General features: G+C 40.1%; 9 protein-coding genes across 22 annotated transcripts; 3 read left to right on the forward strand and 6 right to left on the reverse strand.

The window, feature by feature from the left end:
- Positions 1 to 10,189: 10,189 nt before the first annotated feature.
- Positions 10,190 to 35,092, reverse strand: kcnc4 (potassium voltage-gated channel, Shaw-related subfamily, member 4). The gene is made up of 4 exons (XM_084916037.1): positions 33,661 to 35,092; positions 16,457 to 17,393; positions 15,611 to 15,787; positions 10,190 to 11,986 (listed from the first exon to the last, which is right to left on the reverse strand). The coding sequence occupies exons 1-4, from the start codon at positions 34,273 to 34,275 to the stop codon at positions 11,919 to 11,921; spliced, it is 1,797 nt and encodes a 598-aa protein (XP_084772163.1). The 5' UTR covers positions 34,276 to 35,092; the 3' UTR covers positions 10,190 to 11,918.
- A 297-nt stretch (positions 35,093 to 35,389) lies between these two features.
- hspa1b (heat shock protein family A (Hsp70) member 1B) lies at positions 35,390 to 39,462 on the reverse strand. Its single transcript, XM_084916035.1, has 2 exons — positions 39,141 to 39,462; positions 35,390 to 38,621 (listed from the first exon to the last, which is right to left on the reverse strand). The coding sequence occupies exon 2, from the start codon at positions 38,601 to 38,603 to the stop codon at positions 36,684 to 36,686; it is 1,920 nt and encodes a 639-aa protein (XP_084772161.1). The 5' UTR covers positions 38,604 to 38,621; positions 39,141 to 39,462; the 3' UTR covers positions 35,390 to 36,683.
- Positions 39,463 to 39,576: 114 nt separating this feature from the next.
- ahcyl1 (adenosylhomocysteinase-like 1) lies at positions 39,577 to 56,868 on the reverse strand. 3 transcript variants are annotated; one of them, XM_084916038.1, is made up of 17 exons: positions 56,275 to 56,867; positions 48,381 to 48,495; positions 47,961 to 48,104; positions 47,180 to 47,280; positions 46,968 to 47,070; positions 46,613 to 46,707; positions 46,407 to 46,513; positions 44,952 to 45,068; positions 44,788 to 44,851; positions 44,605 to 44,693; positions 44,393 to 44,463; positions 43,700 to 43,794; positions 41,693 to 41,791; positions 41,477 to 41,545; positions 41,243 to 41,321; positions 40,929 to 41,049; positions 39,577 to 40,817 (listed from the first exon to the last, which is right to left on the reverse strand). In XM_084916038.1, the coding sequence occupies exons 1-17, from the start codon at positions 56,464 to 56,466 to the stop codon at positions 40,811 to 40,813; spliced, it is 1,668 nt and encodes a 555-aa protein (XP_084772164.1). In that variant the 5' UTR covers positions 56,467 to 56,867; the 3' UTR covers positions 39,577 to 40,810. The 3 variants fall into 3 exon arrangements, with proteins under 3 accessions (XP_084772164.1, XP_084772166.1, XP_084772165.1); XM_084916040.1 differs by lacking the exon at positions 56,275 to 56,867 and adding an exon at positions 50,806 to 50,899; XM_084916039.1 differs by lacking the exon at positions 39,577 to 40,817 and having other exon boundaries at positions 40,925 to 41,049; positions 56,275 to 56,868.
- Positions 56,869 to 58,708: 1,840 nt separating this feature from the next.
- nfyal (nuclear transcription factor Y, alpha, like) lies at positions 58,709 to 67,030 on the reverse strand. 11 transcript variants are annotated; one of them, XM_084917915.1, is made up of 10 exons: positions 66,909 to 67,030; positions 66,079 to 66,179; positions 63,468 to 63,554; positions 62,369 to 62,515; positions 61,899 to 62,030; positions 61,699 to 61,783; positions 61,395 to 61,564; positions 60,420 to 60,593; positions 60,145 to 60,255; positions 58,709 to 60,001 (listed from the first exon to the last, which is right to left on the reverse strand). In XM_084917915.1, the coding sequence occupies exons 2-10, from the start codon at positions 66,157 to 66,159 to the stop codon at positions 59,945 to 59,947; spliced, it is 1,044 nt and encodes a 347-aa protein (XP_084774041.1). In that variant the 5' UTR covers positions 66,160 to 66,179; positions 66,909 to 67,030; the 3' UTR covers positions 58,709 to 59,944. The 11 variants fall into 11 exon arrangements, with proteins under 11 accessions (XP_084774041.1, XP_084774039.1, XP_084774040.1 ...); XM_084917913.1 differs by having other exon boundaries at positions 61,681 to 61,783; positions 63,471 to 63,554; positions 66,909 to 67,029; XM_084917914.1 differs by having other exon boundaries at positions 61,413 to 61,564; positions 61,681 to 61,783; positions 66,909 to 67,029.
- Positions 67,031 to 67,119: 89 nt separating this feature from the next.
- ngrn (neugrin, neurite outgrowth associated) lies at positions 67,120 to 70,470 on the forward strand. Its single transcript, XM_084917922.1, has 3 exons — positions 67,120 to 67,744; positions 67,858 to 67,968; positions 68,055 to 70,470. The coding sequence occupies exons 1-3, from the start codon at positions 67,509 to 67,511 to the stop codon at positions 68,629 to 68,631; spliced, it is 924 nt and encodes a 307-aa protein (XP_084774048.1). The 5' UTR covers positions 67,120 to 67,508; the 3' UTR covers positions 68,632 to 70,470.
- On the reverse strand, positions 69,908 to 88,693 carry sort1b (sortilin 1b). Its single transcript, XM_084917906.1, has 20 exons — positions 88,055 to 88,693; positions 86,520 to 86,579; positions 86,273 to 86,346; positions 86,082 to 86,184; positions 85,800 to 85,961; positions 85,434 to 85,507; positions 84,349 to 84,398; positions 82,295 to 82,422; positions 81,707 to 81,851; positions 80,925 to 81,080; positions 80,429 to 80,535; positions 78,135 to 78,237; positions 77,811 to 77,982; positions 76,877 to 77,067; positions 76,581 to 76,770; positions 76,196 to 76,312; positions 75,236 to 75,344; positions 72,666 to 72,778; positions 72,356 to 72,485; positions 69,908 to 72,014 (listed from the first exon to the last, which is right to left on the reverse strand). The coding sequence occupies exons 1-20, from the start codon at positions 88,325 to 88,327 to the stop codon at positions 72,000 to 72,002; spliced, it is 2,472 nt and encodes an 823-aa protein (XP_084774032.1). The 5' UTR covers positions 88,328 to 88,693; the 3' UTR covers positions 69,908 to 71,999.
- A 551-nt stretch (positions 88,694 to 89,244) lies between these two features.
- sypl2b (synaptophysin-like 2b) lies at positions 89,245 to 99,450 on the forward strand. Of its 2 annotated transcripts, none has more exons than XM_084917923.1 (7): positions 89,245 to 90,995; positions 91,073 to 96,189; positions 96,334 to 96,411; positions 97,103 to 97,221; positions 97,325 to 97,520; positions 97,878 to 98,069; positions 98,183 to 99,450. In XM_084917923.1, exons 2-7 carry the CDS (start codon positions 96,172 to 96,174, stop codon positions 98,288 to 98,290), a joined length of 711 nt encoding a protein of 236 aa, XP_084774049.1. In that variant the 5' UTR covers positions 89,245 to 90,995; positions 91,073 to 96,171; the 3' UTR covers positions 98,291 to 99,450. The 2 variants fall into 2 exon arrangements, with proteins under 2 accessions (XP_084774049.1, XP_084774050.1); XM_084917924.1 differs by having other exon boundaries at positions 89,245 to 89,633; positions 90,845 to 96,189.
- Positions 99,451 to 99,881: 431 nt separating this feature from the next.
- atxn7l2b (ataxin 7-like 2b) lies at positions 99,882 to 106,312 on the forward strand. Its single transcript, XM_084917907.1, has 9 exons — positions 99,882 to 100,144; positions 100,637 to 100,705; positions 101,919 to 102,231; positions 102,458 to 102,675; positions 102,875 to 102,957; positions 103,118 to 103,302; positions 103,724 to 103,892; positions 104,122 to 104,243; positions 105,206 to 106,312. The coding sequence occupies exons 1-9, from the start codon at positions 100,048 to 100,050 to the stop codon at positions 105,723 to 105,725; spliced, it is 1,776 nt and encodes a 591-aa protein (XP_084774033.1). The 5' UTR covers positions 99,882 to 100,047; the 3' UTR covers positions 105,726 to 106,312.
- Positions 106,313 to 110,307: 3,995 nt separating this feature from the next.
- On the reverse strand, positions 110,308 to 115,362 carry amigo1 (adhesion molecule with Ig-like domain 1). Its single transcript, XM_084917908.1, has 2 exons — positions 114,804 to 115,362; positions 110,308 to 113,987 (listed from the first exon to the last, which is right to left on the reverse strand). The coding sequence occupies exon 2, from the start codon at positions 113,878 to 113,880 to the stop codon at positions 112,336 to 112,338; it is 1,545 nt and encodes a 514-aa protein (XP_084774034.1). The 5' UTR covers positions 113,881 to 113,987; positions 114,804 to 115,362; the 3' UTR covers positions 110,308 to 112,335.
- Positions 115,363 to 121,896: the final 6,534 nt, after the last annotated feature.

The raw sequence follows: 121,896 nt of genomic DNA on the forward strand, positions 1-121,896 counted from the left end.
ACTTTGATATATTTTATGCACCTCTCCTGCCAAATCGCTGTCTTGTTTTCATACAACTGTGTTGGAAATAATTTGTTCTATAACTTTTTTTTAAACTTGTCAGTCTAATTTCATCATATTTAGCTGACAGGCACAGTTAGCTTCAAGCCAACACTACAATTAATAATAATAATAATAATAATAATAATAATAATAATAATAATAATGTATACTTTATTGATCCCCGTGGGGAAATTAGTCTCTCTGCATTTGACCCATTCACTCAGTGAAGCAGTGGGCAGCCACTAAGCAGGCGCACGGGGGAGCAGTGTGTAGGTAGCACTCTACCTACTGAGCTATCCCTGCCCCTGACTGAGGATATTTGGAAAATTCTGCCTTCTGGGTTGTTTATCTTTTAGCCAAACACATGATTGACAGTTTTTAAAAAAGCAGAGATTATACTGATGCTGAATTTAACCTCTTCGCACCTGCAGTGCTGTTTCAACAACTAAGTAGGAAACGTAGCCTCAGACAGAGATTAGGAGCAAGTTACAGAGTTCACTTCTTTCTAACATCTTTCACAAAGCATTCTTCAACACCTGAAAAAAGACTTTTATGTTGGAAATCAATGGAATCATCCTTCAGTTATAAGGGAATAAATAAATACAGTGTTACAAAGTCAGGAAATCAATTTCAGTTACCGGTTTGATGTCTGGAGAATTATAATGTTTTAACTGATGTCTACCAAGTAAATTGGTTTACAGCAACACTTAAAACTGATGTCTAAATATATGCATATATGTATATAAAGTGATGAAGGATAACAGTCATAATTAGCTGTGAGACTATTTGGACACAAAGAAACAGGTAGAGCAGGTCACAAGAGGCAGCTGTTTCCACTCCGTTTGTTTTTTCCTGTTGGATGAGCAGCAAGTTGAGTACAAGGCTTCATGCATTGGTGGGAGAGTTGGAGAGGTCAGTTATCTGACGCATATAGAAGGGAAGCAGGAAGTAAGGGGAGAAGTTTAAGAAACACCCAAATTTAATGTGCATCAGACCAAATAATTTAATGAGATAAAGGCAGACATATGGAGAGGGAGAAGGATGAAAGAAATAAAGACAGAAACTATGAAGAAATGTTAATGTAATGTTGTTAAGCAAAAGATCTCATAGATGATGCCTCTCAGAAAAACCTCAGAGCTGTGGGGACAGGAGCCGTTATCTCGATGCACACTCAATCCCTGCCGAACCACGATGCTTGAGACCTGGACACCAACTGAAAACCAACTTTCCTCAATAGCAGCATCATCAGCCCCAACTGTGAAGAGAAGAACAATTCATATTTACCTTTGCACAGAAGCCACAAATATCTCGAGATGAACAATCAGAGGGCTGTTTTTTCAACTACAGCATTGTAGCAACGCAAGGCAGAATGTCCTGCAAAAGCTGCGAGGTGCATATAGAAACCTTAACATGTAAACACGGGAAGTTAAAAACAAAAACAACACTCCAGTACTGAGAAATTTCTCCCATACAGTTTCCTTTTTTAGCATTTATGCTCACATTCATCTTCGCATAAAAGCTATCTGTATCTGTGGGGTTGAAAGGTTAGAGGTAAACAGGAAGAGTCTTTGAATAGCACCAGGAAGCAAGAGCGAGTGTAGAGGTGCCAGGATCCATCAGACAAACAGACAAGCCCATAAACCAACACTGGTCAAATCAGGATTTCAGGAGTGATCAAATCAACAATCTGGTACATTTTGTAAAAAGAAGGAATGACACTGGTCAGCCTCACCACATCAAAAAGCTGGAAGACCACAGAAGACAGATCCGAGAATTATTTCCATGTCAGGAAAAACAGCTTCACAACATCTGCACCAGGTAAACAACACTCTGGAGGTCAGTGTCAAAGTCTTAAATCAAGTAACACCTTTGTGAATAGAAATACAGAAATTTTACAACAAGGTAAAAAACACTGTTTACACTCAATTATAAAAAACCCAGACTTTTCCAGAAAACATCTAAAGAGTTTGCACTGTTCTGGAAAACAATCTTTTTGAGGCTCATAAAATGGGAGACTTTGTGCAAAAATGGTTGTAAGTCATAAACATTTAATGTAACGCACTTATGATAAACCCTTTGATTTAAAGCTGAAAGTCTGAGCTTTAATCACATGTTAGTCGTTTGATTTAAAATCCACTGTAGTGGTGCAGAGAGGAAAAACTACAAAAATGTTTTATTGTCAATAAAAACGTATATTGTATGATGCATACTCTAATTTCTTTGTGTCTATTTGTAGTCCTATTGGATTTTCTCTCAGGCAGCTTGATTTCTGTTTAACAGATAGCTGTGAATTTGATCAACATTTGAGATATTCCTCTCGAGGAGCATTTCCCTGGTAAGTTATTTTTAGAAACAGCATCCGGCTTTCGGTCTTTTTGTCTTTTTTTAAACGTTAAAGAAATAAGATAATCTGTGGAGAGCACAGTTGAAATTGCATTAACAAAGACTGTATTCGGCTCTAGTCTAATGTATTCTACGGGGGCTCCAGTCCATGACCCTAACTGAATAAGCTGTTAAGAAAACGAATGGACGATATCTAAAATTGGTTGCAATTTGTGCAGACGTTTGTGGTTCTTAAACGATGCGTCCTAAAGGATTTTGATAAAGTTTTCTTCCACAACCAGCTGAAGGTTAGCGGAACCAATGATTTATATTCCTGAATCACTGGATTAAAATTCTAATTTCTCTAATACCTGAAAGCTAATCAGCCTCAGCTTTTCTTTGTGTTCACCAGACCGGTGAACAGAACATGATGACAATGTGAGCATCTAAAACCCTCTAGGTCTCTTCAAACACAGCTTCAAGTCACATAATCCACAATCAAAGCAGGATACCTGACATAACTACGATCAGAAAACTAACAATTCTTTGACAACTCGTTAAGAATTTGAAGGTAGCACAGCAGTTCATAAAAGGACGACGTTGATGCCTCAATGATTCTCTAGCTACCTGTGAGTGGGTGGGGATGGGTGGGGTGGGGTAGGAGGTTATCACTAATGCATTAGGCATTTAATGGCCCAGTCAAGAGGGATAATTGCACCGATTCAGCCATTGTGTTGGAGTGCAGCTCTGAAACACCCCATCTTTAATGACAGCTGAAGAGCAGTGGGCACTGATTAGAGCGCCGCGAGAGAAAGAGTGTATGTTCTCATTCTCTAACTCCTCATTGATTTCAGAATACAATAAAAGCTTCATTATGCATTCCTAATGATGTACTTTGTACTTTGAGGCTGAAAGTTTCAAATGCAGCGTCACTGTAAAGACAGCGTTTTAACAAAACTTTGCAATATGTGAAAAAGAAATATTTTCGAGGAGCGATAAATATTCATACGCTCCAAGTGTTTACTTCTATTATCCATTTGTTTAATTATTTCCTTTCAGAAATTCAGGAAGTGTTTGCATGGGAATAAATCGATCCAGCATTTCAAACACTTGACAAGGCAAATGCACATGCTAATAGCAAAGTTATTTCCCGCCTGTCTTTAGACATAATAATGGTCGAGCTCTTATAGATGACATCCATCCTCTCTGAGAGGAATCTCATCTCCAGTGATGTGAATTTACTAATTGGCAGCATAGAGCTTTAAGCTGTCCAGCAAACACTCAAACTTCTAGAAACTTCCCCCTTAGTTAAGCTGACTTAGATTCACAAGAAAAAGTCTTCTTGGAAACAAACTATTGTCAAACTGTTTACAAGGACAGTCCGACAGCTAAGACGAGGGTGGGCTTCTCAGAAAAGCATTAAGAAGAAGCAGGGTGTTTTGTTTTTTTTTCTCTTTGTTTTGTTTTGTGGTTTTTTTTAACCAGCTGGCGCAAATCCAACCAAGCCATTTGTTGAAGGCACATTATTGAGACGTCATCCTTTTCCAGGGCAGGAACATGACCAGCATGTTTGATTGCCAGGAAACGTGAGGGGTGAAAGGCTCAGTACACATAGTGTGTTGTTTTCTCATGTAACAACTACTAATGTGTGCACTCTTTTTTGTACTTCATGTAGTGATTCTTTTTCACAAATATCTAAAAGCTAAATATGTTAAGTCTATATTTTTAATGTTCTAATATTTAATATAATATCTTTTAAAGAGACATCCTGTGTTTGATAACTATGCTTATTTCCATTCTTCCTGACAGTTGACAGACTGTGTGCCACTCCCATTTACGAACACACATATCTAACACCGTGCATCTAGCCCCTAATGCGTGTAAACTGGCACCTTCATTATTCACCATTTATTTATTTTTCCATATAATGAATATGATCCCTGATGAGCTTGTAATGAATGCCCGGGCCTTGCTCTGGCTCAATGACTCATAAGCTGCAACTTGATCACTTATTAAGATGTGAATGCACAACATCTGAGCCTCGGGGGGAAATAGAAAATAGCAATTATTTATTCATTTACCTCTTTTTGGGAAGAAAGAAGCAACAGATTTTATAATTTTATAACTTCTGTGATATAGTGGATGTACGAGGACACATACTAAGCAACAGCGATAAAACCACACTGATCAAACCTTTTGTTTTGGTATTATTTCAGTCACAAGCTGTTAGCGACTAACCTAGCTGTTAGTCGCCCTTCCTTTTGAAACTACATCCAGTAAACTTCATCTCTGTTAGTGCTCAGTCATAACATATTACATCCACCCCCAGCTGAGGATAAGTTGAGCCTTAATCAGGCTTGAAAGCCTGCCAGCTAGAATTCAAGTACCAATTTAAATCAAATACAATGCCGTTTCTGATTACAGAGGTCCGGGGTGTTCAGAGGGTTTGATGCTGATGGTTTGAGCCATGTTTGTTGCGGTTAGAATATGAAAAAGACATTAAAAAAATAAATAAAAAGAGCCGTGGCAAGAGTGGGAGTCTGATTTATAGTCCGCCAGGGTCAGCACTGATGGAGCTGTAGATTCAAAGGCCAATATAAATGTTCTTTCATTCCTGGTTCTACTTTTTACACTAACGCACACGCGCACAAACACGCACACACATAGACACAGGAGAGCAGGGAATGCTGTCCATTAGTGACCTACAAGTGGCCGGCCTTCTGCCAAAAATAATGCTTCTGTTGTGGGGGTGAACTCCCTTTAGGGTAGTTGACTGAGAAATAATTCTCCTGCTCTTCACAGATCATTACTTCTTCATCCCTGCTCACATGGTTGGACTGCTTTTACTTAATATTTAGCATTTTGTTCAGTTTAAGGCAATCATGATAGTAACACATATATTTGGTCTGTGAGGCTAGACTCCAACCCCCTCGTGACCTGAAATATGATAAGTGGAAGAAAATAGATGGATGGATTGATGGCATCACAGCTGAAGACAGATCTGATCATCCTGATAATTGTGGTTTATTACAGTCTGGCTCATGTTTCTTACACCATCATCTCTATTCATCAACAGTCGAACACTAGTTTATCACGAGCTAGCTTTATAGCTTAAAAGTTATTTATTCCTTACTAGCCTAATTGGAGAGGATGTCTCAAAAAATACTCATTTTTAAAAGCGCTACAGAAAAATAAGGATATCTTTAAGTAATTGACATATGACATGCATCATTTCCTTTAGTATTTACTGTGCTACTATACACCCAAGATACCATTCTAAAAGCCATTTTATTCTTTCAAATATAAGATCATTTATAGGAAAAGACAGTGTGATAAGTTGTGTCTTTGTGTCCTCAGTGTCACAACCTTACTGTGACCTAAAATAAAGATGTTAGTAATTTTATTTCATTAAGATTTTAATTTCAAACCAAGTACTAAAGAAGCAGCAGATGATAATGATGATGGCGTCTCTCGGGCGGATGTGTAGCTTTACTGTGCATCTGCTCGAGCTCTGAAAGGCAATTTTGAGGTTGTTTTTAAAGTGGCATGATGCTTGAACTCAGAAAGTAGAGAGAGAAACGTTGAAAAAAGAAAGCTGAGCCCCAAAGCGCCATCTGCATAGCAACCATAACCTCTCTACCAATCCTCTGAGTGTGGTGCAGCTGCTTTGGATTCTGATGTGTTTGATATGGCATCGTTGCAGACATTCAAAGCTGCTTCAACTGTTTTTGACAAAAGAACTGAAACAATAATTCCAACATGCACTTGTGATCTGAAATTGCAGAGATAGGTAAAAGTATCTTCTGAATATCTTCTGAGCCTGGAAACATTTTGTCACTCAGAACAGAAAAGCAAACGTTTGATGTGAATAAATGCACAGACCGTCTCGTAACCTGAATAAATTCTGCAAAGGTCAGTTCAATGAATTGATCCAGTCCTAACTTTTCACATGCTTTAATCATGGTAAATGGCCTGCATTTGTATAGCGCTTTACTAGTCCGTAAGGACCCCAAAGTGCTTTACACATCCAGTCATCCACCCATTCACACACACATTCACACACCAAAGAGCTTTTAGAATTGCTGGGCTACCGTATGCCAATAATGATGCATAATTTAAACATATGGCAAAAGACCCTTCAAATAACATTAGTAGTCACACGCTGCATTACATACACGTAAAGCCACATAAAAAAAGAAGAAATGCATTATGTCACCAGGCAAAATAAGTCAGGATGGTTTCTTTTCCACGGTGTTGCACCAGTGAATCAAACTGTGAAATGGCTCAGGCTCAGCCTCTCTCCATGGAAACTGGGCTCAATATTGTCATGACAACCTTCAACAAAGGAGGAAAAAAATCATGGAAGTAACAAGGGGAAACAATAAAAAGGCCTAATCAAGGGTGACAGGACAAGCCCAGTTTCCATCTCTGACTGGTTTTCCTCTACTGAGCTCATCTTATTTCATGAATCACATCCTGATACATGTCACTCATCTTTCTCCAAGCCCCCCTCCAATGCTGCATCACTAACGTAGTTATTCAGGTACGGAAAAACTATCAATTACTAGCAGGTGACTGCTTTGTGTGAATATAGTCATCAAAATGCAGCATTCAGCAAATGTTCCAGCTGGGCAATAGTTACCCCAGAGCAGAGAGACATAAAACATAAATTTACAGAGGGCTGTTAAAGTGGTATTTCCCCATGGAGTAAGTGAGATCATTTGTGTTGTATGTTGTAAGCATGTGGCTTTTGCGCTGGTGCAGTGACTCCAGTTGTAATATATGAACAGTACATTCTAATATGAAGCAAAAATTACCAGCTCTTACAGACAGTAACTAGAAACAAATAACATTCATGCATCAGTCACCCCATGCACCTCATTCGCCCACAATATAAAAAGCTTAACAGCATCTTAGAAATAAACTGAATTCTGGTGCTTCTTTAAATTGTGCAACTGGCAGCATGGATTTGATTTGTTGCAAAAAGTGGAAAAAAAATCTAAAATGTTTAAACAAGCAAAAATGCATCTAGTTGGCACAGAACCAGCCGATCTCTTCTCTTTAATATTTAAAATGTGGAGTCCATTAATAACTCCCATTTTCTCTGGGAGGCAGTGGTTTTAATAAATATAATGTAAAAGCCAGCCTCAATCCCACATAAACAGGAAATCAGGAAAATTGGTTGACTGGAATCTGTTGTATTTACTAAAACACAGTTTACAGGAAAGTATCTTCTCTAAGTGTTTTTGAACCTATTTCAGTTTCTTTTGTCTCTTCTATGTAACATATTAGCTACTGCTACCACTTCCTTACTTACCTGCACTGTATCACTGGCTTATTTGGCATTTTAACAGTCACTCCGAATCTGAGCACTGGCCAAAAGTGATTTCACCATCAGAAGGCTTACTTCAAGTTACATATGCAGTATAAATGTAAACAGCTCAGAAATGTTCTTTAGCTGAACTAAATTACCGGTTGGGTTTCCTGCCAGACTGGTTTGTCAGTCTGGTTATCTAGTTTTTTCTGGTTGGGTGGTTGGTTGTTTTTATACTTCTACTGTGCTTTTCTCTTCCTTTACTTGCTGAGTTGGCTGTGACTCAGGGAGTGGAGTAGGTTGTCTGCCAATCAGAACATTGGTTGTCCAACCCCCTATCCTCCAACCTGTACCTCAAAGTATCCTTGGGCAAGATTCCAAGTTGCCCCTCAATGCATCAATCCAAGTATGTGTGTGGGAACATTAAGTTTTTTTTTAAAAAAGTGTTGTATGCATGGGGCTTGTAGTAAGAAAGCACTTGCTCAAGTGAGCTCAAATTGAATAGAAAAGTATTATAAAAGTAGTAGTCTATTTACTAGAGCAGGGCGATATGACCAAAAATATTTATCACGATATACATTTGAAAATTTGCGATAACGATATAACTGACGATATAACTGACACTAGACAAAATACCTTACAACTCCACAACTTTATTAGTGCAAAAAAAAAAATCAATGTATTTTCACTTAAACAAGCAGCTGTTTTTATGTGCATTAAAGTTATATAAAAATTTAACAGTGCAAATGCAAATTCCTTGCTGACAGTTTAACCAAAAGGCATTTCCAGTGGAAACTGGCCGACATATCCTCAGCATAACCATGTATAATATCCACAAAACTTAAAAAGAGGTTATACACACACAATATGTTAATATTATGTTGAAGCACGGTACATATCACTCCGCGAGGCTCCTGCCTACGACAGCCGTAATGCCCCGACAATCCATCAAGCGGTGCGGCTTCGTAGCTTAGCAAAGTCTTACAAAAACATTTGACAGATTTTCGAGCGCCGTGTACCACAGAAAATCGTTTCGAGGTCAGTAAACACAACCAGAATTCATACATAAGGCACACGGGATTATAAGGCGCACTGTCAATTTTCAGAAAAATCAAAGGATTTATTTTAAGTGTAAGTGTTTAACGACGGCCCGCTAGCATGCGCTACCAAAAATAGTGCTTTGTTGTGTATCTGATGGACGAAAGCCAAACCAGTTCCACACCACTGGAGTTGCAGCATTTTTACAAACCAGTTCTGGTTCATCTGTTTCATTCTACGATCCGCTTTCGCCCATCTCATTCTCCGTCGCCGGCACGCCATGTGCGAAAACAAAGGCACTGCTCATGCGCGTTTTACCCATGTTCTATCGCGATATTTCATTTTCTTCTTGTTGCCCGACATTATAGCAGTATTACCGTGAACGGTATGATATGGCCCAGCCCTACTATTTACCTTGCACTTTTAGAGTATCTTAGTCTCTCTCTTCTCACACATAGCAGGAACACACACATGAAGCACACTTGCAAGATAAGAAACATTCAACCACACTTTGCAGCTAAACACCACTATAAACAACTTTCTAACAAACAAGCAGACTCAAAAAATTTCTTTGATTTCTCTTTCGATCTCGTTATCTCAGTCTCACCGTTTCATCTCTCATTTCTATGTCAGTTTTATTCAAAATAATTGATCGTTTTCGCAATAATTTTAACAAAATCCTCCAAACCACAGCAAATTGAAAATTGTTTATATGACTGCATGTTTCTAGTCACAAATGTTCCATGTTTTAAATAACTGGAACTCATTTCAGTCACATCTAGTAGTTGTGCAAGTGCACGCAACTTCCACACTTTTTAATTTCTGTAAAACTGAGATTAGGAAACATAATGAGAGCATCATCTTCATTTTGTCATGCTTCTTATCTCAGTCTAACCAGTCTCTCTCAGTCCTCAGAGCTTTTAGTAAAAGACGGTGTGTACCTTTTTTATGAATACATGCCTTCTTGTTTTACACTTACCCATGACAACTTGCCATCCTCCCTCCCTTTGTTGCCACAGTGCTTTGCATTGTATTGCCAAGCATCAGAATGTTTCCCGTGTGCAACGACAGTAATGACGATCATGCTGGGCTGAGGTGGATGCATGTGTGTCTGTGAGGATGTGTGTGATAGAAAGAGTGGCGCTTCTTGCATGTGGCACACAGAGAGTTGGAAATGGAGGCAGCCGAGCAGTAATTAGCATTGCCTGTCATACCAAATCTCCATGGAGACGTGTTCTGTAAGTCATCTACACCTTTGGTACATAATCGTGGAACCTCAGGAGAGCAGGAAGCACAGCTGTGACTGCCGTTACACCACTCTGAACAAGCACAGCATCAACCTGTATAGTCTGGTGTTCGCTCTATAAATAGCTATACAGTAGAGGTGCTGTGATGACACAAACTTTGCAATGTGCAGTGGGAAGAATATGTGGATGCAATGCAAGCTGTGAATGAAAATAACAACGCACGACGCTCAGTTTATCTTCAACATCTGTGAAGAAATTGATTTTATTTGATTTTCTGCATATAAATGCATGCCTACATGGTTAAACATCACACCCACACACTCAAACAGGCACGCACACATACACACATAACATCTCACCGGGTTAAAAACCATCACGGTCACCTACACAGTGCATACTGGGGAAATGTTAAACCAGCCTACTGTGCTTGACCGTCACATTTGAGTACACGGAACAGGGAAAACAGGAAATGAGGCTTAAAAGGTGAATTATTAAAATAAGCTTTCATTGGTCAACAGCAATTTTAACGTTGCATCCACATGAACAGACAAGAAAAGAGCTTAATGACCTAGAGTATTGCACTGTGCTACATACATACAGCTGTGCTTATATATTACAAACATCTGCATCAGCATAGAAAGATTCTAATGAAGGTAAAATGAGCTTTCCCTTTGTTTATTTAACATAAGGCCACTATGGTAGACCATGAGGACTAGATTATAAGTCTTGAAAAAAGAAAAAGACTCCTGCTTCTCTTTTCCAAATATGTAACAGAGTTTTTACAATACAAGTAGAAGTATTAACTTACCAATTGAATTACACTACTGCACACATTTAAACTCCATTACTCAACATGAGGCACAAGTGGAGATGATGATATTGTACTGTATGTATCTTTACCAACATGTACTGAAAGTCTTTTACCATCTAATCTAATTGAGTCTACATTTGGTCCTCACTCAACCAGTAATGATACATCAATTGTGTATAGCTAATGTAACAGACAGACAATACTGCTCCATTGATTTTCTTTTCTTTTGTTAAACTCTTATTGTACAAGGATTTACAAACAATGTGTTTCCTGGCCGGGTTCGTATCACATCTAGTCCCTGGCAAAGTATCTGCATGTTTCCATGTGGTTGGTTCTAAAAAGCAGCAGAACAGAGACCACATAATAAAATAAAATAAAAAATGTGGGTCTAATTTGTTGACATCGATCAACGACTTCAAGTTTCCATCTTGTCCTTTTTCACAGTAGGCGTTTTGCTGTACAAACCTATATTCACAAGCAGATTTTCTCACTCCTTATACAATGTAGGGGTTTTGCTGATGTGTGTTGACTCCCAAAATAGACACATGATAATAGAAAGTAACATGGTAACACATAAAAAAGGATGTTTACAACAGACTCACAAAAGCCCCTGAAAACTTTATTTTAAGTTTTAGGTCTGTAAAATTTAATATTCACAATTACATTTTTTTTTAATCCAAGTTGACTAAGAGTGTCTTTTTTGAAAACCCAGATTATCGAGTGTGTGGCTTCAATTTGAATTATAGTGACCGAACGCCAGATTCAGATTCAACTGGTGCACGGAGGAATGTGATATCACACTTTCTCGACTTCAAATCAGGCAGAGAAGTGACCTTAACGTCACTTTGGAATAAATCTGTGATGCTTTTTTCAGAGCCTTGGAGTCAAGCTATGACATATCCACTAAATAAAATGCATATGAATGGTAGCCATTTTTTGGAGTATCATACAATGCTTGAGCATGTAGTACATGCAAAATGCTCTCTAACATGTAAGCAAGTGTACATGTGATAAATGTGCTATGCAACTTAAAACAAAAGTTCTCATCCTGAATTCAAAGAATCTCTTCAGCAGTTCATTCAGGAAAGGAAGTGTACGCCACTGAGGAAATCACGCTCTTTCTCCTTTTCATAGCCAATCAGCATCAGGTCAGAGTGGTGACCTCCGGCTGAGCATAGTTTCCCGTGGCAGCAAGGATGTCTTTACAGCTCTCTGTCAGGAAACACAAAGGACAGAATGACAATGAAATATAGTGACTTAGCATAAAAAACACTGAAACTGACCCAAGCGAGTGTGCTATAACCTAAGAACAGCGGGGTCACCACCCTTCCCTCCATTATTAATTAATCCTAGGAAAGAAGCCCTAAATGTTGATACATATAATAGTAAAATTAAACGTATTTCTTGACTATTAAAATCTTTATTTTCAACAAGCAACAAATCAGTTAATATTTTAACTCTATTTCACAGACAAAAACAATACTTTTGTTTGAACTTCACATGTGAGCCAGATGTTTCACTGTGACCATCCGTGTTGTTAATGGAAACCTATTAGTGGGAATCATATCTGAGGAATCACTTGGGAATATTGCGTCTCACTTGAGCTTGTAAAACCTTCCTCTTCTCATCTGTATAGCTTCCTGCCACTTCCTCTTGCAGCACTTGAACTGTTTGCTACACTATTATGCACACAAACGGGTGGTTATCTCATCACAAATACACAAATACAATGTGCTTTTGAATCCCTGTGATGACCTTAGTCACTGCAACAGCACTGTCTTTTTTGCACGGTGGGTGACAATGTCCTGTTCCTGATAACCATCCAGGCATCTTCAGGCCTGCATCCATCTATCTATTCTTCTAATTACAGCCACACTGCCCTAGTGAAATATTAGATGTACCTTTATATCCTGTAACCCTGTAATTCACCAAAACATCTCCCTTTGCCACATAGCTCTAAAAAGCAACTTTCAAATGTTGGCTAACAACTGAGTTTTTTTATTTTTAATTCTGCACTGAGCACTACACACTGAGCACTTCTTGCAGATAATGTGCACTAAAATGTGTTGTGTACGTGTGATATAATCCACTGTAACAGACTGGGATATCATTATGTACATACTCACCAGATACCAGGCTAAGAATTGAATTACCCCCCCTCCTCTCTCTCACACACAGATTTGTATTAAGGTGTTCTGGCTTTTCTCAGCTTCCTATTGTTTTTTTCTCTGTGACCAGAATAGCGCTTATATGGTGATCTCATGAGCTGACCAGACAATTTTCCATTATTAGAAAGCTCAGTATGAAACCAAGGTCGGACAGTTTCACCCCATTTGTGTCATTTTCATTGTGTTTGTGAGGCTGTACATTTATATAGTGACAGATTACTTTGTCCCCTGAGTAAACCTGTCCACAAACATCACTTCTTCTCATTTAGGACAGATTTAATTGTGCATGCTTTTTTTTATTATATTTTATTTTGTTCGTATGACAACATGCCATTATAACTAGCACCAATTTACATCAACATCTTCAGGCAATGACAAGTTATTCAGGAACATTTCTGTATAATGACCTGTAAATACATGGGTGTACTCTCCTAGGAGAAAAGCTACCATAAGTGCCCCAGTTATGATAAACCCTGGTAGTGAAATAAACCTCAGCAAAGTGCAGGGTTTCAGCAAAACACCTTCAGCAATGTTGGACTGTTTGCACACAACTGTCAGGATGTTGACTGGATAGTGCTCAGGGTGTCAGGAATCAATCCACGGCTGCCAAATATAGAGCCTCTTCTCACAAGAGGCTTTTGGGTAGTTTGGAAAGCTCAGACATGAGATGCAGCGGTCATTCAAGCAGACAGAGATGGCAGGGTCACAGCAGAATTACAGGAACTTTGTCTCACCCTCACCCCCCATCTTCTGTTTAAGAATAATAGCATTGCATTCAAATGTGTAACTTACACGGTTATGTGTGCTGATGTGATCTAGAAGTCAATAAATAAATAAATAAACAATTCAAGTCATGATTTTCATCTTGTGTCTTTAACTGTATCATTTTTTCCTCACATGCTAAGCTTGGTACCCTGTGAACACTTGTGCACTAATCCTAACCCGAGTACTAACCGTGCACACAGAGAGATTGATGATGCAATTAGAGCTCAACTGATTTTCTATTGATCTGAGTGGTAAATAATGGGTGAAACAGGATTTACTCCCTTAGAGGTGAAAGACAGGTGTTTGAAGGGTCCTGCGAAACATTCGTTGTGCTGTTCATCTCTCTGTTCTTTTTGTTAGATCAACTATAAGCACAATTTATGATGATTATTGAAACTTTGCTACAAGTAACTACTAATGTTTTACATTTCTTAAACATTTGTGTTTTTGTGTGTAATTTTTTACAGGTATTCATATCTTGCCACACAATGCACACTCCATGTACTGTAGGTATGAAGTTTAGAATAGCTTATAAGCACCACTGAAAGCATCCTAGCACTCTGCATACTCAGAATCAGGAAAAAAAGACAAAACACTGTGTTCCTTTTAGCCTTGCTAGCAGCAGGAAACTGTGATGGCATTATCTGTAAATCACTCTGTCAATCAAACTCACACTTCAGGTAAGACAAAAACATTCATCCCACAACTATACAACATCTTTCCCAAAAAAATGGTAAAGATATTCATGTTCCCCTCAGGGCTAAATATTTTATAAAAGAAAAAAGAAAACATTGCTCCTCTTCTCATTTTTTTTCTCCTCAATCTGTGAATTATTCTTGTAGTATAAAACAAAAACATTAAATTCCCTTTAACTTTGTATTCTTCATGTATGTCATGGATCCTGGGCTGTTGCCTGAGCTTTGAATTTCTGTTTTGTACAGTCTTTGTTTAGCACATGTTTCCTACATGATTTCTTCAAGATCAGTTGTTCAATCCAGCCTTTCGGTTTCTTACTATTATTTTTGCTTTATTTTGCAATCTAGTTTCTGTTTGTCGGCATGGTTATAGTTTAACTTTAATTCCTGCCCCATGTCCCCTCATATCTTGTTGTTAAGCCTCTCTATGTCAGGCGTTTCCCATTTGTTACTTATTTTGGTAGCTGTTGTGTTCTTGATGTTGTGTCTTGTTCCTGCTTGACTTCCATTGTCTCATTATCTTTAAATAGCTTCAGCCGTGTTTAGTTCCCCACCTGTTTCCCCTTCCCTCGTTACCTCTTGCATATTTAAACTCTTTGATCTTTAGTAATTATACTTACTATCATAGCTAATTTATAATATAAGGTTTAATTTTAACATATAAGGTCATAATTTTACATATTAGCATAAAACCAGGAGTTACGTATGGATGCAAAAAATTGGTATTGGTATTGTTAAAATTTTAGCATGACGATGTTGAAAATAGTCAATTGTCAAGCTCTCCATATTTTAGAATAAACTGTGTAGAAAAATATACATGCATGTACTCCATAAGTGAAGTTAAGGCTAAAGCCAGCAAGGGGTAATGCTAGTCATTGCAAAGGAAAGTGGAATTGTTTGTGAAAATGATCCTACTTTTCTTTTGATTTTTTTTACCCCAGTTAACATTTTTCCAACAACTTTACTTTGTCAGTTGATGCTTTAACATATCTTGAATATGGCAACAGTGGTCCAATTTAGAGTAAAACAGATACTAAAGCGGGTTATGCTACCATAGAACTGGAAGTTATTTCTGTGTGAGTATGCAGTATCCCTCAGCTTGTCAGTCATATCCAACCCGCACTTATTTTTTCAAATAAGGTAGTGACAGCCAAAATGCTAAACTTGGAGCTTCATATCTGGCTCAAATGCAGCATGTACGTACTCACCAGTTTGAACGCTGGGGTTCTCTGAGGTTAGGAGGAAGCAGGTGCCCTCTTTCTTATTCTTGTCTCGGCCTCGGGAACACCGCAATGTCCACTTTTCGCTGGGGGACAGCGGCTGGGTCAAACTACAGCCTTCCTCATCTGAAAGGGCCACATTTGCATCCCCGTTCTGTTTGGAGTCTGGACAGGAAGACAAAAATACATGCCAACATAAATGGCAAAGTTGATACAGACCCGAGGGCCCACACAAAGGCAGACAGAGGTATATTACACAAAACTGGTATTTTTCTGTGATGAAATCCAATTTGACTCAGATGCTAGGAGAGGTAATTTAATCCCGGTACGTTGCTGTCATTGTGACTAAGTGCAGTTCATCTGTCAAGCAAACTCTGAAAAACCTACAAAGTACAAGACTTGAAACACGATAGCTCTTTGTACTACTACTACAGTGCAACATTGATACAGTGCAACTTAAGATTAAAAGGTCAGTTTTCATGGTTCACACATGATGCACAAGTTTGTCCTCCAACCTACTGCAAGTGAATGGATGGGGTTTTTTGGTGCTGCCAAGAACAATTTCAAGTAATAAAATAATCTCTCTAGACTGAAACACTTTTTTTGCCCCCACTACTTTTAGTGAGGGAACAAAGAGAACATTTGGCAGGAAGCATCTCCAGTGAAACCATGTTACTGCTTAAGGTTAAATAGTGTGTGCTTCAAAAACAAAACTGCCCCAGAAAACCTGAGCACGTGAAACACCGTCACCTGCATGGTAGCCACAAGAAATGGTTAGTGAGAAAACATGCCTTTGACATTTTAGAGAGTTTAAAAATTGTACTGTAGCCTCACCTGAGCGGTTCCTACTGATGTTCTCCTCAGGAGCCAGTGGACACGTGTCACTCTGAGTACTGTCTCTGTGCGAGTTTGTTTCTGACTTCCCAAATGAGGCTGAGTCAGTTGGAGCATCAGGGTTTGGGTTGTGCTTCTTCTTCTTTTTTGGCAGCTTCTGTTTTGCCATAGCCAGCGAGTAGTACATCCCAAAGTTATTGACGATGACGGGAACCGGCATAGCAATGGTCAGCACCCCAGCCAGTGCACAAAGCGCCCCTACCATCATGCCGAGCCACGTCTGTGGATACATGTCTCCATAGCCCAGTGTGGTCATAGTGACCACTGCCCACCAAAAGCTGATGGGGATATTCTTGAAGTGTGTGTGATTGCAGCCTGTGGGGTCATTAGGCTGGATTCCAATACGCTCAGCATAGTAAATCATGGTGGCAAAGATTAGCACACCTAGCGCCAAGAAGATAATAAGCAAGAGGAATTCATTGACACTAGCCCTCAACGTGTGACCCAGGACACGCAGGCCTACAAAGTGGCGCGTCAGCTTGAAAATCCGGAGGATTCGAACAAACCGGACCACACGGAGGAAGTTTAGCACATCATTGGCAGCTTTGGATGACAGACTTTTCAGAGCCAACTCCAGGTAGAATGGTAGAATGGCCACAAAGTCAATGATGTTGAGCATGTTTCTGATGAAGACTACTTTGTCTGGGCAGGATATTATGCGCACCAGAAATTCAAACGTGAACCAGACTACACAGATGCCCTCCACGGTGAAGAGGACTGGGTTGGTCACTATTTCGTTCCTTGTGATGTTCTTTGTCATGTTGCCCTGTACAACATGCTCCGTCCAGTTTTGCACTTCATAGAAGGCATCGTGGGTCTCCAGGCAGAATGTGGTGATCGACACCAGGATGAAGAAGAGAGAGGCAAGTGCAACTCCCTGGAGGAGAAAGATAATGACTGTTAATCAATACAATGTTATGTCAACCCACAATTAGTGAACAGCCAGTATAGGGTTTCTAAAGCTCAAACCACCATCTGCATGATGTGTCCATGCTAGAAACGAGTTTTCAATTAACACGATATATAATAAGACCTCTTTTATCTTCAAACTTCAAAGTTTAAAAAAAAGGATGTGCCAATCAACTCTCGTGTGTTGAAGGATTTTATTACTGGGGGAGGTAATGAGCGTCAGTTGACTGACAATAAGCAAACACTGTATTTATGTATCACTGGAAAACTTAACTCAGGCACAACAACTTAATGATTTAAGTTTGTTGTGACTGATCATTGCCCGTGAAGCGAGTTTCACATAGGAGGATAAAAATGAGCCCTCAGTATCCCCAACTATACTGACCGAATGCAAAAAAGCAGGGAAAAAAATAAAGAAAAAAACAATATGACACATACAAACAACCAAATTATATCTGGAATCATTTCCAGAGGAATATTTGTCCAGTCGCTTGACTAATGCAGCAGCAAGATAGCTGTGAATTAATAAAGTTAACATTTATACTCAAACAATTTCCCAAGTTTAACAAACGCAATTTTTTTAAACATGTCTCCATGTAAAATTTTGCCAAGTAAACTAAACCCGAATCCAAAACATTCACAATCATCCACTAATCATCTGTGTAACTGAGATCTGTGAAAGCAAAGGTCCTAATGAGTTCACGTATGGCTCGCTCATGCGCTTTCATAATTACTTACAAAGTGAATGTATTTTTTGAACCAAATGCAAGCACATGTTATGAATAGTTAAGCTCAAAAAAATAAAAGCTCACAGTTAGTCATCCAGTCCAAGTGAAACCCTCCCTCAGAAACATCAGACTCATTATTCTACCACTTTGCCTCCTCAGGGCATGCTATTTACCTGTCAGGAAATAATGGTTCAGATTGTCTTCTACAGCTCTACTTAGTAGGTGGCATTTTCTTTATGCTTATTTGAAAATGCTCTTTGTCTGTGGGAGAGCGAGGACAATGTTCTCAGAGAAAACAGACCAATTTAACACCAATTACTTTCCATGAACGTATAGATTGAACCATGCTGACAGAAAACGTGATTCTAATAATGCTGGCTGAGACGGGCACAAACAGCAGGGGGCGATAATACAGTAACAACACCACTATCTGCAAAAATAATATGAACAGTCTTTAACATATCATTTTATTTATTTATTTTTTACAACACAAATCACTCTATGACTCACAAAGGAAATAGAAAGGGAAAAACAAGCAGAGTGTCCTGATGCAAAACAGAGAGGAGAGAGTGCTGAACGCCTTACAGCCTCCACACGTGTTTTAGAGCATGTGTTCTGCATGCAAGCCTTCCCTTATATGAAAAATAGGGTCAAATAGCTTTTATGGTTGCTGACAGGCAAAATGAACAATGTGGCTCCACAGCATTCACCTGGTCCAGCACAATGGCTGTGCGCGTCTATGTTTGTGTTAACGCTGTGTGCTTACTCATACATGATACGTCTTTATTGTTTACTGATACCTGGGCAAATTGTAGTGCCTCTCCAGCCTTTCTAACCTTCCAGCTGGATAAATATGTAACTGGAACTTGCATGCACTTTGCCATTTTTTCTCCCTTGAGGGAATCTCACATATGAGTCAGCTAAATCACATGTGGAAAAGAACAAATACTGCACTGAAAGGCTCAATGGGGACATTAATTCACAGTGGAATTAGACTAAAACAATAAGAAGTGGACATCTGATGGAGTTGGAGTAAACTTGATACTGCACACTTAAAAAAAACAAACCCTAAATAGATAAATCAACACGCATAACACATATTGTGTAGCTTGTAGCCACTAAAACCTTTATATTTGTCCCTGTAGAACACTGAGGTGCTCACTGCTTTGATCCCCTGAGAAGATGACGACTGAGGCACAGGACTATTGGGAAGGAGGTAAAAGCAAAACTGTGCCCCAGGAGGTTCTCCTGCTCTGCAAGCACGTTTTTCCCAAACATCATCAGCACTAACAGTGCTCATTATGTGAGAGTCACATCGCAGATCGCAATGAGACAAAAATGATGTTTAAATATTATTTTCTTTTAGTGACTGTAACTAAGGGGTGTAACCATGTCAACATAGACTCCAATAATAAAAGCTTTTAATTTCTAGAGGACATTAATTAAGCGCTAATTTATCTCCATTTTTTGTATCTAGAACACAGACATGCATACTCATATAAAATATATTTTCAATGTGTCGTCTCTTCAGTGCTTTCCTATTAGAAAGCTTTTGCAGACAAGGGCTAGATATGCAGCCGGCACCAAATAATTAAGCTTCTCTGAAGACCCGGCCACTTTTACAGCACCTCATTTTCCAGGCTCAATTAATAAAACATGGTGCCAGCATTTCATCAACCCCCTCTGGACTTCAAAGTCCCAATGTCCCAGTCCCTCTTCACGTGCTGTATGAGGGTCTCAAATGTTAACCCTGAAAGGTGGAGCTCCGTGTAAACACCAGACGAAACCTGTTATAGGACAACAGCGCAAGAACTGATTATAGGTATATGTGTCAAGATAAAAAGGCCTAATAATTTTTGATACCAACACCATAATTGATAAAGCTGAAAAATACTCCAATATCTATACATTTGCCGGAGCTAAAAGTAGCTTTTCAGATGCTGCTAGTTTGTTTGAATGTCTCATAAAAGGCTCTCACTAGTCATCTCTTTTCATCTGTCAGCAGTGAATTATATCAAGAGGATGTTGGAGTGGTGGTGTTTGTGGTAGCTCAACCAAATTTAACCCCTGGCTTCCCGCCTGAATACAAAGTTAGCTTTGCATAATGGAAAGGCAACAGAGCTGACTCCAGTTTCTTTAGTGGGGGGTAGAAAACTTGCACAAGATGTATGCTTTGTAATTACACATTTACACAAGCTGCTGTACAATAACTCTACCTAAATACAGCAGAATACCAAACTGAATAATATCCAATCGATCTAACTGTAAGTAAACGAGAGTAACAGGGCTTCCAAACCATAAGCCCAAGTTGGACATTATTATGTTAACTACTTGTTTTAGGCGTGGCAGCAGAGCTGCACACATTAGCCACATATTCATCTAATGACCTGTCAAGTCTGCTTATGCTCTGTAAACCCATTCAGTCCATTCTGGTTCCAATCCACTCTTTCTTCACCCCCATCCATTTACCTTATCTCATTGCTCTCTATTCCCATCCATTCATCTTTTCTTCCCTCCTCTCATCTCCTCGTATTCAATCATGGGCATCCCTCTCTTCTCTTTCTTTTTCCAGGTACTCTCTGGGGGCCGTAATCAGCTCAGGTGACACAACACCTGCCCCCATATTGAGCCTCCTCCTGCCATTAACTCCAACAACTTCCTCCTCCTACGTTAATTCCCTTCATCCATCCATCCATCCTCAACATTCAATACTTTGTCATTTCACAAAAACCTTTAATCACACATTGTTAGTATAATTGAGTGAGGAGTAGAAGACCATTATTTGTAATGAGGAAAGAGGCTGCACTCTCCCAAGCAGCTGTGGAAGTCATAATGGAACAAACTACGCAGAATTTCCACCAGGTTGTACAGCAAATGTCTAACTGACTAAAGACAGGCGTTGTGACAGTGAAAATTTAAAGATCCTTTCGAGATCTGTTGGAAGGATCTGCTTTGAATAATAGCTGCTGTCTGATGGTTTCATAAAAGTTCAATTACCTGGTCATAAATTCTTAAAACTACATCTACGTCTCTTCCCTCACTGAAAGACCCAGAATATATAATGTGCAAAGCTCTTCTCAAAATAAGAAGCAGACAGACTTAACTACATATTCATTACTTCCATGCTAATTAATCTTTTGTGATATCTATCTATAGATATATATAGATTCTAGATGCTATTCTTTATTTAATCTGAGGGTAGAAAACACACATCACGCATCAGCTACTGTATCAGGTCATTCCTGAGTTCTGAAATTTGTTCCTTTATGCACATTTTCATGCCGCACAGTGTTACCAAAGACATCTTCTACCCAGCAGTAGAATTTAAAATCTGTATGTGTCAAACTGCAGGTACAAACTAATCACCACAGTGAAACTCCATCATTAACACCAATCATCACGCTTTTAAGTGTGGAGGTAGTTTCATTTTGTGTGACTCTAAATTCACGTTAAAGCACAGAAATATTCAGATGACACAGAAGCATTAATACATCTTGTTGGTGCCATTCCTGAACCTGTTGAAGAGGGGAAAAATTCTTCCTCCTTACTTATCCTCACTTGCAACAGGGTTTTAAAATAAAATAATGTTTCATCATTAGTCAGATCCAAATGTTGGCTGCACACATCTACTGATAATCTATTTTTTCCAAGTACCATTAATTATTCTGGTGAGTATAAATAAAGCACGCTCTGGAACGGTTTGCAGCCGAGTGTGAAGCAGCGGGAATGAGGATCAGCACCTCCAAATCTGAGGCCATGGTTCTCATCCGGAAAAGGGTGGAGTGCCCACTCCGGGTCGGGGACGAGTTCCTGCCCCAAGTGGAGGAGTTCAAGTATCTCGGGGTCTTGTTCGCGAGTGATGGGAGAAGGAAGCCGGAGATCGACAGACGGATTGGTGCTGCGGCAGCAGTGATGCGGACGCTGCACCGGTCCGTCGTGGTGGAGAGGGAGCTGAGTGTAAAAGCGAAGCTCTCAATTTACCGGTCGATCTACGTCCCTACCCTCACCTATGGCCACGAGCTGTGGGTAGTGACTGAAAGAACGAGATCGCGGATACAAGCGGCAGAAATGAGCTTCCTCCAAAGGGTGGCTGGCCATCCGGGAGGGGCTCAGAGTAGAGCCGCTGCTCCTCCACATCAAAAGGAGCCAGCTGAGGTGGTTCGGGCATCTGACAAGGATGCCTCCTGGGCGCCTCCTGGGGTTGGTGTTCCGGGCATGTCCCACCGGGAGGAGGCCCCGGGGCAGACCCAGGACACGCTGGAGAGATTATATCTGGCCTGGGAACACCTTGGTGTTCCCCCGGATAAGCTGGAGGAGGTGGCTGGGGAGAGGGAGTTCTGGGCTTCTCTGCTTAGGCTGCTGCCCCCGCGACCCGGCCCCGGATAAAGCGGATGAAGATGGATGGATGGAGTATAAATAAACATTTTTCTTACAGCTGAGGAAATGGTTGGACTTTTGGCTTTGAAAAAAAAATCTAACCAAACAGAAAGTGCTCCTGTGGTATAACAACAGATCAGCAGTCACTTTGAGTCCTGTGGTTGTTCAGGAGCTTGTGATGAGCTTAAAAGGGTCTGACAGCAGTCAGTTTATTCAAATGCCAAACAGTTTATCCCACAACTAAACAGAGCTGGGTACTGCAGCCAGAAGCACCTCTACAGGGAAGAATCTCAGGGGGCCTGACACACGCAGTGACAGCTACTCTTCTCATAAAATACTCAGTGTAAAGAGCGCAATCACATGACACAGCCTGACTTTACAGCTCTGTGCATGTGCATCATGGCACATTCACCTGGGTTAAAGTGAAGTCTACGATGTGATATTTCTGTTATTTCTATACATCCATGTAGGTGACTGTTTATCTCGGTCAGTAAAGCTTCCAGTATTTAAATGTATGTGTATAGTTTACTTAAGAGCTGACATGACATCACGTTTGTAGTCCAGTAACAGATACTCAACGCAACACAGTCACCTTGTTGGAGTGATTGCCATAAGGACTCTTTACAGCCAAAGCACTGTGAGGCCAAGCGAGCTGTATGCCAGAGCTTTTTATTTTTCAGCTTCTATAATCTTGCTGGGGTTGAAAGCTGAGATCGAGACAATATTTAAGTAGCTTAATAGTTATTTGTCAATTTTGAATCTTTCCCAGTTATTTCTGGCCTGTCTGAAATACTTCCATTACCTGCTTCTTGTTTTGCCATAATGGGGATAAATTACATCTATTCATGGTACTTTTGCTCAATTTTAAACATATTTGTGCTTAAGTGCTTCTGTGTGATTCTGCCTGTTTCTGCCATTTGTATGAGCAGAAATGCTGCAATTTCTGATGACTTTTGCTGACATTTCACCTCTGACACTGTCCTTATACCACTGTTCAGATCAGGGATGTAACTGGTAATGACTGCAATCTGATGACAGCTGAGCTGCTGCCGTCTGCTGATCAAGGCCATACGATCTTACTCAAAGCTCCAATGGATAGTGACAGTTAGAGCCTTTTCAACCAACTGCAAGAATAAACGGACACTTCAGTTGTTATTGATATATTAATGTATCGATAACATCTATAGTGATATATTGTATTTGTAATAACTGGGTATACTTATATAAAGTAAACTTCTGATGCCACATATTACTATTTTCATACATGCAACTTTTACTTTATAGTCAAAACTTGTAGGAAAAAAGTAAGAATCTAAAAGTGTGACTTTATGTTGCTACATGAATTCAGTTTGAGGTTTTTTTTATTAATCTGCAGGAGCCAGCTGAGGTGGTTCAGGCATCTTATTAGGATGTTTGCTGGACGAGGTGTTCCAGACATGTCTTACTGGGTTGAGGTCCCAAGACACACTCGAGAGATGATGTGCCTCTGTTGGCCTGGGGTTGCCTTGGTGTTTCCCCACATGAGCTACATGAGGTGGCTAGGGAGAGGAAGGTCTTGGCTTCTCTGCTTATGCTGCTGTCCAACCCAGCCATGGATGGATGGATGGGATTTTTTCTTTGTCTCCTGCTGAGATCGCTTGACATCATTTGAGACATTTATTTTATTTTTTATTATTTTAAGGTGCTTTATTCATTTGAACTAAACAAGCCAAAAAACATTGAATACTATATCATCGCTTTGTATAGTTGATGCAGAACAGTGATTTGTAAAGACACATGCAGCAGGCACAGAGAACGTCACATTCATTTGGAGACATGTTTTGAATCAAATGGAGACCTTCTGTCTTTGGCTTGTGCGTTGGGTTGCCACTTGATCAACAGTTTGTTTCTAGGCTGATATATACAATAGATATTTATTATCTCTACTATTTTTTTTTTTTTACAACAAAGTGTGGTAGATCTGAGAACTGCAGAGCTGATAATGATTTGTGGATTGACCACTCATTCATTTAATGATATGGGGAAAAATATTAAGTAGTCTACAGCAACGGAGTAGAGAGACACATTTGAGGTTATTTAATACATAATCCGATATCAACAATCTAAACATGGAGCAAAGAGGATGCTGAGGATGCCCAAACCTGGATTGGATGGAGTTGACGTTTAAATGGAAGTTAATTTGTTTTTTTGTTTTTTTTTATGTGGTTCTCTTTTTACACCTGAGTGTAAAAAAAACTACCACTGACACGGGTATAGATGCATGCATATCATCTTTTCAGCCACCTTTCTCATAAGGGACATTTGTTGACTTTTGTAAACTTTAGACAACCAAAATGCCAAATTATGGGAGAGGGGACAAGAGGATAAAAATGTTGTTCAGTCCAATATAAAGCGAGACACCTGGTCACCCTTTTAATACTGCAGGTGCCAAAAAGACAATCCAAGGTCACTATGCGTGAGCGTCCAGACAGAGCAGAGGTCCCCAGAGGGGACAGCAGCCCGGTCCCAGCTGGGAAAAGCAGAACAAGGAGCCATAACATGACACACAACAGGCAGCAGGCTGTGCATAAGTGCACAGCAGCTGGAAAATCCTATCACAAGCATCACCTCCAGCTGTTGAACATTACACTCTGTTACTAATATGGACAGGCTATATGCAGAAACCAAAACAATGAGCCTTCTGAACAATCAGCAGCTCCAAAGGCAATGACAGCAGCTACTACCGAGGTTTTCTTAGAATTCATGTCACACTTGTTCACGTCTGCAAGCCGGGACGTGGATGAAATAATCTCCACTCCTCTCCCGGCTATCTGGAAAGGAGTGGTTCATTACCAGATATTTATAATTTACAGATTTATGGAACCAGAAATATTTCACAAGCTGGTAGCGAGCATGCATAAAATGAGACAAAAATTTTAAGGAGATCTAAGGGGCAGTTCTAACATTTATTCCCAAATCAATTAAAAGGGGCATTACGTCACCTTCAGTTTTAACTACCATTCATTTCTGATCAGGGTGTGTTAGCAGGGACACAACATAAGATTAGTGACACGTTGCCTCCTCCACAAAACAGAATATACTTAATAAGGAGGTGGAGAGATCTGCATGGACAAAATCAACCAGTGTTGTAACATCTAGCAACAAGTCACAAACAGCCAGCACCTACTCTGTGAACACTCGAAACATGTGGATAGCATCAGTTGTCTCAATACAAATCTCAACCTCTGGCATTGCACATCTGATGCCAAATACTCCACCAAACGTCTTCCTTCTATTTACAACCACCGACACACTACATCTCCAGCCAGCTGAAGAATATGGGATGTGGTTGAAAGCTCTGGCACTGACCTTTGAGCAAAGACAATCCTGTTCGTATCTTAAAATATTGACTGAAGTAATTCCTGACAGCTGAAATTAAAAAAGAAAAAAAAACTGCACATATATTTGATGTCAGGATTTCAAAAAAATAGTGCAAAGTCAAGCCTTTCAAATGTCAGAATGCATGAAAATAATCAATCAAACCCTTTCAAGTGTCCTCTAATAGCAGCCAGTGAAAAGGAGCCTTTGGCAGATGTATGAAATGTGCAGATGTATTAAGTTAAAAGTGTTATATCAATGCGGCATTCAAATGGCTTTTAAAAATAAAAATAAATCTGCATCAATAAATGAAAAAAAAAATAAAGAAACATGATATTTTCAGTAATGCATATTTATTTATTTATTTATTTGTCTGCAAAACAAAGTCTGCAACTGTGTGCAGGCATCCCAGACACTGAACTGTTTTCAGCAAACAGCTGAGAACTGAGCAGAGTAAACAACCAGTATAATCACACAGGATTATACCTCTTTCACTGAGACCGGTGGCTGTTAGAAAGTCTCCTTAACAAGGCTGTGCTGCTTTGATGATGTGCGAAAAATCAAATCCTGTGTTCAGTTCACAGAGCAGCCAGGAGAGAGGTGTTGTCATTGTGAAAGCTGATCCCAGAAAGGTTAGTGTTTCACTCAGAACACACCTATATTATTTGTCAGCAGTGCATCGAACTCTGGATGTATTTCATAACCAGTAATGTGCAAAGCTGTGATCATCAAGCTGTGATGTGATCGATAGTTAGTTCAATATCAATATAGTTTCAATTAATTTATATAGCATGAAAACACAAAAACAATCTCCTCATGGGGGCTTTAAAAAAAACTGAGTCATGGTATGTAATCTAGTTTAATGTCACTCATTAAAAATATATATCTATATGTATATCTGAGATAAAATTCAATCATTCAAACAGGAAACTCAAAATGCAGCAGACTTCAAGAATCCCACATCAGTCTGTCGCTTGGTTTACTGATATTAATTGATTTTTGCCTCTCTGTGGGAGAAAAATGCAATGCTCTTTTCTGTGGGAAAGACAGCTTTAATTGTTCACCACAGATTAAAAATGTGTAGCCCATTACCACAGCGGTAATTAATTATAGTCAACAAGCCTGGGGAACTAATGAAATATTGCATTATGGAAGAAAGCGCTAGTCTAAACTTAATGCTGATGTCAAGTCTAACTGTCACATGTCACAAAAAGAAAAAGGATTGCAAAGAGATGTTTCCTCAGAGCCTCTTTATAGATGATATAGAGACTCTCTGGATATAAAATCCTATTATGAAGCCTCCAGATGAGCTTTTTTTTAGTTATCTTAGATTTTTTTGAAATCAGACATCACAAGCCAGCGACCGACTGATAGTTAAACTGAGGGACATGATGCAAGTTCATAGGCAAAGAACTGTGTGTCAGTGACACAGGAACACAAACCCTGTCATTGTCTATCTGCACACTCATTGGGGACCACAGAAAAATAAATTCCATAATGTAAGACTTTAAGCTATGAAGTCATCGGGATGGTTTCAATGCTAAAAGAAATGAGAAAAAAATGCAGGTTTAAGGCACTTTAATGCTGACCTCACTTTTCAAACCCAGAGGCTACATCCATATTTTATAAAGTCTATGCTTTGCCCTCTGTTGGTTGGTTTATGCAGCCAAGTGGGCAGCAGCACATTTAGACCCATATTTTTTCATCAGCAGACACAACTCACCTCCCAATGGACTGTGGAGAAGATCAGCAATCTTTAATACAGATACAGACAATGATGAAATAATATAACATCAACATGACCTATTTTCTGTACTTTCACCAAAAACAGCAACAGAAATGTGTTATTTATTAGAGGTTGTTGAAAGTATTTAAACCTATTTGTTTAATTCCACTTTAAACTGACAGACTGAACAATTTAGGACGAGCTTGTGTCTAAACATAGCCTGTATACAGTGGGTAAAATAAGTATTGAAAAAATCACCAAATTTCTAAGTTAATATATTTCTAAAGGTGCCACTGACATGAAAATCTCACCAACTATCTAGTCCACACATACAAAGAAATGAATCCATAGATGCCCATAGTTTATGTGTAATAATGAGAAATGATACAGGGAAAAAGTATTGAACATGCTTTCTGAAACGTATTCAATACTTTGTCACAAGCCTTTGCTGGTGATGACAGCTTCCTGTATGGAGGAACTAGTCACATGCATTTCTCAGGTACGATTTTGGTCCATTCTTAGAATCCCTTTGGTGAGAATTTCATGTCAATGGCACCTTTAGAAATGTATTTAATTATAAAATTGGTGATGTGTTTAATAGTTATTGTATATTAGTATGTATAAAAGATGGACATAGCCACCATGAAACCCCATAATGATTTGTGCATTCTGATTTTAGCCTCTGTTGTTGTTAGGATTTTTTGTTTGGGGCTTCTTCTTTTTTTTAAAGAGAACATGACCATTTTTAGATTCAAGGACGGGACTGATCAGCTAATGCCCGTACCATAGCCCGGCGGTCCCCAACCTTTTTTGCGCCACGGACCGGTTTATGCCCGACAATATTTTCACGGACCGGCCTTTAAGGTGTCGCGGATAAATACAACAAAATAAAACTAGTACCGGTACCGAAAAAAAGAAAATTTATTCATAACACACGTGAAAAGACCAAGGAAAACCGAGTAAACGATAAAAACGATAACAAAATAACGCTGAAAACTGATAAAAACCCTGAAAACCATACATTTCTCACATGAGCCTCAACTCTCGCGGCCCGGTACCAAACGACTCACGGACCGGTACCGGTCCGAGGCCCGGGGGTTGGGGACCGCTGCCATAGCCAGTATAAAACATGGATGTGACTTCAGAAAAATTAAGCCAATGCAGAAGTGCCGCAAGTTATATTCTATATGAAGACCAACAGATGATGATAGCTGTGATTACAAAAAGATTTCTGGTCCTATATAACTGTATGGGACAACAGTTTTCCATCGTAACATCTGTAAAGATTTTCCTGCCATGTTTTTGGGCTCAGCCACTCATTTTCAGTTACACTGACTGAAATCTACTTTAAAAATCGTGGTCATACCATGTTTCAAAATCAAGGGGTCATCTGTGTGCCTGAAACTGCGCGCTCATCCACTAATGCCCTTTCAACCACAAGATCTTAAGGAGCGTGCAGTTTCACAGTCAGACCTGCCTCTCCTCACCGCATCCAATTATTTGCAACAAACCTAGCACATTCTGGAGTCATAGTTTGAATGGTGACCGACTTGTATCGGACTGTGAAAAGTGTGGCACAACCCATAAATGGGGACAGTTTGACCTTTGACCCTCAACACAATCAATTTTTTTTTTGTTTTTCCCCCCAAACAGAGAACTTTGTCCATGCTAGCCATTATAAAGAATGCATGTTTAACACACTGGCTTCACTTATTAGGACAAGTTCATCACATACATTCGATGTAACCAACAGATCAACAGTTCAATAGTGCAGAAAAAAATATCTGCAATTTTATGTACATATGAATAAGTATTAGCTACTTTCAGCTGCTCCCTTGTCACTACTTGTTACCACAGTAGCTCCACACGTTTGATCTGGCAGTTTTACACCTTTCCTGATGCAACCGCAAAGATGATTTGTGTCTTCAGCTGGAATAGAAGCAGTGACCTTTCATTCGCCAAGCGAATGTGTAATCCACCACGCTATGGAGCCACTTTAATGTGAGTGTAAACACTCTGAAAATTAGACCTGAGAGTAAACACCTAGCAAAGCTGCTACGCTCAATGGGGTAGCCCTATAAGATCACGTGGTGTCTTTGATGGTGCTAACATAAAGAGCCACATACAGGTGGCTACTTTTCTTCAGTAAATTGAGTTGAAAACAGAAGCTGAGAAGAACCTGAGGAGAAATTCTTTCTTGGTCTAACATAAACTGGAGATGCATAAAATGTATAGTAGCGCATTCTTCTGGGCTCTATAAAATGTTCCCAAGGGACTGCACTCTGTGAACTCGCAGTATAGTGGCCTCATGTGCTCGCTTTAAAAGAGCTGCATCTCCAGTCTTGGTTGATCCCAAAGAGGATGTGGCTTACATGATGGACAGATTAACTTCCCTCCAGCTTTTAGGAATCACATTACCTGAGATGAGCTTAGAGGCTCTCTGAAATAAAAAGGCCATAAAGGTAATGTGAGTCCCTCAAAATGCAGCCCCACATCCTTTCAGAAAGCATGCTCTCAGAATGCACACAGAGTAAACATACATATATGAAGTGGCTGGAACGGAAATGGATAAAGAGGATCTTATCCATTTCCATTATCTGCCTCCCTTCTGCAATATTTCAGAAAGCTTCACATGTAGATCTTTCACAAAACTTCACAAATCCTAATTGATTAATTTACAAATATTCAGCGGTGAGAGACAGACGTGATTAACTGGCAGGCACAGCGCAGGTCATCTTCAGACGACACCGACGCAGTGGCAGCTGTGACTCAGAGATGTGGGCTCCTCAACAGCGACAGCCTGCGAATGCCACCTGGACGAGAAGCTAAAATAAACACTATTTGTAGTGTCGCTGGCGTGCAGCGGGAACATTATTCTTCGACAATGCTGTGAGAGTGTTTGAACAGACTATTCAACTGCACAAACAGACAAATAGAAATTAGAGTTAGCATGAGCCCCTCTCCTTCCTGAGCTAAATGTATTTTTCTTTCTGCCCGATGAAAGCTCCTGGCCTTTTGCCGAAAAAACTCTTGCAAATGATACTCGCTTTCATGTTTACTTCAATAAGCATCCTGCTTTTGTTGCTGAGCCATTAGCTATAGCATGCTTTCAAAACGTTTACAGCAGGATGATACCCCCCGTGGAAAGATGGGAACCTTTTTTTTTATAAACCAAATCTGATAAATAACTGAGATCTCTGTTTTTTGGGGTTGTTTTTTTTTTTTTTTTTTAATTGATATCATGCAGATCTTTGCATAAAACCTTACTCACATGTCACTTAGCATTATGAAGTTGGCAAAAGCACAGTTAAGTTTCTTTAAAAAAAAATTTAACAAATGATTAGCTTTTTTTTTTTTTTTTAGCTTTTTAGCTTTTTTTTATAGCACTAGTGTAAGTACAGCAGATGTCCATCTACTGATTAATACGGTGTGATTTATGGTACACGGGTCTATGCTTCTGCAGCCTTTTAAACACTCATCTTTCTGAGCACCTTTTGAGTGCAAACCTTGAATAGGATGTGTGGGAACACTTCACCGGCTCTGTATTCCTGTCATGAAACAGCATTTTTGCTATTTTCAGTATTTTGCCACAATTTCGTAACGTATATTTAGGGGAGGAAAAAAAAACGTTATTCACATGATTGAAAGAGATGTTTAGTCTCTCAGAGAAAATTCAGGTATTGAAATGCATTTTAGAAAAAAATGAATTTCTTGTACAGATCAATACATAAATATGTAATGTTTTATAGCTATTAACAGCACAACAAATGTGTGGAGAGCACAGTAAAAGGTTTGGATCCTGAAGAGCTCAGGTCCTTAAAAAATCCACAGTACTTAGCATCGCTTTTTCACAGTGAGGCATCATGAAGCTTTTTGTGCGTTGTTTTTAAAACGTAAAATGTTTAACTCATGGATTTTCATATGCTCTGCAGCTTTGACTGATGTAGAGATCTTACTTTTTAACAGATCCCAGCACTTCCTAACTTCCAAATACTGCAGTCTGTTTCAATTTCTTTTTGTTTCTTCATATGATATCTAACAGAGGCAGACCTCGAGGTCTAACTGACCAACCACATTATTATGTACACTTTGCTTTGACTGCCTGCACTGCCTTTTTTGCCTTCAGAATCACTTTAATTCTTCGTGGCATAGATTTAAACAAGGTCCTGGAAACATTGCTCAGAGGTTTTGGTCCATATTGACATGACAGCTTCACACAGCTGCTCCACATTTGTCTGCTGCACATCCATGATGTGAATTTCCTGTTCTACCACAACCCAAAGGTGCACTGTTGGATTGAGATCTGGTGACTGCGGGGGTCATTTGAGTACAGTGGATTTATTGCCATGTTCAAGAAACCAGTTTGAGATGATCTGAGCTTTGCGACATGGTGTGTTATCTTTGCTCGAAGCAGCCATCAGACGATGGGTACACTGTGGACACCACGAGAAGCAGCCTGAACTCATGATACAAGGCAGGAGAGATCCGTGCTTTCATGTTGTTTATGCCAAATTTGGAACCTACCATCTAAATGTCACAGTATAGATTAAGGCTTGCTAGATTGGGCAACATTTATTCTGTTTTATATTCATCAATGTTAGTGATCCTGTGTGAACTGTAGCCTTAGTTTCTTGTTCATAGCTAACAGGAGTAGCACCCGGTGTGGTCTTCTGCTGATGTAACCTACCTGCCTTCAGGTTTGATGAGTCTTGCATTCAGATACGCTTTTCTGCTTAATTTGGTTGTAAGGAGTGCTTATTTGAGTTACTGTTGCCTTCCTATCAGCTTGAAGTAATCTGGCTATTCTCCTTTGACTTCTGACAACAACTCAGAGAAGTGACTGGATAGACTGTCTTTTTCATGTCATTCTCTAAATCATAAAAATGGTTGTGTAGGGAAGCAGGTCATCTTTACCATGTTTTCATGCTTAAATGCACTGAGTTGCTGTGAAATAGCTGAATAGTGTATGTGTCTAAAATCTTAGTAGATGTCTGTCTTGGACTAAAGCAAAAACACTACAGCATTCTCATATATAACTGTCTCAAAAGACCTAAAAGGCATACCAAAGGACTCTCCCACCCTCAGTGAAGTTCTGAAAGACATATTTTCATTTGCTTTTTGCAGCTTTGGATGTTTGGGTTTTTTTTGTTAAATGTGTGATCATTTTAACTCAGTGGGGTTCAAACAGTTTCTTAAATGAACTCACGACTACACAGACTCCTGCGCTGTATGGTGTAAAAACTGCAGTGTAAGATAATAAGAAATGCTTCTTAAAAGTATAAGCAGCTAACTGTAGCTGTCAAATAAAGAGTGTTTGAATGATGGGCTAAAAAGATTTTTTCTTTGTGTATTGTAGTAGATGTATAGAGTAGCAAAACAGAGAAAACATGTACTGAAGAACAATGCTAGAGCAGATGTTACATGCTGAATTTGGCTGCAAGACTTTGCTCCAAGCCAGATGGGATTGGCTCCAGCTGCTCTACCAGCCTGAATTGGAGAAGTGGAAGACAACGGATGGATGTACTATAAAGCCTGACTTCATAGCACAGAAAACTCTCCAAGGTCAGACTCTTAGCACACTTTTTGACACAAAAGAGAGCTTTCTACATACTTTTGTCAATTTATTATTTCAATCTATTCAAAACTTGTCAAACAAAAAGAATATTAATCTCTAAACTATCATTTATAATTAACTTGTAATTGTGTAAGACTAGTGGTTGCATAATGTTCCTTTTAATCCTGATGTTCAACTAAAAAACTATATTTTTAACAGTCAGTGAAACTAATGTAAAGATATAAACTTTGGCCTGAAAACTGTCATGTCCTAAAAACAGACAGAGAAGGCGCAGACTGGATAAATGCAGACAGCTACAGCCACGTTACAGTTTACAGGTCTGTAGCTGCATCAGTAGCTGCTGCAGCCTGACTGGCTGACACCTGTTGGTTTGGACAACATGTGCGCCTTTTTTCCTAGTTGGAATGACACAGCGGGCTTTTGCGGACGCACTCTGACATGTGGCCGTTGAAGGGCCGCCTGCTGAACTCACCCTGGCTGCTCTAGATGAATACGGGTCGTCAAACAACGCCCAGATCTTTGGCTGCCAAACTTCGCGGCAGCCTCTCGACCTGTCGGGGACGTCTTCGATGCCGAACCTCCTCGGCATCTCTCTCTCGTCGTCGGTGTCTTCTGGGTCGGGCGGTTCAAATATCTCCAGGGCCTCCTCCGCGTCCCGGTGCTGCCGGTAGGTCATCCAGCAGCATGGCTCCACGTCAGTCTCGTCTATACCCCAAAACGCCAGCTCTTCCTCGAATAGAGGCCCGCAGACGTCAGCCGGGCAGTGCAGCTTGCCTGTCCGGTAATAGTTGAGCACGTACGCAAAGATGCCGGGGTGTCTGTCGAAGAAGAACTCGGTGGCACTCGGGGACGCAATGTCTGAGTCGGAGCTGACCTGCGACTCCGAGTCTGCTAGCCATGCCAGGCGCGTCCCCGGCAGGGTCCTGAGGGTGCTCTTGTAGGTCTCGTGTCGAGTGCCGCCTACGTTAATAATAATTTTATCCGAGTCTTCCCCTCTGGCCATGTCTTCCTTCAGACATGATTTAGACGGAGGTTTGTTGCCTGACTTGCGTCCTCGGTAAGACGAAACACAAACCGAGCTTATCATTTAGAGCAGACCTACTGGCTGTTCGCCCCTGGTTCAAACTGTTGTCCACTGGGAAAAAAAATCAGAAAATTAAAGCAAAGTGAGCCTTCATTTCACACCCATGTGGCTCGTTTATTGCTGATTGTTAAGGTGCATAGTAATGGTAAAGCGCGATGAAAACCACCTGTAACAAAACTCAGTCTGGAGGCTGAAAAAAGCAAAACGCGGGTGGTGGAACTCGATCGGTGTTTGTAAACGTTTTAGTCGAATAGATTGGACAAGGTGTTTTGAGTTGTTGCCTCCAGATGTTATACTTAATTCCTGTCCACGGGCGCAAAGATGTTGGACTTATTTCCCGTCCACGAAGACATATTATTGCCAGGAAAAAAAAGAATATTGGCTTTTACGCATGGTATTTCCTATAGGAGAAAACGCTAAGTCAGAAAATATGTGACGATCATCCCCCCCTTTTTTAAAAAACAAAAAAATATCCAAATTCTGCAGCGCCAAAATCAAATCCACAACTAATATTGGCAACTTTTCTCGTCCCTGCTCGTGATTTGGAAGTCAGAGATTGATCCACCGGTCCAGTCCATCTAATCATGCAGTGAAAGATTTGACTGATTTTTCCTCCTCAGATTTGGTCGTCCCGCGTGCCAGATGTGGGGTTGTTTTCCAGCTGAGATCTGTTGCTTCTCCACAAGTACCCTATATCTTCCCCTAGCGACACAGCCCGGTTGGATGGTGCGCTCAACTGCCTCAGCAGTTTAACCCTTTGTTTGCCGAAGCCTGGCGCACTATTGAACCACTCCCTCTAATTAGACCGAGAGGATGGACTGGTGGTGAGGTGTGCATCTTTGTGTTTGCGCGTGTGCGTGAGAATGAAACTCGGTTTAATTAAGCCCGTTTACGCTTTGCAGCCTTTATTGTACATTTTCAGCTCTGAGTCATCATGGGGACTACTGACCTCTGATTTGTCACCAGCACCTGTAATTGTGTAGCGTCACATTAAGGAAGCGTGCCAAGGGTATAAAACGCAAACAGCCGTGGGGGAGAATAAATAAACTACTGTGTACTGTAACGCAGAATACCTTTATTGCATGGCTTTACTGCATGCATGCTGGTAGGAGTTTATATTATAGTCACACAAGATAACCAACTTAAATTGAGTTAATAAGATTGATCACATACCCACCAATATCCAAAAGGTTTAGGTGGGATTTTTATCAGGAGTAGCCTCAAGGTGGTGATGATTCAGATTCTTTTTATTTTTCGGTTGTTATTGTTACAGTGTACAGAGTGCTCCAACAGGTAGTGCTTGTGGCCAGTGGTTTTAGTAAACTAACGTCCTGATTTCGCCACCTAGAGGATCATTCAGTGAACAACATGTTTAAATGAGTTGCTTCGTTTTCAGTGAGTGTGATTTGTGTGCAGACCCTTTGACATAAAAGTACTAATATTACACACAGCTGACAACACTTGCAGTATACAATAAAGTCTGTTTACTGTTTACAGCTAAAGGCTGTGCTAAGGCAGTTAGCACAGCTCTATGAGAGAAACATTTGTATAAATCTCTTCAGAGAGAGCTGCAGAAATTTGTAAAAGTCTGGGGCGGAATATTAAAACTGAAAATATGAGCAAATCTGGAGGTGCTAGAAAGATGTAAACTTGCTATATCTCTGCATTCTGCAGCTATCAAAGTGTGATAAACCGGCTGTGCTTGTTGCATTTTGGGTAATGCAGGCAAGAAAAGCATGTTTGGTATAAAACAAAATAAAAGTAGGTTTGGGTTGGTTTGTTTTAACAGAGGTGCAGCAGTAAAACTGTCTGTCATACACACTCATAGCACACCTACAGTGTGCATGTGTTCAAACTCTTGTTTGGCATCTAACATGTTTTCATATACATTTTTTTATGCTTTACCTTTAAAGATGAGAACTTGCCTTTTGTCTATAAAGCTCCTCACAAGTCTGTCCTAGAATGACTCTATCCTGTATATTACTTTTTAAGTACAGCTTGAATAGGGAAAAAGAAATGTGAAACAATGTCTGAATAAGGTTTGTCAACCATCTTTAACAAAAATACTCATTGAGTACCTTTATGAATTCCATGCCCAGATTCATCAAAGTCTGAATTTTTTATCAGAAACTCTTGGTACTCTCATTGGTACATGGTTTTTATAGAGAGGCCATTCTCAAAATTATAAACACTTTTGATCATGTGCATCTGTTAAAAAGGTTAGCACTTGTTTATTTTTTATTATTTTTTTATTCCATGTTCAAAAAAATATTTATCACAAACAATAATGAAGAGAGATGTGCTTTTATAGAATTTATTGTAGAAAAGGAAACAACATTGAAATCATTTATTTTTTACTAAACCGCAGTTATACATTTTCCCATGAGTGTGATATGCTGAGGTGAATAGCTTTAGTCCACTTCCTCAATAGTAGGGCCCTGGGAGGTTCCTCCTGCCTGGCCGCCGCAGCTTCCTGATGGTGTTGCTCCCTGGTACAACTTTGTCACAACTGGTCTGCACACCTTCTCGAGTTCAGTCTGCTGGTGCTCATACTCATCTTTCTCTGCAAGCTGGTTGTTCTCCAGCCAGGAAATCGTCTGGTTGCACTTGTCAATGACCATCTTTTTATCCTCTTCGCTAATTTTACCTTTCAGACTCTCATCCTCAACACTGCTCTTCATCTGGTAGGCATAGGACTCCAGCGTGTTCTTTGCTGCAATCTTGTCTCTCTGAATGTCATCGTCATCCTTGTACTTCTCAGCATCCTGCACCATCTGCTCGATCTCTTCTTTGCTGAGGCGGCCCTTGTCATTGGTGATGGTGATTTTGTTTTCTTTGCCGGTGCTTTTGTCGACGGCAGATACATTTAGAATGCCGTTGGCATCAATGTCAAATGTTACCTCTATCTGTGGAACACCTCGGGGAGCTGGAGGGATACCTGTGAGGTCAAATTTGCCCAGACGGTTGTTGTATTTGGTCATGGCTCTCTCGCCTTCAAATACCTGAATCAGTACACCTGGCTGGTTATCTGAGTATGTGGAGAAGATCTGAGTCTGCTTTGTGGGGATTGTGGTGTTTCGCTTTATCAGAGGTGTCATAACACCGCCTGCGGTTTCAATGCCCAGAGACAGGGGAGCGACATCCAGCAGCAGCAGATCTTGGACATTCTCTGAGGTGTCGCCCATGAGGATGGCTGCTTGGACTGCTGCACCGTAGGCTGCAGCTTCATCTGGGTTAATGCTCTTGTTCAGGTCTTTGCCATTAAAGAAGTCCTGTAAGAGCTTCTGGATTTTGGGAATTCTTGTGGAGCCACCGACCAGGACAATTTCATGAATCCTGGATTTATCCAGCTTGGCATCCTGCAGGGCTTTCTCAACTGGGCCAAGTGTTCCCCTGAAAAGATCTGAGTTGAGCTCCTCAAAACGTGCCCTTGTGATGGAGGTGTAAAAATCAGTTCCCTCAAAGAGAGAGTCGATCTCAATGCTTGCCTGAGTGCTGGAGGATAAGGTCCTCTTTGCCCTCTCACAAGCTGTACGCAATCTCCTCACTGCTCTCTTATTCTGGCTAATGTCCTTCTTGTGTTTTCTTTTAAATTCCTCTACAAAGTGCTTGACCATTTGGTTGTCAAAGTCCTCCCCACCAAGGTGTGTGTCTCCTGAAGTGGCTTTGACCTCAAAGATGCCAGCTTCAATGGTCAGAATAGACACATCAAAGGTGCCTCCGCCAAGATCAAAGATCAGCACATTGCGTTCTCCTGTTTTGCCTTTATCCAGGCCATATGCAATGGCTGCTGCTGTGGGCTCATTAATGACCCTCAGAACATTTAGTCCAGAGATCACCCCAGCATCCTTGGTAGCTTGTCTCTGGGAGTCGTTGAAATAAGCTGGCACTGTGATGACTGCGTTTGACACCCTTTGTCCCAGGTAGGCCTCAGCTATCTCCTTCATTTTAACCAGGACCATGGAGGAAATTTCCTCAGGATAGAATGCCTTGGTCTCCCCTTTGTATTCCACCTGGACTTTGGGCTTTCCATTATCGTCAGTCACCTTGAAAGGCCAGAGCTTCATGTCGGACTGTACGACTGGGTCATTAAACTTTCTTCCAATCAGCCGTTTGGCATCAAAGATTGTGTTATTGGGGTTCATTGCAACTTGGTTCTTGGCAGCATCTCCAATAAGCCTTTCTGTGTCGGTAAAAGCCACATAGCTTGGAGTGGTTCTATTGCCCTGATCGTTGGCAATGATCTCAACTTTGCCATGCTGGAAAACCCCAACACAAGAATAGGTGGTGCCCAGATCAATGCCAATGGATACTCCCTTTGGTGCAGACATTTCGCCGGTTCCTAGTTCCTAGACAGATTTAGAAGACATTGCATTTAAATGGATAAAGTCCTGTTTTTGATAGTTTTCAGTATTAATAATATGTTTATTCCAATGATATTAACATAAAGTTTGAGCACTTGTCACACCCAAATCAGGGAGCTGTACTTAGAATTAAGAGCACACTGTCTGTGTAATCGTTAAAGCTAATTGCTAGGTAGTAGTTTTACAGCGGTGAGGGCTAGAATTCACAAGACCAGTGAATCTAAATGCTTCACTTAAAAAAACAAGTGAACTATAGATCTGTATCTGGTTATTCATATGTAGCCTTATTTTAATATTTAAATAAATAAACATTCAGACTAGGACTTAGAGACTATCCTTCATGAGTAAAGACTTAATATCAAGTATAACTGTTACACTGTTGCACATAACTGTTAAAGTTCTGGGTTTTTTTAGGAAATGAGTGAATTAGAGTAAGACACCCACACAAAGAAGTCCTCACTGTCTCTACAGTCTAAACTTTATCCAATCAGTGTTGCTACTTACTATCAGTGGTGCGCTCTCTGGTGCTCAGAAGTTCAGAAGGATATCCTGGGGATGTTTCCTTCGTGTCAGCTTTTGCCTCTGTTTCTTCTGGAGTTCATACCTAGACTGGCTGGGGCTCCTTGCTTATATAGTTACAACCAGGTTTCCAGAATGCTCCCGCCCCCTCCTCGTCAATGACTGAAGTGTTAATATTAGAAACTAATGCAGCTGGCCCGGTGCTCGAGGGCCGGTGAATATTCCAGAGTGAGACGGCAATCTGACCCTCAGCCAGCAGGGCCGACTCAGAGGGATACAATGTGGAGAATGTGGCAGTAAGGCACATTTAGGAATTGTGATGTGTTAAGTTGAAGTTTGAGCACCCATGAATGTCAGTTTTATCCCCAAAATAATCCAAAATATTTACCTACTGAGCCAGGGACTCACAAAAGGCCTCTCCTTCATTTTCTGTTCTCAGTTTGTCATGGTAAAAAGACTCGCTTTATTGCTGATTTAATGCAATCGTTTACATAGATAGTATACACTTATGTCATTTTGATCACATGAAATATTAAAGTGATCTTGTTGGATCAAATTAAGACGACTACAATCATATGCCTGACATAAAGTCTAATATATATATATATATATATGTTTTGCCAACACACAGCTCATACATTATAGTTATACTTACAACCAGAAGCAGTGGAAGGAAGACAGTTAATGTACTTCTAATAAATGCAGTTTTACAAAAAGGAATGGTTCATATAATTAAGCTCAGCGCTAGTATTATGTTATAAATCATTTAAAAGGCACATTCATATCATGGCCTCAAAGGTACTATCCAGTCAGAAAAACTCTTCAGTGAGGCGTCTGGAATTCAAGTGAGCAAATGGAAACTTGGGATGAAATGAGGGAAGATAAAGCAGTCAAAAAGTGTTTTACCAGCTCTCTGTAAGTCTTCTCCAACTTCCTTTTTAGGAAAGACATCAGCTGCTCCACACCCAGACATAAAACAACATCTTAATCTGTCATTAGCAAAACGACATTACTTGATCACAAGACGTGAATAAACAAGACTTCATCATTTTGTTTATGTAACAGGCAACAGTTCATCATCATCACTGCTATAATAAAAAGGATGACTGGATGTTACCTTTTAGGGCATGTATGCAGATACCATTGAAACGGATTATTTGACGTATATATAAAAACAAACATTTCTAAAATAATCTAAGTTGTAACACAGAGTTTGTTTTGGCTCAGCCTAAACTCTGGCTCATGGAATGTACCCGGCAAATCTTAATGTCACGGTAGACAAAATCGAAAAGGTATCCTCTGTTTCATTCTTACGGCCATCATTTGGCACTGTGCGTAAATGGGGTAAACAAATCAGCAACTCTGTGATCTAGTAACATAATCTGAAGCAACTAAATACGTGCACATACATCATAGCATGCAAGTAGGCTTTTGTTTAAACACCTGACAAGACGTGTAAAATGTTAGTTGGTTATATGTTTTCTACATGACTTTACTCGTCCTTTTTTATCATTTAACTCTACTTCTGAGGTGCTTTTAATAAGTTACATTCAGCATAAGTAAAATAATTCCTCCATTCTGTAGCTATTTAGAAAATAAAATAGATATCTCTGTTTGTTGCAGGGTAACTGTGCGTTGAGGATCGGGCATTCTCATTAATACCTGTAGAGAAATAAACAAAACAAAAAAAGAGTTTAATTAAATACCAGTTTAAAAAGTGAAAATATGGACTGGTGCGTGATAATAGAAGCAGAAAAAGGCAGGAGCACCTACCGGTAATAATTAGGTTTGAAAGGGCCATTCTTGTTGAGGCCCATGTATTTGGCCTGCTCGTCAGTCAGCTCTGTCAGGTGGGCATCAAAGTTGGGTAGGTGCAAACTGGCCACATACTCGTCTGGGGGAAAGAGACAAAATGTGTGTGATGTGATCTTTTTAGTGAAGCCACAGGGTGGCAACAATGAGCAGCCTTTCAGAGAAGCAGTAAAAACTAATTAGACTTCACAACTATTGTGATCCACACTTGCATACTGCTTATCATTTCTATACCAAAGTAGCACAGTTTCAGTTTAAACAAGGCTGATTCTTACCCATTTTCTTTGGAAGGAGATACACATCCTGTTTGTAACGTCCTTCTGGAGCATTAAACAACTCAATCAGTGCCAGGGCCTACAAAAAACAGAGCACACAGTGTTTACATGACTCACAATCTGGGAAACTATGTGCCTGCAGACTGCAGGTAGTTTAGTAAGAAGGGACACTGTTATTTACTCGCCCAAGAAGTTACTGACACTGGCTCTAAAGGAAGAGTAGAAATTACTAACCTGAGTTGTTGCAGTGATAGACAACACAAATGTCGGCACTGTGGAGCAGCTCAGATTTAAGAGGCGACCCTGGAAAAAAAATAAAATAATACAAGATGTCTGACAAAACTGTTTAGTGCTGAACAAACTCCTGTTTCAACCTAGTTATGAGTGATACAAACACAAACTTTTGAGAATTTAAAAGACAGTTTTGTGAAGACTATTAAGGAAAGCTACCTCTGCCAGCAGGACAACCCTCTTTCCATCAGGCCAGATGATATGGTCGACCTGAGAGCGAACCCTCTCCCAGGTCAGCTCGGGGCTGCGCAGGCTTGCCTGAGGACAAAAGACGTAAACACCATTGTGCTAACATTTCCATGTGGCTATGTTAGCATGTAAACAAAGAATAGTGGAACTCCTTGAATTAGAAACTTCTTCCAATGAATTCACAAAAATTGAGAAGTACAGCCAGGTCCATAAGTATTCATACAATCACACAATTTTTCTAGTTTTACCTCTATGCACCTCTACACTCTGCATCACAGCAGATCTTAAAACTAAAAAAAGAGAGAATCAAGATGTGAACAAGGTGGAGACTTTAAGCTTTAATTTAAGAGATTTAACAAAAGTATTACACTAACTGTTTAGGAAATTGCAGCCATTTTTATACACAGTCGCCCATTTTTAGAGGATCAAAAGGACTTGGAGTACTGGTTGACAAACAAATTTCGTGGTCATGTGAGGACTGTTCCCTTTTTATTCCCCAATAAATTAAAACAAGATAATTTCAAGTGTTGAACTTCTATTGGTTAACTTTTCATGCTCTTGACTCGAGGTTGTTGCAGAAGGTGAAAGCTGAAAAAATTAAACAAAGGTATCAGAGAGAGCGAGCAAATATTTCAGCAGTCACCAAATCAACAGTCTCAATGAATGCACTGGCCACCTCAGTGACAGCAAAAGGCCTGAAAGATTACAGAAAACAACTAACCAAGTGAACATCACTCTCAAGGAGGTAGCTGTGTATTGTCAAAATCTACAATCAAGAAACACCTTTATGAATGTAAATACAGTGTTCACAACCAGGTGCAAACCACTGGTGACACTCGAGAATGAGGAAGACCAGATTAGACTTTGCCAGAAAACATCTAAAAAGAGCCTGCGCAGTTCTGGAAAAAACATCTTTGGGTGTATGAAACCTAGATGAACTCGTACCGGAATGATGGGAAAAGAAAAGTCTGAAGAAGGAGAGAAAAAGTTCATAACTCCAAAACATACTAACCTTCGAACATGGTGGCAACAGTGTTATGGGATGGGTATGCATGGCTGCCTGCCAGTGGAACTGGGTCACTAATGTTTGTTGTTGTGATTGATAGAAGTAGCAGGATTAATTGTATACAGGGATATACTTTCTGCTCAGATTCAACCAAATGTTGCAAAACTGATCGAGCAAATGGATAATGTCCCAAAGAATGCTGCAAAAACTACCAAAGAGTTTCTCAATTTAAAGAAATGGGAAATTCTTCAATGGCCAAGTCACTCACCAGCAGAGCCAGTTTTGTGTTCAGTTACTGAATACAAAACCTAAGAGAGACCCACAAACAAGCAGCAACTTGAATGGGGCTGCAGTAAAGGCCTAGCAGAGCATGTCAAATGAGAAACACACACATTTGGTGATGTTAATGTGTTCTAGACTTCAGGCTGTCATTGACTCCAAAGGATTTTAATCCAAGTATTTAAAAAAATCATTATATTTACATTTTTTCAGTGTGTCAGATTATTTTTGAGCCTCTGAAAATGCTGAAGTGTGTATAAAAACAGTTTTTATACATTTCCTGCGTGTGATAGTGAACAGAGGCGAAACTACAAAAACTGTGTCATAGTCCAAAAACTTGCAATCTTTACTGTATGTTTTGGATCAAAGGGGCACACAGACATGTTACTTATTGATGTTTAAATTGAGATATTAAAGCCACAGGAAATTCAATGAGGAAAAACAAATTAAGTCACTTTTTATCATTTTCAAATTTCATTTTTGACTGAAAAGTTAACAACACAGAGAACAGGATGTTTTTTTGTTTACAGGCTCCTTTCTGTGTTTTACTTGTCATTTAGTGCCTGAATTTTCACACGTTAACCTTTCACTTTCACTTATTTAGGCTCCCCTACTGTTTATTCTAAGTAACCGTGCTTAAGAAGCTTTTTAAATCCATTGGGTATTTGTGGGGTTATTTGTTTGAAGTTTACCACATCAATCTCAGTATTGGAGTGTCCCATATTGCAGACGATGCAGCCATTCTTCATTCGGTCAAGCTGTTCTCTGGTGACGACATTCTTGTTGCCTGTATTTGAAGAAAAACACACGTAAGGTGTTGTTAACAGAGTCACCGAAGAGAGAATAAGCCAACGAAAATCAGATTTAAACTTGTGCTGCTGCTATAGCGGTGGAGTTACAGCTATATGTTTGGGCGACCGTGGCTCAGGGGGTTGGGAAGCGTATCTGTAACCGGAAGGTCGCCGGTTCGATTCCCGGGCTCTCTGTCCTGGTCGTTGTGTCCTTGGGCAAGACTTTACCCTACTGGTGTTGGCCAGAGGGGCTGATGACGCGATATGGCAGCCTCGCTTCTGTCAGTCTGCCCCAGGGCAGCTGTGGCTACAACTGTAGCTTGCCTCCACCAGTGTGTGAATGAATAGTGGCATTGTAAAGCGCTTTGGGTGCCTTGAAAAGCGCTATATAAATCCAATCCATTATTATTATATCTGCACTGGTGTTCATATTGCTGTCAACACACAAAACCAAAGAGCATCTGAGCATTTTGATTTAAAAAAAATCTGGTTTTCACCCAAAGCCCTTAACTGTAATATTTAAAAAGACACATGCTGAAAATGTTGTGATTATCAAAGCAGAAGTAATGGATGTCACAGCATGGGGTACAGTACCAGTGCAAGTTATCACCACGTCCATCTGCCGAATGACCTCGCTCAGCTTGACCACTCGGAAACCGTCCATGCTGTGTGGACACGCATATTATAGAAGACCAGATTAGAAAAAAAGAAAGAAAGAAAGAAAAAAAACCACTGATAATATTCACTTGTTTGTAGCTTGCAATGCACAGGTGAGCAATGCTAAATAGTGAGAGTCAGTGAGTCACCATGCTTGCAGGGCACAGATGGGGTCAATCTCTGTGATGCACACAATGGCTCCGAGAGCTTTGAGAGCAGTGCAGCAGCCTTTCCCCACCTAAAGAGCACAAGACAGTGCACTAAAAAGATCTGCTGGACTAAAGTCATTCCATCTAAAGGTAAAAAAAATTTTTAATAAAAGAATGATTCACCTCTCCATACCCACACACAACCACTTGTTTGCCTCCAAACATAATATCTGTAGTTCTCTTCAAGCTGGCAAAGACAACAAAAGCGACACATCATTGTGACCATATTGCTCCAAATACAACAAAACCTCATAACAGCAACTTTCTTGGTGATTAATTTTCCTCACCCATCGAGGATAGATTCACGGCAGCAGTAAAGGTTGTCGAATTTCTGCTTGGTAACCGAGTCATTCACGTTCATCGCGGGCACACACAGCTTGCCAGCCTTAGACAGCTGGTACAGTCTGAAAGGACACATGGGGAAAACATGTTCAGGCATATATGCTGGCCGAACACACGTGAATCTTTCCACACAAACGTGGATGCAATTCTGTGTGACCTTACACTTGGCAGAATATCTGGCTAATGAAGTCCACTGAGAGCTTTGCATATACCGTAGAGTTGCTGTGCCCAGCATTTGAGCTTTGCCATGCTTTTCAAATATTCTTCCATCATCTAAGCACAGCTGATCAGTAAAACTAACAGAAATGTATGCATTCTCCTGTCATTTTAAACCATTTGCTACACAAAAACTAACATTATGCTTGAGCACATAAAACTCCAATAAGCAAAACTAAACAGAAAATAATTTTAAAGCAGTGCTGGTGATTTTTATTTGTCCTTACCTATGACCAAAAAATTAGTCTGTGCATAAAAAACCTGAATATGATTTATATAATGGCCTTTGATACAGGTCCAATTTCTGCTGACAAAGCCATTCATTCAAAGTCATTCATCATGAAATGTATTCACTGAGAGCTTAAATTGCTTCTAGTGCATCTCTATCTCCAAAAAAAAAAAAATTAAGGAAATACCAATAAAAAAAAGAAAAGGGATTAAAAGCAGCTTAGTTTAAAAAAAGTAAAACGTCAGAGGGCATGACTATGTTGGATAGTTTCTAGATTTATTTTAAACTCTAAAGTAGAGTCGTGTTCAAGACATAGATACCAAACACACTCCACTATAAGTCAAATCCATGTGTGAAAAGCACTGCTGCAAATTATTTGTATTTGCTGGCTGCTACGTGCTGAACAGTACATCCCATTTATGTTCAGGTAATTAGATCCTGTAACTGCCACCATAGTGCTAATAGCAGTATAGTTAGTTTGTTTAGCATATCGTTTGATCATTTTAAAAATGTTTTACACAACCGATATAAAATTCTAATTAGAATTTTAAAAAAAATATCCATTAATGATAATTTAAGTTCTAACCAGTGCACTTGTCACAGCACAATGATTTGTCCTTTGTCTTTTAATTTATTAAGTATTTACATTAGTTTGACTTTTATATTTTGTTGTCAGTATATACAGTACTGAATCTGCAAAGAGCTGATGAGTATTAAATGGCTCAAAAACACTGCGACAAGCTTAATTATTTATAATTCATAATAAGCTGCCATAAGCACATGTCTATGCTGTAAAGAATATACAGCCTGGGTGTTACTGACATATTTTATAATGAAATCAATGTAAACCAAAAAGAATTACCAGACAGAAATTGCAGTTCAAAATACAAAAAGGCACGTGCTGCAGATAAAATTTAAACTCCACTAAAGCTCTAGATTTGCGACCTCATCTGACCTGTGAACACCAGTGACACTCTCCTCCACAATGCCCCTGGCTTTTTTGAAGACGCTGGGATACTTCTTGTAAACCCAGTGGGTTAAGTCTCCACCATCATCCAGGATCTATGGGGGAAAAAAAGTCAACATGGAAGATGTGCACACAGAAAACAGCAAGAGACTAAGACAGGCATTACACTTATCACATGACTATCCAGGTAATACCATATTGGCCTGCCAGCCTTCAGTGTTGACACAGCGATCAATACACCACCAGAAGTCGTCCTCTGATTCACCCTTCCATGCAAACACAGGTACCCCTGCAGGAAACAAAGCACACATAATTACAGGCAAAGACAGCATGAGCCACAGCTCCATTAGTGCACATTACACAGTGAAAGGAGAGGTGCAAAGTGCTCTTAAGTTTTAAGCTTTCTTTGGGTTCATCTAACCTTATGAGCAATAAAGCAAAGAAAAATACTTTATTTTATTTTAGATAGTACATAGTTATTTGGAATTACATATTTTTTGTTCCACCCTATTGTTAATAGGCCTCTTCTTGCTTCTTTATTATACTTACCCGTCTCTGCAAGAGCAGCAGCCACCTCATTTTGAGTGGAGTAAATGTTACAAGCAGTCCAGCGACACTGGGCACCAAGTGCTACCAGAGTTTCAATCAGGACCTGAGAAGGACCAACGAAATATGAAGATAAAGAAAAAAGTAACAGAGATAAGAAGAGAAAAAGATGTCACATTAAAGGGACCGCTGATGAGTAGGATGAGCGGACGTACTGCTGTCTGAGCAGTGATATGGGTACAGCCTACTATCTTCGCCCCAGCCAGTGGCTTCTCCCCCTGGGCTCTCTTCCTCAAGGAGATCAGGGCAGACATGTCTGTGGATGAACAGATCAAGCAGCAGTTAATGGTACCTGAGAGGACACAAAGGCCAGGTTTTGTTTTGGGCGAGATAAGAAGGAAAGACCTTTTCGAATTCAAAAACAAACGATACCTAGAAGGCGGATGTGCAGTATATGGCTGTAAAATGGGTACTAACTGAACAACAACGTTAGCAACAGCTGTTGCAACCCAGGTTTTAAGGCTGAACAACACTTGCCAGGCACTTACGCCTACTTATCTCTCACATGGATAATGTAAACAGGCAGAAAGGCAGACAAGAACAGAGAAACAGCAAAAGAAACCACACCATTGTGTTTTGAATTGTGAAGAAAAGATCAAATGAAATATCATCATGTTCCAAATAACACCAGCTTTGGGTCATAAACCACAGACACCAGGTAATCTATATTTTAAAATAAACAAAAGATGACGAACAATGAAGGAATACATATAGTGTGTAACAGTGTAGTTACATAACTACCCTATTACACACCTGCATCACGATAAAATCAATATGTGGCCATCTTTTAAATTTAAACTACATCGTCCTGTTTGAAAAAAGGATTTCATAAGAAAACTTTAACCTGTTTTGATCAAAGTACAGACAATCATAGGTAAAAATTCTTTCATCTTTGAAATGTCCACAATGCGCCAGTGAGGTCTGATACATACATACCTTGTTCTGCAATTTCAATTTCTCGGCGCCCAAATTCAGCTTGTTTGATGTTCTTCACACAGAAGTCGCTGCTGCCGTGGGTGTTGACCTGGGCTTTGTCCCGGGGAGAAGTTTCATCATCGGAGCTGTCAGTGTAGGATGCAGCTTACAAATAGAGAGCACAAAAGGTCACTTTTGTGGTAAAGCACACAAAAGAGCCAGTTGCGAAATTTATGCTTTCAATGCATTGTGTAAAAGCTGGAGCTACAGTGTGTATTTTTGTGATGTATATGAATAGCTTCTCCAGGTGGACATGCAAACATAACTCAATCAAAGAACTGTTAAGTGAACTTCAAAAACATACAAAAAATGTTTTGTTTTGTTTTGATTTATGTATGACTGAAGTAATTGCTCAGTTTTCAGCAATGAAAGTGAAAGTACCTGAGCTGTAGCTGTCTGTGGAGGACTGCGAGATGGACCGTGACAGCGAGCGGCGCCCTGCCTTGGTCGGATACTTGCTGAATTCCTGTTTGTCCTCTGCATTCGCAAACTGGATCTGCAGAGAGCCAAGGAAAATGCCACACAGTGTAAACATCAAAAAACAAAACAATCCAGATATTTAGCGATTTGATATTTGAAATCTTCTATCTCTATGGATTTATCGGACGTCAATGGGACAAGTGGAGGTCAATAGGACAAGGTATCATCATCATCACATCTTAAAAGTGATGACACTACACCATACACCGTACCTTCACACTTCATTAGTTTATGTTTGCATTCATTGTCCTGTTTCTGTTATTATCCCTTCTAAAGATAAATCAGCTTGTTACAGGAAATCACAGGTGGATCAAGAACAAGGATGCTGATGCTTATTTTTAGATGGTCCCTTGTGATTTATGTTTTGTTCAAATGCATGCGCTTCAGTTATTGTTGGTTGTGATTCATCGTGTCAATCCAAGCCTTCAAAGGGCCCAAGATGAAAGATCTGGAAAAAGATAAATTGGATCACCAAACAGCTAGTGTGGCTATTTTCTAGCCAGGCATTTGATAAAAGTCTAAACTGTTGAATCTCTAAACCAAAGCACTGGAGAACTGATTTTAACTGGTCACAGAACGGTAAATAGAGGACTGTATGAAAGACACAGTTTAGGCCAACATCACAGGCAGCTCAGTTACTCAGTGCTTATATTATAGGTAATATTTCTGGTACCTTTTTGTTTTGTTTAATTTTGTAACCTAATGATGACAGAAAAACAACTACTGCAAGTTTAGCAAGCTCGGTAAGTATGACCATTATCTTCCATGGAAGGACCAACAAAAGCAATGTTACCTAAACATTACTATGTTCTATCACTGTCTGCCTTTCCAATAATTTCTACCCGTGTCTTTGTGTAAAGTCTGCGACCTCATCCGTGATATTGTGCCACGTGTCTTCCTCACAACACTGTTTAATATCACAGCATTGTATAATGTCATAAAAGCATGCCTAGTGTCCACGCACAAAGGCTTGAAGCATTTTCCAAAATACTTTTTTCCATGAAAAATGTTACAAGAAAATGGTTCACTTGACCATGTCCAAAGTTCATGACACCTATTCAAAGGTATTCTTATTTCTTGAGCTTTTTAATTCTTCATGGTCTTCATGGTCATGCAGTCAAGGAGTGAGGATTTCAGAAGGATAGATCTTTACACAACTCTACCATAAACATTTACTATGAGTCACTGATAAATTGTGGCAATGCACAGAATTCCCTCTGTCTCCTATTTAAATCTTCATATCATGTGTTTGGACTGCAAACTCAAGTGCAGACTGACAGAGTTGACACAACACACAGATGAAGAATCCGGGAAGACATGTATCCCAGATTAACAAGAGTGAGTCAGATCACACTCGAGTATGTGTGTGTACACTGCACATACATCAACCTGTAGCTATGTCCTTCAGGTAGAGCGTACTGTTAACAATTATGAAGAGTAATAACGCAATACTGAAACAAAATCAAATTAGCAGATTTTCTTTATACATACAAATTTAGTTCTGATAGAACGTTTTACGGGTGGATGCAACAGCTACACATGACTTCACATCAACAAAATCCCCCAAAAAGCTGAGGCTGATTGAATGGGCTAACATCAGCATAATGCACAATCACTAGGGAAAACACCCCAACATAACCATAACTTTAATTCTCTGCTTTTATCCTAATTACAATGATCTTCATTAACTTAAAATGTGTGGTCAAAATGCCTAAAACATCACTAACCTTATTTACTCAGCATTTTAACCCACAACGCCTCTTTCCATGAGCAGTGACACCTGGGCTTGAGAAACTTACCGTGTCGGTATAAAGAAACTCAAGAAGCCTGTGAGACAGGCTAAGCTCAGGAGAGCTCTGCATGTCTCTGTTTTCACAACTGTGAGTGTGCTCCATCTCATATGTTCGCAAAATATGTCAACATGAGTACTTCTATGTTTACTTTGCATCACTTTGCAGCCTTGAGGATTCAACAGACATTTCACACAGTCTCTTGAGCTTTACTGAATTGTTCTTTCTCAATATTCAGACCAAAATCAAGAGGCTAATCTAATTAATGATGAATTACTCAGCGTTGGTGAAGACAGCATTATGTTTCAACTACGCCTACACAGGGGACCTGTGTGAATAACCTTGGTGTTTACTAGGAAAAATTGTGCTACTCCCTGCAGGTAAACTGAAATTTATGTTTCAAGGGAAAAAAAGTTTCTGTTAAGTGCAGGAAGAAGACAAAAACCTGTGACTGCCAAAAAATACTAAGGCTCCTGTGTGTTTGAGCCATCTAGTATCTAGAAGAAGTTCTCAGTGATACATTAGCAGCAACTCACCCTTTCTCTCCCATGCCCATGCCCATGCTTGTGTGCCATTGTTTCTTCCGTTTTCCAGCCTATCTGCCTGTTGCTGTGTGTCCTCTGTGCAGTAGTACTAGGTGTCCCTGATGCTATTATCCCAGAACACTCCCAGGCAGAGCCAGGGGGAGGTTCCCACCTATTATCATGATTTCTAATGGCCAACCTGGAGAGAGAATGAGAGAGAGAGAAAGACCTAAAGAGAAAGGGAGGGTTTATTCCAACCAAGCTTCTCTTTCTCTTTAGTCTCTCCAGTTATGCCCTTGACAACTTGACGCTAAAATCTGCAGGTTGTATGTTATGGTGAGTTTTTAATTGCTGAGGCGGCACATGCAAAAAGATTCAGGTATATATGTAGGTTGCGCACAAACGAGAACTGTTTCAAAATCACATGAACACAAAGTAATAAACAAATTTGCCTCTGCTCTTATTTTACACCTATGCTCCTGATTTGCACAACTAAAGTAAACAGAGATTGACAGAAGGAATTAAACTCTGTTTCCATTAGCCTTCTGCTGCATCAATACGTGTCCCATGCAGTCCCTACAGCTAAAAATACCCTTTCTCTCCTAGATAGCAGGCCAGGTCAAAGACTTAAGCTGTGGAGTGTGACTTTCAGTCAGTGTTGTAAGGGCTCAATGTAGGCCTGACATAAGGCGACGCTAGCTACTTAGTCAGACACAGCTAGTGCTCTAAATCACTGCCCTGCGGAAAAGGCATACAGTCTTATCCACATCACCTGCTCTTTGTATACAGACTACTCACAGTGATTAAAACAGGTTCAAAGACATGTGGCCTGCAATATTTATATAAGTAAAAATGGTGCAGTGACACACTCAAAGGAGTGAAGTCCAGTTGCAGTTTTCAAATCAGGGTACTTCCTTTGGTGTGCAAAGGCACCTGTTTAGATCAACACATGCATGACCGATTACAGTGTTGTGAAAAAAATACAACTCTACTAATCCTTTCTCCAAGACTATCCGACCTTTACATAAGTAAAGAGCATAAGTCCTAAAGCAGTTCAGAATCCTAATCTTACTATCAAGTTGTTTTTCCCCTGGATTATCTTACTGCACTGTTTATTAAGAAATCCAAACTCCTGATAACAAATACTGTAATTAAACTGTACCTGTACTGTGCTTTATTTCTAACCTTATGATGACTTTTCCTTCACTGGAAATGACTGTAAGTTTACACATGTAACACAGAATGTGCCAGGTACATTTTATCTTTACATTTTTTCAAAGCACACTCATGTCTGTGTCTTTAGACATGAATGTGAATGTCTCTGTATCCGATTCTGGCAGCAGGGCAACCCAGATCATCCCTGCCTGAGCCCCTGCTTCACCTTTAACTTTACCCATTTTCTTTGCTGTGCTGTTTTACCACACTACATTTTCCAGTCTTCGTTACCACTTACCAGGAGGGGAAAAGTTATGTTTGACCTTCATGAATCTCTTCCATAATGTTGGCAGACATGCAGGATGAGAGAGTGAAGCTAAGGTATCATCACATTTCAGATCCTACAAAGCAGCCCACAGGAATCAGATAAATATGATGATGCATGAACAGATTCACGGTGAGCAAATCCCATTCCCAGGGGGCGTATTACATAACCATTAGATGGATTCAGAGAGAGAGGAGGCAGAGGATTGGTGTTCTCTGACTCATCTGCCCTCACGCTAACTCACTCGTTTTTAATTTGTAGCATTGACTTTGTTTACTCACGTCACCTTTCAATGTAGTAGTTCTGCTGAGTTCTAAGTCTTCTTTTCAATATGTCATTTATTGTGATTTCAATCAGTTTGACACTTTTTCCAGTCATTTACAGTAGTTTCTTTAATCATTCTTCTTTTTTTTTAAGCAAACAGACTGCTCAGTTTGACACCGGGCTCTCACATTTATTCATAACACAGTGCTTTGTTTTCATAAGCGCAGTTCACATTCCTACAATCCAATATGTTCTCATCAGGCACCCTGAGGCGGCTCACAGTCCACACATTATTGCATTCTGTGAGCTAGCAGCTTGAAGTCTACGATGTTGAGAAAACAGTCGTTTTTATTATTCAGTTATTTATCAATTATTATAAACACACTTTGGTTAAACTTACTCAATTCACAAATCCAGCCACATGGACAAGATGACAGGAATAACAAACATACATAGTGCAATTTTTCCACACTGCGTAATGATACATTGCTTGTAGCTTACTTATGAGTGAGAGAAAAACCTACTGTTCCTTTAACAAGGTAAGTCAGATGTTTCAGTCTGAACACTGTTTTTTGATGAGCCTTACAGAATTCTAATAAGTGGATCTTTAAGGCATCATACAAAAAAAGTAAGCTCAACCCTGATTACATAATAAGACAGAACTCGAGACCACTTGTGCATTTGTGTTTTTGAGGTGGCATGAAGTAAGTTTACTCCTGAGTGCTGAAATACTGTTTGTTAAAACACATATGAGCTGATATTTTCATTTCATGCACCTGTTATGCACAAATATCTAATCAGCCAATCACATGGCAGCAAGTTAGTGAATTTAGGCAAATACATGTGGCTAATAATACATGCTAAAATTCAAAACAATTCACATCGGTGATGTGGGGAGATTTCTTAGCACACTTTGAACACATCATCTAAATGTCACAGACTGCCTGAGTAATGCTGCTGCTGCTGATGTCCATCCCATTTATAATACAGTGTAATCATCTTCTAATGGGTTCATCCATCAGTACAACACACCATTTCACAAAGCTCAAATCATCTCAAACTGGCTTCATGAGCATTACAGTGAGTTCAGTGCACTCAAATGGGATCCACAGTCACCAAATCTCAATCCAATAGAGCTCCTTTGGAATGTGAAACGGGGGAGATTCACATTATAGGTGTGCATTCAACAAATCTGCAGTAACTGTGTGATGCTATACATGATAAATATGAACTAGCACCTTGCTGAATCTATGCCACAAAGACTTAAGATAGGTCTGAAGGCAAAGGGGCATCCAACCTGGTAGTAGCAAGGTATATCTAAATCTAATCAGGCATAATATTAGGACCACTGACAGGTGAAGTAAATAACACTGATTATCTCTTCATCATGGCACCTGTTAGTGGGCGGAATATATCAGGGAGCTGTTGAACATTTTGTCCTCAAAGTTTAGAAGCAGAAAAAAATGGAGAAGTGTAAGGATTTGAGCGAGTTTGACAAGGAACATTATGAAGGGTAAACAACAGTTTCAGAGCATCTCCAAAACTGCAGCTGTTGTGGGGTGTTCCCTGTCTGCAGTGTTCAGTATCTATCAAAACTGGTCCAAGGAAAGAAAAGTGGCAAAGCAGCGACAAGGTCATTGGAGGGCAAGGCTCAATGAGGCATGAGGGGGGGGAAGGCTGGCCTGTGTGTCCAATCCAACAGATGAACTACTGTAGCTCAAACTGATGAAAATTTTTCTGGCAGAAAGGTGTCAGAATACACAGAGCATTGCAGGTTGTTGTTTATAGGGCTGCATAGCTGCAGACCAGTCAGGGTGTCCATGCTGAACCCCTGTACCCCCAAATGCACCAACAATGGGCACATGAGCATCAGATGAATAATTTTCTATGTGGTATAATTTTCTTTCATACCACATGGATGGCAGGGTGCACTTATCTCGGGAACACCTGGCACCAGGATGCACTAGGGGAGGAGAGCAAACCAGCCCTACGCTGGCAATGTTCTGCTGTGAAACCTTGGGTCCTGCCATCCACATGGATGTTACCTTGAGATATACCACCGAAGCATTGTTGCAGATAATGTACACCGTTTCATGGAAACAGTATTCCCTGATGGCCTCTTTCAGCAGGATAATGCACCCTGCCACAAATAGTTTGAGGAGCACAACAATTTTGACATCTTGACTTGGCCTCCAAATTCCTCAGATCTCAATCCAATTGAGCATCTGTGGAATGCGCTGGACAACCAAGGCTGATCCATGGAGGCCCCAACTCACATCTTACAGGACTTAAAGGATCTGCTGCTAATATCTTAGTGCCAGAGATCACGGCACACCTTCCAGGGGTCTAGTGGAGTCCATGTCTCAGTGGGTCAGCAGCAAAAGGGGGACCAATACAATATTCGGCAAGTGGTCATAATGTTATGACTGATAAGTGTATATGCGAGTATTTAAAAGTGCAAAGCAGCTAACATTAGGTCATAACACAGATGTGTGAATCATAAAAATATGTGTCAAGCACAGACAAAGTCACCCCCAAAGAACCACGGGTATCAGAAGTCAGAGGTCACCTTGAGGAACTGAAATATATCTGATATTACTAACACAGTTGCCAGACATTATAACTAAAAAGTTCCAGAGGGCTTAATCACCACTCTGTGACACAGTCTCATATGATCAGGAAAAACGTCCCTGGCAGAAAAGTCTGCAGAGATTTGAGCAGGTTTGTTCTGAGAAACAGACAAAGAAGCCTCTAATCAGGAGTTCCATGATTATCCACTAGCCAGTACCAGATGCTGTGAAGAGCTACCTCATGTGGGTTTTTGCTGTTTTCTCAGATTATATAACACGCAAGAAACTCAACATTCACAGGTTCTTCTCACAGGCGCACCCTGTGCTGCTTTTGCATGTTCATGATGCTTTTCCTCCAACTAACACTGATGATGTCCTCATTACCTGCACATGAGAACTAATTAAAGACAGATATAGAGCTCACTACACATTAATGTGATAAACGTTTAGGTTCAGTTCCCATGTTATTACACATTTGCAAATCTGAAGGTTCTGTAACTGTAACTACAGTTTATGGTGGATTTATTTTTTTTCCCACAACACAAGGGTACACCTGATTAAATACCCCCCCCTCCTCAACTGGGGGACCCCACAGACTCAGTTGCGTTAGCCCTCACACAGTAGTTCTGCACTTTGCTGAGGTCTTAAATCAGAGGTTTAAGAGCTCAGCTTGGCTTTTAGTTGTTTCCTGCCTGCTGGCATAATGTTGACATTGTGCTTTAAACAGACGGGAAGGCAACTTGAAGACAGATTTTAACAATCATCTTGTCTTTAAAATTATATGTTCTTACCCCAGTAATAACACAGTAGAAGGTATTATTAGAGTAACACTACATATGAGACAGTTAGCAAAGCTTTCCTTAATAGCTGGCTTCTAAGATACATGAATATGGGTACTTTAAATGTTTAAGATTATTTTTGCACTTCCCACCTCACATTGGGATGGAATGTCCATCATTCAAGAATGCATTAAAGCTCCAACAAAATTCCCAATGACAACTTTGGAGCAGACAATCACACTGCGCCTTATTAACAATACATCAACACAGTACATTACATTGCCTACACTTGGACTTCACTGCAGCACAATGCGTACCAACGTGAAATCCCCTCCTTACTGTGTCTGTGCCCAATGGCAGTGACTGCTGGGAGCATCACGTTTCTTACCTTCTTGACGGATTTCAGTGTGGGGACTGCGGTGAACGCTGCGGAAGTCATTTCTCCAACGTTCATATTCACATCACTGCTGTTTTTGCTGACAGTCAACACGGAATATTTTTCCGCAACGTTTTCGGTCTCCTTGACATATTTCGTGCCCTGTTTAACCTCCGTCTTGCTGTCCACAACTGTGTCTGTCATTGCATCCGAGTGATATCGATACTGTTACTGGAGAGGAGAGGGGGGAACAAAAGCCGGTTCTGGATTGAGTTGAAACTAATACCCTTAGCTTCGCCTTCTTGCTCTCTTGGCTAAAGCTTCGTGGCTTAAAAATGACCGAACCGACGCTGAAGCACTACACCACGGAGCAAAGCTAACAAAGTAGCCCACTTCACTAGATATGACGCTTTTTTTCTCCCTTATCTACTTTCTAAAAGACTCGCACGGCCACTTGCTTCGGTCCTGCAGGTCTGCTGTCATCCACAGACGGCAACATCTCCCAAGGTGAGGGAGGGAGGGGTTTTGTTGAGGCTGTCAGACAAACCAGTGGGCAGTGTGTAGGCGGTCATAAGCCAGTTAGCTCCAGTGGACAGGAAAGTGACTGCTGAATGTAACGGCTCAGGCCTCGCTACCCATAAGAAAATAAATTACATAATTTATTCGTCATTCGTGAGGCTTAAATGTCAGATGTTCAGCACTGCAGTTTTTTTATTTTGCTCTGTTTTTTATGCTTGGTGCTACACTTGACTGTTATACAGCCCTCTGTTAATCAGCGTAGCGCTCTTAATGCAAGTCCCGCCCACTTTTTAATGATTGGCTGATCGGGGACCCGCGTCTGCAAGCTACAGCCCCCGATTGGCAGAGTTTGCTAATCGCGATGCTTTACCTGGGAGGTCCTGTTCAGGGAAAAGGGGAACTGAAGTCAACCTCCGGCTAAATGTACACGACTACACGTGACTACTTTGATGTTTCAGCTGCCTTACTGAATAAGATAATTAACTGAATTTAAAATTCTTTAAGACTGCAGCAGGACCAGAATTCTGTATTTGCAATTTCAAAGGTAATAAGATAATAAAGGCCTTATATATCCTATATTTCTGAAATTCTTTATATGGGTCAAGAGTTATTTTCACCAGCCTTCTCAGGTGGGATGAGTCTAGTCTCCCCAGCACATTCATCATATTAATGTGAAATGAGGGCAGCCAACCAGACAGGATGTTTTCTTTACCATCTCCTGTTTCGCATTATAAATGTTACGCAGGATCACAGACAGATGGCTAGCTCTGATGCCTTGCCCTGTTGCAGTTTCTCCAGCTGTCTCCTTACCTGGCCAGATGTCACAGTCAAGCAGAGGGTGTTAATCAAATATGGAGGAATCTGATCCATGGAGTTCAACTGGGGAAAAGAAGGGCAAATCACTAAGACAGAGCAGGTGTGGACTCCAGGATTTGTAGGTAGCAGCAGCTTAGTGTGAACTAAACCTGTTGAAGAAAACGTTAAACTCGTTTGCTCTCTCCATTTGGCCCACTGTTTGTCTTTCTGTCACCTTAAACCTAGTTATTTCCCCCATTCCACTCTACACATCACTGGTATTGTTCTGCTGGAGTGGGTTTCCAGTTTCTTTCTGTAGGTGTCCTTTCGTTCCTCCTTGTGCTACACCCCCTCAGTTCTTCCTTGACCCCAAGACCCAAAGGCTCTCTTTTGATTGCATTTCTATACAAGGTCTATATCAGCAGGTCTCTGTTGTCTCTAGTGGGCCAGTGTGCATCAATCAATCATAAAACCACTAGAATGTTGGCAGGTAGGTATTTGTAATACTGATCAAATGTGACCTCTAATTTAGTTATTTGGAAGCTACTGTTCACAGAGTAAGACTTACATAGACGTACAAAATGTACTCTCATCAACTTGTACAAACCCTACTTTGCTAGTCAGCATCAAACATCACTGTTACTCTGCATATTAATTAATTCCCCACTTTTCCCCTCTTCCCTGATATTTTTATACTGTTCAAGGTGAAAAACCTGAACTTCATCCCCGTTTCAGTATATGTCACAATATAGTTTAAGTTCAACAAATGATTATCCACCTCCACTTCTGACCCCCAATTACTAATATTATGACCTAAGTAGTAGTCACTCAATCATCAGTTAGAAACATTTTGAAAATCTGGTAGTTTTAGTTTTGTTTTTTAATCAAAGAATCATATAATGAGATAACTCCTTACTCAATATATTTTGTTTTGGAACTTTTGGCTACATAAAATATATTCACAAACAGCTTTTGCTTTGGGAAGCTGTGGGCTATTTTTTTATTTACACCTATTCCCCATTTTTCTAGCAAAATATGAAAATGAGGGCTGGTTCAAGACTTGCACAATGCTGGACATCTCATTATGAACAAATTAAATACATGCGAGTAAAAAAAATGAAATAAGTGCACAAAGGTTTCACAGAATTTTAATCATCCTTATCAAAAATTGAAATGTATGTTACTTTGTCCAAAATATCTGACAATTATACTCATGCAACAAGAGAAAAACAGTTTCTAATGAACATAGTTGTGAAAAAAAATCCAGCAAATTTCATCCAAGGCATTATAATGCAAACAAAACTACACGGCATTGGCTAAGACTCAGGGGACATTTTAAATAAATAGATGACAGTCTGAACTCTACACAATCAGGGAGTAAAAAAAAAAAAAAAAAACAGAAGAATCCACCTATAACCTTGAGTCACTTAATAAAATTTAATTGACAAAGGTTACATGAATACAATGTCAGAGCACTACTTAAAAAAATAACATTGCAGGACTGGATCTGACAGGTAAAAAACAATTCAAACAAAGAAGAAAAAAAACCACCTAGACGGACTGAACGATGAAGATGTAACTACGTGGATAAGAGTGCATAAGGTGATGCAACACTGAACTACTTTTTTCCCAACAAACACCAACTACTAACTGTATAAAATGCATCCACACAACTGGGCAAATCAGTAGGTATTCCAAACACATTGGGGAAGTAATGGCTGTACAAAATCTTCACATTAGTATTACATTTCTGTTTTTACTCAGTGAACACAGGGCATGCTGAGACCACCCCTGCACTATGTGGGTTTAAAAAGATGAAATTCCAAAATAAGGGCGCTTACATAAAGAACAGCAGTGTAGCATCAATGCATAAAGAATATCTCTTTTTAAAAAAATGAAAAAGGAAAAAAAAACACAACAGGTACCATTTACAAAAAATATTTAAACCAAAAAGCATCCACTGGTGACAAAAATCTCATTTTCAAACAGACCAGGATCTGACATGATGGCTTCATGGCTGTCATTTCCTGTCACTAGCGTTGTTATTTTCAAAACTAATGCTTACGAAAATAAAAAGCTGGTCCTTAGTGCTCAACCAGATAAGCTGAGCATGACAGCATCCATTTTTTTGGATGAACAAGGCCAGAAAAGTCCATAGTCTCAGCAGCCATACAGCCAGCTCCCTGGAAGACCAGTGTAGGAGTAGAGACAACAGAAAAAGCCCAGTGGTAGCACTGTGGTTTGGTGTATGGCGGTGAGGCAGGAGGAAGTACAGATGAAAGGAAAAAGTGGTGGCAGGAGGTCAGCTGCGATGAAGAATCTCAGGCAGGGTAGAGTTCAGAAAGAAGTGATGATGTCAGTGACAGTGCTATGAAACTCGGATCATCTGAGCCACTGTCTCATCTGCTGCTGCCTGGGCAACATCCTGCATCAGAAGGGCAGAAATGGGAGGTAACAAAAGCAAATTGAGCTCATACACTTAAAATCTCACAGTTTTAAGTGTATGACAATTTGCAACAAGCATTATAGGCTTGAGTTGCTATGTTCTTTCTACACACAGCTGCCTACCTGTGATAATCCCAGACCCATTTCCTTGTCCTTAGGGGAAAAGAAACGACCGCCATCTCCCCGCTTGCGCTGCATTGCATGACGATGGCGAGACTCATGTAGATATTTCTGCTAGACAGGAAGAAGGTGGATTACTCGCATTATAAATTTGCTTCACAACAAGCCCATCACTAAAAATCACACACAGAGTACAACACAGAAGAGTTTAAATATATAGGGTTTTTTTTCCCCCTCTCAAAACACTCAAGTCTATACGTTTGACAGAAATGGCATACCCTCCTTTCCTTGGGAATCTTGCCCTCTGCTTCCAGCTTAGCCCGAGCCTGTCTTCTCTTTAGGATGCGATGGTACTGTTTGGCATTGACATACAGTGGCTCCTCTTCAAGCATTTCAGCCCCTGGCAATGGGATTCGCTGCATTGTGGGAACGCCACCACCTCCAGGTACCATCTGATTGAAGGAGAAGACAAAGACACAGTGCTTAATATGTCACGCATTTTACAACAGATCCTATTCACAAAAAGACAAATATCAATCCATTCAAATCAAAGAAAAACGAAAAAATTCACACTGCTCTTCCACACCCATACAGATGTTTTAAGTCATTCTTATTTAGACTCCCCAACAGTTGCATACTGGGTCTCCACTGCCAGGAAATTTCACAATGTCAGTTTATTCTACTAACTACTAGCTTAAGGATGCAAGCTGCCCAACCTGAAAAGTCCAGAGCAAAATGACACAATGAAACTGACCATCAACTACTGTTTGTACAAAATGGATAGCATTCAAAGACAAGCCAGATTTGGATGACCATTCACGTCATTAAGATTACAGTCTATGCAGTGAACACTGCATCTTTTAAATGTGGACTTAAATTCAAGGAACCCTATTTATGCTTTGTTGTTTTCGGGCAATATAAGCACCAAGTAAGAAATAATGAAACTTCCAAAACATTATTATTTTTACTTATGAACAAAATGCTAATGTGAATTGTATTTAACATGGATACAGCCCGGGAAGAGCATGTATCCAAAAATCACCTGTTTAGAAGGACCACAGGTTTACAGGGGGGGTTAAACAAACCTGGACGTGTTCATTTTAGGGTTTGATAAGGTGAGCTATAATTATAACTGACCTAATAAAACACCAGTAATCATTCATAAAAAATATATGTTTAAGCCCATGACCTTTACCATACACCCATGTGAGAGTCTAGATTAGGAAAAACAAAGGTAATAAGGTGCTGGGTACCTCTGCACAGGGCCTTACCATGACCATTCCACCTGCATTGACCATGTTGCCAGAGACGGGCAGGGTGACGGTCACAGTGCCTTGGCCGCTGTTGGTGGTGTTGGTGTTGGCACTCCCTGCTTGTACAATCTGGGCACCTGCCAAGCTGGCAGCTGGAATTGTGATCATTCCTGAAAACAGATAATCATCCCAAAACTTTTTGAACATGACAACTCACCCATGCTCCTATTTAGAAAGCCTAAATAGCAGAAGTCAAACACAAATTGTGGAGGACAGCCTAGTTTACCCTGCTGCAAGACAGTACCATCTGCATTGACAGGCTGGTAGACGATGGTCTGTCCATCAGCCGTCTGTGCCACCTGTTGGCCCTGCACGCTGATCTGCTGTCCCTTGATAGAGAGGGGGGAAATTACTTTACATCATTTGATGGGGATTTATTTACGCAATAGCTTTTCAACAAGAAGCTTGGGTTTTTGCTTTTTTAATTTTTTCAAAATTTAGTACTTGGTTCTGTCCAGCTGTCATGCCGGTCTGGGGCTGCTGGATGATGATCTGCTGAGGCTGACCCTGCTGGCCCTGCAGCTGCAGAGTCTGACCACCTTGCAACTGGATTTGACCTGGCTGCACCAGCTGGATCTACAGACAGGTACAAAAACATCAACAGTGGTTAACTGGATTATAGATCAACACCATAGCAAACAGAATAACATGGATCCACTGATTGAAAACTTAAAAATGTATAATTTGTCTAGATCCTGAAAAAAATTACACTTTGCTACCTCGCTATCAACTTACTCTTACATGAACACTAAAAATATCAACAAGGGGAAAAAAAACCTACTCAGTGTACAACGTGCTTCTCAAACTTCAGCGTTTACTTCCAAATCTATACTAGTTAGTTTACTATTAATATTATTCCAGAGTAAACAGTGTTGCTTTAGAGAACAATATATAATTTAATTTAGATACTTTACCTGCTGTAGTCCCTGAGCACCAGATACAGGGACCTGCATTATGGTTTGACCCTGACTCCCTGACATGGCCTGCACCATAATGGGTTGCCCTGACGATGTGATGAGCTGTCCACCGCTCACCTGAACCATCAGAGGCTGTCCCTGGACCTACAGGGAGATTCAGACAGCTATTATAGCAGCACTGACAGTGTTCGTCTCAGTGTCTCTTGTGACTTGCAGAGCTGCATGCAAGTGGTATGACATGAGAAACATCCAGGATACTACACTGTGGATAAAAGCACTTGTTGATCTCACGTTTATTGTTTCCTAAAATACAAAAATGAAAGCATCCTGTTACATAGCATAGATTATTTCTGGACCCAATGTATCTAGTGTATGTTTAATCATTTTTCTCATGAGCTTAGGCTACAAAAAAATACAAAACTTCTGCATGTAGAATTTAGGTCTTGTATTTACAGCCATACTGCTATTGAAACAAGAGCTTACAAGAACTGAATTTGCTTACTGTACCTTTGTGGTCAAGATGTTGGTAAAATTAATTTGCATTCACATGTTCAACTTGGTACTGATATTTCATCTTATACCATAAAGTGACCACAGCGTACAAATTATGGTCTGTGGCAGCAGCAGCAGCAGCATGACAGGAAATAAAATTGTAAGGGCAAAGGTACCTGCTGACATTATTCAGCACAACAGTAAGAAAAATATCAGACTATGATGAACAATGGCAGCCAGTAATGGGTGTGGATCCATGCAGACCTCAGAAGGTTGTTCTGTTGTATATTCTGCATATTTTTCTCCACAGCCATCGCACTTGAGAACAAGAATGTCTGACTTTATAAACTTGCTTTTAATAGCAAGAGACAAGCACAACTCAGTTTAGACAGCCATGAGAGCAAAAGCAAAAACCGGAGGCTGACACACAAAACACTGTGCTGAGGAACGTGCAGTTGCAAGACATGCTTGGGAGGGAAATGATGAACCAAACAGCACAGATGGGTCCTGGAAAAATAAAAATACAAACAGCCCTGGCTATGGCATGCAAACCGGCAGGCTGTGAAACAGTCATGACACTGACACAGGGCGGCGGTGACACCACTACCTGGAGTGTCTGCACCTGCTGGCCTGAGGCCGTCACCACTGGCGCCTCTGTTTGCAGCTGCACAGCCGTCACTGTGCCCTGTGTCTGCAGGCAGGGCAGGATACAGACTCATATATACAGACTCAACAACAAAGTACCAAGAAAATAAATTGGAACTGGATTATTGCATGTCAAATCATCATTTTTTTTTTTTTTTAAAACAATGTATACTCAACCATTTCCGATTTGCCTAAAAATTATATGGTCTGAAGCTTGGACATATATATAATGCCTGCTTTGAAGTGTTAGCTTCATGTTTGAAATATTTCTAGATTTATTTATTTTAAAAGGCCAGTAAACCCAGTTTTCGGCCTTTTAGGCAGAAAGAATCTGCACAATGAAAATTCAAACAAAGTTTGAACAAGATTACCTTAAAAATATGACCTGAAAAGATAAAAAGTTTGCATATTTTTAAACAATTATGTTCTTGGTTATAAGTAGAGTAATTAGAAAAGATCTGTTCTATTTAGATTATTAATATTTTTGTGGTATAAATGTGTGTCATGTCTCAATCTAGCATGAAACTTGAATGAAAATAGCATCTTCTTCATGTTTGTGACTGAGGATTTCATGTTAAAAATTATTATACATGTTATTTTGCATTATTGTGAAATACAGCTATATATTGTTGAGAAATTTTACAATGTGACTTTTTTTATTAGTCTTTACTAGAGATGGCACAATACCACTTTTTTATGTCCGGTACCGATATCATAAATTTGGATATCGGCCGATACCGATATGAATCTGATATAGTGTTTTTTTTAATCAATAAAACTGTTTTTTTAATATATTGCTGCATTTTGTATACGTTCATACTCAAGTTTAAATAAACAACAACACTAAAGCTATTCTGTTATACCAGTATATAAAAAATACACTGCACCCAAAATATTTCATAGTTCAGCAATACTGATCAATCTAATAAACTTAAACCTGCACCATCCTCCCTATTCTGGTATTTTAAATAGTACTTAGCAGAAATATTAAGCAACCTAACTAATAGGGTTGCAAACTCCCAGCAAAAAAAAAAAAAAAAAAAAAAAAATAGGGAACCACCCCCCACCCTCCACCTCATGACGTTTAATCTACGTAATCAACTTTAATTTGATGCAGTGTGGAAAAAAAATTGCACAGAAATCAATTATTTTTCAAGAATAATTAAATAGATTCAACATCTTTCTTCAACAGAATTGCAGACTGCACAGATGGCATCTTCCCAAAGGAAAAAGTACTATAGCTTACTAGGGTATATTAGACTTAATAGTTACTATATACAGTAATGGACTTCTATACATTTTACATCAGATTAAAACTTTGGGTGTGAGATTCAGATATTATTTATTAAAAGCTAGACATTTTAAATAAGAATAAGAAAGAAAAGGATGTCTTTGTGCCCCCCTTTTCCCTGTTCATGCCCTATTGGCCCCCCTGCATAACTTTGCTAGATCCACCCCTGCACAGTTACCAGCCGTCAGCTACGTAGAAAAGGATCCTGGTGTAGAAAGTAATATTAAATAAATTATAACAACAGCTTATCAAGCTTAAACGTGCTGCTGTTGTTCAGCCGCTGGTTTCCTCTTTCTGGCGCGAAGTGGGCCAAAAACAAACAAGAGAGACGGACTCGCGACAGAAAAGCCGATCAGCTGATCATTGATCAGTTTCACGATTGAAGTAGCAGCAAGAAGAGGCAGTCGCTCCAAATATCAGTTGTTAAGCTTAACGTGGGAATGCTTTACAAACATTCAGAAATGAACTTACACACTTGCTTTACTTCTCTCTGGGATCACTTCCTCGGAGATGAAATGCTGGTTTGGTAGCGAGGCTTCAAATACACACAGCCGCTCTATCACATGACGCATACTGCTGCCACGTGCTATGGTTATGAGCCGAGTTACGCCATGTCGCAAGTTTTGTGAGGTGCTTTTTTTGATATTTAATGGATCGGATTACATTTTTTATTTCTCTCCGATATCCGATCCAGTAATTTACGTCAGTATCGGACCGATACCGATACGTAATATCGGATCGGTCCATCTCTAGTCTTTACTCAAATATTAGACTTTGCAGGACTGCTTTAATTTTTCTCATATCTGATCTAGCCAATCTCTCTCTCCCAATTTACAGACGCTGGTTCAGTTTTATGAAAAGAGAGTTTAGTAAAGAATTTCACTTTTATCTTTAATAGTGTTAAAGATATCCATGTTGAAACATTGCCTCTGATATCAAAGTGTGAAAAAAAACATGATGGAAGTGGGTTGATGTGACATTTCTCAAAAAAAATGTATATCTTAAAAAATTGTTGATATCACTCTCAATAATACTTTGATCACAGGTATCATGACTTATGTAATCTCTGGACTTTTAGGGCAAATTAGGAGGGCTGATCAGAAATGATATCATGATTTGAGATCCAATGATCCAACTGGAATCCCTAAAACTTTATTTTATTTTGACCCTCTGGTATTCATAATCTGACTACATATTAGTTGAGATGTGGTGGTAGGGCAATTTAAAATAAATAAATAAATAATTAAAAAAGGAATAAAAAAGTCAACCCTAAGCTCACCTGCTGCTGGATCTGTCCATTAGCTGTCTGAACAACAATCTGCTCTCCAGTAGTAGTGGTGGCAGTGGTGTACTGCTCCATGGCTTTTTACTGTGAAAAACCTGACGAGGCAAAGACAAAACATACAAATGAACCAATATTGGATTTCTATGGTTTACAGTGCATTTTATACGTAAACAAATGATAATTTTTTTCGACGGCAAAAAACCCGTCTTTTTAACCGATATCTACGTGTTTTCAATTTATTGTTCTCAATATTTAAAATAGGACCTACTGCTTCCTCACACCGACTTGTGCCGCACTGTGTCAAATGTGAAGTCTACGAATTTCAGCTGAAACATAATCCCCCCGGATTCCTTTAAAGGGTAATTTTATTTAGCGGGTATTTTAGTGGGGAAGCTAACACGGCTAGCGCCAGTCCGCTAGCTAAAAGCGTGGTAAATTCTAGAAAGCGGATGACATTTGTGTCGTAAACTCCGAACGTGGATATTTTCTTGTGGGCAGCTTGTTTATTACAACTCATTATAATGTACCTGGCAGCGTTTGCTGACGGTCGAACGGTGGCTTTATACCCGCTCTCTTTGTTCGAGAAACGATATTTTAGCGAAGGAGCTAACGCTAGCTAAGGCTTGTGGACCAAGCGAGGGTCATGTTTCCTCGCGGTAGCCAACGCTAGAAACATGAAGCTATTTGTAGGTCTTGGGACGCAGCGGTCGAAATCAAACTGCAATTTGAGTTTTTTGCATTAAGCAGGGTTAGTAATTTGGTTGGTCCATGACAAACCAATCCGTGCTGACAACTACCAATGCCTTCAATCGGGGCTTCCTTACCGTATCTTCGCTGTCCGGTTTCCCTCTGATTGGCTCCAGTACAGCTTGCTAAAGCCCAATCAACAAAGTGAGCGGACAAAATGGCGCAAATGAAACAACGGCGACTGGGAGAGAGGTGCGCAGCTGCGTGACACTTGAACAGGGGGGCGAGGCAGCGTGCAGTGTCCCTGTGCCCTCGGCAGATGTCGCCATTTAGTTTGAGTTTTTATATATTCAGCGGACTTCTCCTGGCTTGTATTATTTATATTAACTGGTATTCGATCATGTTAAAAGTGGAAATTAATCCAGAATCAGTACCGTTAAACCTGCAACGCGTCCAATTTAAGTAGTGTTATGGTTCAGGTAACTACCTTTGTTCAGTACAGGGACACGTAATAATGTTACCTCCGTAGCGCTAGTTGGCAGTAGAGCGCCGATTTTATGCTATGAGCCCAGTGTTTGCGGAAGTACTTCTATGAGTGGTGCCATGAGTGCGTGAGCAGCAAGGTTAATTTTAATTTATAGTAAAATAAGTTTTTGTTATCATGACACCTAAGTGACTCCCTAAAAACAAGAAAAGAAAAACGAAAGGAATAAAAGGACGACACATCGTTTATTGGCATGGCCAGGTCTGTGCAGATACTCTCCCTCCTCTCCAAGTTTGGTGCTCCATCTCTGATTTCCTCAGTGAGCGCTAGCAACTGCCGATTTGCAAGCAGAGGGGCCAGCAAGGCACGGATGGGACAGGGCCCTGCGCAGGCAGACAGAGGATCGAGCAGACCAGGATACAGCGATCAGACATCTAATGGAGAACTCGAACTGGAGGACGTGGAGGACAAACTGCAAGCCTTAATTCAGTAAGTTTCAATTGGACTTTTCACACATTTCTCCAGTGTAAAACGATGTTAAATAATAAATATATGGTGTCTTTATGACAAGATATATGAAGTATTCTGGGGATTTGTTTCAGGGAAGAAAGAAAAAGACAGAAGACTGTGAAGTATCACATATTGAGGAGGCAGATGACACCATCAGGAGCTCCAGAGAGGAGGTTAACCTGGGATGCCATTGAGCAGATCAGGTGAGAATGAGGGTTAAGTTTGTCCAGACAGTAAACTAAGAAGTGTTTCAAATTAAGCCTCATATGAAATCTCAATCAACTTTCAGACACCTGAAGCAAAATCAGCCAGATGAGTGGACAGTAGAGCGTCTGGCTGAAGGCTTCTCTGTTAGTCATGATGTGATCCTGAGAGTCCTGAGAAGCAAATTCGTCCCCTCTCCTGAAAGAAAAGCCAAGCAGAATGCAAAAGTAATGGCTAAAATGAGCCAGCAGGTGCTGCCTTCAGGTGCTAGGACACAGCAGGACAGGTTGAAACTGCCCGAAAGGAACTCACAAGCCATACTCCCACCTGGAAGCACAGAAGGTGCTTTGATCCCTGTGGCTAATCAGACTCAGGTGATTCAAGGTCATGGCTCACGTTCCCTAGCTAAGAGTCCTGTCCCTGTTACTGTTCAGCCCACACACATTGCAGCTGGTATTAATGAAGATGCCACAGTGACAGAAACAACAGAACGCAGCACTAATGACAGTGACCTTACAGAGGAGGATGAAGAGAGTTGGGATGAACAGGTGTTGACAGAGGAAGAACTTGAAGAGCTTATGAAAATGGAAAAGCCCTCTCCAGCAGTCCAAGTTGGGAATGATTTCTTTGATGCAGATGGAAACTTTTTGTATAGAATCTGAGAACATGTTGTGTTGTTAGCTCAGCATGTACAATGTTGGGGTCGTGCAAATTACCAAATAAAAGTTATTTTGAATCTTTGTGCAAAAGATATTTGCACTTATATTTTTTTTTCCGTCCAGATATTTCACGCCCATTTCACCCATGTATTGACTTCCCAGTTTATCCCTATGTCAATTTTTATTGACATAGACAAATACACTCACAAGCCACTTTATTAGGTGCACCTTGCTAGTACTGGGTTGGATCCCCTTCTGCCTTCAGAGCTGCTTTAAGTATTAGTGGCACAGATTCAACAAGGTGCTGGAAATATTCCTCAAAGATTTTGGTCCATATTGACATGATAGGAATTATGACATCATAAAGTCATACAATTGCTGAAAATATGATACATACATTCCTGTTCCACAACATCCCAAAGGTACTCTTATTGGTTTGACATATGGTGACTGTGGAGGCCATTTGAGTGCAGTGAACTCTGTCACGTTCAAGGAATGAGTCTGAGATGATTTGAGCTTTGGTATCCTACTGGTGGGTTTAACTTGTGCATACATGGATGGATGCAGTCAGCAACAGTACTCAGGTTAGATGTAATCTGACACTCTAGGGATCCCAAGTCTGACAAGAAATTATCTCCCACACCCTTTCACCACAATCAGCAGCCCAAACTGTTGTGCCTTCAGAGATGCTCTTCTGCATACCTTTGTTGTAATGACTGATTATTGGGTTTTTGTTGCCTTCCTATCAGCTCAAAGCAGTCTGGCCATCAACAATTCAATTGCCTACAAATAAGCACTCAGATGCCAGAGGAATGATTACTTCAGTTGTTACACAACCACAGTTCTGAACTTATCCCTTTACAATCTTAAAACTGGGACGCTTTGTAAAATGTAAACAAAAATGGTCTGCAGTGATCTGCAAATGTCATAAAGCCACTTTTCATCCACAGTCAAAGACACAAAACATCACATTTAAACTGAACCAGTGTACCATCACAAGAAAAATATTTTGAATTTGATGGTAGCAACAAATGTCCAAAAAGTTAGGAGAGTGCCATCGTGTAACATCCCCTCGTCTTCTAACAAATGCATTTTCTTTGTTCTACTGTGAATAAAATCTGGGTTTATGCGATGTACAAATCACTGCACTGTTTTTTTTTTGGAACTGGGTTTTTATAAATCATGTGAAAATATCCCCAGTTGACAGTTACCCATTATTATTGTAAGTCTCACATTTCTGCATTACTGCCATTAGTGACAAACCACCACGCAGCACAAATAGAGGAACATATGAATTTATTGGCAAACCCAAAGAAAATTGTCTCAAATATACAGAAAAGAGAAACATATCAGATAAAAAGGTGTAACCTTGTATATGTACAGAACCATCACAATGACTTCTTCATTTATACAGCAGTTTTAAATTTTAAGAAAAAGTGTGTTACCTTCACCTAAAGCAATAAATGGTCGTAATAAGAACTCGCCAGGTCTCTTCCAGTGTAAAGCGGCTACATGATAACCCTGTGTCCACTCTGCTTTTATTCAAGATCACTGTCTTGTCAAAGTAGCCAGTATTAAATCTCATACCAACATAGAAAAAAAAAAAAAAAAAAAAAAAAGAATAACCAAGTTATTACAGGTCATTTTCTTTTCACAGCTGTAGATATAAGTATTATTGAGAGTTAACATGCAGTTCGGTGGGAGCTCATAAAACAGACATTTACTGCTCAAAAATTATTCTTAGGCAACAAGTGCAACTTAGAGATGTCACTGACATACAGGATGAAACTGATTACATATCAGATGATATAAATAAAAAAAAAAAAAAAATCAAAAATAAAATCAGTAAATAGATGCTGGCCACACATTAGGTCCTCACACCAGGCACTTGTATAACCATATCCAATTTACTGCACTCTGAACCAGCTTTTCACCAATAAATTAAACTTTAAAACAAGACAGACAAATAATTGTGCAAAACAACATAAGACAGAGTCGTTAAGACTGATTAAAAACAAAACAGTAGTTCACTACAGCTTCAAATGCAGAGATCCACCCACCAAACAAAACAGTCTTGGCATGGCTTTGGCTCTTATCCAGCCATGGTTACAGCAGGAGTTATGCTATACAACATATATAGATTTGTTGGTTTTCATATTGCTATATTTCAAGAACCAAATAATGTTGATTAACTTGGTTATATGTTTGTGTGGTTTAAAAAACTCTGTAATTCTGTAATTTTTACTCTAAAACTATATTTGTTTCTGAACATCTTTGAACTGCAATCTGTCAGTTGTTATATAATTTGCAAAAGTTGATTAGTACCAAAACTGCTGAAATTGTTACAAACATGACAATTATATGACTACAGTGATCATTTGTCTCATCACAACAGGTCAGGTTTAAGAAAAATGTTATACTACAAACTCTTAGCATTACAGGAGGCCTTGTGCTTTAGGCAATTCGAACTGCAGACAACATTTTAAACAATTTCTGTCCTGAAACAGACATACTTTACTACCCTTGCAGTTAATGCACAACGACATCGATTCATCCAACAAACCTAAAAATAACATGTTACTACAGAATTTTTTTTGATGTGCACGGAGAATTTTATTGCTATAAAATGCTATGGACATGGAAATTTCCACATTCCTTATTACTTTAAAGAAGAAGTGTGCCAAACATTTGGACGCTGGTATTCCAAATACAAGATTTTACATTTTGGTCAGGCTTAAGACCCCAAATTTATAAAGCCCTCAATATTGAAGGACAGTTTTTGACAAACAAATAGTTTGTTAAAACTAGGTTAAGAGTCAAGTGTTCCAAAAGAATTACCAACCATTCAACAACCTTTTTTTTGTTTTTTTGTTTTTTTTAAACACTTACCAAACTGATACCACATCAAAAAATGGCAAAGAAAAACAGGTTTATGTACAAGTGCATGAGAAAAGAAGTGTGAAATATTTCCAGGTGCACTCCAAGGTGATAGAAGAGGGAGAACCCGTAATGCGGTGGCGATGGATTTATACAACCAGCTTTAGATTACGGCATAATTTCTTTATCTCCTAAAAATAAATAACTTTGGGATTCAAACTCACTCAACAGAATCAATAACTGAAGCAAAACACAGTAAGACCTTCGTTGTAATGCTCCTCAACTGTGGCATTAGTCTCAGAGAGCCTCTGTACATTCATCAGACTGAACCAATGACAGCAGAAGGACAGATTCTTCATCTGTAGCCAAGGCCAAAGTTTATACTAAAAGGTGAAAAGGAAAGTATCTGGAGACAAAAAGAGCGGCAGGAACAGCGGCAGGTCACGGGGCCCTGTAAGAAACCTGTTGCTCAGTTGCTTGACAGGTTGTGCCTGCTATTCAAGCAGATCCTGTGCAAAGAGAAGAGAAGAGCGTAACAGGGAAGTCAGAGACATGTAAGCAAACAAAGGCACATATGCAACCATTTACCTTTCCCTTTAAACACCAACCAGTTATCTATACTCCCCTACAAAACTTGCATACTATTTGAAAACTTTCTGAAAAGCTGAAACATTTAAAATTATTATTTTTCTATTATGTTGGTGACGCTGAAAAACGGGTAATGAACAACTCGTTTCTACGACCATGAAGCTGCCCAAAAGCACCATTAACAGTAGCTAATATTCTTAATAACCACTAATCGTTCTTATTGCCCATGTTCCAAAAAGGGAAGAAAAGTTAGCCACTGTACCTCATCTGAGTCATCATGAAACTCTATTTTGCCATTTTGAGTGTGGTTGGTCTCCAGCGGTTCGTCTATCCCATCAGCAGCATTGGCCTCAACATGCTGCTGTAGCACAGAGTACCTGTGAACCAAGAACCTGCAGGGCACATTCACACATTGCTCAGGTTAATCACAACCATTTGAAAACTATGCAAAGCAAACATGAAGAGAATTTTTTAAAACTAGATTATAAAGTTTGTTATGCTCGACATATTTTCCTGTAGACAGCCTAAGGTTATCTGCTGGAGTAAAATCCTGTGTGCCAAGGTATACTAACCTGCCACCGCAGACATATTTCTTGACAAAGACTACTCCTACTGCAATACTCAGAATCAGGACTATGACAACTGTTATCACAACGGGCACAGACTTGGAGGCCTTATTGTCCACCTGTGAAAGTAAGAGCAAACAAAGAAGAAAATGGCAGTATAAGAAGACATACACTTGAACATGAACGGGGGACGGGGGGGGGGGGGGCACAGCTCTTTCAGCTGCTCCCTTCGCTTCATAAAGAGTCACTACAACAGACTGGTCTGCATATCTATCTAAGAAAACAATACAAAACAAAACAAAAAAAAAAAAAAAAAAACTGAATTTCCCGCAGGGGCGATTCTAGGATTAGAGCTTTGGGGGTGCTGAGAGCTGCCCAGAGAGCTGCCCAGCCAGGCAAGATAAATCATATGATTCTTAAATTCATCAAGTCTCTCTGTCCCTGGGTCCTCGTCTCAAAACATGACATCACTGTTTTGTACATTTTAACACAATTTAATTCCCACATTTGTGAAAGAAAAGCAAAACACTTTTTTGAAAAGTCTGTAACAAAACCATCAAATCTGATAAAGGTTATTTAAATGCTGCAAAAGAAGAATGGATTGGAATAAAACAAATACATATCCTAACCTTAATTACTGGAGGAGAATAATGAATGATGCTCATAGTAAAAAGTAAACTGAGTGCATTTCTTTGGACAGAGATTCACTTTTAATGTGTATGTATAATATAATACAGATACATTAAAAAAAACACTTCCAAAACAGAATAAATGATTACAAATAAAAATCTTTACTGCAGACACTAATTTAATAATACTAATTTTGTGTTGTAAGATTTATGAGTTTCATGCTTTCATGGTGGTACTTGGGAGAGCTTGACATTTTTATCAGGTGGTAACACTGTAAAAAGTTTGAGAAACACTGATAAGTGTATGTGTGCTTTTGGAAAATATTTAAAGCTGCTGTACAGAATCTTTGAAACAAGCTTAAAACATTTTTAGAAACAGAGCACTCTGCTTCTCTTTACAGCTCCTCACTCCACCAGGGCTGTTTGGCACTTTCTGATAGTGTGCAATGATGAACGTGATGAACGTACTGCGGCAGTCATACAGACAAGTGGACGGTCCAAAAGTTGGCCTACCTATTACTGGCTGAGGTTTTAGTAGAGGTGTGGCTGAACCACATAAAAATATATCATTCATTTTAATCTCCCCAATCAATTATAATGTTATGTTGGAATGTTGTTAAAGAGGGTCAAAAATGTTTCAAACCAGTTTGTTTTGCAGATTCTGTACAGCAGCTTTAATATAGGGAGGACACAACTTCCAGATTGTGTGAGTAAAATCAGGTTTTTTCTCTTTGTCAGTTTAACAGTTTCTGTTTTGCCTGTCACTGTTCCCTGTCTGTTTTCTTACCTGGTTCTTCCTGACCTTGTACTTTCTCCTCACATTCCCCTCTTTCCTCTCTCCCTCTTTGGACTGACAATCATACACAAATAGATTGTATTCAATTAGATGATAAATTACATTAAGATCACTAACAAAAAGTCCTCTCTCAGTTTACTTTCAACCAAAAGGAAAATAACCAAACCACATGAACATCTAATAAAAGATATAAATATTGAAACACTGATCCAACATTATTTTTGATTGACGGATCATTTGATTTTACACTTTTACCTGAATTGTGGCTCCTTTTTTTTAAAAAAAACAAAAAACAAAACAAACTTCCTTATATCCATTATGAACCTGGCTGTCTGTACAAAAAAAGGTAAATGGCCTGTATTTGTATAGCGCTTTACTAGTCCCTAAGGACCCCAAAGTGCTTTACACATCCAGTCATCCACCCATTCACACACTGGTGCTGGCAAGTTACATTGTAGCCACAGCCACCCTGGGGCGCACTGACATGACACACACACACACACACACACCAGGAGTTATAAGGTTAATGGGCATTCGGTCAGTTAGCTAGTTAGTATCGATTTAAAACAGGACAGTGGTAACAACAGTAGGCTACGGACAGTTTTAAATTTTAGGTTTTAAATAGGCTGTATAAATTTCAATGGGAGCAACAGGACGGTCAAATGCTGCTGATTTTACTGCAGTGTAGGACGAATTGTAGGGTAGCAAACATCACCGGACAACAAGTTTATTTATTTATTTATTTTTTTTATTTATTTATTTATTTATTGTATTTTATTTATTTATTTATTTTTATTTTATTTATTTATTTTTATTTATTTTTTTTTTACACCCAGGTTACCTGGGTGTAATATTTTTCAGCTAAAAGAAACATGGTCTGACTCCTACCTAACTATATAAAGAGTAACTGAAGGTTAAATGCAGCTAATATGTCCTGTTTTATCACTGGGGGTTCAATATGTGGGACTCTCCACCATTTGTTTGTAGGACTGAAGAAGCCTCTTGGATGACAGTTGAAATGTCTTCCTTTGTTCAAGCTCTCGAAACTACCTTTAAATCGATGACTGCGAACCTAAACAGTCATTTGAAACAACTAATATGCTTACATGGATAAATATGAACAATAAGTCTTAGTATGCAGAGATACTGACCAGAAGTTCCGGGCCGACTAGGTCACTCACACATCTCTTGCTGAGGTCGATCTCTTTACGCAAATGCACCTCTCCTCCTTCACATTTATCCCCAGGGATTTTCCTGTAGCTGTGGACCGAGAGCACAGTGATGACTGCATGATCCGCCTATCAAAAGTGCATGATTGCTGGGGATTTGGCTGTGGTTTTGACTGACAGAGACTGCATAATAACCCAGTTTTAAAAGTTATTCCCAGCAGGCTGTATTTACACTCATTCTACACAATAAGAAGTTATGTCACATAAGCAGAATCCTGAAACTAAACAATTGACATTCAGGGGTTCTTAGAGCATCGTTTCTTCTTCTAATTTGGTTCACTTTGATTCTTTTTATACTCCGATTATTCGATAAGCACCACCAGGAGGATGCATTACAAGGGTATCCTTTTAAAAGCATCTATATATTTTAATACATCTATTAATATTTCACATTAATTTTTTGATAAAGTTTTAAAATAAGTTGTAATATGATATATTGCCTCACTCCCAGTCCATAAGGGTTGAATTCAACAATTATTCACATTTATAGATTGGTAGGTATGCAGTGAGACAACCAAGCCTAAATAAAAATGTACTTTTTACATGCACTCTTACTTTATGGCGTTAGTCTAAACTGTCACCCTTATCTGCTTCCTCTAACTACTCTGTGTGTGACAATTACTTCCTCATTCTAAAAACCTTTTTCTCTTTTAGAAAAGAAAAAACACGTTACACTTGTGTAATCATATCTGTTTAAATATTGTAAAACAAGAAGAATATCTCTGATCAAAGCTCAGTGGCAGCATGCTGCTTTGAATAAAATGATGGTGCAAGACCCTGTTTATAGGATAATATTGCTGCCAGTACCGCTGTTTAACATTAAACTAACAATAGTGGGGAGCAGAGATCTCTTGGATACGAAGGTTGAAGCTGGAACCTTACCCACTAGTCTGCAACTGCTCCTCTTTGCCCTGCAGACAGAACTCCAACACTTTGTCTCTCAGGTCCGGCTGCTCCACACACTCCGAGCTGTTCTCTTTACGGTAGTACCCAAAGTCACTGCAAACAGTCACACAATGCCACATTTGATAAGTCCTTGAAGCCCCAGTTCATTAATGTGGAAATAGCCACTCCAATTTGCTTTTACACTGCAATTTGATCTCATTTCCTCATGCTAAAATTCAAATCATTTCTGTTTTTAAAGTCCATTCATTACAAAGACAACATCTTGAATGAGCTCCAGCCAAATATCTACAACAGTCTGATCATCAATAACAGTTAGTTAGCAGTGCTTATACTTCAGCATATTACTGTCTCCAAGTCTTACCACATGAAGTCATCCAGGGTGCATAAACACGGGGTTGGCTGGGTGTTGACTATGTAATCGCGCCCGTTCCAGCAAACCGAGTCCTTCCTTAGACGCAAGAACTTCTCTTTGTATCCCAGCAAGCAACCATCATTGGGATCACTGATATCATCAGAGTGGGCCAACCACTGCACATAGTCATTGTCTCCACCTTTTTAAAAAAAAAAAAAAAAAAAATTAATTTGTTAGTATTACACCATGTTTAATTTAAAATAAAAACCTACTGACAAACAATATGTTTAAATCGCATCACTCACATGTTCTAGTAAGAAGTTCTTTGAAGTCAATGGTAAACGAGGTCCAATACTGGCTGAGGTAAGAGTCCCTGTAGCCCCAGATACTAACATTCATAGAACGTGCTCCTGGCTCTGATGCAAGTCCAGTAAAGAAGATGGGATCTTTGGTGAAGTTGTACTCATTCCAGCACTGTCCTTCATCAGTAGAAAATCTGGCAGAAAAATATTCCAACATCAGCATAATCAGCATCAGCAAAAAGGCTAAAAGCAACAGCATTTTATGGATTACACACAAGACTTTTTTACATTCATGTTCCTCAAGGCTTGGTTCAAACATGTCCATGACAGTGATGACAAAGACCAAGAGTTTGCATACAAATTCCTCACCCCCAACCAGTCGTGGCAGATGACCGCTCCTACCTGAGCCTGGATTTGTTGAAGGTTTCTTCCTGTTAAAAGGGAGTTTTTCCTTCCCACTGTCACTTAAGCGCTTGCTCATAGGGAGTTACATGATTGTTAGGCTTTTCTCCGTTTTCTTTCGTATTGTAGTGTCAATATCAAGCACCTTTTGGCAGCTGTTGTTGTGATTTGATGCTATATAAATAAAACTGAATTGCAATGTATGGAGACTAGTAAATATTCAAGAGTTTGCATAGATATTTACTACAGGCAAAAGGCTACATGTCACTACACTGTAGTTTTGTGCATGCATATTGATTATTTGTGGCAGTTGAGACCTGTGCTAAGTGAAAGTAATACATAAAGGTCAAACTTAGTAAGAATACCATTGTAATATTAGTGGAAAAGTGCCCAGAGTTATGATTATGGCATGAAAGAAAACATGTTCGTATTTCATCAGATTAATGGAAAGGTGTGAATTTCTAGCTGCACACAGTCAGCTAAATCAGTAAATACCAGTTAAACAAGTCTGGCGTTCCCTTTAACTGCAACTCACTTAATCTTGTTGACAGGGTTTGTCACGCTGTGCTCCACGGCCACCAGCAGACCTCCTGAGTCCAGGATAGCATAGTGATGGGGTCCATCAAGAGCCTTTATCCAGGTATAGCCACCATCATCAGACACATACACATCTGGTCTCATCACTGAGATAGCATCACCAACACTTCCTGATAAAGCAAATACAGATAAAGAAATGTTAGAAGGGCAAAAAAAAAAAAAAAACACCTCTTATTTATTAAAAGATAAATTATGCTCAAGTTTATTTAAAAAAAAAAAAAAAAAGTTTAAAAAGTATTTTTATGAAAGCTCTGAGGTTTACCGTGAGCTATGATGAGACCCACAGCATTTGGTTCAGTCAGAGGGAGCATGGGGATGTTGAGCTTCTGAGAAGTACTGTAGGCAGCATGGATGTGAAGACTGCACTGCAGATAATAAACCAAACACAGCTATTTATAGTATTAAGTAGTAGATGTGCTGGTCCTAGTTTCCTAGTTTTCAAATAGCACTATACGGTACCTGTGAACACAAACACTGAGGTTTTTCAAGTGGCTTTAATGTTTTATATTATTAGCTACTAATAAGAATATATGTGAAGGGACCTTTAAATCACATTGCTCACACACACATACACAATAATAATATAAAGACAGCAACTAATAATATACAAATAACTCCTTTAATATATTATAAGAGACTGAGGTGAATGCTGAGTAAGTAGCATAACAGTGTTCACAGATGGGAGGAGCTCTGTTGCTACACTAGTAAAGAACGGTGGCACGGTTGGGGTAAATTTCTGAGGAAGCTTGGTGAATCAATAACCTTAAACCACTGGGTTATATTTCACACAAATCCTCCATCATACAGGCACACGGCCTTGTTATCCAACCAACGCTCATATTTACTGACACAGAGTGTACACTCCCTCTTTGTGCAATAAAAAAAAAAACAGAAGCATCCCTTACTAACACATTCAGGGCAATCAGTTTCATATCCACAATTGAGCTCCTGTACTTACATGAACTAAACACAAGTTACACAAGTTTTACTTGCTTGATATACCAAAACACTGTCGATGCTTCCTTACAATTAAGACTACATCAAATGTTCACTGCCCAACATGACCGACAGTTTCCAGTCTGTAGAGTTTATAAACAACAATCTGAATCCATTTTTGTTTCCTTTCCTCTTCATATGAAGAGAGGAAGGTCTGGGTTGGAGTTAAAACGCATACCAAATACAGGCTACATAAAGTATTCCTCATCTTTTTGTTATCAACATAAATTGGACTAAAGGAAGAGCTGCATCTGCTTTTCAGAATTTTTTTAGGTTTAAAAACAGCACTCGTTTTACTTTATTTCTCATTACACTGCTTCTGGGCTGAACTTTTACAATGGGCAGGGCTTCGATAGTTAACACATGCCAGAGTGACAGAGAACCAGGTAAGGCAAAGGTAACACATTACTCAAGGCTAACAAGTGTTTTTCCAGATGACAGAATTCCATGGCGTGTGAAGGAATATCTCCAGGAAAAATAGATCGTTTTTAAAGCTACACTTCCCAGGCCTGCTGCAGAAACATTGTTTAAAAACATCAGCAATAAAAAGACATTACAACAAGCAGCCTTTTAAGGCCTGACACCACAGTCCTGGGCTAAACATTTAATGTTTGGTAATAAAGCTTTAAAGTAGATTATTTATTGATTAGTGTGGTTTTATTTTATTTATGCTTTAATGTCATTATAAAAAAGAAAAACAGTTTATTTTATAAAAATAAGTCACTGTAAACATCAAGGCTCAACTGAAAAAGAAGTAGAAGAAGAAGAAGAACTGAGCCCTAGTCTCAACAACATAAGTTTTGATCTCATAGCACAGTTTGACCCTGTACTTTATAGACATTAGGGGTGGGGGAAAAAATCGATACTGTGTAGTATCGTGATATTTTGTTTGCTAATAATGTATCGATACAGGGACAGCAGAAATCGATATTTTGTTACAAAAAAAGTTTTTGTGCTCTGACTTCAGAGCATGTTGATCAGCTCCTTTTTCTGAGCAAGAATCCTGACATTCCTTCACTGTCCAAATGTGTTTAACTTTTTTTATGGCAGCAATGAACATGACAGTTTACTTATTTTCATTTAAGACATGTTGTATTTTAATTAAGTTTAAAACTTTTTTATTTAATGTAAAATTATATTTTGTTTTAATTTACTTTCAAATTCTTCAGTTGCTGAAGGGGCTGCATAGTTTTCACAAATTTCATAGTTCAGAATAGCTATAATTGTACCAGATGGTAAGTTGGACTAGACTGTAATACAAACCGTTCAGTTTGTCAACAATAAAACTGACTGAAATGAGAGAAAGACTGAGTGTGAGACTTTGTTATTAGATAAAATGAATATTGATAAAGTTTACCTTTATGTACAGAATCTGAATATCGCAAAATATTTTTAAAAATTGCAATAATATCGTATCGTGGGATGTATGGTGATTCCCACCTCTAATAGACATGTACAACAGTTTTCACCAGGACACATCAATTTTGTTTTTTCTCTAAACAAAGCAACTTCTTCCATTTTCCCTTTTTATTTTATTTATTTTTCTAATATTTTATTTACCTTGTCTGGGTCCTTGGCTGTAGCATCACACTTGCTGTTGGCAGGTTTCTGGAGGGGTACCCACTCCCCTCCCTGGTCAAAGGACACCACAGACTGCACAGAGTTATCTGGAACGACAAGACAAACCTTTAACAGTTGCAGAAACTTTGTGGGAACTCCTGTCTGGAAATAGCATGCTGGGGAAAAACTTCCAATATGTTTTTTTCCCCAGCAATATTTAGTCAGATTTATACTGTATGCAAGGTTTAGGTGGTGCTCAGTTACTTCAGACAGGTAACACATCTAACACTGAGCAGCTATTTAAATATTTATACAACACCATCTCTCTGGTGTAAAATAGAGCAGTCACAGGTGTGTGTATGTGCGTCTTTGTGCATGCATGTCTGTGTATTGCGTCCATGTATGTGTGTGTTTCAGGGGAAATCTGATTACATGTATATGTTGTTACTTCTTTATCTAAGAACATTCGAATAGAATAGAGTTAGAATAGAGCTACCTTCAGCCAGGACGCTGGTGATAAAAACTCCTCGTAGAGAAGTAACATTAGTGAAGTCTGTATCTCCCCCCGTAGTGGTGTAAAGGTGGCGCTCCAGTGACTTGGAATACACAGTACCTCGGTCGTCTGACACATAGATTGTACCAAATCCAGTATCTGTAGAAAAAAAAATGTATTAAAATGTAATGTGAGGTAATAATACCCGTTTCAAGATACTGTTTCAGGGCCGGTTCTGTAATAAGATCTGCTAAGACACACTCTCTGACGCATAGGTGGGGTGTAACAAGCTCTAGGGCCTTTTTAACAAAAGCCATTTGCAGGCACTGTTCAAACTACCACATAAAACTTTGGCTCACTCAGAAAAGTCCCTGCATCTAAAAGAAAAATCACATTTGGCTTTGTGTGCTAAACATGAAAGTCATCAGAAGTGCTGTGAATGACAATTAATGATTAATGTATGACTTTTGAATGTAACTTATTACTCAGTACAAGGTTAATATGTTGAAGGTCTAGTTGCTCATGTGAGGACGAGTAAAAACCTTCACACTGATTAAAGGAGAAGTAAATCTGCTTAGTTTTTCAGTGTCTGATTTAGGTCAGCCCAACAATATAACAAAAGATAAATTAACAATATTAGTGAAAATACACCACCAGTTTTACATGTTTAATAACTATAATGTAATTCACAAATGCGCAACATAGTAATAATTACCATGCTTTCAGTTCACTCAGTTCTCTACATTCACTACAAGCAAAAGTACAGAGTTTCTTTATCTGCTGACCTCCTGGCTCGTCAACATGCATGAAGACCATTTCATCGTTCGCTGCCAGGATAGAGTAGAACTGCTCATGACCAACAGGAGGCAGCTGGGCAATGTTCCAACTATCACCCTGATCCACTGATACGTGGATTGTCCGCAGAGTGCCCTGTGGAAAAGGTGGGGAAGGAAAGAAAACAGCTGAAAGGAGGTGAGGACAGGAACAGCTCACATACTTTTATTACTAATACTGTTTACCTGTACTGGGGCAAATTAGAAGAACACTTAGCAAGCTATTCTCATATCTAGGCTCTGATAAATTGAGTAAAAATGACTTCTCCTGAGGGAGGAACATGAATATGCTTATGATTGTCTTGCTTTCTGCTAATTTCTCCATCAGTCACGATGTCACTTTTAAACTTCCTCATAAGTGTGTAGTTACATGAACCAAGTGATATCTCTTTAAAAACAAACCAACAGAAAGAACAGCTATTTTGAATACGCTTGTACTACAACATAATAATAATGTCATGAACAGAGAAAGGCAAACAAACAATATTTCGCCTGATCTAGTTTGCATATTATCTAGATTACAACCCGCTGTACACTGACCTTTCCCGTCATTACTGATGCAAAGAGGAAGCGTCCGCCAAGGCCAAAAGAGTAGATCTTACTGGCAACAGTCTTGATGGTTTTGCCGTAGTTGGTCGTCCTCCTCAGTTCCAGCATTCCTCGATCACCTGAAAAATTGAAGGGAAAAAAAAAAAAAAAAAAAAAAAAAAATCACAACTTAGACGTGCAAGAGCAACAAATGCATGCAAAAATATAAGTGCAGCTAATAGCTACGTGTAATTTTTAAGAGAAATGACAGCCTAAATCGTGAGAATATGGAGGAAGTTAGAGCTGGCTGGGAGTATACATCAGTGTGGAGCATGTTTCCACTTAAATCTTTTATGTTTTTTGTGAAAAATTCTACACTGCCCTAAATAAATTCAAGAGACATATTTCATGTACTGCTCCCCAGTCATCTACAGGGAGTGCAGAATTATTAGGCAAGTTGTATTTTTGAGGAATAATTTTATTATTGAACAACAACCATGTTCTCAATGAACCCAAAAAACTCATTAATATCAAAGCTGAATGTTTTTGGAAGTAGTTGTTAGTTTGTTTTTAGTTTTAGCTATTTTAGGGGGATATCTGTGTGTGCAGGTGACTATTACTGTGCATAATTATTAGGCAACTTAACAAAAAACAAATATATACCCATTTCAATTATTTATTTTTACCAGTGAAACCAATATAACATCTCCACATTCACAAATATACATTTCTGACATTCAAAAACAAAACAAAAACAAATCAGCGACCAATATAGCCACCTTTCTTTGCAAGGACACTCAAAAGCCTGCCATCCATGGATTCTGTCCGTGTTTTGATCTGTTCACCATCAACATTGCGTGCAGCAGCAACCACAGCCTCCCAGACACTGTTCAGAGAGGTGTACTGTTTTCCCTCCTTGTAAATCTCACATTTGATGATGGACCACAGGTTCTCAATGGGGTTCAGATCAGGTGAACAAGGAGGCCATGTCATTAGTTTTTCTTCTTTTATACCCTTTCTTGCCAGCCACGCTGGGGAGTACTTGGACGCGTGTGATGGAGCATTGTCCTGCATGAAAATCATGTTTTTCTTGAAGGATGCAGACTTCTTCCTGTACCACTGCTTGAAGAAGGTGTCTTCCAGAAACTGGCAGGACTGGGAGTTGAGCTTGACTCCATCCTCAACCCGAAAAGGCCCCACAAGCTCATCTTTGATGATACCAGCCCAAACCAGTACTCCACCTCCACCTTGCTGGCGTCTGAGTCGGACTGGAGCTCTCTGCCCTTTACCAATCCAGCCACGGGCCCATCCATCTGGCCCATCAAGACTCACTCTCATTTCATCAGTCCATAAAACCTTAGAAAAATCAGTCTTGAGATATTTCTTGGCCCAGTCTTGACGTTTCAGCTTGTGTGTCTTGTTCAGTGGTGGTCGTCTTTCAGCCTTTCTTACCTTGGCCATGTCTCTGAGTATTGCACACCTTGTGCTTTTGGGCACTCCAGTGATGTTGCAGCTCTGAAATATGGCCAAACTGGTGGCAAGTGGCATCTTGGCAACTGCACGCTTGACTTTTCTCAGTTCATGGGCAGTTATTTTGCGCTTTGGTTTTTCCACACGCTTCTTGCGACCCTGTTGACTATTTTGAATGAAACGCTTGATTGTTCGATGATCACGCTTCAGAAGCTTTGCAATTTTGAGACTGCTGCATCCCTCTGCAAGATATCTCACTATTTTTGACTTTTCTGAGCCTGTCAAGTCCTTCTTTTGACCCATTTTGCCAAAGGAAAGGAAGTTGCCTAATAATTATGCAGACCTGATATAGGGTGTTGATGTCATTAGACCACACCCCTTCTCATTACAGAGATGCACATCACCTAATATGCTTAATTGGTAGTAGGCTTTCGAGCCTATACAGCTTGGAGTAAGACAACATGCATGAAGAGGATGATGTGGACAAAATACTCATTTGCCTAATAATTCTGCACTCCCTGTACAACACAAAAATAAATGAGATTAAAGTACATGTCGATTTACTCCAGCGTTGGTTAGATGGGGGAATTACTTACTGCAGGAGCCGTTGAGGCTGGCTGTAAAGTAGATTGTATTTTTTCTTCCCCTAGAAGGAGAATGGAGATCATAGAGTGATTACACAGTCAGTGACATATTTAGTAAAACAAATGCACACTGCTTTATTGTGAGTATGTAATGGTATGCTTGCATCTTAATAAACAACAGTGCATGCAGAAGCATTCTTGCAACAAGGAAGAAATCGGATCTAATACAGGACTCTGCTGCTGTAAGACTACTGTGAAGTCTTGCTTCACAGTGCAAGTCACATGATACTGCTTATCGTATACAACCAGCCCTTTATAAATATGTACTTTCTGTTTCTGTTGAGTGTTGTGTTCAGAAAATTCCTGACCCAGATAAAAGTGACCCATTTTCCTGCAGCCTTTTAAGCCTAACTTCTTTAGGGACAGTAATCAAAGGTTATGTTTCAGGAAGACTTTTTTGAACGCGCAGTTCCTCTGGACACCTGGACAACACAGCCTTAAAGCTGAAACTAAAAAGACAGAGATGCCAAGATAAGACTGTGACAAATACCAGGAAGAGCCATGAAAAACAGCATTTGTGCTGCAAGGGCTTGGCCACAACATGGGTAGTTAAACAGCCGATGACTGCAATGTAGTTTTAGTGCCCATTTGGGGGGGGAAGAAAAAAGGTGCAGCAACAATAAACCCTGATAGAAAACCACTGAACATGTATGTCCCATAATGACAAAAATTGTATATCTTCCTTTGCTTATCTTAAATCATCAAAAGGGGCATGTTTGAATAACTTTAAACACATTAAGAAGAGAGTAAGTTTAAGCATATTTTATTTTGATAAACAATGAAGCACTATATTAGAGACAGGTGGAACTTCACCGTCTTCCTCTGTCTGTAACAATGAGGCTGTTGGAAAAACTAAAAGTCATGCTGCCTCGCAGGTTGTACAATCACTTCTTGAAATATCGCAGCATGCCATAGAGCTTTTTGCTCTACTTCCCCCTTAAAGTGACTAAAAACAATTCCATGAAACTTTTTGCTATTGTGGTTATAAAGTGCGCACCTGAAGAAGATTCTGGAGCTATCAGTTTGTCTTTTCTTACCATTTTACCAGACACACCATTCTGTGAATGTTTTTCCAATTTACGCCAAAGTCTTCAGACAGCCACAGCTCATACTGAGAAAGGAAACAAAGAATAAGTCAGTACGTATCCGCAACAGCCCCACATTAACATGGGGCAGAACAGAATTCTATAAACCAGTTCACTGACTCAAAAGCCATGCTTATAAATGCACTGTGTGCAAACGTACAAAACAATGAAGACTGCTTGACCTTCATTGAATTATTTGATGTAATATATGCATGCAGAGGCACTACTTGAGCTTTCAATTTGACAGAAACAGTCCACTTTGAATCCTAACTGGTTCCTTTTCACACAAAATACAGGTCTTTAGTATTCACTCCTTACGTCGTTGCTGAGGACAACCAGCACACTGGAATTCTCAGGGTTGTACGTGATCTGCGTCAAGGGGTTGAAAGGCAAGTTCCGGTCGGTGAAGCTCTTTCCAAAGTCCTCAGAGACAAAAATGCGGGTCTTGAGGTCTCCAGACACTTCAGCTGTCAGAATCACCTAAAAGCCAGAGTTCAACAGGTTCTTAACTGCGGGAACAGTGGTTAGTTCACGTCTAAAAATACTCTTGATGAGTACATGAAGTACATGTGGTGAGGACTTGATCAAGATAAGGCTTACTTTGCCTGAGTTATTGGGGCTGATTGCAATGCCGAACTCTGATCTTATGAAGGTGTTGTTGATGAGGCCGGTTACATCCTGAAATGACTTGCCATAGTCCTCACTGGCAGAAAAATAGTTTCAGTCAAATTAAATGCAAATAAAATGTAAGCCATGTGCATTTTTCCAGATTAAAAGGTAAATTCCATTACCTTCGATAGAGTTTTGACTGTCCAAGTTTTACCATGAAGAACGGGACCTGAAATGTGGTCAAGGCCAGAATAACCTGCCAAGAAGGAAGGTTTAGCTTGAGGAAAGTGGACCATGCACCATTTATTAAAGTGCACAAGACCCTTAAGTGTGTCATCTGCATTCAGTCTACAAAGCCAAGTTTGCAAAAACCACACCACATAACTAACGTAAAACATGTTAGGTGCAAATGGTGATAAGTACACTCACCCCTGTGCCATCTCCAACCCAAGCCAGCGACACCGAGCCACTCAGGTCATGGAATTCAAACTGAGACAAACAGCCAAAACATGTTCATAAATATGTAAAACATAGAAAAGGCAATAATAGCAGTGTGAACTGTGTGAAACAGAACAACTATTTCAGCTGAGCTCACAAAAAGGGACAAACTGACATTGCAATTATAAACTGCAGCCACAGCCTATTTGAGTTTTTGCTTCAAATGTATTTTTGCTTTGACAGGCAGCATGTTTCACCTCACCATGTGTTCTGGCATAGACAGTTTAGTGTACAAAGTGTCTGTTCTGTTAGCAGAACAGGCGAGCAGACCTAAAGCTTCGAGCAGTTACTTGAAAGACTTCCGAACGCAGCTACAAAATACCACAAGACAAGTAATTTAATTTTGAGGGAAATTAAACCTTAGCTGTATTTAGCTGAATTTAGCTGTAGGGCTAGGGCAAAAAATAAACAAAGAAAACTTGCTTTAATTGTCAGTCAGTTACGAAAGCTTTAAATCTTAAGTTCTATCAAGTGTCTCATTATTAATCAACTGCATGGATGGTCACAATGGGTCTTTTTCAGCATAAGTAGCTTCAGTACCGGTTGAACCTGCAGCACTATCCTCAGGGCAAGGAGGCGGCTGAGCCACTGGGAATTCTATCAACTCCAGATTACTGGGGACAAGTATACAAAGACTGCAATGCAAAGTTGGTCACATGGCAGTGAGGAGCTAGGGAAATAAGCAGCACAGGACTCTCGTTTGCTTTGTGGAAAGAATTGCATAGTTGTGTAGATCAGATGTTTTATCTTCCTGGATAGAGTATATGCTATAAACAAAGAAGAAGAAGAAGAAGAAACAACAATCTCTGAAGCTTAAACTTTGCTTTAGATACCACACAAACACAGCTTTAATTACAAAATAACTGCTGCACAGCAAGTCACATGGATTCCCACTGGGCCAATTTTCCTGGAAACATTAAGGCATATTCACTGAGTGAAGGCAGAGGAAAGATTGGATAGTTTAATACCAGAATACAGTTCCATGCTTAAAATGACAAATAACATACAGGTCACAGCCTTTAGTGCAACGCTTGAAAAAGCATTGATGTCATTCTGTGCAACCAACGCAAGTCTAAAGCATGAGGAAGACTAAGTACAGTGTACCTCACTGCTCCAAATATTAAAGAAAAGAATTCATTGCAGCCTAGAGGTGTTAAGCAACAAGGCAATGTGATACCTTGCAAGACTGCCTGAGCCTAGGAAAAGTACTAGGTACATTGCAACACCCCATATGGTAACACGTAAGGTGTTTTGTTTTGAATCTATGTTTATTGATACAAAAATACTGGTTTATGTATTTTAGGCTACTGGACATACAGGTAATAAGAGGACATGGGAGTCCACTGATGAGTATGAGTGCAATGAATAGCTTATTAGGCCTAGTCCCTGCACTTGCTTAGCACCTGCGTATCATCTTCTCGTTGTCAGACGTGTGAAGTGTAACAGGACCTCAGAGGGTAACTTACATCGTGGGTGTTGGCGTCCAACTTGGTGACATATCCTTGAAGAGCTTTACACGAGTCGTCCTCTTCGGTGCTTCTTCTTTTTATCTTGTGGTTTGGTGATGGAGCCAGCCATGCGGGCAGAGACCTCTTTACGATTTTCGCAGCTTTCCCTTCAGTGTTTGAACGCCTCACAAAACCTGACTGCCCGAAGGGCTTGAAGCCCAGCTGAAAATCTACACCTGCTGTGAAAGTGCAAGCCGATAACAGCAGGATGCCGCGGAGCAATAGTCCCATCTTCGTTCCTATTGCCACTGACAAAACAAAACAAAGGAGAGGGGTTTAAAAAAACAAAAACACGTCTTTGTTTTCTTGTCTAGAAACTGAAGGTCGCTACAGCTCTGCCACGGATGACATCAACAAAACAGTAGTCCTCCTGACAGCGACTATTTTGGGCTTTGGAAACACGGAGCGCCCTCGAAGCTCCAACCGTCTCACTCCGCGGTAGCGCAAATTAAATCAGTTTAAAAAAAAATCGTAATCTTGCAAATCAGCCGGCGTGCTACCGCCAATTATCCACAGAGTAACTCCTCACCAACATGATACACTGTGACAAACATAGGAATTGTGTCTGCAGGTCGTAATGCTCTATGCAGAGTGACGCTGCGATTGGCTGGTCTTTAACTGTGGCCCACCTATCAGGCCTTCCAATTGGTTCAATTGTGAAAAGGCAGTGCCAAAAGAATGGAATGGAGTGGAGGAATGGTCTGGCATTTATATACGAGCCACATTTAACCATACATTTATTTACTCTACACCAGGGATGTCATGCTCATTTTCAAGTGGGCCAGACCAGTGAAATTGCTCTTTCTGTCAGTGTAAAGAAATTTAACCATTTCCTCAGTTATCTTTACATACAATCATACAGTATGATACAATTTTCTTTAAATGAATCAAAGTCGATTTTTTGTATGGCCTGGCACCCTCTCAAAGTACATTTAGCAATTCTGTTTCAATTCTGACTAATTTACAATTCATTAGACTTGTGCATGTGATGCATAATAATCCCATGACTACTGGTCATGTGTTCAAAATAACTTAAAATAACCCTTAACCCAAATTCAAAACAATCCTTAGCTGTCTGGATATGCAAAACCCCAACCCAATACCTGTGATCACATTTGAACTCTGGGTTTTAGTTTTTTCAGCAAATCTGTTGTGAAGGAGTAAAATAATATCTTGTCATATAAATGAAGGTGGGTAGACTAGATCAGAAGTCATGCTACTTGAGTGTTGTGGCTCAAGCCAGTCCAGCAGCAAAAACATTGACATAGCATGGCAGCCAAAAATAAAAAACCTGTTGAACAAGTTTCAGTGGCATAAAACTCCCTGAAAACTTGAGTTTGAATCTAGAATTTAGCTACTCCCAAATGTTTCTTGGGTCATCAAGGATATCCTATTAGTTTTGTTTATTCAAAGTATGTTTCTTTATTCAGATACATTCAGGAAACCCGACAATCACAACTGTGAAGCAGGATTCCTTCACAAAGAGGACTTACAATGGACCTGAACTCCCTCCCACTGCATAGTCAGCTAATAAAAGGTAGGGAACAAAGGCAGTTTTATTCATTCGAGATGTGACTTGCAAAAACGAGACCAGAGCTTTTCTAAAAGAACCAGAATCTTCCAGTCCTGCTGTACAGTGTGCTGAGGAAAATTAGTCATATTAATAGATGGCACAGTGTACCTTAATTTGCCTGAGCACCCAGCCCATAAACAGGCGTTGCCATTCACTGAGACTGTGGGAAAGGAGAGCCTCTGTGTAAATAAGTTTGACCCACATTGACAAGAGTCACGTTAATCACATGACATGAGTTTAATAATGCTCATTTAACATCTGCAGAAATCTCAATATCTATCAATCACTCTTACTGTGCAGTCACTTAACATTTAGCTGTTTGCTATGATATCAGGTATCGTTAAAAAAAAATCCTCCTCACCTTGTACTGTCATTAAAACAAATGAAATTGTTTAGTGGAGCCTATCAGCCATAATTAGTGCCTGAACAATTGTTTGAAAGAAAAGTTCCACTTTTAAGAAGCTCTGACATATAAGCATGAAAAAGCATGAAATACCACACCCAGATTAATTTTGGCTCTGCAATTCATTAATATATAAAAGAAGGTAGGATCTAATAGGGGATCACACCTGATCCCCGTGCATGCCTATTTACAGTGCTTGATACAATGTTTAGACCAGGTCAAATGTACGGCTCACGGGCCACATCCAATTATATCTGGCCTGCGAGATAATTTCATATGTAAGTTATTCGGTATGTGGGAGCTGAATCGTTTGCCCTGCTGACAATCCATGCACACAGGGGTGGAACTTCATTTTGAAAGGTTTCAGTAGTAGTAAATGCATTAAAATAAGGCTTTTATGAAAACACTGAATAAAAATTGCTTCCTTGAAAAAAGCCAAAATTTACAGTTCACTATTAAATATTACATTGAATAAACTATAAACAAAGTGTCTTTAAAAAGCAGAGATGCAGAAATGTCTGCATGTAGCACATGTATTGTCATGGTCCGCGGCCCGGTGTCCGAGGAGCTGATGGGATGCCCACGCCCACGGGTGTGGCTGTCGACTCTACACCTGCATCCCATTCCAGGCGATCATCACGTGGACTATTTAACCCTGCTCAGCCAGCTGCTCCACGCCAGTCCGTTAGTCACCTTTCAGCGGTAACTTGGCCCCCAGGTGAAGGTGGTTGTGAAATTCTGAACAACGCTAATCCTTTCATTGTGTGCTCAGGTAACCGTTCGGCATGTTTTGAGCCTCCTCCTGTCTGTCCTCCTGCCCGCCTGGAGTTCGGATCACCACCGGTCATCATCTCCTCTGTTTCCCTGCAGCTCTCCCGTGGACCCTCACCCCTCCCTCCGGTTCCCACGGCCCAGCCCTGATCGTAAGATTAATAACTCTACCCCACGTATGCTGTTATTCCGCCGCTCCCCAGTAACTCTCTTCCTCTTTCTGTTGCAGCCTCACACGGTCCTGATTACGGCGTTCCCGAGTTGCTTATCTCCCGGTCCCTTTGTTTCCCATTTACTCGGCATGTTTTCCTTTGACCCTTTCGGGACACCCGTAGTTAGAAATAGAGTTTATTTTGCGTGCACCTTGGCGTATTGTCTCTGCTTCTGGGTCCAGCTTGTGTGCTGAACTACGGCTCTTGACATGTATGGTTTATCCACAGCTGCCCTAAATTACCAGTATTGGTAATAACCTCCTTGAATCGCTACCTTATTGTGGTGGACAAGTTTTTTGTGTCCCAGGAGCTATGTTGTCAGGGGGGGGTGCCCCCTGGTAGGGTCTCCCATGGCAAATTGGTCCTGGGTGAGGGACCAGACAAAGAGCCATTCAAAAACCTTTATGAGTAGAAGATCAAGGGAACAGTTCACTGTGCCTTTGGTTTGGGGAACAAGTTGGTGGACTCTGTCATCTTACTGGGAGACTTCAACGTTCATGTGGGCAACGACAATTTAACCTGGAGGGGTGTGATTGGGAGGAACGGCCTGCCAGATCTGAACCAGATGAGTGTTCCATTACTGGACTTCTGTGCAAACCACAGTTTATCAATAGCGAACACCACGTTTGAACATAAGTGTGGTGAGGCGTGGCCCGTGGTGCCATGCGGACGCACCTGCGCGGCATCTGCAGATCACGCAGATGCTGTTAAAACACGGGGACTCAGGGGTTGGTGTTGTTGTGGTGTGACGCATGTCAATAAAGATGGCTCAAAACTATAATCCTTGGACCCGTCGTGTCTCATTCACACCACAATAAGTTTTTCAATAAGTGCACGTAACACCAGGACACCCTAGGTTGCAGGTCGATGATTGATTTTGTATTCATATCATCAGATCTGTGTCTGTATGTTGTGGACACTCAAGTGAAGAGAGCAAGTAGTTGCTGAAGCAAATACTATGGGAGTGTGGGAGTTCAGAGAGGCCTTGGAAAAAGACTTTTGGACTGCCTCAAAGACATTCTGGCAAACCGTCAGGCCATTCAGGAGGGGAAAGGGGTGCTGTACCTGCACTGTGTAAAGTACCGGTGGAGCGCTGCTGACTTCAACTGAGGATATTGTCAGGCGGTGGAAGGAATACTTTGAGGACCTCCTCAACTGCACTGATAGGTCTTCCGTAGATGAAGCAGAGTCTGGACACAAGGGGAACAACTCGTCCATTACCAGGGGTGAGGTCACCGAGGCAATTAAACAACTCCTTGGTGACAGAGCTCCTGGGATGGATGAGGTCCGCCCTGAGTTCCTGAAGGCTCTGGATCTTGTAGGGCTGTCTTCGGACACACCTCTACACTGTTGCATGTAGATCAGGGGCAGTACCTCTGGATTGGCAGACGAGGGTGGCGGTTCACATCTTCAAGAAAGGGGGACTGGAGGGTCTGCACCAACTACAGGGGGATCACACTGCTAAGCCTCCCCAGCAAAGTCTATCCCAGGGTGCTGGAAAAGAGAGTCCATCTGTTAGTCGAACCTTGGATACAGGAGGAACAAGGAGTGTTCCAGGTCACGGGACACTGGACCAGCTCTTTACCCTATCAAGGATATGTGAGGGTGGATGGGAGTTTGCCAGTCTACATGTGTTCTGTGGGTTTGGAGAAGGCATTTGGGAATACTGGGAGTCTGGCCCATTGCTATGAGCCATTTGATCCTTATACACTCTGCCAGGGTACCTAAGATACCCTGAGTGTATGTCCACATCCCACCTATGGTCACGAGCTTTGGGTAATTACTGAAAGAACAAGATCGTGGATACAAGAGTCAAAAGTGAGCTTTCTCCAAATTATGGCTATCCTTAGGCTAGTGTTCTGGGCATGTTCCCCTATTTCGAGGCCCCAGGGCAGACCCAGGACATGCTGGAGAGATTATATTTCTCAGCTGGACTGGGAATGCCCTACTGTTTCCCTGACCCCCGGACAAGCAAAAGGAGGTGGCCAGGGAGAGGGAGGTCTGGGCTTCTCTGCTTAGGCTGCTGCCACCATGACCCCTGGTTAAGCAGAAGAAGATGGATGAATGGTAATAACCCAAATCATTTGTTATGTTTCATGGCTAAAGGCCAGTCAGCCAATATGCATAAGCTCTTGAAATGTTGGTTTTAATGTTAAAATATAGTTATTATTAATATCCACAAGTTTTACAAACAAAGCTGGAAAAATTGGACAGCACATTGTTATCTTTTGATTAAGATGCCAGATTGCATTTGCTTACTTTCACCTGTAAAGACAGAAATAAAATCTGTTTTTTAGTGTTTGAATGTTCTCTTGATTAATTTCTGTCCAGTGTGCCAGCTAAAATGGGTGTGTAAAAATATGAATTCAGTTTAGTGCATTCAGTCATTTTAAACATGTTTTTGACAGATTTCTAAAATATTTATATTTCCTTATTTTTGTGGTAGATGGTCTCACAAATTTGTTAAGCACTGGAGGCCTAACCTCCCACGAGATCAATTAACTAACAATATAATTGATAATATGCCAAGAAACACAAAGAAACAAAAAGCAGTTTGTTAAGTTTGTTAAGCACTAGATTATTTGATTTTTGATTATGCCAAATTTTATTGTGGGATATGCACTTTATATCCACAATATGAAGTAAAATAAAACTGGTTCCCACTAAATAAAGAGAAGCATGACTGGGGCAATAACGAAGAATATTCAATTATACCTAACCCCTAGCCACATTCTGTACCTTGATGTCACAAATTCCTTAAAAAAAACAATCAAATTAGTAATCTATATGTGAATCTTTGGTTTTGGAGCTGTTGAGAGTCACAGCTGTCTTTTTTAATCCAGTTGGTAATTCATTGTGATATAATACACATAGACATCCATCCATCCAGATGCGCAGACCTCCCTCTCCCCAGCCATCTCCTCCAGCTTGTCTGGGGGAACACCAAGCCATTCCCAGGCCAGCCGAGAGATATAATCTCTCCACCATGTACTGGGTCTTCCCCCGGGGCCTCCTCCTGGTGGGGTAAAATTTTATTTATATAGCACATTTCTAGATAAAAGATCACAAAGTGCTTTACAAGGTATAAAACAAAAACAGTCAAAAGTTAACAAAATGCAATTTTAAAAAGATGTGTTTTTAGCTGTTTAGCTCAAAAAAAAAAGTTAATTGCATAAAATCTGGAAGGAAGTGTGGGTACATTTGTGTGACAGTTATGTTCAGCACTCTATCCTGAGCACCTAATTTGTATCCCTTTATCTTATATATTTGTGTGTGTGTGTGTGGGTGCAGGTCTTCAGATGGTAAATGTATTTGTATAGCGCTTTACTTGGTCTCTAAGGACCCCAAAGCGCTTTACACATTCAGTCATCCACCCATTCACACACTGGCGATGGCAAGCTACATTGTAGCCACAGCCACCCTGGGGCACACTGACAGAGGCGGGCCCTCTGACCACCACCAGCAGGCAACGGGTGAAGTGTCTTGCCCAAGGACACAACGACCGAGACTGGGCTCGAACCGGCAACCTTCCGATTACAAGACAAACTGCCAACTCTTGAGCCACGATCGGTCCCAGATGACCGAACCACCTCAACTGGATCCTTTCGATACAAGCCCCAGCCTACTGCCTCTCATCAAGGGCAACTCCAGACTGAGACAGAGTTCCAGAGCCCAAGCCATGCGTTGAGGTGATCTATATCTAGCCGGTGACTCTCAATCTCATGCACTAACTCCTTCCCCACCAGAGAGATAACGTTCCATGTCCCAAATGCAAGTGTTGGAAGCCGGGGATTGGTCCGCAAGGGCCTCTGCTCCTGGCCACTGCGCGGCACACATTGACCTGACCCCCACTGTGCCTCCAGCTGGTCGCCTGCAGGAGGATGGGCCCATGTCCCCTTTTCGGGCTGTGCCCGGCCACCAGATGCTCACCCTTGGGCACCCTCCCCGGGCTTGGGGAGGGGGGCGCCCCAGTAACCCTATCCCGGACAGGGTGAACTGTTCCCTTGATCTTGCACACATCAAAATCTTGGATTTTATTGACTTTTCTTCCATGGGCAAACAAACAAATACAGGCTCAATACTGAATCTGAGTCACAGCAGTGTCAATGCCATCACTAATGCACCAGTTTAACCAATAAGATTTTGTAGCAAAATAGTTAAATTTAAAGAATTATTTGAAAATGTGACAAGTAGATTATAGACACCGAAATAAATAAATCGCTACTTTTTCAAAAGGTCAAATGGTCATCACTTTGGTAAGCGAAGCAAGAGTTTCTCAACAGGCTTAATAAAAAAAATGCCAAATTTACTTAAGTGTTAAAAGGCTCCTCCTTAAGTCAACACATCCTGGTTGGTTTTTTTTTTTTTTTTCATTCTATGCAATAAACTCTGCACAGCACCATCAGATGATTCACAGGAATCATAGTGGGAATCTAATTTGCTTCCACAGCATGTCAACAAATTTAACAGAACCTGACTGCAATTTTCAGAAACATTAAATACACTTGGACACAGTGCAGCTGTGGACACATATACAGGCCTACAGCTCATACTATATACACACTAAAGACATCCATGCATGAAGGATGTGAAGCTAAGCAAACGTGAGCAAACTTTAAGACATATACGGGCAAGTCTTAGACAAGAAACACTATCAGGACGATTAAATTAATGGTACATCTCACTTAAAGCTCATGTAAGTCCACATGAAAACTATAAAGAATAACTTGTGTGATCTCAAATGTTCTGCAAATACCACGTTTACTTCTGGCACTTACACTTCTGTGTCTTTAGGGCAACTAGTAAAATTTAATTTCACATGTTTTTTGCATTTGTAAAAAGCTCTGAAAAACTCTTCCTTGTGTAGTGTAACCTACAATGATGCACGCCTAGTGGCGAAAAACAAACAGGAGCTACCGGATGGCATTTCCTCCACTTTGAGCCCTGCTGTTAAGCAGCGCCCCCCTTCGTCGGTGATCACGTGTTGTCAGCTCCAAGTCAGCGAAGTTGTTGGAAAAGTTTTGACAAGACCAAGGATCTTCGACACAGCTGCAAAGAGACCAGGATCGGCGATTCATAACCGCTCCTAAACTCTGATTTTGAGTCTGGAGAAACAATGGAATCCGTTGCGCAGGTAAACGCGCTACAGGAAGAGTTTAGCTGTTAATGACGTATATCTGATGAATGGACACTTTTGAGCAAACACTCCTATTTACGCCCGACCCTCCTCGGCAGTGCAACTCCGTCTTTCTCACCCTGTGTCTTTATTTTCGATTAGAAAGTGATGACTTCGGGATTCAGTCTTGACTTTGGACCTCTTAAAGAGCCTTTGGCATTCATCCGTTTGCTAGAATGGGTAAGTTTTTTCCTCGCTTTTCTTTTTTTTCTTTCTTTCCTTTTACTTTTTGCCATATGGCCTGTTTGGCGGGGTGTGCTTTGCGTAGGAAGCCGATCCTTGGCTGCAAAACTACTTCATAACTTGATTGTGTTATTTGTCTTGTGACCCACTGCTACGCCCAGATAAGCCATCCAATTCATCATTTGAGCTGTAGCACCGTTATAAATACGGCATGCAGTTGCACTCGAGTCAAGATGCCTTCCTATAATAGGCCTTTATGCGGCTCAAACCAAAAACCAATGTGTAGCAGGCAGGATGTTCAGTGTTCTGCACGCCAGAGGGTTTACAGTATAGGGTTCGATTAACATGCGTGGCCGCATAAAACCAAATTTTATTTCATATGTGCAGGTTGATATTCATTTCTGCGCTTCCAGCTACTGGATAAAGCATTCTGGCAGCATTGCATGACTTTAAGACCGGATTTTGCTACTCTGTACAGCTGTCACCCTGATAGTTTTGTGTAAGACTTCCTGTCTTACACAAAACCAAACCAAAAAAAAAGTTAATTGCATAAAATCTGGAAGGAAGTGTGGGTACATGTGTGTGACAGTTATGTTCAGCACTCTATCCTGAGCACCTAATTTGTATCCCTTTATCTTATATATTTGTGTGTGTGTGTGTGTGTGTGTGGGTGGGTGGGTGGGTGCAGGTCTTCTCCATATTTGCCTTTGCTACAACCGGAGGTTACAGTGGCTCATCCAGCATCAATGTCAAATGCAACGGAACAGAAAATAAAGAAATAACAGCAAACTTTGACTACCCATTCAGGTGCCAAAACAAACAGTGCCACACCTCAGATTCCAGTTTACCGGAAAGTGTGTTTTCTTTAACGATTGTCATAATTTCTAATGCGTTCTTTGTGTGTACACAGGTTGATGGATCATCCCTACGCTGTCCCTAACTGTAATGAAACATCCACTAATTACTTTCTGACTGGAGACCACTCATCCTCTGCGCAGTTTTATGTCTGTATTGGTGTGTTTGCGTTCCTCTACAGCACCGCCACACTAATCATCTATTTGTGTTACAACCACTTGTACAGGGAACCTAGTCGGGGCCCGATCCTGGTAGGTTTGACTGGATTCACTCTATTTCTCTGTTGTTTTGGCTTAGCTAGGTCGTCCTCCAAACAGCTCACAGGTCAAGATGACATTACAGAACGACCAATTTAAAGCAAATTTGAAGTAAGGACATATTTTATGATTTGTAATTATTCACTTTAGTAATGCAGGAGAGCAGAGATAACAAGATGTCCACTCTCAAGTTTGAGGATTTAACAGAGACATGTAAATGAAAAACTGGGGAGGGTGTGGTTTCCAAGCAGCTAATAGACACTGGACACTGCTCTGTTCTCTGCTGAAAACATTTCAGTTGGGTCTCCTTGTGGGTTTTGTAGTGACATGTATTTTTTGCTGCTCAATAAGGACCTGGTGTTGACTGCGGTGTTCGCCTTCCTGTGGTTGGTATCATCTTCTGCTTGGGGTAAAGGTTTGTCTGATGTCAAGAGGGCTACCGATCCTACATTCTTGCTGACTCTTATTGACGTTTGCAAAGGTGGCGTGCACACGTGCACAACGGGGGCTCTGCCTTCCATGGGTCGATTGAATGCCTCTGTGGTAAGCTTTATGCAGTTTATTTTAAGCGATAAGCCTTAAATGGATAATTACCCTTGCTTTTTTTAAAATTACCCATGTACAGTTTTGACTTCTTCTGTTTTATTTTTCGGCAGGTATTTGGTTTTCTTAACCTCATCTTGTGGGGAGGCAACTGCTGGTTTATTTACAAGGAAACGCCTTTCCACAAATCAGCCAACCCACCTGCAAATGTGGAGGGGTGACTGAAGCCATTCTAACTACACAGCCACTTCATTTTAAAATAGTCTAACATGTAGTGTTCCTACACAAATGCTTTTGGTTAGGACTGCAAAAGGAAAAATACTATTCTACGTATAACAAATGCATTTCAAACTGACTGCTCTTTTTTTTTTTGCAGTATTAATTTCAGATTTGGATTTTCTCTCAAGCACATTTTACAAAGAACATTTTTATATCTATGCATCAAATATGAAGGGCCCCTTATTTCTAATGAGACTATGGATGTGCAGTATTTTGTAACCATACATTTTGCATTCAGAATTTTTTTTTTTAAAGGCTCAGGGCTGTTGAGTGTATGAAGTGCAAGAAACCTAATAAATAAAATATAGTTTAAGTGCATTGATTCTTAACACAACTGTAGACTGTGGATACGAATTTCAGCACAATCTTCATTATAAAGGCCTGAAAATATAGAGTTTCAAAAAATTCATTAAAAAAGTAGCCAGTGTGAGATTGTTTAAAGTGGGTCAGAGTCCCGTTTAATCTTTTTTGTTATTACGCCTCATCATCTCTTCACGTCAGGCTGATTTCATTTGTTTAGACTAACGGCTAAATATTTTGTTGTATGTGATGCCTCTGTTCATTAGGAGCATGCCAACTCTTTAGGAATTTCACATTTCTCACGATTGCTTGGAATTATAAGATATTTATTGGGCGCTTCTCCCAATAGGGCTTGCATTTTTCTGTTTCTAGATCTTTCTAAATCAAGGAGTGTGTTTAAATTGAGGAGTTTGTATTAAAATTACATTGTTCAATACACTATTTCAGTAATGTTGTCAACCCTCTTGTGTGAGCTTAGCTACTCATTGGTTCTTTTATTGTTTTGTTTTTTTCTTAAACGGTTGACTAATCTCTTGCCTGTTTTCAGTAATTGTATATTTCTTATCTCTCTTTTGCGAGGCTTCTACCTCCTCTTTGTTATAAGGGAATGCAAGCCATCTGCCTTAATTTCCACCACTCTTATGATTTCCTACTTTTTGTGAGCGGGCTTGATTCCCAGTTTCCAGCTTTATCAATCAAATTGTTGTTAAAATGCTACAGAAGAGAATGGAGTCTGTGGTCGAATACAGAAAGAAATTGTGTGGACATGAAATGTCTTGCTTGATTAAAAGAAAGAACCGTATTTGTTGTCAGATCAGTTTTTTATGCCTGTTATTTCAGTGGCAGCACATATTGCATAACATGTTTGTAAGGCGGGTACACTGGAGTTCAGGTCTTACACACATTAAGGGTTACGTGTGTAATGGTTGTGCCCCACTTAAAAATTTTACAACCTGTGTAGACCTGATACCTGACCTTTGCTGAGCTTCATCACCGCATAAAGTGCAGAATATTTTTGAACTCAAAAACACAGCGTATATATGTTTAATTTGTTTTACTGGAACATTTTTATGGTTTGCACAGTTGTTCAGACACAAAAAAAGCATATGACCAGCTTTGTGAAATTGCTGTGGAGCCATTTTTCGTCGAACTACAGCGCTGCAGAATAAGTTAAACTGCAGCAATTTTTTAAACTAATATAAAACAACAAATAATATATATATATATATATATAAGTATTTATTTATTGAAAAGAGGTAATATAAAGCGATGCAAAATCTCAAATTTTGTACTTTTATAATAAAAACTCTGGCAAAATATGAGTTATCATGGTTCAGCACGGTCACGAGCTTCGTGAACTGCGCGTGAACTGGCGAATCGTGAGCGCGCAAGAGCTGCAATGGCCGCTTTGGATCGGCGAAATCCTAATCTCGACGACTTTGTCGGATTAAACTGGAGCTGTTGGGTGGACAGAGTGAATGTTTTATCATCTGACGGTGAGTCGTGCACCCCAGCTCCAGACCTGATTCCCAGCACGTCATAACGTCAACATCGGACGATTTGTTTCGTTTTTTGGTACTTAAACACACACAGCGACACAAGGCACGACCCAAACAAAAGACGCGCTGGGTCCTAGTGCAGCGAGCTTTCGTCGTTTGTTGACAACCTATGAGCACAAATGGAAAGAATTTCCTCCTTATTCTGTTATGTGGTGAAAACAGAATGTTAAAGTCTTACTGAAAGACACGGTTTGTTTTGGATCAGAGGCAAGAGCATTAATTTAGTTGAAAATTTGCTCAACTTGAAGCTTTTACAGCAAAAGTGACTGTAATCAGTTGGCAATAGCTGTGGATGAATAATTCAAACTGACGCGTGAAACCCTCTCATGTGTGATATGCATGTGTTACTGTATAACCAAATAAACCCGTTTGTGGCAAGAAGATACTAGAATTTAGTATTTCATGCTCACGGGTTTGCTTTGCCTGCAGCTGGGTCTAAGGTTGAAGATGACGAGTATGGGATGAACTGCTCAGAGACCATGACGCTCGGAAAAGAAGGTGAGGACTGTGACTGGGCGCATTCAGTTAGAAATTTGCATACAGTCGTGGTTATTTGTGGATTTTAATAATTTCTTTGAACTGTTGCTTTTCCGGGGTGTAATGATTGTACAGCATACATCTTAAATGACTTAAAAAAAACAAGAATTGGATGTACATGTTTGAATTTATTTTGGATTTTTTTCTCATCCACACAGGGTTGAAATAATAGGCTCAAATGTAGACATACAGTAACTTACATTTTTAATAAGTGTTGCTGAAGTTTTTACAGTATCTTTTAACTTGACAAGGCCAAGGCTTATTAACTTCTTGTTAGTGATCATGATTAATTACAACTGGTAGATTCGCTTGACATCACTCATTGGCTTAAGCGATACTGACAGCAATAGGAGTGTTTAAAGAACTCAGTGAAGATCTAAGAAGGAGAAACCACCAAGGCTCAAGCTTGTCATGCATTGGAAACTCCTGGAGCACCAATGTCACTATGTTTACATTGCATTGGTACGAGAAGGTGCCTGGTCCAAAGCTGACGCCTTCAAGCTCGACTGAAATTTGCAGCCGCCTGCATGGACAACCCATATGCCTTCTGCACAAAGGTTTCATGGTCACGTGAGACAAAGATTGAGTTATTGGGCCACAATGAAAATTGGTATGTTTGGAGAAGTAAAGGTAAGACTTTAAAACATAAGAACATTGTACCTATTGTTAAGCGTGGTGGTGGTAGCATCATGTGGCACTGGTACAATTCACAAAGTGGAATAATGAAGAAAGAGGACTAGCTTCAAATTCTTCAACTCCACGTGAATTCAGCAGCTAGCTGGTTGAAACTTGGATAGGATGGGTGTTCCAGCAGGACAATGATCCCAGGTGCACATCAGAGCTGGTTTTAAAATGGATAAACCAAGTTCACTTTAAACTTCTGTATTGGCCTTCCTGAAACTCAGACCATGGCTGTGCTGAGCCCGTATTTATACTTCTGACCCTGTGTGCTTTAGAACATTTCCAAAATAAATTCAAACTTGTGCACCTAATTCTTGTTTTTTAAAGCCAGTAAAGATGTTTGCTGTACAATCATCCACCCTGGAAAAAAGAACAGTTCAAAGAAATAATCGAAAGCCCCAAATGACATTCACATCATCTCGTCATGAGTGTATGTAAACATCTGACCATAAATGTACCTAATTTTGTCTCTCCTTCTTTTTCTTCTCTACAGATATGCACATATATGGCCACTGCCCAGCACACGATGATTTTTATTTGGTGGTGTGCAGCCAGTGTGGTCAGGTGGTGAAACCTCAAGCTTTTGAGAGGCACTGTGAAAGGTGGCATGGTTCTGTTACGAAGATATGTAACCCGCCATCCGCTCTGGCGCCTCAGCAGCTAAATTGCTCCAGCCTCGGTCTTTCTAATAATTCTTCCTCTATGGAAAGGAAGAAGGAAGGCAGATGTCAAAAGGGCGGCACCTCATCTGCAACCTCACCTGCCCAACAGCACAAGTCTACAAAGACCCACAAATATATAGTGAGGTACTGTTTACGAGTGCCCGTTCATGAATTAGTAGTCAATGCTAAAATTAACTGATTAATTGTTATTGGAGAACTTTTCCCTGCTCTTCCTGGAGATGTAGGCAAAAACACATTTACATCTTCTAGTTTATATCTTGCATAAATATCAGTGTTGTCTCTCGTGTAAGTCTGAATATCATGAATCTAATAAGTTAATTCTAAGCTCATTTTAAACTTCTTTCTGTAGTTTATCTTCTGTGAAGTTCCCTGAGGAAAACCCTCACTCGTCCTCCATGCCTTGCCTTCCTCCATTCCATTCAGCACCCCTGCCCCCTGACGACTGTTCCACCTCCACTCTGTTAGAGAAATCCTCTGTGCAGAAGTTGACAGCTGGACAGTCCACTGAGTCTCACTGTCCTCAGCGGGGCATAAGAACCTACAGCCGGATTTACAAAAACATCCACAGTAAGTCAGCTTTCCCCCCCAACTTTTGTCTATTACTTCCCCTGCTGCTTTCTGGGAAGTCTGCCCACTTAGTGTGTTAACTTGGGCTTAATGTGTTGTACATCAGTATTTGCATTTTTAAGTAACAGTCTGCATGGATCCTCCTGACAAGTCCTGCTGTTGCTGACTGACCTTTGTGTTTGTGCTTTTCTCCACATAGAAAAAGAATGTGATCTGAATAAACACAGCAGAGTTTTGGACCCCGAAAGGAAGACGCTGTGCAACAGGGAGCTAATGTGCAATGTAAACTCTCAGTACATTGTCATGGCACATTGCCCAGAGTTGTTATCATTTACATATTGTAGTTAACTGTATAAAAGTTTATTATTTCATACAAAACCAAACTATGTCACTTTTTCCTTTTCTCTTTTGCACTGCTCTCTTACGGTTCTTTCTTTCATAGGCTGATTCAGTCAAGCATCAGCAGAAAGTGTTGGGAGAGACTAAAACCACTGATCAGAGAACTACCTCAGCTACAGATCAAGATATGGAGAAGCTTCGTGATGAATCAAAATACAAAAAGAAACATGTGGAAGCTGACGGGGAAAAAATAACAAATAAATACAGCAACAACTGCCACATTCAAGGGTATGAGTCTTAGTGTATACCTTAGCAGATTATTGCAGTAAATTAAGTATTTCTTTCAGTTATATAAGAAAGCAACATGGAAAAAACCACTACTGCATACTCAGCGTCGTACAGTGATGCAGGATAATTGCAAATTGTTGAGCTGCAGTTCTCCCATTGTAGTTCAGTCTGTGTTAGTCCACGCTACAATGAGCTTTCCTCCATTACGAGTAAAAAAACCCAAAAACACTTTGAATGGAAATCTTGAGGATTACCAGACAGATGTTACAGTCCAGATAAGTATGCATCGTCTTCTGCATATCTGCATATTTATTTTATCACACGAAACTGATGTAGGTTTTTTATATATTAATGTTTTTTTGTGGGCCATGCGCTAGCTGTCACAACAGTCTCACGTTTGCATTACTTTGCCTTCACACAGGTCCAGGAATCCATCAGGAAGCTCTCCCGAGGAGGAGGGTAACGGCACTGTGGAAGCGGAAGTGCAACCTCCGTACCCGTTCACCTTGTCAAGTGACGACAGTGAAGAAGATGAGCAGGATGAAGCCACAGACCTACCTGCTACACCCTGGCACCCCAAACCTCTTGGGGTGAGGGCGAGATATACAAAATGCACAGCAGCTGGTTGATGGGAAGGTTGTTACGTTAAAAAAAATCTTTAATGACTGTTTTCAGAGGGGCTGTGTGATAATCTTTCTAATATAGCATAAAATCCATGTTATATTTCTCAAAACAAAAAAGGGTGGTGTGGATGTTTATGTACTTTCAATTCTTTTTAAAGATGTTAACGGTGGAAATTTACACATTGCTTTCATGCAGCTATGCACTTTTGGATGTCGCACGCTCGGTTGCAGCATCTTCACATTTGATCGGCGTTTGCACCACCTGCGCTTTGCACTCAGTGCCATGTTGGAGCGCCATGTCAGCACACACTTGTGGAAGTGAGTATTACTGTTTTTTAAATGGCACCCATTTGCCCAAAACAAGTTGAAGAAAAGACCTGCTGGCTGAGCTTAAAAGACAACTATCCACAATATGCAAGAGCCTCCACTGAACTAGACACTGAAATCGCTACAGGGAGGAGGTCTACTGTGGATGGCCTCAGCTACTCCCTGGTAATTGTCTAAATAACAGAAACATCAGCTTTTTTTTTTTTTGCTATTTCCTACCTTTGCTGACGGGTTGAAAAACATCTGTTTGCACTGCATGTCTTCACTTATATTACAAAGAAAAGCCTTGATGCCTGCCGTGAGGCTCATTTGCAGCTTCATAGCTTTGGATGCTTTAATGCTCAAAGAACACACTGTTTCAAATCCTTCATCTTCATGCAAACCCCCACCAACCGCCCCCCCACATCCTCTGCTTTTTAACCACAACCATGTTGGTTACATTTATAAATAACACCCCTGACAAAACGCAGAAGACTGAAACACAAAACCATACCTGGAACAACAATGCCATGGTATCCATCAGCATTGCAATTTTGCCATTGGTGTGGCATAAGGGCATAAGCTAACACCAATGTTTGCCACAATATAAAGAAACATCTCTTTTTGTGTGTGTGTGTGTGATATGATTTTGCCCAATTGTGCCATATTTACAGTACAAAATTTTAATTTTAGCATTGCAGCGCAGTGAGGTGAAAATAACTCGTGACAGCTGGTTTCCATGAGTATTATTGGACTGTGTTTCTTTTTGAAGTCTAATACTAGAAACAGTTCAGACCTTAAGCCTGCAGATTTGTCAAAGCAATCACAGCTAACATCTTGAGGCCGCTGTTTAATTTATCTAATAACAAAATGAGGCTTCAGCTAATAGTGCAGAAAACTCATTGTAAGTATATCTGCCTTTGCGTTTTATTTTATTGGAATTACCTTCACTTTTTTTTTTCTTTTACTTGCAGGAAAATGCCTAAAGTATCATCAGGTCTCAGGTCACGCTCCCACAGCCTTGAGTCTACCTCACTGGTACAGTTTGAAAACAATCCTTGTCAGCCAAACTCTTACAGTATTAAACCGCCTTATCCTACCACGTCTGCAAGTGTTGGGTCAGGGAGAGTGTGTAGTCCCAGCAAAGCTCAGCTTATAGAGGTGGAACTTATGCAAGATGCAAGTACAGCACAGAAAGCTGTCAAGAAGTTACAAAGCAGTGAGAACAAAGCCTCCAGATGCATCAGGGATCCCTTATTTCATCAGAAGGGCCAGCCTCAACGACCAGACAGTGCTACCTTCTCAAATGGAAAAAAGCCACGAGAGTCTACGAAGAGACAGTCAGACGTGAAGAAGTGTCGCCCTTTGCCTGTACCAAATCACCGCTCTCCCCACAGCAAAGGGAAGCTCCCAGGCGATCAGCAGAAAGTGGTGGCCTATGACCACATGAGTGTTGCTCAGAAACGCAAAAGCAGCAGCGAGTTACTGTCCTGAACTTCTTCACTTTCAACAATCTCTAAGTTGAAATGTTTGTCCCATTCTTCCTGCTCCAGCTTTGCCTTCTGGAAGGTAGAAAATATCAAACATGTACTTACATAAAGGTTTGACAAAAAGCTCGACCCCTAAATACAGTATTGCTTTTATCTTATATTCTGAATCCATTCCTCTTTTTTTATTTTAAAGTCATGAATGGACAGTACGTCTTCTTCATTTGAATTTGTGTGATTTAACAACAGTAAATGTGTTTTGTAAGTGACAGTTGCTGTTTACATCTCAGCTTTTCAGCCAAACAAGAGGCCAGTCTTAAAACGACCACTTGGAGATGAAGCGGTGCAGGACAGCTGGTACCAGCATAGTATGAGTGTGTGAATGTGTGTGTGTGGTTTTTGTCTTTTGTGTATATTTGTCTTCAGGTTTTTATGCAAAGATTTCAGGAACAAGTGTTTGTATTGACATATTTGTAATTGTTATTGCTAAATTTATAAAAACTGTTTAAGAACATAAGTATACCTCAGTCTGTTCATAATGCTGCTAAAGTTACTAAGTTTTTTTGTTGCAGAACAATTAAAGTCTTGAATTACTCTTGCTCTCTGATTTTCATTATTTCACAGCGGTTCTGTACAGATGAGTCATTAAAGACTAATGACTAAAACTTATTTTGATAAATTGAAATCCACTCAATTCATAAAAGCGATTGCATCTACTCGTCCGATAATTTTTCATCTTTTAACACCAGATGGTGCTATATATGCATCTGGAAAATGCACTGCTTTTTCTCTAACGATATAAACTACATTGATCTCAAGCCACCTCTCATTTCTTTATATTTTGTTTCCAAGGAGCCAGACTCTTATAATTTGTTGTTCATCAGTGGTTCTCCAGGCTTTCTGAAGGTCTTTCAAAGAGGACTTTTTTGTTTGTGAAGCCATTTAAAATATTCAAGTGTTAAAAGACAGCTAACTCAAGGGATAGAGCTGTGTTGAGTCTACATGTAACGGATAACTTGGCAAAGAACCAATTTTAGATTATATCTTTGGACACTTTGTTACTAGCAGACTGTTGCAAAAACACATTCATTCCCATTTATCAGCTAGTAGCTGAAGACTTGGCACATCTCAGCAGGATGTGCAGTGTGTCCTTAAAAAACTGAGTCTAGACAAGTGGAGGAAAAAAAGAAAATGTGCTGGGCCTAAAAACGATTTTCAACAAATGAACAGTACCTGAAAGTCATGTTTTCAAGAAAATGGAAAAAAATAGGACTTGGGTGATGGCCCTTTAGTTGATCCTTCAACCAAGTTCCCGGAAGTCTCGTCAGATATGATCTCAGTGGAAGAGTGGCTGTCAAGCATCCATTGTTAAGGAAAACAAATGTGGAGAAAAGGCTGAGGTATGTCAAATTACACAAGAACTGGACTGAAAATCAGTTACAACAGGTGATGGCGAGAGAGTGGAGGCTGCATTTCAGCCAGTGTTCGAGATCTTTGTCAAAATTGATAGTTGAACACAGAAAAATACCATCATGTTTTGATTCACCAAACAATATCATCTGGAAAGCCTCTGATTGGTAACGGCTTCATGTTCAGCAATGACAATGATCCCAAACAGACTGCTAGTGCAGTAAAAGAGAAAAACGCAATGAAACACTATCAGTCATTGATTGGCCTCCCGAAAGCCTGAACCTGAACATTATTGCAGCAGTGTGGGATGATCTAAAGACAGTCAACATCCAAAGAAGAGCTTTGAATGTCCTTGTAGAAGCCCAGAGAACTATTTCTGAAGACTAGTTAAAGAAATTAGAAAAAAGCTGCCCAAGAGAGTTCAGACTGTGTTGCATAATAAAGGTGGTCACAACACATATTGCCTTTTAAGCTTTTAGAATTGTACAAACTCTGATTGTGACTTAAATACTGTATTTCCATGTATGTTTGCAGACCTCAATAGAATCGCTGCAGCTGACAAAATGTGAAGAAATCATGGCTGACTCGAGATTTTTACACAGACCTGTAGATCTATTTATTTATATTAATAAACTAAATCCTGCTTCCTGTTTTAGAACATTGTGATTGTGGTGCACATTCAAAGGTTTCTGAGAAAGTTTGCAATCATTTATGAATTGATTTGTAATACACAAGGGTACCACTGATTAATTTTGGTGTTCTCTGCATAGATAAAATACCCGCTATCATCTAAGTGATCCCAGTTTTTCCAGCACCAAATATAGATTCAGTGGAACCATTATAAAGAGACATAATGCTCCTATGAAACTACTTACCCTACTTTCCTAGTGAACAGCAAATGTCAATATTTATAGACTGTAGTGTTTTACATAATGTTACCACTAGATGGTGTCAAGGCATCGATGATGTATTTCATATGTAACCAACAGGATCTCTTCTATTCCCTCCACACGATACAAGCAAAATGTAACTTTGGAAACTTAGATGTATTAGTTTCATATCCAAACTGGTACTAAATATGAGAACATTGCTCCATACTCTTTATATAATGGGGTTAGGGTTCGGGTTAGGGTGCAACACCTGCTAAGATGTGTATGCGAAGAACAAGTTTCATTAAACAATAATTTCTGATAAAAGTGAAATCAGAGGCAACAAAGAGTGTAAATTTGAATCTTTTATTAAGTCAAAAGATATATCAGTATTTTTTGTCTTTAACGCCTACTGGTTTATTCTTATGAAGTCAGAGAAGCTCCTAAGCATACCATGCAAAGCCATTCAACTTTAGCTGCGAGACCTTTCATTTCTTAGGGCAGTGACCAATCGTATCATCTTTGAAGCAGTGGTCAATAAACTTAGTGCTTTGTATGCTGTTAAAAGCTTCCTTCATGTCCTTTGGAGACTAGCAGCACTCCTTTAAAGCACCAAGCTTTTAGCCTCAGCAAATCATGAATGTTCCCTTAACTGCTACTTCATAGCTAGATGAGTGGAGATGTGTGCCGGGCAGCGAGAGATCACTCTCTTCCCTAATTGGTGAGTCTAATGTACCATTAGGGTAAATAGCAAAGGGCCTGTAACATGCACAGATCTCGAGACCCAAACTTTGTCTCATTGATAGTACAAATATGAACTCTTTAAAATGTGATCCCTAAGTTTCATATTGTATGACATAGTCCTGAGATTTACTCACCCGCTATGTTTAAAGCCATTGAGAACCCATTACATTTCAGGAATTTGTTGGTGTGCTTGGAGATCATTCCTGATTTTTATTTTAAAAAACAGGAAAAGATTTGTACATACAGAAAAGCTCTCGCTTTGTTACAACACTGCTGCTGCAAAATGCACCTACTTGTATCTCCCTTCATCATCTGACATGTCACCAATGTGATAAAGCACTGCGCTGCTTATGGCTTTATTAGCAAAGTCAAATACTGGCTGAATATGACTGGAGGCTACATACTCACTGCCCATTAGGATGTCTCATATGCAATTATTTCAAAAGTGTCCCTTTTTTCCCATGCAGAGTTTGTTCAGATATATTCTCCGTTTAGCCATATTCATCACCAGATGACTGTAAAATACATCCTCTTTCAATAAAAAAAACAAAAAAACAAACCCCCCCCCCCCCCCCCCCCAAAAAAAAATAAAAATAAAAACAAAACAAAAAACAACTGAACTCCACCTGGCTTAAAAAATAAACACACATATCCAGACTTGAATGTTAAAACAACTAACAAGATCACAGTGACAGACATAATGCAAAATGAACATCATCAGATTATACAAGGATACAGTCATTACACTGATAGAACATAGCAGTACACAACTAAGCAATACTGAACACACAAAGTGAGTCTCACTACGTATATATACTGTATATATAGTTATTAATATATATAGGAAGGCAGGTTTGCTTTGAAGAGAACAAAGACACTCTTTCTTTCTATTTTAGGTCCCTTGCAATAGCACTAATTTATACAGAATTGCAACCTGTATTTTAAATGACAACACAGAGGAGTAGACCACCCATTACCCACAGCAGATTTAACTGGACTGACATCGGGTTCATGCAGGGAAAACACAACCATTTCCCAGTGATCTGGTAATTTAACGTGCTCAATAGCGGTAATATCTGTGTATTGTTTCCATTTTTAGCTTCTCAGCTTTTGTCTGGGGCTCAAAAAGGTGAGTAGTCTGAGTGGGGAACATGTTAAAAGCTCAAACTGGGATTCTGTGAAATGTGAGCATCCTGACCAAATGGAACCAATCTGCGGTAATGCTAAATGTGGCTCTATTTAAGTAGGATTTTTTTGTTTTTTTTGGTCCTCTTCGTTTCTCCACCTGGTATTCCAATGTGTGAGAGAGTGGAATGATTCACACACACACACACACCACCTCTCAGATAAATGTGACTTCCTTTTCTCGCCCACGCAGGAGACGTTTAGTGGTGCACACAGTGTCTGTGACTATTCCACCTATTTTGCGTACAAGCCTACTGCACCCACAAATGTGTACGTCTTTGTGTGTTTAGCTGCAAGATATATTAATAACTATCATTTCTAATAGAAGGTATTCTTTGAAGCTGAATTCAAAAGCGTAATGAATTATCATATCTTACAGTACTTTTCACCCGTGTGACTAAGTTGGAGTGTAAATGTGTAAAGAAAGGTGCAGGCGTTTCCCTCATTAACAAGCTGCAGACTACCTAAAGGGCGTTGCATTCATTGCCTAGTTGAACGATTGCTTTTGAACTAAGTAAGGGCAGCTTCAATGACAGCGGTACACAAACAAAGCAAACACATCTGGGCTGAATTGTGGCTGTCGGTATACAGAGAGCCAGGGAGAATGGTTTTGTGTTGCTGTGACTCATGATAACACACCAATCCCCTTCAGCTCAAAGAGACAAAGACACAGAAAGAAGAGGGACGCTACATCCCATCAAAGGAAGCAATTAGCATTTACTCCAGGCTGGCCTTGTTGTATTATGTCATGAACACCGCGCACGTTAATGAAATCTTTCTTGCTTTTGCTAAGAGACAGTCTCCTGTTTAAAAGTTGTTAATGAAATATGCGCCGCACACCAGGTGTCTTGCATATGAAATTACTTTTACAGTTAATTCAGTAATATGTGTTGGCAAAGGGATCTTTTCAAAAGATCCCGGGTCCCCTGTGTTAACAGAAAATTTCCTGTCAGCAGCCACAAGCGCTAAAATGAGCCTTTTCTTGTCAAATTATGCACAGCCTCATGTTACGCATAAGCTTAATTTTCTGGTGGAGTCAGGAGACTTTTTATTGTTATTTAGCCTTCAGTGTTTACCTGTTAATACAACCTAGATCATTTTCTAACCACCATAACAGCTACATTTTCTGTGATATGAGGATCTGCCCATCTGAGCAAAATGCAAGATGAAATACTTTATGGCAAAGTTTAAGATGAATGGGTAGAAATTTGTGCTATTCCGGGATTTTGTGCAAGGTGCAAAAATGCAATAAAATAAACTCTGCAGCTTTTTTTTTTTTTAATGTTGCGGCTGACAGAAACTAATGCTGTAACTTGACCGGGAGAAGGAGTTAAACTTGACGGCAAGTGGCACCTCGGTGGACAACAAACAGAAGCCTTGTCATCCTTGTAAGGAGTGTGGCACCTTTCTGTATACATAATTCAGACGATCTGTTGATAATCAGTCATAACAAAATACTTCCCTGCACCTAATGTGTATCTGTTGGAGGTGCTCACTGCTTTTAATTGTGTAAGACTGCAAATGTTTCTTTGGGGTTATACTGTGCAGCAACTAAGAGGCAACTTTTTTGATGAACAATTCATTTGTGAAAAATAATCAGCGTGGAGTTAGTTGGCAGTTTTTTAAACTGATTCCCTTAACATATAGCTGCTGGAGTATGATGTAGGATGAATATGACCTGTGGTGGTTTGTGCTACCTCAGTGAATGACTAAACATCTGAAAAATCTGTATCTTTCTTTATCTTACTCATCCAGTTCAGGCTGGGATCTCGGATAACATTGTTTTATGGCGTGCTGTTTTACTATAGAGGACTCAAGGTTAAGGTCAAATGTATTCATAGCCTAGTGACGTCAGTCAGTCTAAATCTCTTTCTCCTTGATAGAGGAGAGGTACATGAATCTGTGCTCTAATGTTTACTTACAATACAAGCTACTCTAATCCTTAATAATAAATATAATTATGAGCTACCCATGGATTCAGTATATATACTATTTGTGAACTAAAATTCTTCTTACATCTAATTTCCGTCTATGCCTTTTATTTTCCCAACTTTTTCAGTTTTATTGATCACTTCCTGAGTGCTGACGTCAACGACAGAACATCTACGTTTCGCTCTCGTAAGACTCTTAGTTTTCCCTTTCCGTCTACACTGATATTCCTTCACAGTATGAATATTAAGTGCTACAGATCAAAATGCTGGAAAAGTTCTGCCTATTGTCCTTTTTGACAATGAGACAGTTTGATTTTTACTCCCTTTGAAATCCTACTTTCACTCGCCAGCGACCGCAGGTGAACATTTCTCGGCAGTTTTCTCCCACAAGGTCACAGTTCACATGAACTAAAACATGGCTCACGTTGTATCACCTACATCCAGTCATGTGGCATCCACTGTCTTTGCCAGTCTCATCTCAGACCACCATGGGAGTGTCTGAAAACACAGAGCTGATGGACTCTGCCACTGACTTCTTCCTTTTGCCCTTCATTAGAGAACCAGCCTCTGCATCCAGATCATCATCATCATCATCCTCATCCCCATTGGGGTTCAGCTTACCATTTTGTCCCTGCAAGTCCTTGGAGTCTATGAAAGCCACATGCCTGTTCAGTTCGGCCTTGAGTGCCGGGTCCTCGTGGGTCGGTGTCACACTCAGCATTGAGGAGTGGATGCTGTCCTCACCCCGAGTTTTACCCTTGTTAGGGCAGCAGAAACAGCGACATGGCGTCAGGTAAAGATACATAAGCACCAGCACCACGCTGGCCAGGCAACCTACCAAGGTGGTGTATGCTGTGTTCAGGGTCTCCCCAGCCCCCTGCATGGTGAAATTGTGAACCTTGAGCACTACGTAGATAGTCTCATTAAAGCTCTCACTCGTGGCAAAGCAAGTGTAGGTCCCAGAGTCCTCAGACCTCACTGAACTAATCTGCAGACTCCCATCTGACAGGACTTTAGCTGTCTGGTTGCTCCCAGGTGTCACCAGAACATTACCGGGCAATGTCCAGGTCTTTAACATATTTCTGTGTTTGGTGTCGCAGCTAAGAATCAGTGTTTGCTCCAGAAAAGCCTCTTCATCTGCCTCCTTGAATGTGCTGCAGTTCATACTATCACCGCTGAGGTCAAAAACGCGTGCTTGGGTTTTTTGTGGGCCAGGTAAAACACAAGTGTAGTCGTCTTTAAAGTCCACAGCAGAATTAAGCTTTCGCATGTACCAGTGTACCAGGAGGGTGTAAAGGTCACAGTGGCACAGCAGAGGGTTACTGTGGAAGTAGAGGCCATTTTTAATCCAGGCGGGCAACACCTGGAGCTCGTCAATGGGCAAAATCTTGATCCTGTTGGTGGATACGTCCAGGAGGCTGAGTTTCTCTAGGCGGGTCTTTTCTTTGACCAGCTCCACAGGGAAGCGGGAGATTTGGTTCTGGCTAAGGTACAGCTTCTGAAGGTTAATCATGCTCACAAAGGCTGTGCGGTCAATCTGTGAAATCTTGTTATTGTACAGCAGGAGGACTTCTAGGTTGACCAAAGGCTCAAAGATGAACTCATCCAGCTGCTTTAACTCATTAGAGGACAGGTCCAAGTAGCGCAGGTGCTTCACATTTGTGAACGCCTCTGAAGACAGGAACTGGAGACCATTGTGACTGAGCAGGAGGTTATGCAGATTCGGGAGCTTGACTGGGGTCCACTCAGATTGCAGTCGGATTATCTCATTATAGCTGACATCCAGCACAGAAGTGTAGAGAGGTAGACCAGTCGGGACGATGGTCAGATTCATTTTGGAGCAGCTGACGATGTTCGCGGCGCAGATGCACATCTTATGGCAATTTAGTGTAGAACCCGCTGCATCTGGGAGCCAGAGGAGAGTCGCGCAGAGGGTGAGAAATAAGGCCCATCTCTGGGACTTACTCCAGTGAGGTAATGTTTCCAACAGGCTGTCACCTGTTCTGGTGGAAGGCTGCAACATGCTTGCAGTTGTTCTAAATCCCAGAGAGTTTCACTACAATCCCATTCTCAAAAGAAAAAGCACGGAAGAGCAGCTGGAGGATTCTCAGGCACATTGCTAACTGAAGGCTGAAAGAAGCAGAAAGATAACGCTTTTAGACAGAGTGTTTGTAAACACAAAAACATCCATTCACAAAGCGGAGGGAAATGATTCAAGTCATAAAAATAGGACAATGGAAAATCCTGCATTTAAAAAAAGGGGCGACCCCACCAACACAATTTCAAACACTCTCTCTCTGATTGAATGATCTTCTAACTGGCGGACCTGATTTATGTTTTATTGAAATTTTAGCTATCGTTGTTTTATCTGTTATACATTAACTGCATTATTATAATCATACCTACCTACTGCAGACCACCAGAGTAAATAACCACATATATTTCCCCCCTCCGAACCAGTTTGAACCTACAATACCACATCCGCGGTAACCACTGTCTCCCAAGCTCACATCTCCCAAGCTCACATCTCCCAAGCGCACGAATAAAGACAACAAACTTTCCTCTGCAGCTTTGCACCGTGCGCGTCTTTCTTTAAAGCAAGTACACAAGCACGCCGCAGACGGTTACTCACGCTAACCCATGTGCATTCACACTTTCTGGAAGACAAGAATTGACTCCCCCCCCCCTTCCCCATTTCCCTGCTTCCCTGGCTCACATTATTTTTCTGGCGCACATAAAAAGACACAAATGGCACTACGTTAAAAAACACAACTAAAATATATAATTGTAAAACAGTGTGAATCCTCATCACCATTTTCTGAAATACCCTTGCCCATTTGTGGATGAGCAGTTCAGTCGTTGCATTGCACCATTCTGCTGGAAAACAAACAGGCATCACACGCCGTGAGGCGAGAGATGGGGAGGGAAACCGAGAGGGACACGTACCTTCAACCGGGATGCGGCGGCGCTTAATTTCATTAAAACGGCCCCTTGTTTGTTTACAGCGTTGCTGCATTCAGATATCCGCCGTCTGAGTCTCCGTTGAGGACGGCAACGGATGCAGGGAGGAGGGAGAGCACTAGAGAGCTCCTCGCCAAAATAATAATCCCCGTCCACGAGGCATCCAACTCTCGGTACAAAAAAAAAAAAAAAAAGATTATATAAAGAGAAGACAACTACACGTTCTTCTAACTAACGATCATCAACAGATAAGCGACCGCGTTCTGAAACCTATGATTTAATTCAAATGTATTGCTCGGAACACGCACGACCGCACATCCGTCTCTTGCGGATAATTGGCGCATTTTGCGTTCGGATCTCGTCGGGTCTCTGCAGCTGCCACTGAGATAATCAAGACTGAGCAGTCTGTATCTGACAAGCTTCCTGTGGATCCTCATAGGCCTGCTGCTTTCGCCGTGCAGTGCTGGTCTGCAGTGGTTGACGTGTGTTTTTCGGCTGAGGCAGCGCGCTAAAACCCAGAAGGCGCTGTTTACAGAAATTAGCTTCACCAAAGATACCCAGGAGAGGAAACGAACCAACTAAGAAAATTAGGCCAAGTTTTGGGGGGTTGCTTTTTTTTTTTTTTAAAAAGCTGAAGTATTTTTGCACGTTTATATATGCGTGGTTGTGATTATGTAGTATATTTGGTAGTTTTACATTACCAAGATTACCACTAATTTCAAGATTTTGTGCACATCTATGTTTTGCTAAAAACAAAAAAGACCCAAAACAAAACATTACATTATATATTTAAAAAAAATATACAGAGGCCTTATTGACTGCTTGGCATTTCATATCCAGACCCATCACGCCAGGCAAACACTTGGACATGCTTTTAACAGGGCCTGCATGCAGATGTTGATCAGGTATGTTGTTAACCAGAAGCGATACAGTTATTTGGGATTAAAACAGTATCTGGTACAGAGAATCATTTGGTGGCTGGATGTCCCGATCTGGTAAATAAGAGGCAGGTTTCACACACGTGTGTGTCCCACATTTTTCTCTGCTTGTTCTGGTCCGTCATCACTTCCCCAGATGAGTGCGTTAACAGTGACTACATGTCCTGAATAGGGCTTCTATTTTTATTTTGGCACCACGGAGGTACCAATAAACAACCCCAACCCACCCAAATGCTGTGTAACATGTTATTAAAAACAGAATGCAGTGAATGGAAAGTGGAGCATATCAAATGTTTAAACTAGGACATTTTACTACGTCATGAAACATATTAGTTATGGCAGAAGGACACCTTTAAAAAACTGTGACAGCTGCAACAGAAGGCTGGAAAAGTGGTACTAAAAATAATAAATGAATAAAATAATTTTGCAGTTAATTAGGTTAACTGGCTACAAGTCAATAACATGATTAAGCATAAAAAGAACATCTTATTTTGCCAGAGTTTCTCAGAAGTGAAGATGGGCAGAAGTTAACCAATCTGCAAAAAAAAAAAAAAATGCTTTTTCAAAATGCAGGACAATTTCAGAATAATGTTTCTCAGCACAGAATTGAAAATATGTTCAATATCTTATCATCTACAGATTCTAATATCATCAAAAGTTTCTAAGAATCTGGAGAAATGTCTGTGCGCAAAGACCAAGGCCGGAAAACAGTACAGTACTAGATGCCTGTGACCTTCTGACCCTCGGGAAGCAGTGCATTAAAACGAGGCATGATTCTGTCATGTAAGTAACTGCGTGCGATCAGGAACATTTCGAGAAATCTCCAAAAATCATTGTATGTGATTTCACTGTGCCATCTACAAATACAGGTTAAAGCTCTATCAGGGGAAAAATAATCCAGAGCATGGTGCTGTCGTCTTTTCTTTGTGAAAAAGAAGATTGTTCTGTAATTTGGCAAATAAAAATTTGAAATTATTTTTGGAAAATCCACTTGACAGCAAAGGTGAGGAAACATCCAGGTTGTTATCAGTACTAAGATCAAAAGCCTGCATGTCTAACAGTACAGAGGTGTTTTGGTGCCTATGGTATTTGCAGCATGCAGATCTGGATAGGCACCATTGTCGCTGAATAAGGTATATGCAGGTTCTGGAGCAACATCTGTTCCCATCCTGTCCTTTTTAAAGATGGCCTCGCATATTTCAGAAAGAGAATGCTAAACCAGCTACTGCAGCTAATACAACAGCCTTGGTTCATGGAAGAGTCCAAGAACTGACCGTCCACCAACTGAAAACATTTAGAGCATCGTGGAAAAAAAATACAACAAAATAACTGGTAGTTTATCTGACTGATAAATTCATGAGTCAACCTTGATTAAAAGGAGCTTCTCAGCAAAATCCTCTTTACATGTTTTTCCTCTGCCCTTTATTACTCTTCAATAGATTGTTCTGGCATGATTTGCCAGTTCTGAAGATTTCCATTGCAGACATGTGTGCTTTGATTTTGAATGTAATTCTGTTACAGCTGGGTGGGTGCTATGATGTTACTGATGTTGAACTTTATTTTGTTCATATGGTTAATTATTAGAGTTGCCAACCGTCCCGTAAAAAACAGAATCGTCTCGTATTCAGAGAAAATATCACGCGTTTCGTATTGAGGTGAAAAGGAACAGTTTGTCCCGGACTTCAGTTACAATGAAAAAGACACAAAGCTGGAGTTATTCTGCCTTTGCTGCACAGCTGCCTCTTCTTCTCTCATTCTCCCCCCTCCCTCTCCTGTTTCTACTTCAATCATGAAAACTGATCAATGATCAGCTGATCGGCTTTTCTCTCTTGTTTGTTTATCTCCCACTTTGCGCCAGAAAGAAACCAGCCGATGTCGCGTTAAACAACAGCAGCATGTTTAAGCTTGATCAGCTGTTGTTAGAATTTATTTAATATTACTTTCTAGTATCAGCTGATGTTTGCTGGAGCCACAGCTGTAAAAGCTGCTGGTCATTATGCCGGTTTGGTTATCTGGTGAGAGGGAAACATGAAGATGAAACCAGGAGATGTCCTTACTGAATCATCAGAGCTGAACAGGTGATGGAGAAACAGGTTTACCTTTTAGGTGACATGAATGAATTGAAGGGAAGTTATGAACTGTTTCTGAGAGACAAATAACACCAGGATCCTTTTCTAAGTAGCTGACAGCTGGTAACTGTGCAGGGGCGGATCTAGCAAAGTGTTGCCAGGGGGCCAGGTAGGGCATTAACAGGGAGAGGGGGGCACAAAGAAATACTTTCTTATTCTCATTTAAAATGTCTCGCTGTTATTAAATAATTATCTGAATCTTACAACAAACGATTGATAGATTGATACATATATACCATCAAAACAGTGTACATGACTGTCACAACAGTGTTTGTTTTCATTCAAAGGCTTTATGATTTTTCCTATAATGGTGGTCAAATGCCCGGGCCGATTTTTTGTCCCAGTCCAGCCCTGTATGCAGCTCATCTGCAGTCTGGTGTTACCTACATCTTCCTATTCAGAAGGCAGAATTTCCGAGTTCTGAGTACAATCGAAACCACCACGACTGCAGTTTTTGTGTTGGATGTAAAAAGCGCACATGACGCTGTGACGTAGGCTAGAATCACGGCCGCGGTCAACGACGGTCCAGGCGTGGGATTTCTCTCGTGGAAATATGCACATTATTATTATTATTTTTTTCTATTGGTAGGTGGCACAGTCCACTTGTGGCAAGTAAGCAAGCTAGAAGACTGGCAAAGTTATGGAAGCAACACATTAACAAGAGAATTCTGAGTAAAACCAAAGTTACTTTCCCTAGTAACTAGTTACTTTGAAAGTAACAGGTAACTTGAAGTAACTGAGTTACTTTTGATAGAAGTAACTAGTAATGTAACTAAGTTACTAATTTAAAGTAACTTACCCAACACTGATTTTCCCTCTACTGAACTACATCCACCAATGTATCACTGCACTGCAGAAGAAACTGCAGAAAAATGTAAGAAGAGGCTCGTACTACTGACGTTGGGACAGTCTCTAGGACCAGGAGGAAAATAGATATATTTGACTACATTTGAGTGGCATCTATGAACCCCACAGACTCTATGTCTCTAGGCAGCTCGCCATGTCTACTCTTTGAGCCCTTATAACATTGAAAGCACACAACCTACTCCTTAAATAAAATTTTTATATATTTAGTTGGTGATTAGGTTGCCATTTTAAATCTGCACCTTAGTGCATTATTACATGTTTGAGGAGGGCAGGTGGCCACCAAGCTTTACAATGCTTCCCTGACGTAGCCCATGATAGTTTTCTTCACTGTCCACACTCTGTTTATATATTTGATTAGGTCTGTTTCTGTGTGCTGACTGAGCGGGAAAAACCTTGTCATTTTTTACTCAAGCGAATCCACCCACATGCTGCTTTTTGAGATGTTTTATTTCGGGTTTTCCTCAATTCACAGATCTGCCGCAGCGATTCCTAGCTTTGGCAAAGCTGTGAGAGCCTGTGCATTGCCAATAAGCTGCTACACCAGTGTAGCCTCCTACTCAGAATGCCACCAGAAATCATTTAATAAATGAAGGTCACAGCAACAAGAGACATTTTTTTGTCAGATTTAAAAATTTTTTATAGCAACAGATTTAAAAAATAAATAAATAAATTTACACACGGTGTAAAAAGCACACACGGTAAGTGATGCTTGTGATGGACCCTCAGTTTTGTGGCACCCTGAATTTCATCCCTGTTATTTAAGTATCCCCTTTTCTTTAGTGCGTCCTCATGTTATTCGTGTTCCGTACATAAATGACATCAAGCACTCGTCTCTCAAAAAAAGAAGAGAGGCTTTCTGTTGCTTCAGCATCACCTGGATTTTGTGCTTTAGCAAGACACATTTCTGTCTTGGTGCAAGGCTGGATCCCACCTGTCTGAGACATCAAACCACAGCAGAATAAAAAGGCAGAAGCTTTGCTGGAAGCTGGAGTTGCTTTAAAAAGATGTGCTTTGGCAGGTGAAACAAACAGATCTAAAGCAGAACATTGTAGATGGACACCACTCATTATTTGCTTTAATGATATTCAGTGCCAAATAATTTCTCTAAGCACAAGCTAAATCCTCTGAAGAAGCTTTCAGCAGGTTTCCAAGTAAAAGCAGAGAATGTTTAGACTACACACGCTCACACAGACAGACTATAATACACTAGTGTGAACCCCATTAATTCTCTAAACATACACCAAACATGACCAAACTCTTTCTCACTGCACCTTAAGTAAAATTCTAGGAAACACAGGTACGACTCTGCGTGGCTAAACATTGTGCGAAACCGCTGTCTGACCGAAGCTTTGGAGCTCTGTGACTCTGGTGAGATGGAGCTGAAAGTGATTAATGTTCTGTTCGACTCCACTTCCTGCTGTGATAGGGATAGTGTTGCCAGGCAACTGCCGGCGGCCTTTCGTTGACTGTTTTGGCTCTGTGTTAAATCTGAGGTGGCCTTGCCTTCTCTTGTTCTTGCACGTACCTGCTCAGATGGGATTTCTCGTACAGATCGATGTTTTGATAAATGCAAAAAAAGAACGAAAAAAGAGCTCCAGGTAAATCAGTGTTCCTCCACGAGCTCAGAGACTGTTCAACAAACGTAAGGTACAAAGTGTTCTCTCCTTTATAATAATTCATCAGCATGTATTAAAATATTTAAGGGATGAAAGTGTGGCAGAGCATCTGTCTTTCTCTGCAGGGCAGTCAAAGCAAGCAGAAACCTCTTAACTCCATTAATCATTAAGTAGTGGCATAACTATTAAGTGACTCTTGCGGCAGCCAGGAAGTCATTTTTTCCATCTCAGATGCTGAAATGAAGTCACTAGAACAGAAACAACCAGAACCTGTTTCTGCACCTGATAGCGTGTGGGGGGGATCTTCTTTTTTTTTTAGATTGCACCAATGCAAACGTGTAAATGTTTACATAAAGCTGTGTCTCTATGTGCTCCACCTGGCTCCTCTGCTGACATGGTAAACACATGCTCTTGTCACCAAGCTGACTGGTTTACACAACAGAGAACTACATGTCATCCGCAGTCATCACAGCTACCTCTACACAATGGCACAGAATATGACTTATTATTGTTTTTTTCCCCGTACTTGTGGTTGTCCTCATTAACGCTTTGCATTTGTTAAGAAAGTCTGAATTTGCAGCAACAGATGTTTTCTAGGAAACAAGTGAACCGTAGAGCTAAAAATAGCAAATTTATTCTACAAACATGGCACACCATGGTTTATTTACACATCCAGTATAATTATAGATCAAGCTGATCATTCAATTGGAGTTATTTTTCTGTTCATATAGGTTTAATTCAGTGGTTATTTTTGGTGTCTGTCAGCTCCTTTTAGCTGCTAAATGGCCCAGTATTTTTACTAACCAATCACTAACTATTGCTTTTTTGTTGAAAAAATGAGTAAACCTAGATACTAGTAGATTCAGCTAGATGATGTTTGATCTGTTCCAATGGATGACTTTGCAAAGGGTAAATATGACAGAAAAGGAGGTCAATACTTTTGGACTTTTAGCCATATTTTGAACAAGATGTGTTGCATTGTACGCCATTAGGAGCCTTGAGAGTGACTGCGTAAACCCCTGCTTTCATCCAAGGAAGAATTCACAATCGTTGTGGGTTTAACAGCCTTCTGACTGACAGCAGCGTTACCTATGGCCTGTTGTAAGATAATGAAACCAAGCTAACGTGTTTTTTTTTTTATATTGGACAGAAACATTTCTGTGTAATAACAGCAGACTGACCAAAGACATTTCTTTCCATCTTTGGAAAAAAAGCCTGTCAACAGATATTAAAAAATTAACACATATTGTCGCACTCAAGATGTCTCAGGCTCTTCTATTCTGGTAAATTAACAGTTTATGAAATGTAAACATTTTCAGAGCTCTTGAAATCAAATTGTGGTCCATGAAGTCAAATGAGTTTGACACACCTGAACTAAACACACTATAAATGCCAATAAAACTGGCATTTCACCACGTCAAATTGATTTTACATCACCATTTAATATCATCTCATGATAAGTAATAGAGGATATTAAATACACGTTTGCTTCACATTGCAAAGATGCTTCCCAGTGAACTAATGGTTC

Source organism: Perissodus microlepis, chromosome 20 (genome assembly GCF_051167445.1).
Source record: "Perissodus microlepis isolate ML-2025 ecotype Zambia chromosome 20, ASM5116744v1, whole genome shotgun sequence".
Taxonomy (NCBI): Eukaryota; Metazoa; Chordata; class Actinopteri; order Cichliformes; family Cichlidae; genus Perissodus; species Perissodus microlepis.

Bases quoted from the DNA above. Each gene is read 5' to 3' on its own strand.
- kcnc4 (XM_084916037.1), bottom strand. From the start codon at position 34,275: ATGATAAGCTCGGTTTGTGTTTCGTCTTACCGAGGACGCAAGTCAGGC. The intron at 17,394-33,660 runs GTGAGTTCAGCA...TTTCTCCTCCAG, and splicing joins ATTCATCTAGAGCAGCCAGG to GGAGTTGCACTTGCCTCTCT. The intron at 15,788-16,456 runs GTGAGGCTACAG...CTTCCTGTCCAG, and splicing joins CATCAGTAGGAACCGCTCAG to ACTCCAAACAGAACGGGGAT.
- hspa1b (XM_084916035.1), bottom strand. From the start codon at position 38,603: ATGTCTGCACCAAAGGGAGTATCCATTGGCATTGATCTGGGCACCACC.
- ahcyl1 (XM_084916038.1), bottom strand. From the start codon at position 56,466: ATGACAGACACAGTTGTGGACAGCAAGACGGAGGTTAAACAGGGCACG. The intron at 48,496-56,274 runs GTAAGAAACGTG...GGCTCTCTGCAG, and splicing joins CACTGAAATCCGTCAAGAAG to ATCCAGTTTGCGAATGCAGA. The intron at 44,694-44,787 runs GTGAATCATTCT...TGTGCTCTTTAG, and splicing joins TTGTGTGTGGGTATGGAGAG to GTGGGGAAAGGCTGCTGCAC.
- nfyal (XM_084917910.1), bottom strand. From the start codon at position 66,159: ATGGAGCAGTACACCACTGCCACCACTACTACTGGAGAGCAGATTGTT. The intron at 62,031-62,368 runs GTAAAGTATCTA...ACCTGTCTGTAG, and splicing joins GTGCTCAGGGACTACAGCAG to ATCCAGCTGGTGCAGCCAGG. The intron at 60,594-61,394 runs GTACCCAGCACC...TCCTTCAATCAG, and splicing joins TGGTAAGGCCCTGTGCAGAG to ATGGTACCTGGAGGTGGTGG.
- ngrn (XM_084917922.1), top strand. From the start codon at position 67,509: ATGGCCAGGTCTGTGCAGATACTCTCCCTCCTCTCCAAGTTTGGTGCT. The intron at 67,745-67,857 runs GTAAGTTTCAAT...GATTTGTTTCAG, and splicing joins AAACTGCAAGCCTTAATTCA to GGAAGAAAGAAAAAGACAGA. The intron at 67,969-68,054 runs GTGAGAATGAGG...ATCAACTTTCAG, and splicing joins GATGCCATTGAGCAGATCAG to ACACCTGAAGCAAAATCAGC.
- sort1b (XM_084917906.1), bottom strand. From the start codon at position 88,327: ATGGGACTATTGCTCCGCGGCATCCTGCTGTTATCGGCTTGCACTTTC. The intron at 80,536-80,924 runs GTAGCTCTATTC...TTGTCGTTCCAG, and splicing joins CACCAGCGTCCTGGCTGAAG to ATAACTCTGTGCAGTCTGTG. The intron at 77,068-77,810 runs GTGAGTTGCAGT...TTTTTCTGCCAG, and splicing joins AACCCTGTCAACAAGATTAA to ATTTTCTACTGATGAAGGAC.
- sypl2b (XM_084917923.1), top strand. The intron at 97,521-97,877 runs GTAGGTTTGACT...CTGCTCAATAAG, and splicing joins CTAGTCGGGGCCCGATCCTG to GACCTGGTGTTGACTGCGGT. The intron at 98,070-98,182 runs GTAAGCTTTATG...ATTTTTCGGCAG, and splicing joins GTCGATTGAATGCCTCTGTG to GTATTTGGTTTTCTTAACCT.
- atxn7l2b (XM_084917907.1), top strand. From the start codon at position 100,048: ATGGCCGCTTTGGATCGGCGAAATCCTAATCTCGACGACTTTGTCGGA. The intron at 100,145-100,636 runs GTGAGTCGTGCA...CTTTGCCTGCAG, and splicing joins GAATGTTTTATCATCTGACG to CTGGGTCTAAGGTTGAAGAT. The intron at 104,244-105,205 runs GTGAGTATTACT...TTTTACTTGCAG, and splicing joins GTCAGCACACACTTGTGGAA to GAAAATGCCTAAAGTATCAT.
- amigo1 (XM_084917908.1), bottom strand. From the start codon at position 113,880: ATGTTGCAGCCTTCCACCAGAACAGGTGACAGCCTGTTGGAAACATTA.